Source organism: Capra hircus, chromosome 21, assembly GCF_001704415.2.
Source record: "Capra hircus breed San Clemente chromosome 21, ASM170441v1, whole genome shotgun sequence".
Classification (NCBI taxonomy): domain Eukaryota; kingdom Metazoa; phylum Chordata; class Mammalia; order Artiodactyla; family Bovidae; genus Capra; species Capra hircus.
The window spans coordinates 5,210,441-5,324,411 of NC_030828.1; the positions used below are offsets into that span (position 1 = coordinate 5,210,441).

The 113,971-nt window shown below is 40.8% G+C and overlaps 2 protein-coding genes across 7 annotated transcripts; one reads left to right on the forward strand and one right to left on the reverse strand.

Moving 5' to 3' along the window:
• ASB7 (ankyrin repeat and SOCS box containing 7) lies at nt 10,668-65,600 on the reverse strand. 2 transcript variants are annotated; one of them, XM_018066430.1, is made up of 7 exons: nt 65,134-65,600; nt 64,889-64,980; nt 57,464-57,587; nt 55,270-55,534; nt 27,478-28,083; nt 14,573-14,672; nt 10,668-14,250 (listed from the first exon to the last, which is right to left on the reverse strand). In XM_018066430.1, the coding sequence occupies exons 4-6, from the start codon at nt 55,478-55,480 to the stop codon at nt 14,614-14,616; spliced, it is 876 nt and encodes a 291-aa protein (XP_017921919.1). In that variant the 5' UTR covers nt 55,481-55,534; nt 57,464-57,587; nt 64,889-64,980; nt 65,134-65,600; the 3' UTR covers nt 10,668-14,250; nt 14,573-14,613. The 2 variants fall into 2 exon arrangements, with proteins under 2 accessions (XP_017921919.1, XP_017921918.1); XM_018066429.1 differs by lacking the exon at nt 14,573-14,672 and having other exon boundaries at nt 65,134-65,592.
• Nucleotides 65,971-96,823, forward strand: LINS1 (lines homolog 1). 5 transcript variants are annotated; one of them, XM_005694922.2, is made up of 7 exons: nt 65,971-66,046; nt 89,816-90,317; nt 90,426-90,515; nt 91,347-91,488; nt 92,153-92,746; nt 93,973-94,144; nt 95,936-96,823. In XM_005694922.2, the coding sequence occupies exons 2-7, from the start codon at nt 89,919-89,921 to the stop codon at nt 96,819-96,821; spliced, it is 2,283 nt and encodes a 760-aa protein (XP_005694979.1). In that variant the 5' UTR covers nt 65,971-66,046; nt 89,816-89,918; the 3' UTR covers nt 96,822-96,823. The 5 variants fall into 5 exon arrangements, with proteins under 5 accessions (XP_005694979.1, XP_013828378.2, XP_005694980.1 ...); XM_013972924.2 differs by having other exon boundaries at nt 65,988-66,420; nt 95,400-96,497; XM_005694923.3 differs by having other exon boundaries at nt 65,994-66,420.

Sequence of the window (113,971 nt, forward strand, 5' to 3'; positions counted from 1 at the left end):
GCTCTTGTCTTCTCTGCCATTTTAGAATCATGGCAGGTGAAGGAGCTCTCAGCTCGGTTCCTCTATCTTTGGCAAACAACTTGCCTAGGATCACACAACCAGTCACCAGCAAAGCCAGTTAAACGTAGGCCGTGTGGCACCCAAGTCACAGACCTTTTCTGCCTCCAGCAAGCTAATCAGAAAGAAAGGGCAGCAGCATCTCGAGAGGTGAAACCAGCAGCGCTCCTCCCCGGCGCTCTGTCTGGGGCTTTCCTGTGGCCTCCCTGCTCTCACTGCACTGGTCACTTGCGTTTCCCTCTTCTCCCCAGAGCTCTAAACATTGGGAAGGCAGCTTCCTGACCCCCTCCCGCTTCGATCACTAGAGGGCTGACTGCAGCGGTAGGAGGCACCGGGTCCAACTAACTGTGTGCCAAGAGAGACACCTCTCCACACTAACAACTGAAGAATTTTAGGAGGCACTTTCCTCAACTCAAATGGACAAAAACTTCCACCTAACGAGTGGTTGTTAGCAATGAGCCAGTCTCTGTGTGGGAATCCAAAAACTGAGGACAAAACAGACAAACCCAGTCTGCAAAGAATCTACCATCAAGGGGGCATGAAAATGACTTTTCTTTTTGATTATTTGGTAAATTTTAAATGAAAGCTCAGGGAATAATAGCACAAACACCCATGTACTCATGACCTAGACATCTAGATTTTGTCATATTCATGTGGCCTCTCCCCAAGCCAGATCCCAAATAAATAAAACCAATATCACAGCAGGCCAGGGTCTTTGTGACTCTCGACCACCAGGCTGGGGATTCCCCTGCATCACCCTTTAGGAGGACTAGATTAGACATAGTGGGAGATACAGGGGTTGGAGAATAGGACTTGTAAAATCCTTCCAAGAATTCAAAGGCCCTACATATTTCATGAAGCCTCTCCATCTGATACAGGATCTGGCCCTCTAATTACACCTCAGCCACTGCACCCTCCTTAGGAGTCCATGCGGCTGGTAGGGGCCAGGCTGCCTGCAGTCACTGTCCCAAGACCTGCCCAGCCAGGGTTCAGAGGACGGAGTGGGCTGAGATCCCCTCGGGGAGGTCCTCACTGGGGACGCCACTCTGCGCTGTCCTTGCCTCATGGGTTCCAACCTGTCTCTCCCCCCGACGGCCGTCCGCTCCTCAGGGCGGTAGCCTGGGCTGCTCCTTGCCTGTCTGCAGTGGCCTGTCACACTAAGGAGGCACTTGGGACATTTCCTTTCCGTCAAGTTCTGTTTTTCCACTTTCCAGTGATAACAATCAAACCTACCATGTTGTAAACAATAAAATGTGCAATTTTCCTATAATAATTACACCTCGATAAAACTTTTTTTTTTTTTTAAACGTAACTGATTCTTCCTTTTAGTGGGCAGAGGACATCCCAGGATGACTCCATGTCGGTGGCTCTGAGTGGCTCATGGGCTGGCAGCAGCCCCACTGGGTGCAAACCTATACTCATCTCCTAGCTGATTCATTTGATTTCCTTTTTTAAAGCAGGGAATGACAGCTTAGCCCCCAAGAAGCCCAGGCTGCATCCACGGGCTGGGTTTCCCTCGGGCCACCCTGGGACCTCAGGCTGCACCCAGCCTGACCACCTGCCATCAGCACTTCGGAAAATGCTGCTTGTCCTCACATCTGTGGGACACACCGTTGGCCGCCTGCCTTGTGGGCAGTGCCGAGGCGCATGCTGGCCGGAGCAGCCAGAGTCAGTCAGGGGTGTCATGATTAATGTTTGGCAGACATATTACCTACAAGCTGCTAAACTAGGTTGAAGAATAATAACAGCAGGATAATAGAACTACAGGCTACTGGTTTTGTCTGTGCCCAACTTAAATTAGGCAGTTGCAAAAGATAATTAGAGACATAAAGGCCTAGATGTAGAGCCAGCTTGTCATGTGGTAGGAGAGATTTGTAATCTTTGATCACATAACACAGAGAGCTATGCAAGGCTACCCATAAGCTGGGTTGTTGTTCAGTTGCTAAGTCATGTCTGACGCTTTGCGACCCCATGGACTGTAGCACGCCAGGCTCCTCTGTCCTCCACCATCTCCTAGAGTTTGCTCAAATTCATGTTCACTGTCCATCGTAGTTCCATGTCCAGTTTTAATTGTTGCTTCTTGACCCACATACAGGTTTCTTAGGAGACAGGTAAGGTGGTCTGGTACTCCCATCTCTTTAAGAATTTTGTTCATCCATTGAGTCAATAATCTTTTCTCATCCTCTGCTGCCCTCTTCTCCTCCTGCCTTCAATCTTTACCAGCATCAGGGTCTTTTCCAATGATTCAGCTCTTCACATCAAGTAGCCAAAGTATTGGAACTTCAGCTTCAGCATCAGTCCTTCCAATGAATATTCAGGGTTGATCTCCTTTAGGATTGACTGGTTTGATCTCCTTGCAGTCCAAGGGACTCTCAAGAGTCTTCTCCAACACCACAGTTTGAAAGCATCAATTCTTTGGTGCTCAGCCCTCTTTATAGTCCAACATTCTTACATCCATACATGACTACTGGAAAAACCATAGCTTTGACTAGACAAACCTTTGTTGGCAGAGTGATGTCTCTGCCTCTTAATATGCTGTCTAGGTTTGTCATAGCTTTCCTACCAAGGAGCAAGTGTCTTTTAATTTCATGGCTGTGGTCACCATCTGCAGTGATTTTGGAGCCGAGAAAATAGTCTCTCACTGCCTTCACTGTTTCCCCAACTATTTGCCATGAAGTGATGGGACCAGATGCCATGACCTTAGGTTTTGAATGTTGAGTTTTAAGCCAGCTTTTTCACTCTCTTCACCCTCATCAAGAGGCTCTTTAGTTCCTCTTCACTTTCTGCCATTAAAGTGGTACCCCCGCCTATCTGAGGTTGTTGCTATTTCTCCCGGCAATCTTGATTCCAGCTTGTGAATCATCCAATCTAGCCTTTAGCATGATGTACTCTGAATATGTTAAATAAGCAGGGTGACAATATCCAGTCTTGTTGTTCTCTTTTCCCAGTTTTGGGCCAGTCAGTTGTTCCGTGTCTGGTTCTAACTATAGCTTCTTGACCTGCTACAGGTTTCTCAAGAGGCAGGTCAGGTGGTCTGGAATTCCCATCTCTTTAAGAATTTCCCAGTTTGTTATGATCCACACAGTCAAAGGCTTTAGTGGAGTCAATGAAGCAGAACTCCCTTGCTTTCTCCATGATCCAGTGGAGGTTGACAATTTGATCTCTGGTTTCTCTGCCTTTTCTAAACCCAGCTTGTACATCTGGAAGTTCTCAGTTCACGTACTGCTGAAGCCTATAAAACAAGGGGACTCATTTCACATGTGGCTTCTAAGAATCACTAGAACTTCTCTACACACAACTATGGACAAGTAGGTAGGCGGTTTCTGTAACATCTCATATTAACTGTCAGATTTTTCTCATTCTCTCCCATCTGCCATGGAAGAGCCTAGATTTAATACTCAAACACAGTGGTTCTAAGGGAGTCTCCAAACCAGCAGTATGTACATTATCTGCATTAGAATCACAGCGTCTCAGGCTCCATACCAGCCCTAAGGCATCAGAAACTCTGGAAAGCTCGGCAATATTTTAACTAGCCCTCCAGGGAATTCTGATGCCCACTCAAGTTTGAGCCCCACACCCAGTAATGCACACAGTGGCGCACCAGAATTCCACACTCTGGAAACTGTGCACATTTTGAATTTAGAACGTGGAGGTCCTCAGTCACCCACAGCCCTACCCAGTCTCCACACACCTGGTCTCCCCACCACAGCCCCGCTTCTTTCTGCTCCCAGGCACACTCCTCATCATCTGGGCTCCCATGCTGGCTGGCTTTGGTGCTGGCATGATGCTGGCCCCTTTCAGGTGCTCCAAAAATGTGTTGAATGGGGAAGCAATCCTCCACTGATCATTCCCAAAATTTACCTGACTTTGTAAACATCTCAGTAAAGAACACGAGGGTGGAGTCTGTGAAGGTTGTGTCAAGAACCTTGCAGCAGCACTAGGCTGGGGCTCGGCTGTGTCAGGAAGACCAAAGAACTGCTCTCAGGAGCTTCATTACCGTTACCGGGGTCCAGTCTGACTGGAGGAACAGCTCAACTTACCTATCATGTAATGATGAGCTTCTACTAAGCAGGCATTTTATTTCTGTCCATTGAATCCATTGAAACAGAAGGTGATTGGAGAACATTTTAATTTATAAAAATTTTAAATGAGGAAGGTAGTAATGGTATTAGTTAATCTCAGGGCAGATCAGATTTTTTTTTTTTCTGGAACCTCCTAATAACTTCCTAAACATCAAGCATTTCCATGAAACTAGGCAGTTAATTATAGGCTTTATGAGTAAGTGCTTGTACAGAATAATATATGGTTTAGATGTTCCATACTGGAGCCTGTGTACTTGCCCTTTTATCTTAATGCACGGAAGTGTCAAGAACAAGGGGGTTACATACTTTGGGGAGCCAACCCGTGTCAAGAGTGGGAACCGAGTTGCCGTCCCCTGATCCTGCTTGCCGTGGCCCCCTGCAGGGCCCATGCTGGCAACAGGGACCCTCTGGGTGGCCTCAGGCAGATGAGTAACATCAAGGCTCACCCCAGGACCCTCCAGGTTGCTCCTGTTCCCATCCCAGCCCTGAGACAACATAGGAGCCCACAGAGGACTGAGCGCATGGCGACCGGAGGCTGGCCCAGCCCACACCCCTGCTGCCAGGCCCCAGGCAAGGCTGGCAGCCTCTCCTCCTGGGTCTGTGGGATGGAACCTCCAGGTCCCCTCCAGCTTCACAGGTCTCTCTGCCCCTCCTTCTCACTGCAGACAGACACTGGTCCAGGACCAATATGGAAACAGTTAAGCAAGGAAATGACAAGGTGGGGGAGAAGGGCGCCCAAGGAGCAGCCCCCAAGCCCTAGCCATCAGGGCCCGAGGGGGACTCTGCGCCTGGGAGGCAGGAGGTCTGCAGTACCCTTGTCACTGACCTCAGTGTGGCCCTCGGGCAGGACCCCCAAGGTGGTAGGCGAGCTGCCCTTGGCACTTGGCTGGCAGGGAGACAGATGCTCAGAACTGCTCCAGGGGTCAGCCAGTGTGCTGGTTCTGACACTAGGGAGCTACATATCCCTCTGAGGACATGACGGCCCAGACCCTCCTCCCCAGAAAAGTCGTGTGTGCACACACACATCTGCACGCCCTGAAGGGGGTTTCCTAGTTCTGCACGAAGAACTTGAGGAGCAGAGGCAGACAGGAAAACAGCAGCTGGTAGCTGTGATGAGAGGCAGGGAGTCTGGGGAAGGGGAGCCTCCTGTGGGAAGGCTCAGGGGAGCTCCTGTAGCGAGGAGACATGAAAACCTGGGCCCAACAGAGCTGGGGGGAGACAGGAGTGGGAGCACTCCAGGTCAGCCTCTTCACTGTGAAAACGACCAAGACACCCACCAAGCAGAGGGAAGGTGAGAACTGAGCGAGAGTAAGTGCGGAGCAGCAGAGCCCACGCAACAAGTTGAGTGTTGGTTCCCTTCCGGCTTTCTTACCTGGCCCCAGGGCTGTAAAGGGGCTATCTACCTGCCTCCTCACTCCCCAAACACCTGGGAACCACTGCCTGCCTCCTCACAGCTCTTGGTTCTGCTGGGCCACAAAGCCTAAGGCAAGGCCAGATCCCTGCCTTCCAGACGCTTCTGGTGTGGCAGATGGACATGCAGACCATGTTCTCCCCTGGAAACAACCGCAGGGCGACCCCTTCAACTAGGACTGGGAGGGAAGGGCATCCTCATGGCTGGGACAGCAATGTCTTGGAGAAGCTGCCTCAAAGGACACCAGCCTGGGATAGGCTGAGCGCCCAGCAGGGTGGGACCCCTCCTCTGCTCCCACCAACCACAGGACTACCAGCTCCCAGGTACTCACACCTGGTACCAGCCCCCTCCATCACCTCCTTAGCTTCCCATCCCCTCCAGACGTGACCAGCCCAAGTTATTGTAAGTCCACAAGCGGCCCTCAGCACAGAAGCCCTGCTACACCTGACCTCTCTGCAGAGGGGCCACAGGCCCACACTCCTCCCTAAGGAGGAGGGAGCCATACTCCCCTCTCTAACACATTTCTTTCACCAGAACCTAATACTGCCAAGTTCAGGCATTCTTTCTAAGCCACACACACACACACACACATACACACACACCTCTGGGCTAGATGGCATCACACACCTGTTATTTACATGTTATGGAGTAGATATACCTAAAGACGGACTTAACAGGATTCAGGACAAAAGACAAGTGTCCTGAACAGGCTCCAGCAAAGTTGCTGCTTCCTAGGCCACGCTGGGTTAGGACACGATAGCAAAGCTGTGCAGGCTCGGGCAAGGCAGTGTCCCGCAGTTTTTAAAGGGCCCAAGGCAAGGCTGCTGTGGCTACCAGTTCCACCTGGCTCAGAACCAGGCTCCTGGCGCACTTCTCTGTCATCAGAGTGGCCACGGATCTGGTCCACTCCTCCCGAGGGGCCCGCTCTACCCGCATGGGGAGGCAGGAGGCAAGGGGCTTGCATCTCTCCATCACTGGCATCATATCCGTGGTGGAGGTCCTAACCCCCTACATCTCACGCTCTAGAGACACCTGCCAGGGGTGGGGATATGTGGTGACTTTGACTGGGTTCAACAGGAAGCTGGAAGAGAAATGACTACCTGGATACTGACGTATCCACTGTAATTTTAACCATGAGACCTCAAAATGTTCTATGATAGTATATTTGAATCAGTTACCTCAGCCTCAAGGACTGATAAGTCAGGGTAAACTAACAAATGACGGCAGCTCCACTTAGCTTACCACATCTAAACAAACAAGTCTTACTTTCTATTTGCTGGAGATCATTATCTGACAGATAGACTGATCAATCAGCTTCTTCCAGGAATTTCAGCTGAGGCCTCTAGGTAAGAAACATCTATTTTGAAGTGTACACAACAACTGCTATGTAACACAAGGATTATTTATTTCAGCTCAACCTTAATTCTAAGTCAAAACGCCCAAGTTCCTCAATCTACTCCTCTCTCAAGGGAAAAATACACTGTGAATGTGAGGGATCATAATATATGATGAAAAGATGGTGGTGGATCAATCTCTTAGCTGCCTGTAATGAAAACTGAAATAAACAAAAGAGCTGAGTATAAACACCACTGGCATCTCTGTGCAGCCTCATACACAGTTACTCAACTTGCTTTGTAAACACAGAATGAAACAAAACCAGAGGCTGGCAACGCTGTTCCTAAGGGTGTCCCCCAAACCTAATTCCTTACAGTCTATTCAAAAAGGCACAGTGAAGCCCAAGATGGAACTCTCAGCAAGTGTTTTGTAGGAAATTAGAGTCTTCTGGATGCATGGGTTTTAAATCCAGAAGGTATAAAGTCAGAAGGTGTATGAGTCCTGCCAGCTCTCGCCAAAACGTATCTCATTCCATCACTGCTGTTAACAAGTGACCGAGTTCCGTTCCACAGAAACACCTGACGTGAGGGCTGAGCCGCTGGCAGGCCAGGATCGCGAGGACCCGGGGCCGGGGAGCTGGAGCCGAGCCTTCACCGCCCGCCACTGGGGCAGGGCCACAGCTCCCAGCCACCTCAGTCCTCCCCCCGCGAGAAGGGCTCCCCTGCCTGTAAGAGAAAGGGTTTGGACTGGATTGACTCACGTGAAGAATACGTGAGCGACCAGCACACAAGAGGACCAGGCAGGCACAGCCGAAAGGAGCAACGGCGAGCCGCCATAGCCAGCAGGGCTCCTCCGCTCCCCAGACAGGGAGGGCATCCACGCCGCCCACGGGAGGGCGAGGGCACACCCGGGGTGACGGGCTGGGCGCTGCACCTCAGTCCCCACCGAGCCGCCTGGAGACGCGAGGGGTGCAGCCGTGACCCGCGGACACACCTCAGTGCGCTGGACTCGCAAGGGGAGGCGGGGGAGCCTTCAGAGGCTCAGCGCACTGTGGGAGGGGGACTCCTGGCGGGAAGGATGCCCCACGACCAGAGTCCCGGGGCTTGTTTGGGAGTCTGCCACACCGGTGCCTGCATGTCATGATCACAGAGGTCTGCGGCTCAGGGACCATGTCACCAAGGGGAGGGCTGAAGGGTGGGGGTGCAGGAGAGGAAGGAACAGCAAAACACAGTCCTGGCAGGAGGTGCCCGAGATCTGGAGCTGAGAAATGCTGATGCTGCCGTCCACACGGCCCTGGGCTCCTGGGAGGCTTGAGGAAATAAAGTAACTGGCTTGACGACCAACTGCCACATGTACCTATGGCTCTTTCAGCAAATACTGTGTGAGATCCAGGCAAATGAGGCCCAGGACCTGTCCTTAAGGAGGTCGCTGTGCAATGGACTTAAAGAAAATGACTTCTTCAAAATATCGGTGGTAAAAACAGAAAAAGAACATCGGTAATAAACTAGGAAGAAATGCAGTTTGTTCTCGCTGGTGCTACCCAAGATGGAACACGGATGCAGCCCAGACTGACTAGTCTTCTTAAATGGTACTGCACTATATTTCCTAATGATATTAAGCTGCATTTCCATCCACCTAAGGAGGGAACTAAAAAAACTTAAAAAAAAAAAAGCAACTGGGTGAGACCATGCCTTGTGCACGTGTGTACTTCACTAAAGGGTTAAGGGGACAGAAGCAAGAGAGAAAATTTAGAAAACCTCTAGAGAAATATAAAATGGTCATGTACAGCGAGTCCACCCCTACAAGTATTTTTTTTTTTTTTCAGTAAAGAAAAAGAAAATTGAGTGGTGACCTGACCCAGAACTATCAGAGGAAGAAAAGCAACATTAGTTCAAGACTGAGAAGCAAGAAAAATCTGAGTCTGTTTGCCAGATAAAATAGGAAGTATCTGCAGCTGGATTCCCTCTGTGTCGGTCACAAAGCGTCAGTCTACTCATCACATAACTGAGCTTCTCAGCTTCAACTGAGCCCCTTATCCAAATGCAGCCACCTCACTTCTGATTCATAAAATACTATTTCACAGAAAGTGAGTCACTTAGTGACTACATAATGTAACATAAATTACTTTTGTGCATTTAAAACAATTTCCTAATTACAAGGAAACATAAAAAAAGGTTCTGAGTGTGATTTTTAAGATGCTGGAACAAACCAAGATTTAATATAAAATATAATAACTACACATGGTTTTTTTTTTTTGAGGCCGTATCTGCAACAGAGGAGAAATATTTCGCTTTAACCTGATTCTTTACTTCTAATGGTTTATGGATCTTCAGAATTGATAAAGCACTTAGCCTGTGGATGCACAACTGAAACCCAGCACGAGACACTCTGGGCACAAAGAAAAGAAAGAAGAGAAGCCGCTCAGTCGTGTCCGACTCTGTGCGACCCCGTGGACTGTAGCCTACCAGGTTCCTCCCTCCATGGGATTCTCCAGGCAAGAGTACTGGAGTGGGTTGCCATTGCCTTCTCCAGGGGATCTTCCCGACCCAGGGATCAAACCCGGGTCTCCCGCATTCCAGGCAGTCGCTTTAACCTCTGAGCCACCAGGGAAGCCCAGTCTGGGCACAGGTGAGTAAGAAATGGAAACAGCAACGCTTGGCAGAAGACACTCCGCAGGTGGACTTCACGCACTGCAGCAACACCGCCACTTTTGGGTTCTATTCACACAATGATGATCTCTCATTGGACTTGTCTTTTCAAATGGGATTGAGCATTGTTAACTGTCACTCAAAAATCAGTTTTTCTGGAAGATAAATATCTACAAAATGTACCATGATCTTAGAGAAATATAAGATTTTGATCACTATTTATCAGCAGAGCCATATGCTGGTTGACCTTTTTGTTTTTTATCTAAGAATTAAGAGACCTTACTATAAACCTTATAGGTAATGACAAGATAATGATAAAATAAAGACAAACTGTCTTTGTATCTTAGGAGTCTACATCAACCTAAGTAACAGTATCTGGCAGTGGATATTTAAAATCTTGACTGGTATTGAAGCTAATATAAATTCTAACATCAACATTTCTAAGATGTGTTATGAGAACAGAAAGCCACACTGTTACATAAATACAAAATGATACAAGTCCACTTTTTTTTATCTTTGAAACCCAACTACATGGGACATGGAAAATTTTTTTTATCAACTAGATAATCTGTTTTATCAATAGCTAGTAAGCTATTTTTGTAAATTGTCTTTCAGCTGAAAAAACAATACACTACTTACATCATATTGGAAAAGGAATGACCTCAAAATTTCCAAGCAACACAGCTATTTTTCACATCTGAACTCCCCTGCTGATCATTAGGAATAGTTTCAAATGTCCCATTCTTGGCTTCCATTTGTGCCAAATCCTGGACAAGTCTGTAACAAGGCTATGGCTGCAAAACACTGCGTTTCTCCACGAGGTGCTAAGTCGTCTGCCCTCCCTTCTTAGCACACCATCACTCATTAGTCTGAGGCCTCTCCTAAATCAAGCTGTGCTTATGGGATACAGAGGAAGTATGAAGTCAAAGTTGTTTTGTTATATCTCTTGCAAGCTAATAAACTACCTCAAATTCATTGTTTAACTGAATATACTGTTCTGTGCTTAGAGATGCTGTGGTCCAAACTCTGTCCTCAGTCAGAGGAGGCAGAGGTGAATCTGGCCCCAAAAGTCTCAGTGCCCCATCAACACGCAGAAGAAGGGATAGACAGTCTTTTGTTGGAGGGTATTTGAAGAATGCGTTAAAAAGCAGCGTGGGGTGGGGGTGGGGGGGATCTTAAATGATCTGAAACAGTGCTGTTTCCTGTATTACATTCTTACCCAATTCTTAATTATCTAAAATGCTGAGGAATAAAAGACAGAGTTCACTTTCTTTCTTTTGACCAAATAGCTGGAAGTATTAAAAAGTTAAGGCAGACTAGAAATAAAACACAGTTCCACTATGTTTTAAACCAGATTTAAGTGTTTTTTTTTTTTTTAATTCAAACTGACCCAAAGCAAAACTTACATTACAAAGGAAGAACAAAATACATTATGATAGAACACACTAGGAGTTACATGAGAGCTAAATTTGTGGGCCAAGGGCCTCATCCCAATGACACTCTGGGCTGATGAGCAATTCTGCACCAAAGTTAGAACCTCAGTTTTTGTATGGTCCACTGTGGTAGTTAAACTACACATCCTCGTCTCGTAGGGTGTGTATCTGACAAATCAAGCTAGACTCCCTCACGCTCCAGATGTGTACTCTTGCTACTGCCAGAACACTGAATTCTCTAGCGGAAATGCTGCTCCAAGCATGACTGATAATGAATTAAAAAAACAAAATTGTCAAGTCCTCCAAACTAACAAGTGTGGATTATTCTGTAGTAAATAGTTTAGAAATGTGGAAATTAAATAATCTAAAAAACATCCTTACTCTGCTGTACATTTATAAACACAAATATTTACACACACAAAAAAAATCTTCCATTTGCAAAAGATGAGGTTTGCAGTTCATTAATGATCATAATCTTTTATGAGCTGGTGTCTTTGGTGTACTTGCCAAATATATTTTTATAAAGGTTTAGTAACAGGCTTAAATAATAAATTTCAAAAGAAACAGAAGGATCAGTGACAAATGTGATACTATTCTGAACATTTCAGTCAAGATTCTGGAAAAACCAGTTGATCTTCTGAAAACACTTGTTCTCATCATGTTACTACAGAGCGCTTCTCTGCCAACCAAACTGGAGAGCAGGCCTGCACATTCACCCCTGTATTCTGCCAGTTAGCAACTCTGAGACATTTTAGTTATTGTTAAAGACGGTATGTGACTGGGATTCTAGTAACAACAAAAATAAAACATTCTTTTCAAGCTTCCAGAAAAATCAAACATCAAACAAATAACAGAATTATACACTTCTTCATTAAATAGAAATTCTGATTCCAGGAAGAGCTCTCATAATTTTTTTTCTTTTCTGAAGTCTAAGCAGCAATATAGAACAAAGAATTTACCTTCATCTGATCTTTTTACTTGGAATTTCCTGACTCTGACTCAGTGGTGAACTTAGTTTTGGAGACCTCTGAATGGCTGGGGAAAGAAAATCATTTTAAACTAACTGAATAAATTAATAGACACATGAGGAGATGAGCCCTGTGTGAACGTAACACTGCTCAAAGTACAGAATTCTGCCTGCCTTCCCATGTCCTTGTCTCCCTGGCCCGGGTTCAGGGAGCAGCAACGCCATCCATTTCTGGCCATGCCAGGTGCCCGATGCCAAAAGTGTGTCTTAGCTCTGACCTGATTATCGGTTTCCAGAGGAGAACACAGCTCAGCTCCTAGCTTCACAAGGACTCTCTCTCAGAAGATAACTTTTTGGAGATATTTTTATGGAAAAAAAAGTCAGAATACCCATTTCTATCTATCACATCCCAGTTACAGTTTTTGGATGGTTGCAAAACTGGCCACACTTTGAGTGGTTCCCTGCGGAAGAGGCTATGTACCCCAGCCGTGATCCCTCACATCACCCTCTCCCCGAAGCTGCCCACTGTTCAGAAACCTGCTCCCAGCCCAGGCCTAGCAGAGCAGGTATCTGATGCCAGAGCCACTCCACATCCAAGAGAATAAATTTTGTGCTTGAGGAAATATCACTGTCAGCTCTGAAAAAGGATAAAGCCAGAGGAGACCCCCAATTCTACTTTGTTATACTTTTCAGGTGAAATAACTTTATACTTAATGACTTAAAACTAGAAATTCAGACAAGAGAAGCCCTTTATTTTGTAAACTTCTGATAATAAATTTATTACTAGTGTGTAAATATTCTGAAATTTCCCAAAGCACTAAGAACAATACTGGGATAGTTTTAAAGCTTCTTCTGGAACTAATACGATGACACGTCAAGCACAGGGCTCATTTCCAAGGGCATCTCCATAGATTGCTAATCTCTCTGGAACCACTGTTACTGACACTTTATCATATTTATGTTTATACTGCAAACATATGCCGATCAACCTAGAAAATAACTGTTCTGAACAGCGTCACTGTGTATAACTTTAAAATAGATAGGAAATGCTTAATTAGCATATTAGAAATTAACCAGACTTACAAATATGCACCCATCAGAAATTTTACCCTTTAGACATTTTATTTCAACTGGGAAGAAATAAACACCATGAAACCATCCAAAATTATTTATCCATTAAAGCCAAATGATTTAACAGTATTTTGGCTATTTTTAGGGAATACTCTACCACCAGGACATGAAATTTTCTGCTTAAACTGAAGTAAAAGACAAAGCTTAAAATGGAAATTGCAACTGACTCTATGTTCTGCAATTAAAATTAAAGTGGCAGTTCCTGTTCTCACAGGCATGACAAAGCCAGCTGTGGAATGAGGAACATCAAGTGAAATAATGGATAAAATACACCAGAAAGAGTACTGCACTGGAGGCACTATTTTAAAAACAGAATACACGGGCTTTATAAAGTTATTTTCTTTCCCATTAATTGTTTTAAAAGCACAATTCAACTAGAGACAGAAGTTGAGACTCAACGTCCCCAGGTAGTGTACTACAGCTGTTAAAAAAGTAAGTTAGAAACGAGCACACCAACAAAAAGCAGAGGGACTGGGTTTAAGTCATCCAAAGCTACGTTAATTAGAAAAAGAACAGTTTGAAACAGCCAATTTGTACTCATTAAAATGAATGAGGTGACATCATTACTTAAAAAATTTCTTAGGGCATTTTCCAGTAGAGCCCTGGATGCCCTGGGTGAAATTGTGCCTCCAAACTGTAACAAGTGCTCTGCTGGTTTATAATACTGTGCACACCAATGAAACCATAAATTTGGAAAGGGTCAATTCTCCACTCCAAACCTGCTTGTGTCATTTTGGAAAAACAATTGTTTTAAATGCAATATTGTATAGAAAGCTTGGACCTCTTAAACTTGGACCAAGAAACCAAATTAAGACCTTCAAGCATGTGGGGTGTGTGTGTGTGTGTGTGTGTGTGTGTGTGTGTATAAAAAAATCTCTCTCCTACAATGAAAACCAACCAACCAAACAAAAAAACCTGTAAAGTGTATACCTGCTTTCTGACTTCACAGCAAATCAGAAATTGCATAGGATATACTTTGTGCAAGGCAAAAAGCCTTTTAAGTATCTGGAATATAACTCCTAATCTCGCTCACAGTTCTCTGTGTATCAGATATCATCAAATTTGTGTTTTAAGTAGTCTTTCATGACCTTGGCAATTGGCAGTTCATCAAGTAGTTTTAGGTTTTGAAGGCCTATACACTGTCGAATTTTAATTCGGCACAGGTCCTGCAAGTTTCTGGGCTGTCCTAAAAAGACAGAAAAAAGACAATGTTACAAAGCTGCAAAACACAACATTTAAGGAGGGCTTTAAGGTTCTGAAAGGAGTACTTTATTTCACTGGGAAGTATCTCTCTGCGGACTTTACATGCAAAGGAGCAGAGAGACGAGCTAGGAGGATGCGTCCTGGGTATCATTACATGGAATCTCACTGATCCTTTTCACAGCCCTGGATGGTGGGTAGTTTCACTTCCATTTTACAAATAGGGACACTAAGGATCGGTGACCAACTGAAGTGTTTGAGACTCAGACTAAAACCAGTTCTTCTGATTCTCAGCCTGGTATTCTTACCATTACAAATCGGAATGTCAGTTCTTGTCCCAGGTAGGCCTCTAATATGCGGGTTGAACCTGTGTGAGCAAATCCCTCTTCTGGGCCTCAGTGTCTCCACCTGAAAAGTGAGGGAACTAAGTTCCTCCTATCAGCTCCCTGTCCAGGGCACGGAACCCAACCCCGGGGAGCTCTCCCAAATGAGATGTGCCCCTCTGTTCCCCATGATTCTAGACATAGCAGAACCCTGCTGTGGGGAGAAGGGAGCGGACTGGGAGGGCGGGCAGGGAGGGAGAAGAGGCAAAGCAAGCTATCCTGAATTTCCATGTCTTCAAACAAGCCATCCTGACCATCTGCCGATAAAAACCTATGCTATAACTGAACTCAAAAAAGAAAAAGAAATTACACATTGCAATTTCTTTCATCTTTGAATACTGTGTTTCACCAAAACAATGGAGATGACCACAAACAAGAGCAAAAGTTCTTTGACACAGAGCCTCAGAAGTGTTTGGATTCACATAAATTTCTTCTTTCATATTAAATGGCAATAATGATACAAATTAACATATGTGCAATGTGTACTCTATGCCATGTAGTCTTATAGGCTCCTGACATACACTAACTTGTTTTTATCCTTTTACGAGGGAAGTACTTTGATCATCATCCTCATTTTACAGACTGCTTGCATCTCCAACATTAAGTAACATGCTTAAAGTCAAGAACAATGCCATACTTCAGCAGTTCTCAAACTTTTTGGTCTCAAAACCTCTTTACACTTTAATTACCATGTAAGAAGTTAAAACAGAAAGTTCAGAAATACATATTAATTCATTTACAAATAATAAAGATAAGCCTATTACATGTTAACATAAACAACATTGTTATGAAAGTAACAGTATTTTCAAAAATAAATGAGAAGAATGGCATTCTTCCAATTTTCAATTTTTAAAAACCTTTCAAGTTTTTAAAGGTCTGGATGAATGAATGATTGCTGAAGTCTCATGTATGCTCTCATATCCAATCTGCTGTGATGAAACCACATCATCCAATCTCTGGGGAAGTTCATTTACTCTCATGAAAGAAGGAATGTGGAAAAGACAAATAATGTCTTAGTATTACAAGGAAAATCATTTTGATCTCGATATCCTGAAAGGGTCTGGTTAACTCCAGGAGTCCCCAGGCCATACGTGGAGGACTACTGCTATACTTAGTACTTATTACTTGAATTGTACCTGTTTACAGGGATCACCATTATTCACAATTATAAATGAAAAAGGGTCCTTAAAACTCAGACTTCTGCACTGTAGGGCCTGTATGATCAGGCGCTTTCCGAGAGGCACTAACTACATGGTCTCTGAACAGAATCACAGCTAAAGCTACTGCTTTCCTAAGAACGGCTGTAAGCCAGCGGCAGGTATCTCCATGGATGTCCGCCTGAGGATCTGTGCAAGGCTGCTGTACGTGCTCGTGAGTCTCTTGGTGAGGCTATATCCTCCTCACCATCCAGATCTCTGCTAAAAAGGCCACTTCATTAGAGCAGACGAGGTCAGGTTCCCTATCAGGTACTTTCTGAGTTCCATTTCTCTGGAGTGCTGAACGTGGCTATGATTTCACATTCCCTCGGTGATCGCCCAGTAAAGCCCATCTTCTTCCTTACATGCTCCACGAGGGTAAGATGATTTCTGGCTGCCAACGCCTGACACGATCAATACTCAACAAACACTAGCTGGACAAATGAATACTTAATAGGCTTTTCCTAAGAGTATAAAACAGACAACTAACTCATTGCAAAACACACCCATGTCAACAGCAAATCATTTCTTAATCTGTTTCGAAATATTTTTCATCACCATTCATGGGCTACCTTTAGGAACAGAATAAATTATCAGCCATTTTTCAACAAATGCTTAAACTATTTGATCTACAAATGCAAACCAGAGTATGAATCATATTTGAATCTTTTTTTAAAGAATTTGATTTTCCTAAAAGATGGCAGGTTCTTTTGAAGTACAGTATTAATGAAAAGAACCACCACAATGTATTCAAGGCAAAACAGATGAGATAAAATTGACATATATAAATATACATGTATACTTAAATGAAAACATATCTAACAATGTAGAAAAATTACATTATTATATTATTGGAATTTGCTTAGCTAAGGTAGAAAAGATGGAGACAAAAGGTCTTCTTTTGTGGAAGATTACACTCTCCAAAGACCTCACGCTCTTCTTTAACAACGTGACTGGATACCCCAGTGTTAAGAGATGGTATCTGGGTTCCCTCTCCTAGAAACTGGGTGGGCTCCTGACTATGGTGAAACTCATAAATCAGAGCTCCCAACTGGCTCTTGAGACATTCACTCTTGGCACACAACTATCACCAGGACATTAAGTCTGCAAAAAGGAGCTAAGGTCACGGCCCAATAGTCCAGGCTGAACTCCCAGCCACTGCCTGCACAACTAGCCAGCCATCAGAGTGAGACATTTGGAAGGTGGAAAGGCCCCAGTCAAGTGGAGTGGCCCCAGCAAGATGACATTGCTTGGCGCAGAGAAATAAAATAATCAACTATTATCATTTTAAGTCACTCAATTTTGCAGCATTAGATAACTGAGATTCTGGAATGTGGAAGTAGGGTGTTATCATTAAAAAAAAAAAAAATCTAAATTAGATAGCCCTGTCATTGGGACCCAGCAGGGGGAAGAGCTTTGATGAGGCTGATGGTCAGGGCTAAAAGTTTTAAAAATGTTACTAGAAGCTGGAGGTAAGGGAAGATATAGTTTGGCAACATGTCACATGAGGTAAGGGGAAAACTGGAAATGCCCTAACAATCTAGGTAAGAAAATTTCCCAGGCACAATATTACAAGTGTCACTGGCTCTGCTCATTGGCTGTGATAAATCGCAAGAGGGCCAAGATGAGCCAGCAATTTGAATTCAAGGGACACGGCTACAGAAAAGCCACCAGCCGCAGGAGCTACCGGTGCATGAGCCTTTCCAGGGGAAAATGTGCTTCCCATGCCTAAATATCAGAAAGCTTTACTCAATTTGCTGCTGAATTCTCTTCTTCTTAAGCAGTATGCTGTAGCAGTCTCAATGTTTGGGCGGAATCTAATCTTTTGAAGATTTCTTAACCATATGTAACTCCTGTTTGCAGAAATACCTCGAATGGGAAAAGCCACAGTTAAACCATCAACTGTTAGACCCAGGAGCTCTTGGGTGAGCTACTTAGCCTTCTGCTTTGGTTTCCACATCTATGAACTGAGGATGACCTACACAATAGGCCTTACAAGCATAAGAAGAATTACTTCTGGTAAAGTGCTTACAATAGGACCAGGCATATAGTAAGAGTTACAGAGTATTTGGTATATGTTAAATCAGTAATTTTAAATACTGGAAGGATATAATGTTTTGCTTCTCTTTCTCGAAAAAGTAGAGGGCTCCTTCTTGGAAGGAGCTCTGTTTTCCTGCTGCTAAGATGGTTAAGAAAATGCGTTGACAGTTTAATAGTAAAGGAGCATGATGCCCAGTTCTGGGCAAACTGATGGAAATTATATTCTGGAAATCACTACGTGACTTGGATTAGGCAGAGATGGGGGAACTTTGTAGAAGAACTTGTGCAGTGATGAAGTGAGGGGTGTCCACAAATACACAGCTATTTCCTCACCTTGGCAGGTAGTAGCACTAGATGAAAAGCAGGCTACATGATAAAAAGCAATAAAGACTACTCATTGTAATCATTGCTATTTCCAAGACTATTTAAGGAGCCATTTTTTCCCAGGAAAATCATTTTAGGAACAGATTATGACTGAAGAAAGAAGTACAAGCGTACCTCATTTTACTGCACTTTGTAGATACTGTATTTTTACAAACTGAAGGCTTGTGGTAACTCTAAGTTGAGCAAGTCTATCAATGCCATTTTTCCAACAGCATTTGCTCACTTCATGTTTTTGCACCACATTTTGGTAATCCTTACAGTATTTCAAATATTTTCACTATTACTGTACTATTATCTCTTGATTATTATTTTATTATTATCTGTGATCAGTGATCTTTCTTTTGGAAGTTACTACTACCACTGGCTAAATGCTCAGATAATGATTTGCATCTTCTAGTACTAAAGTACTTTTTAAGTTAAGGTAAGCACGTTATTATTACTTTTTTTTTTCTTTTTAGACAAAATGCTATGTTGCACACTCGGTATACTACAATGTAGTGTAAACCTAACTTTTCTATGAGCTGGGAAACCAAACAATTTGCCTGTCTCCCTGTACTGCAGTGGTCTGGAATAGAACATGCAATATCTCCAAGGTGTGCCTGTACTCCCTTTCTTGTCAGCACATCACTCAAAAGTACTGACTGAGCACCTACTATGTGCTTTAAAATGCACTGTCCCAAAGATTAAAGGGGCAAAGGAAAGGAGACAGAGGAAAAGAAGGCAGAGAAAGAGAATAAAGGGGACAAAAACAACAAAACTCAATACACGTACATGCTGTTCACAAGGTGTCTCCTTTCTGTGCTGTTAAACAGCAACTGCCGTGTTCACGGGATTACAATAGGGTGGGCCTGGGGGAGACATCTCACACACACACACACACACACACACACACACACACACAAAGTATAATTTAAGCAACTATAAACGCTATAGGGGATGCAGAGACACTACAAACTATTATTCATACTAATGAATTACAATGGCATTACATAACACTTCAAAGGGTTATTAGTCTTTCCACTTGCTAAAGCAGCCCATCATTAGTAATAATTGGGCTGGTATAAAATAGGAAATCAGCTTTTGAAGGGTCTAGTCTAGAACAAATTACAAAACCAGGGCTGTAGCATAATTTCAAAAATTAAACACCCTAAAGCATTAAATATCTCCTTTTGACATGACCACCTCTGCATTTGCCTTAAGCCAAAGAAAAGCACATATTGCTTTGTAACAAATAACAGAAATCCTTAGAAGGCTACACAAGAAACAGACAGCAATACAAATAAGACAGAAATGGTACAGAATAAGGTCATACTTTCTATATCAAAGAACCTTAAAATGTAGCATAATCTGACTTAGAACTGTGTACCACATCATCCAAGCTGACGCTGTGTAATTCTGGATTGCATCCAAGAGCGAAATCAAAGTAGCCTTTTATTTTTCAATACCGTGATTCTTATTTTGAGGTGAGCTAGCAACTACCTTTGTCCTATAAAATAAGATTTAACACATTTCATACTAAGCCTTGTGATGGGGGTTCAGGGACAAGAGCAAAAGAATAAAACGTGCCCATGGTAGGATCTTAAAAGGCAAACATAAAACGGAGGCACTGGAGACCACTGCAGATGCTGACCCAAGATGAAAAGTGCTAAGTACAAAGGTTAGCCCATTATAAATGCAGTGTACTATTTATTTCTAAAAGTAATTGTAATAATTGAGACTAAATAACCTAGGAAGACTACAATGCAGAAGTGCAACAAAATCCCCAATTAGAAGAAAAATCAATAATCAAAAATAATCTTAGTTAAAATGTGTTACACAAATTATTTCTCCAAAGAGCATAAAGTATCACTATTTTGGTAAGTCATACTAAAAAAACAAAAACAGTCAAAGAAATTGGTAACAGAAGCATCTCAAAGGAACACAGGTGTAAGGGTCCCCAGTGCAGAGGAGCTGTTAAGATCTCCTGCTTACACACCTGTTGCTGTACTGGACTTAGCTGAGAAAGTCACAGCCTAAATTTCACTTTCTTAAAATTACTTTAAAAAGTAAATTCAAATTACTTAAAAAAGTACTTGACAGATTGTCACTGCAAAACAATTTATCCAACTCATTCCCATTTACCTAATTGTTTTTCTCTCAGAAACATGAGCCCTTTATTTTTCAAATTCCTTCTGATCAGTGCAATCATTAAAGCATTTTTATTTAAATAAAAATATTTTAAAATTATAAAGTACTTAAATTATCAAATACATTAAAATTATTTAAAATTTAAATAATTAATTCCTTTTATTAATTCTTTAAAACATACAAATCAAAGTACAACACAGAGCTACCTTTTACATACCACTAAAGCATATTCAGTGGCTGCTTCAAGTACTGTAGCAGCAACTACTAGAAACACAGATCATTACATTACCTTTGACTCTTCTGAATATTAAACACACACCCAACTGGCATATTCTCTGCCTTAAGAATAATTTATGCAAGAGCCTGCCATGCTATGTAAAATAAATAGATCGATAGATAGATAAACAAGGTATTTAAAACCTTGTTAAGTGGTTGACTTACTCAAGGACTCCTTGGCACCTTTGATATGCTTCTGTGCATGGAGAATCACTGAAACTGCTATCTATAATTCAGGGTACTCATTTCCTAAACTGACAAATAATGAATCTGTTTTACCCCCAGGGCATCTGATGGAATGATCACTGATCTCTCTCTACAGATCCTAAGTAATAAGTATGCTGGCATCGACCAAGCAGTAATTTAAAACATTCCATCTTATTCACAGATTTTAACTGCAAATGGAAATATGTTAGAAAATCATTAAATCCTAGAACACTAGGTTAACAGGGTGTCCTTAAAATTTTGAATGAAGAAATTGAACGTTGCTAGGTCTCAACTTTTTTAGTTTGAGGACCTCTTTGCATTCTTAAAGTTGGATGACCTCAAATAATTTTCATTTACGTGTGTTGTTGTGGAACTGCTAAGTTGTGTCTAGCTCTTTGCAACTCCATGGACTGTAGCCCACCAGGCAAGGATTCTGAAGTGGGCTGCCATGTCCTTCTCTATTATGTGTGTTGTATCTATCTATATTTACCAAATCTAGAAATTTTTAAAATACTGATTCCTTAAAGTAAGAGTTATAAAATTCATTATCAGTTGAAATAAATTTTTATGGAAAAAAAAAAAAAGCTGCTTTCCAAAACAAGAAAAATTTCATGAGAAGAGTGGTGCTGTTTTACATCTTTGCAAATATCTCTTAGGTCTGGCTTCAGAGAAGACAGCTGGAATCAGAGACCTGCTTCTGCATATCATGTTGTAAATAATATGCTGTCTTGATTGAAGTAAATGAAGAAGATCCAGACTCACACTGGTAGTGGGAAAAGGAAGGGATACTTAATGGCCTTTATAGATAAATCATGGATCTTTGATACTACACCAAAACTCAACAAGAGGTGTTTTTTTAAGGTTAGATTCAATATGGAATCTGACACCAAATCAGTGAACTTTTTTATACCCTTTCATATTAAAATCCATTGGTCTGTTTTGCCCTTTGAAGGGATCTTTTACCCAATGCATGATTGTGTAACACCATGCATTAGTCGTTTGGAAAACACTGATTACCTGAGTCATGTACATCTTTCCAATGGTGACCCAATTCATTGCATGATAGCAAAAAATTACTTTTGTTAACAGCTCTACTGATTTTGAAAAGTTGTACATATTGGTAAACTGTCAATGTCCTAGTGGCAAACATAAGCTTTTCAAAATTCTAACTTTCACTTGAAAGCACAAAATTTGTTGCTCATCATAAACACTTTCAGTTGTTTTCCTTAAGGTGACAAGTGAACTTTATTCATTTTCAAGAAAATGTCTACCAAATACCAAAGCCTAGCTGGGCTGTCCATCTCGTATTTTAGGTAAATATGGTATTCCATCAAAGAAAGTTGCTGGTTCAGATCAGACAAATCACAGAGGTACTTTCTCTTAATTCAATCCCACTTTGTTACAGAGTAAGAACACTTTCAATTTCCATCCCATAGAATATTAAAAAAGGTACACATTCAAATGGATAAGACTTACTAAAATTAAATCAAAGACATTCCTGAATGGATCTGCAACACTCTACTCAGACTGCCTTGTGGTGAAGAACACAACTGCTAGCAGCCTCTGGGGCCACTGCCTTCATGAATGCCTGCTGTTTCAGCCACCGCCGCTTACACGTCAGTGCAGTCAAAGAGGCCAATAGTATCTTAGTACTCTTATGAAATTAGTTTTGATCTCATGTCTTGAGGACCCCTGAAAGTCCACACCATTCTGTATGAATCCAAAAACAAAATAAAAATAAAACCACAAGCAGCAGGATATCATTCCCTTTATTCCCTTTAAGAGTGGTTATTGGCAAGAATTTTTAAAAGGAGAGACCCCACAGACTCTGATTCCCCCGATTTTCAGAGAAGGCCACAGACCCGTGGGGCGGGTGGGAGGCTAGGCGGCCTGCCCAAGCCTATCAGGTAAGTCAGACGCTGGGGCAAGAGCCCATTGTCTGTTCTCCCCGCCACCGGATGCAGCTGACGCAACAGCAACCAGACACAGGCCCCGCTGAGAAACCGTCAGGGTGCCGAGAGGGAGACACGGGCCTCTGAACCCAAGAGGGCAAACGCTGCTCAGCCCTAGGGACTGCGGACAGGATGATTCTCACATTGTGGATGATTTTCACAATATAAGTGAAAAATGATAAAAACAATGAACAGACTTCTAGTTTCAGCTCCAACATAAAAGAGAACTTAAAGTAATCATAATCACTCCAGTCCTTACAAGAAGAAAAAGCTGAAACAAACTCATCAAGGGCATATCTAGGACCCATCAGTAAATGGATGTATAGGGCGAACCTCCACCGCCGAATCTGGAGAAAGAGACAGATCTAGAATCAGAGCTGAAATCGGTGTACCTGGGGCAGAAGCTCCTGGAGCCACAGACTAGTAGGAACACTTAAGGGGTCTTTTAGACAAGCGGCCAAGCTCTGTGCGTGGCCCAGCCTGGGAGTGAGAGCCACAGTCGTAGGAACCGCTCACGTGTTCTGAGCTGTCCTTTCAGGGACCCTCTCAGCTTCTCACAGGGAGAGACCCCTGGCGGCTCTGGCAGGAGGAGGGTGTGAACACTGGCCTGCCAGACACTCAGGAAACGGCACAACAAAGGTTTGCTCGCCAAGGGAGAGATGTCACCAGAGTCCTAGCCCACCCGGAGAATAAATGTTTCCCTGATCCCCCCACCACCGTCCTCTCACCAAAGTGTGGGTATTTGGCGGGGGGCGGGCGCGGGTAGGGGTAAGGCAGGCAACAGCGGAAAGGGCAATACTTTTCTCATGGACTTTGTCTCTCTTTTCTAAAAGACTTTCATATTCTGAATACCTTTCTGATTAGGGAAATTTACACTGTAGGGCAGGGAGCTGACAAGGGGAAAAGAGCACCAGCTTACAATCCAATTGCTCAGGGAGGTTTCCCTTATTATTGAACGGTTTCCTCAAGGGAAGCTTTCCTTATGAAACCATCTTTCTTGAAGTTTTGGTCTTGTACCTCCGTGAACATTTTCTTGTGCTTGCCATTTCTTATGCATACATGTTAATTTTTTTCTTTTGCATTGGACAAACATTCCTACAGTCTCTGCTCTTCAGCTAGAGAATTTTTGCCCCTTCCTATAATGCCAGAATTTCCATGATCCTCTTAGCTCTATAATGGTGTTTGTGCAAACTACACACACAAATTACTCTAATTAACGGCATGCACTGGCACAACCCTCAGAATGAGTGTGCTCCGCAGGCCTCCGTCAGGGGTCTCCAGCAGGACGCCTGCTGCTGCCTGTCATCACCACCACTTCTTCCTGTCACCGGTCACATCTTCACTGCTCTCACTTACTGTGTCTTTAGTTTATTTGCTCCACTCTGCTTCTTCTTCTTTTCCTAGTAAAGAACTAAGAGACCAAAAACTAGCTTCTCTAAGGAGGAAACAGCTTTCCCTCAGCAAGGTGATGCTCACGCTCTAGGTATGATCTTTGGTTCTTCTTGGTTGTATTCATTATTCCCGGGCACAAAAAAGTCGACTGGCTTTCTGGAGGAGACCACTTTGAGTTCCGGACATTCAAGAAGGCAGAGGTTTCTGGAAGTCTGTCTGTAGAGTAAGAGCAGCTTTTTGTGGCTTCTCCCTCTACTGTGATCAACAAGGCACCTGCAGATACTACTCTGTAACCAAGCCACTTGACCTGCCCTGTTTTCATGGAGTATGTATCAGAGGTTTTACGGCAATTTTTCTAAAAAGCCACAACAGCTTTTAGATTCTAAGATTATGACTGTTTTGAGCTCTTCCGATTTAAATAATGTGCTCTCTTGTCAAAATGGAACAATGAAAACTAATATGGCCCCCAACAAAGACCACCAAGTGCCTTCGCTGTTCTTACACCTCAGGAGTCTGAGTTCTCAGATCAGAGGCCGAGGACGTGGGGCTGAGGGAGCAGGGGCTCGGCAGCAGCACAGATGGGAAGGAGCTCAGGGATTTAACCTGACGCTCCCTGAACCACCCAACCGTCTTTCACTCTGGTTTTCAAGAGAGCCAGTACAGAGCTCCAATGAGCCATCAGTTACAGTCAGTCCTTCCAGCACACTAGGAAAAAGAAAACCTCATAAATAATGCACAGGTGAAGCAGAAACACTTCATTTGCTTTTGGCAGAAAACACCACTGATGGCAAAGGCAAGAGGTACTGAATTACGTCGCAGCATCTGAAGACAGAGGCTAACTGCAGCCTTCCAAGGACAGGTGTTCCTTCGCTTCTGAAAAGCATCCCAAGTTTGCTAAGCCACCATCCTTATGGTTGCAGTCAGCCAATCCACCTTTTCTGCAGACTTACTAGGTGCACAGCTTTGCTCCAGGTGCAGTGGAGAACTCAAACACAAAGAGGCAGGCCTGCCAATTTTTCTATCCGCCCTAATTTTAAAGGTACATGTGAATCTCTTTTTAACTCATCACTTGCTCTCCAGCAGCACTCCATGGTGGAGCTGAGCAGCTCCAAAGGGCTGGGGACAATGGGGCTGCTCCTCCCATCCCTCTGGCCGCCTGTCTCCACATGCAGACCGCACCACAGTTTAGAGAGCTGAAAACAGGCAGGGTAGAATAAGAATCTAAGGGGTTTGATCTGTAGGTAGCAAGTCAGGCCCTGCTGTTCGTCCACCTTCATTTAATACTTGATTTTCTTAAAAAAAAAAAAAAAAAAAAACCACATAGCACTTATAATGTGCCAAGTATGTTTTAAGTGCTTTATACATATTAACTCATTCAATCCTCACAACAAGCCTGTAAGACAGATATGATTACCCTAATTTTAAGATAAGGACACTGAGGCACAGAGCAGTTAGCAAACCCACCCAAGGTCACAGGTAGTCTGGTTGAGTTACGGCTGGAGTGAAGTCTAGTCAGTTGAGTCCTAGTCTACGCCATTGACCACTAATCAAAGTATTTAACAGGCTGCGGCATTTATGTGAATAACATGTCTTCCTGAAGGCAGCCAAGTAATCTAGTATCAAAGTTAAAGCAACAAAAACAAGAAGACACTTAGAATTTATGTATAAGATACACTGTATAGGCTATATACACGACAGAATTCTAACCTGAAGTCCAAGAGTAATTTTATCTTTCACAACACCAACACCCCATCAGTCTGTAACTGAAAACTACTAGGATATTTGCTGAAAGAATCAGCAGTTGAACTTTTGCTGCAGTCTTTTCCTAAAATATGGCCTGGATCTGAAGCCAGCGGGGAGGAATCAGCACACACAGCACCTCCTGTCTCTGAGTACATCACTGCGTCTCAAAAGCTTTCTGCAAGGGCTCACCTACCAGACACCCCAAAATACCTCCCCCAAGGCAGGCACATCTGTGCTGAAGAAGACGACACTTGCGGATATTTAAATAATTTATAAGTACAATAAAATCCATTTCCTGTGTGGCACTTGCCACAAAATCAGTGCTCAACAGCCACATGGGGCTAGTGGCTACCACAGTGGCCAGCACAGAGGCCATTTCCATCATCACTGAACGCTCTGTGGACAGCACGGGTTAGACCCCAAGTGTCATTTTTTTTATGCTTGAGTCTGAATATACTCAGTGGTAATAATTTCATCCTGTCTTTCTTATGAATAAACAAAATCCAAATTATACCTCATTTCTTCATAAATTTTCTACTCTCAAATTCAGTTCCAAGGACAGTGGATTATTTACAAGCAGGTCAGGTAAGCTCCTAATCCTCTACTACTTGGCACCTAGAATGTCTTTCTTCTTCTATAACAATGAATGAAACATAAAAATTAGTTGAGGAAAGGGGAATTCATTAAAAAGTACGGTAGACAAAACGCTGCGTTTAGAGATGATAGCTTCATGTTGAATATGAAGCTCTGAGAGTACCCACGAGGAAGTCGGAGAGGAGGGTGGCTGCTCCACACAAACCAATTCCTCCATCCGAAAAACAACACACGCACCATTAACGCAGCAGGCCACACACTTCGCGGCTTAAAAACAAGGCACCTACACGAAAACAGGCCGGTTACACTGTCCTGGGTGGGCCAGGGACAGTGGCACCAAATTTCCTACTGGGAACAAACTTTTCCTTACAACCATTTCTAATATCTAGCATCCTTAATCTGTACTCCTAGGATGCCTAACAAATAACACTGCTATCCCATTCCATGTGTGTTCACACTGTAAAGAAGCAGAAACGGAATGATAAAACACGAGCACAGCTTAGGAATAAAGCACAAATTCTAAGACACTTCCATAGCTAAGGATGCTAAGATCCAAAATTCTCCTCCTAATTCCTCATTCTCAATTTCATGAAAGCCTGGAAAGACTACGTTTATGACTAGTAGGAAATGCCCTGTTCTAGTATTGATCTGTTTATTTAAAAAATTCCTCTCTCTGCATCCTTTTCGCCAATTTTTCTCTCATCCTATCTATGCCTATTTACTTTTAGTAACACAATTGATTATTTTTATGAAATCCTGTGATATCGAGCTTTCTTTTTCATTTCAGACGAGTAGAATGAGCAGGGCTAACAAGAATCATTAACATCTGGTCATTTTAAGTTGTAAAAACACCTTAAGCTCCTCAGAAGAAGCAAAGAAAATTTTTAAATGTAATAATAGCAATAATTAAATTACATACTTGTGACTTCTTGTAAGAAATCCAAACACGGTCGACTACTTCCAGAAATGCTTATTGAAACAGCCAATGGGGTCTGTCCTTCATAGTTCCTTGTGTTCGTGTCCGCTCCGTAATTATATAACATCCGTGCACAGAGCACATCGTCCCTAAGGGCAGACAAATGTAAAGGAGTCTGTCCATCTTCTAAGCGACCCAAGTTTGTGTCTGCTCCTCTCTGGAGGAACATTCGGCAATAAGAGTGATTGCTTTTAATCACAGCGTATCTCAACAGGAAACCGTTCTGAATGTCGATGTTGGCGTTGTGGTCCAGGAGGATTTTCACACAGCTTGACCGCTCTCGGATAATGGCGAGCTGAAGCGGCGTTGTACCTTTATCACTGAGCGGGTCAACCTCAGCCTTGAACTCCAGTAGGAGTCGGACAAATGAGTCCCTACCATAGTGAGCGGCCACATGAAGGGGAGTCCAGCCATCATTGCTTTTTGCATTAATAATGTCGCTCCTGTATTCAGATTCTAACATCAGGCGTGCAATCCGGGCCCGGCCATGCATGGCTGCATAATGAAGAGCAGTGAAGCCTCCGATTAAGTCCTTAACTGTGGGATCAGCTAGAGTTAAAACCAAAATGAAAACATTAGCAGACTCTGGGAGAGAAAGCAACAAATTCTGCCGTGGCACAGCACATCTTAGCCAATTCTCACATGAAATTGGGAATGATTAAACACATAATGAGCATCAAGTCCTTCTTGCTTCAGCTTAATTGAAGTAGTTTTAATGGAAAATAAATTTTAGTAGAAAGCCATCAAACCTGGATTAACAGGATGAGCATATGACTTACAAAGCATTTAAAAGATAAATACAGCCAACACAGAGCTCTGATCGCCACACCCCTTCGCTCTGCTAATCTAACCAGCTGCCCTTGGCCTCCCAACTCCCTCATCTCTGCACTGTTTCATGTTTCTCTTCTGTTTTGAACTTTTTGTTTTATTTTCTCTTGTGCTGCTTCTTGGTCTTAAAAAGAAGCATGTGTAGCAACATCTGCTGCTCTAAATTACGGATGTACTGTGGTCTGGCAGACTGTGTTATTTTAGGGTATATTAGGTAAAAAAAAAAAAAAGTTTTTTGTGGTCTATAAAAATTTCTAAGTATGTAAGGTATATCTTAAGTGATCTTGATAAATCATGTTTCTATAAGATAAAAGTCAATTCTGAATTCTTTGTTTTGTAAGAACTCTGGAGTTTTTAAGAATTAGGCAGCACACATTGAGTGAAAAATTGGGAGAAACTTCAGCACTGTGTAAATATTATTTTCTAAAACAGTTCCAAACCTCTCTTCTAAATCCACAGATTTCTCGAAATAAAAGAGAAGACAGAAACTAAAATGATTTATCAGCTATATGTCTCCTCAAGCCAGAGACTTCTGTCCCAATCCTTCCTGAAGCTGAGAGTCAGTTCTGCACCGCTCTCATCCCACTGGCCTTCCTGGGCAGGGGGCAGAAGAGGGGAAAGAACCTTTATTCACCGCAGACAGGTCACTTACTTCCCGGAGGCCAGCAAGTCCATGCACAGATATCTGGTTGGACCTAACTACCTGAGAGTAAAATGTTTTCTTCTTATAAAAGTCACCCTTAATTTTTCCTTTGTTCATGAAAGAGAAAAATTCAAACGTGTTTTTCAAATAAACAAATAAAAAGCCTCCACAGTTACGTGATTAAACACTCATGTATTGTTTAGTAAAAATAGTTTTTAGTTCTATAACATTTTATGACAGTTTGGGCTCTTAGAAAAACCTATGAGGCAGAAAAGTACATGTAAAATAGTAATAATACTGTGGAAAATACAGATTTCAATTAAGAAGTAGTTACAACAAAAGCTATACAATGTTAGCACTTTTTAGGCAAGTTATATCAGTTGAATTTCTAAAATTATTTCATATAAACTGATATGACACAATAGTAATAAGACTTTTATGTGTTTAAAGAAAAAAAGGATATCGTATCTGTCCTGCTTTTCACTAAAAGAAAACTATATAGTATAGTTTCAAGTTGCGACTTAAAAAAAAAAATTAAAGCAAGAACATTTAAACAAAGCACATTGCTGCCATCTACTGGTAAGATGTGAACATGGGCTCCTAATGTTTCCATTTTGACATGATGCTCTCAAGTTTTTTTTTCAGATACCTTACTTACCTAGAGTGAGGACATGCATGAAATCTAAAAGAACCTTTACTATTCAAACAAAACTGTAAATCTTGTCAAGACAGTCATTTCTAATCTATATCCAACCAATCAACTGTTTCCAAACACTGTCTCTTATCTGTTAGTGAAATTCAAGAATACTTGCACTTCTCCCACCTTTCATCTACCATGGGTGCCTTTAAAGGTACCAGCAAATAGTCTGATGTGTTATTTTACAGTAAAATTAAAATTATGTTACATGAACCTACACTTGCATCTTTGATTTTTCACTTTAGGTTTATTTATTTATTTTTTGGTTCTACTTATAACAGTGCTATACTGAGCTAGGAAAAACAAATATTAACAAATACAGCAATGATCTGTTTATTCTAAGTAAAACCCATAAAAATGCATTATTTGAGCACATACTGGAAACAAAGCATAGAATGAAGACTGTAGGTTAACAACACATAAAATCTGTACAGTTACTTTTCTCAAGAAATTAACGTGGAAAACATAAGACAAAGATGAAGACAAAAATTATTATTAGCCAATGCAGTAAGAAAAAATCTTAAATGTAGTAGTAGAAACTACAAAACATAAAATTCTGTAAGAAACAGGCAAGACTTTCTTTGACTTAACTAAATTCACTTCATCTGTGTCTGTTCAAATGTTTCTTCATCAGAAAAGCTTTCCCTGAACACCAAACACAGCAACCCCATCAACCTTGTAACTTTGTTCACTTCAGCAAGCTTTCTCCCCCTAGGTGCACGTACGTAATACAAACTCCAGAAGTCTCAAGAAACCCATTTAAACTTATTGAAAAGTTAAGCAATATATATGGATAAAAGCAGAGAAATATTCCCTACAGTATTCTTTCCAACAGCTTTACCACAGTACAATAAAACTGAGGCATTTTAAGTATACAGGTTGACAAACTGATGAATTAGACAGTCCTGTAACTACCACCACAACCACAATATTCCCATCCTCTTAAAACGTTCCTTCCTGCCCCTTTATAGTCAATTCCCTGCCCGGACTCTAGGCCCCAGGCAACTACTAATGCTTTGCCTTTCTAGAATTTCCTAGAGTATTAGGCTTTTGCATTTGACTGACTTCATTCATTGTAGTGTTTTTGAAATTCATCCCCATGTTGTTGCTCATCAAAAGTTCATCCCTTTGTACTGCTGAACAATATCCCATACTATGGATATACAGTTTATTTATACAATCATTAGCAAATGGACAAATAGGTTATTCCTAGGCTATAATCAATAACACTACTGTGAACATTCACATAGTCTGTTTCTGGATATATGTTTTCATTTCATTTGGGAAACTACCTAGGAGAGAACTGCAGGGTCACATGTTAAATGTACATTTGCAGGATTCCACAGACAGAGGAGCCTGGCGGGCTGTGGTCCGTGGGGTCACATAGTCAGACAGGACTGAGCAACTAATACTTTCACTTTCACTTTTCAGTCCCTCACTTGTGTCCAACTCTTTGAGACCCCACAGACTGTAATGTAGCCCACCAGGCTCCTCTGCCCATGGAATTCTCCAAGCAAGAATACTGGAGTGGGTTGCCACTTCCTCCTCCAGGGGACCTTCCCGACTCAGGCATCGAACTTGCGTCTCCCACATCTCCTGCACTGGCAGAAGGATCTTTTTTTTTTTTTTTAACCACTGAGCCCCTTAAGAATCCCTAAATGTAAATTTAACCTAAAAAAGGTACCAAACTTTTTCTAAATGACTACACAATATTACAGTCCCACTAGCAATGTATGAGAATTCCGAATGTTCTACATTTTCACTAATACTTGGCATTATCAGCAATGTTAATTTTACCAGTTCTGTTGAGTATAAGGTGGTAACTTACTGGAATTTTAACATACAATTCCCCAATGACCAGTGATATTGGGTTTATTTATATACTTCCTTTTTGTGGAGTGTCTCTTGAAATCATTTACCCATTTTTATTATGTACTTTTAGTCATGACTGAGTTTGAAACCTAACTGTGCCTATATTCTGGATACAAGCCCTTTCGTCTTGTATTTTCTCGTAGTCTACTGCTTGCCTTTTCACTTTATATAATGTGTCTTTGGAAGAGCAAAAATTTTAAATTTTGATGAAGTCTACTGTCATTTGTTTTCTTTGACGGTTTGTGCATTTTGTGTCCTATTTAAGAAATCTTTGCCTAACACAAAATAGATTTTGTGTTTTCTTCTAGAAGTTTCATAACTTTAACACTTATATTTAGAGCAATGATCCACTGCTAGCTGGTTTCGGTGTAGAGTGTAACATAAGATCAAGGTTCATTATTTTCCATATTAGTGGTTCAAGCACCATTTGTTTACAGGAAGCAAGAACTTTCAGATGTACAAGTTGAATTTAGAAAAAGCACAGGAACAAGATATCAAATTGTCAGCATTTGCTGTATCAGAAAAAGCAAGGGAATTCCAGAAAAACATTTACCTACTTCTGCTTATTGACTACACAAAAGCCTCTGACTGTGTGGATCACAACAAACAGGAAAATGCTTAAAGAGATGGGAATACCAGACCATTTTACCTGTCTACTGAGAACCTGTACGCAGGTCAAGAAGCAACAGTTAGAACCAGTCATGGAACAACAGACTGATTCAAAATTGGGAAAGGAACACGTCAAGGCTGTACACTGTAACCCTGCTTATTTAACTTCTATATAGAATATATCATGCAAAATGCCAGGCTGGATGAATCACAAGCTGGAATCAAGATGTTGGGAGAAATATCAACAGCCTCAGATATGCAGATGATACCACTCTAATGGCAGAAAGTGAAGAGGAAGTAGTGAACTAAAGGGCCTCTTGATGAGGGTGAAAGAGGAGAGTAAAAAAGCTGGCTTAAAACTCAACACTGAAAAAATAAAGATCATGGCATCTGGTCCCATCACTTTATGGCAAATAGAAGGGGAAAAAGTGGAAACAGTGGCAGATTTTATTTTCTTGGGCTAAAAAAACTCACTGCGGACGGTGACTGTAGCCATGAAATTAAAAGATGCTTGCTCATTTCTATGATAAAACTAGACAGTATATCAAAAAGCAGAGAAATCACTTTGCCGACAAAGGTTTACATAGTCAAAGCTAAGGTTTTTCCAGCAGTCATGTACAGATGTGAGCGTTGGACCATAAGGAAAGTTGAATGCTAAAGAATTAATGCTTTTGAATTGCGGTGTTGGAGAAGACTCTTGAGCGTCCCTTGGACAGCAAGGAGATCAAAACTAGTCAATCCTAAAGGAAATCAACCCTGAATATTCACTGGGAGGACTGATGCTGAAGCTCCAACACCCTGATGCTGGGAAAGATTGTGGACAGGAGAAGAAGGGGGCGTCAGAGGATGAGATGGTTGGATGGCATCACTGACTCAATGGACCTGAGTCTGAGCAAACTCCAGGAGATAGTGAAGGAAAGGGAAACCTGGGGCACTATAGTTTATGCGGTTGCAGAGTCAGACACAACTTAGTAAATGAACAACAAACAAATTTGTTTAAAAGACTACTTTTTCCTCAATTATTTATCCTGGTGCCTTTGCCACAAAATAGTTTACCATACAAGTGTGGATCTATTTCTGAACTCTATTCTGTTTCACCAATCTAAAAGTGTATCCATACACCAATACCTGATTATCTTGATTACTGGAGCTTTATAGTAAGTTTTGATAGCAGGTAACATCCTCAAACTTTCTTTAAAACTGTTTTGGCCAATAAATTTTAGAACCAACCTACCAATTTCTTCAAACAAGCCTGTAAAAATATTGATTGGAATATGCTAAATATTTTAAAAATGTAAACCTGTTCCAAATTATCTAAATACTATTTATTCTTCTAAACCGTGAATACAGAACACCTTTCTAATCACTAAGGTCTTCTTTAATTTCCCTCAGCAATGTTTTGTACTTTTCAGTGTATTAAGTACTGCACATCTTTCATTACATTTATTACTGAACTTTGTTGCTATTATAATTAATTGTTTTACATTTCATTCTCTAAATGTTATTTGCTGGTATAGAGAAATAAAACTGATTTTTGTGTATTGACCTGTATACTCTGTAATCTAGCTAAATTCACTTTTTAGTTCTAGGTATCTTTGTAGATTTCTTGCAATTTGCTAAATACACAATTATGTTCTCTGCAAATAAAGACAGCTTTACTTCTTCCTTTCCAATTCCAGGACTTTTATTTGAATAACAAAATGTTGAACAAATGTAGTAAAGGTATATACACTTGCCTTGTTCCCAATCTTAGAGGGAAAGCATTCAGCAGTTCATTTACTATGATGTAATTCTGTAGTCTTTGGAAAACTTGTTTTCCACAAGTGCCTTTCCTTAGTGTTTGGAAGTTATCTTCTGCTTTTGGCTTGCTAAGAGTCTTATGATAAATGAGTATACTATATTGTCAACCCCTTCATGGATCACAGGCTTGTTGTGGTGAAGAGGCTTGCATAACTCAATGAAGCTATGAGCCATGCCATGCAGGAGGGCTACCCAAGACAGACAGATCATTGTATAGAGTTCTGACAAAACGTGGTCCACCAGAGAAGTGGCAACCGACTCCAATATTCTTGCCTGAAGAACCCCATGTACAGTATGAAAAGGCAAAATGATATGACACTAGAAGACAACCCCCCTAGGCTGGAAGGTGTCCAGTATCCTACTGGGGAAGAGTGGAGGGCAATTACTAACAGCTCCAGAAAGAATGAAGTGCCTGGGCCAAAGTGGAAATGACACACAGTTGTGGATGTATCTGGTGGTGAAAGTAAAGTCTGATACAGTAAAGAACAGTACTGCACAGTAACCTGGAACGTTAGGTCCACTGTTAAGGTAAACTGGATGTCGTCAAGTAAGAGATGGCCAAACAGAACACTGACATCTCAGGAATAAGTAAACTAAAATGGACGGGAATGGGAAAATTTAATTCAGAGGACCATTACATCTACTACTGTGAGCAAAAATCCCTTAGAAGAAACAGAATACCCCTCACAGTCAACAAATGAATCTGACATGCAGTACTTGGGTGCAATCTCAAAAATGACAGAATGATCTTGGTTCATTTTTCAAGGCAAACCATCCAACTTCACAGTAATCCAAGTCTATGCCCTAACCACTGATGCCAAAGAAGCTGAGGTAGACTGGTTCTATGAAAACCTACAACACTTTCTAGAACCAACATGAAAAAAAAAGATGCCCTTTTCATCACAGGAGACTGGAATGCAAAAGTAGGAAGTCAAAAGGTACCTGGAAGAACAGGCAAGTTGGGCCTCAGAGTGCAAGGCAAAGATTAAGAGTTTTGCCAAGAAAACACATTGGTCATAACAAACACTTTTTTCCAACAACACGAGAGACAACTCTACACATGGACGTCACCAGCAGTCAATACCAAAATCAGATTTATGTTCTTTGTAGTCAAATATTGAGAAGCTCTATACAGTCAGTAAAAACAACTGGAGCTGACTGTGGTTCATATAATGAGCTCCTTATTGCAAAATTTAGGTTTAAATTGAAGAAAGCAGAGAAAATCAGTAGGCCATTCAGATATGACCTAAATCAAATCCCTTATGATTACACTGTGGAGGTGATAAATAGATTCAAGGATTGGATATAGTAGACTGAATGCCTGAACAATTACGGATGAAGGTTCATAACAGGTTCAGGAGGCAGTGACTGAAACCATCCCAAAGAAAAAGTGGTTGTCTGAGGAGGCTTAACAAATAGCTGAGGAAAGAAGAGAAAAATATACCCAACTGAACACAGAGTTTCAAAGAACAGCAAGGAGAGAAAAGAAAGCCTTGTTAAATGAACAATGCAAAGAAATTGAGGAAAACAACAGAATGGGAAAGACTAGAGATCTCTACAAGAAAACTAGAGATATCAAGCGAACATTTCATGCAAGGATGGGCACGATAAAGGACAGAAACGGTAAGGACCTAACACAAGTAGAAGAATTTAAGAAGAGGTGGCAAGATTGCAGAGAAGAACTGTACAAGGTCTTAACTACCTGGATAACCATGATGGTGTGGTCACTCACCTAGAGCCAGCTATCCTGGAGTGTGAAGTCAAGTGGGCCTTAGAAAGCATCACTATGAACAAAGCTAGTGGAGGTGAAGAATTCCTGCAGAGCTATTTCAAATCCTCCAAGATGGTGCTGTGAAAGTGCTGCACTCAATATGCCAGCAAATTTGGAAAACTCAGCAGTGGCCATAGGACCGCTGTGGAAAAGGTCAGTTTTCATCCCAATCCCAAAGAATGGCAATGCCAAAGAATGTTCCAGCTACCATATAATTGTGCTCATTTCACATGCTAGCAAGGTTATGCTCAAAATCCTCCAAGCTAGGCTTCAGCAGTATGTGAACCAAGAACTTCCAGATGTACAAGCTGGGTTTAGAAAAGGCAGAGGAACCAGAGATCAAATTGTCAACATTTGCTGAATCACTGAGAAAGCAAGCGAACTCCAGAAAAACTTCTGCTTCATTGACTATGCTAAAGCCTTTGACTGTGTGGCCAACAATAAACTGGAAAATTCTTCAAGAGACGGGAATACCAGACCACTTTACCTGTCTCCCAAGAATCCATAGGGTCAAGAAAACAAAAAAAGCACATAACCAATAACAAGTATCAGGTTTTCACTACAGATCCTATAGACACTAAAAGGATAATAACGAATATAATGAGCACCCTTGCGGTTCAAGGCTGTTTAACAATTAGAACCAGACATGGAACAACTGACTGGTTCAAAATTGGGGAAGCACTTCCCTGATGGCTCAGATGATCAAGAATCTGCCTGCAATGCAGGAGATCCGAGTTCAACCCCTGGGTCAGGAAGATCCCCTGGAGAAGGGAATGGCTACCCACACGACTATCTATTCCTGCCTGGGAAATTCCATGGACGGAAGAACCTGGCAGGTTACAGTCCACGGAGTCGTAAAGAATTGGACACAAGTTAGCAACTGAAAAACATATTGTCGATTCGGTTTTCTGCATCTATTGGAATGATCATTTGGTATTTACTTTTATTCTATTAACAGTGTAAATTACTCAATATATTTTCAGATATTAAGGAAAGTTTGCATTCCTGGGATAAACACTCTTTAGCTGTGATATATTCTTTTTTATATAATGGTGAATGAGACTTGATAGTACCGTGTTAGGGGTATTTCTATCTGTTGTCATAAGGGACAGTGCTCTGTTGTTTTCATTCCTCGAAATATCTTTACTTGGTTTCAGGGTACTACAAACCTTATACAATTTAAGTCTGGGATCATTTCCTCAGAGTTTGTTAATGTTTATGCCTTTATTATTTGAAATAATTCAACAGAAAAGGCAGCCGGGTCTAAGGTTTTTAGCATAGTTTTAGTTATGAACTAAGTTTCTTTGTTGTAAACTGATCAAATTATTCCGTTTTCCCCTTGGGTCAGTTCTGGCCATTTGTGTATTTCAAGCAAACTGTCCATTTCTTCTAAATGGCAGAAGGGTGCTCATTATGTTCCTTATTGTCATTTTAGTGTCTACAGGATCTGTAGTGAAAACCTAATACTTGTTATTGCTTATGTGCTTTTTTGTTTTCTTCATCAGTCTACCTTGAGGTTTATCAATTTTATTGATCTTTTCAAAGAACCAGCTTTTTCTTGGTTTCATCAATTTTTCCCGTGATTTGTCTATTTTCCATTCCACTGATTTCTTTTCTTCTGCTTATAATTTTATCCCTATTCTTACTTTGACTGTAATTCTAGCAATACAGAGAAACTGTGCCGAGAGCCCCGTTTCCTCTCCCTTCCTTTGCACTATTACTGTCATATACATTACATCTTTATATAAGCCCAACGACCGTTTTGTAATTATTTATGTTGTCTTTTAAGAGATGAAAAGGGGGAAACATATTTACCTTGTATGGCAGCACGCTCCTAAGGGGGCCCCTCCCATAATCCCTGCCTCTTGATGCTCATGCCCTTGTGTAAATCTCTCCCCATGCATATGAGCAGGACCTGGACTTCCTGCTAACCCAAACAACCTGGCAAAGCTGACGGAATGCCACTACTGTGTATGTTATGATACACGAGGCTCCATCTTGCTAGCAGACTCACTGCAGCAACTCTCCCTGCTGCCTTCATGAACTAAGGGGTCTTGCTGGGAAAGCCCACAGGACAAGAATCTGCAGCTTACCTCTAAGAACTACTGGCAACCTTCAGCTACCGCCCTCAGTCCCACACAACCAAGGGAATTAATCTGATGACAACGTGAGTGAGCTTGGAAGCAAATTCTTCCCCAGTTAAGCCTACAGATGAGAACAGTCTGGCCAACACCTTAAAACTGGGAGGTAATAAAAGCAACAGGAATGAACACACAGTTTTTTACATGCATAGTTACCTTTACCAGTGATTTTTATTTGTCCTGTGAATTTGGATTACACATCGTACTGTTCTTTCAGCTAAAAGGACTTCTTTCTTTGCATGTGTTGGTATGCTTAATAATATTCCACAGATCTGTGGGGCCCCTGAGGGAGGCTCTGACACTGCTTAAGGCAAACAAGAGAATCACTTCACATGGAACAGGAGACCTGGCAAATGAGACAGCTATATGGGCTTCAATAAGCTGCCACATATTCCTGGAAATTTGGAAGGCTGATACATGCTTAAGAAAGACCAGGAGGACCCCAGTTATCTACTCATCTCTGGTTAAACATGAGGCCAGAAAATGAAAGTCGGGGCATACCTGTAAGTTATCTGATTACTGAATGTGTCTAAACCTAATACACAGATCTCGTTGGCAAAGTAAAAGTTTTACTGACTCAAACTGCTTAAGCACAACCTCTGACCAGTTACTGGTCAAACAAGTTATTTTGACCATAAGCTATCTTAAATATCTTATTGTCATTTTTTTTTCAAAATTCTTTTTTATGTATGTTCCTTAGACTGGATAATGTTTATTGATCAATTTTCAAAGTCACAAATTCCTTCTTGAGCCAGCTCAAATCTCTGTTAATCACTCTAATGAATTCATTTATTATTGTACTTTCAATTCTAGAATTTATATATATATAAATATTATATATATATACACACACACTCCCGTATATATATATTGTTGTTGTTCAGTTGCTCAGTCTTGTCTGACTCTTTTACAATCCCATGGACTGCAGCACGCCAGGCCTCCCTATCCTTCACCATCTCCTGGAGTTTGCTCAAACTCATGTCCATTGAATTGGTGATGCCATCCAACCATCTGGTCCTCTGTCGTTCCCTTCTCCTCCTCTCTTCAATCTTTCCCAGCATCAGGGTCTTTCCTAATGAATCAGCTCTGCCCATCAGGCGGCCACAATACTGGGGCTTCAATTTCTTTATTGATCATCTCTATCTGATGAGTCACTGCCACATGTTGTCACTTCATTCTTTGAACATGGTTTCCTTAGTTCTCTCAACACCTTTATAATAGCTATCCTGAAACTTTGTTAAATGTAGCATCTGCCTCTTCAGACACATTTTGTATTAGCTAGTTCCATTTCCTATGTATGAGCAATATATTCCAGTTTATTAGCAAGTCTTTTGATTTTACTGAAAATTGAACATCTTAGACTATATCACAGCATCCCTGGATTTTGATCCTTACGTCTTCTAGGTTGGCTGCTGTCATTATTAGTTTTGTCTTCCTTAAGAGTATACAGTGTCTCTGCTCAGTTGTCATTGTCAAAGCAGGGCTTCTAGGGGCTGCTCCTAGGAATAACTTATAGTTGACCAGTAACTGGTTAGAGATTGTGCTTAAGCAATTTGAACCAGTAAGGCTTCCATCGTTTGCCAAGGAGATCTGTGTGTAGGTTGATACATACATTTAATAATCAGACAATTTACAAATATGTCACAGCTTTCATTTTCTGGCTTCAAGTTCAACAAGAGATGAGTCGATAACTGGGATCCTCTCTGGTCTTAAGCATGCATCAGCCTTCCAAATTCCCAAGAATACACAGCAGTTTATCAAAGCCCATGTGGCCATCTCATTTGTCAGGTCTCCTGTTAAATGTGAGTCTGCTCTGTTGCCTGCCCCAACTGGTATTAGAGCCTCAGTCAAGTAGCTGTGCTGCAAGTCAAACAAGCTTGCAGTTTGTTTACCACCTAGATCAAGACCAGGGTTATTTTCAACAGCAGTCCAAGCATGGGGCATTTCCATGGGCTCCAAAATCAGGTCAGTCCCTTCTGCCATCGAGCAGGATTCCAGCTCTCATGATACTGTGACACAGAGCTTGGTGGAGAGCAGAGAGAGTAAAATGGCAATAGCCACTTTGGGCTCAATTTCTTCTTTTTCAAATTTAAGTTAAAAAATAACTGATTTATGATGGTTTGCCTTTCCTGTTCCAACATTAAAGCTATAAATTCCTCTCTAAGCACTGCTCTAGTATACCCCACAAACTCTGGTATGCTGCGCTTTCACTATCATTCAGCTCAAAATCTGACTTCCAAACGTCTGAGGCTGTCCTAGATACGTTGATGTTGTTGATTTCTAATAGAATTCCATTGCAGTTAGGGAATATACCCTTAAGATTTCAGCCTTTTAACCTTTACTGACACTTACTTTACTGCCAGCATATGGCTTATCCCAGTGGCCATAACATACACACACAAAGAATGCATATTCTGAAAGTGTTGGATGCTATTTTCAAAAACAATATGTCAATGTATTTGATAATGTTTTTAAGATTTTCTCTAGATATTGATATTTTAAATCTAGTTGTTCTATCAATTGCTGAGAAATGTTAAAATATTCAGGATTGTGAAACTGTCCATTTCTCCCTTTCATTGTCAATTTTTTGCCTCACGTATTTTGAAGTTCCCTTTCCGGGCAAATTTTACGAGTGTTATTCCTCCTAGTGAAGTGTCCCACTTGTCACTTGAAATGCCTCTGTTTAGTTCTGACAGTAGTCTATGTCTTGGAATCTATTTCATACGCCACTAACATAGCCGCTCAGGCTTTCTCATGCTCGCTATTTGCATGGTATATTTCCAGGACATGTACCATCCATCTACCTACTTTCAACCCACCTGTACCTTTAAAGTGTATCTTTGTAAGCAGCATATAATTTAGTTTTGTCTACTTACCTTTCTGATAATTTCTAGATTTTCATCAGAGTGTTTTGTCCATTAATGTTTAATGTAAATATTGATATAATTGATTTAACTTACCATATTATTTGTTTTCCATTTGTCTCCTAGTCTCTCTTCTTTCCTTTATAACTTTTTTAAAATATTATCAGAACAGTTTTTAGCATTCCATTTTAATTTCTCCATTGATGTTCTAGCTATACGTCTTTGCATTATCTTTTTTTTTTAAACTGGTTGCTCTAAGGATTAAAATATATACACTAATTTGGTCTAAAACATTACCAGAATATTTACAGAGGTTATTACATGCTTCCCATCTGTGTTTAAAAGCTCAAATACTCTTGGACATTATAAAATCCTAAAAGTGGGAAACTCAGAATTTTACAAAATATATGTATAAGCATTGCATCTTAATTTGCTATTTATGTGATTACTCTTCTTAAAAGTTTTAAAATGCAAAGTGAAGTGGCACAGGAAAAGACACTGCTTCAAGGTCTAAAAACAGCTATGCAATGTGCCATAAGTGTCATTATAGGAAAAAAAAAACCAACAGTGATGGAGGAAAAAATCTAAACAAATCCTTAAAACCTGACTAATAATTCACCACAGAACAAAGAACTAGAAAGTCAGGTGGTGTAATGTTCCCAAATAGGATCTCCCCAAGAAACATTACTTTTTTGCTAATGAAAAACTGAAAATTTAGAAGAGCAGCAAAGCAAAAACAGCATTCCTCAATAACTACTGTCCACAGTGATGGCAGAAAGCTTTCAGCTTTTCTTTTATATATTTAAAATATATATATATAACTGTAATCATAGTCTAATTATTTTTCCCTCTATATTTAGGCACTGAAAATGCCTCCATTTTTAAAATTACATATAATAAAGGGTAAAATTTTCATACAGGAAAAAATTCCTGCATTTAAGCTGCTTCTTGGAATAAATAAATAAAAGTAGATTTACTGGCAAAAAGAGCTCCCATTTCTCAGGATCTAACACATACTACTAAACTTCTTTCCACAAATGCTTTCATAAATGTCTACCATCAATGTCCCCATTTCTCCACATCTGGGATTACCATTTGTAAAATCTTTCATTTTTGAAAAATGAAAAATGATTTCTCATGATCATGCTATGAATTTCTTTGACCAGTCCCTTATCTTCCATTTATTTTCTTATGTTTCAGCAAGAGAATTTTATCTTCTGTATCGAGAGGAGACCTGAGACACTTTTCTCAGTTTACTCTGGGGATCTGCTTTATGACATTAACTTCTAGAGCTTCAGCCCACTGCCCTCCAGGTCTGTTTGCATAAACACCAAATCTGAAGATAAACACACACACCGGCTAATACAGGGTCTCTTACTGTTACACTCTTGAAATGCTCAATGTAGTATTAGAATTTTTAGAAAGATTCAAAGTGGGAAAATGAATACAATACTGGGTTTCTTAAAATCTGCACTCCTATGGTAAACACTCTTCCCTATAATTCAAACGGCACACTAAACCTCATGAGAAAGACCACCGGGATGAGGACAAAGATACAATCATAGGCATCACATTTGTGTTTGGAAACACTGATATTTTTGGACTTTATAAAACCCTAAGCGTTCATCATTTTGAAGCAGGATATTTGAAAGTAAAACAGCAAAATATCACTTACTTATATGCACAGGCCAACGTTTTATGTTCTACTAGTCACACGTGGCTACTGAGCACCTTAAACAGGGATAGTGTGACTGTGGAACTCAAGGTTTTAACTTAACTGTAAATACAGGCATATATTTTACTGCACTGCACTTTACTGCACTTAGAGATACTGACTATGTTTTTTAAAAATTGTAAGTTGGCAACATCACCTACAGCAACTAAATCAGTGCCATTTTCCAACAGTATTTGCTCATTTTGTCTCCCTGTATCATATTAGGATAATTCTTGAAATATTTCAAACTTTTTCATCATTATTTATGGTGATCAGTTATCTTAGCTGTGACTATTTCAATTATTTAGGGTTGCCACAAAACACACCCATAACAAGAGAGTCAACTTAATGAATGTTTTGTCCTGACTGCTCCACCAACCCCAGTCTCTCTCTCTTCTCAGGCCTCCCTATCTCCTGGGACACAAGTGATCAGGCCTTTAACTGTTGAAAATGAAGAGTCACATGTTTCTCACTTTAAATCAAAAGCTAGAAATGATTAAGCTTAGTGAGGAAGATGTTGAAAACTGAGACACGCCAAAAGCTAGCTTCTTGTGCAAAATGGTTAGCTAAGATGTGAATGCAAAGGAAATATTCTTGAAGGAAATTAAAAGGGCTACTCCAGTGAACACAGGAATAATAAGAAAGTGGAGCAGCCTTTTTTATGATATGGAGAAAGTTCGAGTGGGCCAAACAGAAGATCAAAACAGCCACAACATGCCCTAATTTAGTCAAAGCCTAATTTGGAGAAGGCCCTAACTTGCTTCAGCTATATGAAGGCTGCAAGAGGTGAGGAAACTTCAGAAAAAAAAAGAAAAAAGTCTGAAGCTAGCAGAGGTTGATTCATGAAGTTCCAGGAAAGAGGCCATCTCCACACATCACAATGTAAGACAAAGCAGCACGTGCTGATGGAAAAGTTGCTGCAAATTCTCTAGAAGACAATTAATGAAGATGGCCACACTAAAGAACAGTGATTTGATGTTATTGGAATAAGAGGCTACCTAGGACTTTCATAGAGGAGTGAAAGTCTGGCTTCAAAGCACAGGCTGACTCTTGGTAAAGCAGCTGGTGACTTTAAGTTGAAGCCAGTGCTCATTTACCATTCCAAAATCCGAGGACACTTAGGAATTGTATCAAACTACCCTGCCTATGCTCTATAAATGGCCAACAAAGTACATCTGTGTATAATACAGTTTACTGAATGTATAAAGCTCAAAGTCAAGAACTGCTGCTCAGAAATAAAGATTCCTTTCAAATATTACTACTGCTCACTGACAATGCACCTAGCCATCCAAAAGCTATGATAGAGATATAAATAAAATTAATGCTGTTTTCATGCCTAACATAATATCCATTCTGTAGTTCACAGGTTAAGGCATAATTTTGACTATGAAATTTTATTACTGAAGAAATGCATTTCCTAAGGCTACAGATGCCATAGATAGTGATTCCTCTGATGGATGTGGGAAAAGTAAATTGAAAAATTTTTAGAAAGAATTCACCATTCTAGATGCCATCTAGAACATTCATGACTCACAGGAAGGGGACAAAAGATCAATATTAAGAGCTGGAAGAAGTTGATTCCAACTCTCATAGATGATGCTGAGAGGGTCAAGACCAGTGCAGGAAGGAAGTGCAGATTACTTAGTAAGAGAACTAGAATTAGGAGTGGAGCCTAAAGATGTGAGTGACTGAATTGCTGCAATCTCATGATGAAATTTTAACAGGTGAGGAGCTGCTTCTCATGGACAAATAATGAAAGTGATTTCTTAAGATGGAATCTCAAGTGAAGATGCTGTGGAGGTTGTTGAAATCACAACAAAGACTTCAGAATATTACATAAACTTAGTTGATAAAACAGCAATAGGGTTTGACAGAATTAACTCCGATTTTGAAAGCAGTTTTGCTGTGAATAAAATGCTATCAAACATTTGTGCAAGCCAAAGGGAAGTCATTTGTGAAAGGAAGAGTTAATTGATGGTCAAACTTCATTTCTGTCATATTTTAAGAAATTGCCACAGCCACTCCAGCCTTCAGCAGCCTCCACTTTGATGAGTCAGTAGCCATCACCATGAGGAAAGATCCTCCACTGGCAAAAGGATTATAACTCACTGAAGGCTCAGATGACGGCTAGCAATTTTTTAGCAATAAAGCATTTTGTAACTCAAGTATGTACATTGTTTCTTTCGACAGTTCCCAGACTACAGTATAGTATAAACATAACTTTTACATGCACTGGGAAACCAGAAACTTCGTGTGGCTCCCCCTACTACACCATTCGTTTCCCTGTGATGGTCTGGGACTGAACCCTGAGTGTCTCTGAGGTATGCCTGCTGCTACACATGCTATAGACAGCACAGGTTTAGACTGAACTAAAGACAGCCTCATATCACTTCTTCCCCCTTCTGGAATACAGACAGTATTAGTAACACAGACTTGCTCATAAGCACACGTCACACAGCTGCTCCCCAGCCAGGATGCCTTCTGCGGTCACATCGCTGTCAGCACAGCACAGAGAGGGCAACTTCTGAGCTCTGAGTTTTGACAGATCTGTGTGCTCACTCACTGGTAGTTTCACTGTGCAGGTGAACAGATTTACCTGAAAGATCCAATCCTTTAATGCACTTCAGATTAAAATTTTCTGGTAGGGTGAAAGGCTTAAATTAAACATCTATGTCTGCCCCCCCACACCCCCTCACCAATTGCTTTGGCTAACTTTCTCCTGCTCATTCAGTAAATGACAACTCTTTTCTTCCAAACCCTCAGCCCCCCAAACTGTAGTTATTCCCCTTAGAAACCTTAGAAACCCCTTAGAAACCTTAGGGTTTCCTTCCCTCTCACTTCACAGTCAATCTATCATCACATCGTATTGTCTCCATTTTCAAAATATATCCAGAATCTGACCACTTCTCAACACATCCACTACTATCATGTAGCCCAAGCCATGGATATCTCTCATCTGAACTATTTCAAAGTACTGGAGAGGTTTTCTGATTTTTCCCCTGCTCGTCTACAATCTGTCTTTCTCAAAGCAGCCAGAATGAGTCATTCAGGAAGTTCGCATCATTCCTCAGTTGAGAAGTGGTCAATGGCACCCCTCCTTTCTCACTCAGAGCAAAGTTAAAGGTCTAGGAGCTACAGGACATGTTGGCTGACTCTCTTGAGCCCTGTTTGGTCCCCTCTCCCATCATTCTGCTCCAGCCACCATCTTCCTGGCTTCTTCTTGAAAGTGCTAAGATGTTCCCAACCTAGAGTTTTACTTAACACTTTTCTCCCAGATACCTACATGGTTTGGTCTTCATTTCTTTCAGGCCTCAGCTAACATGTCACATTAGAGGCCTTCCACGAATACCTAATTTAAAACAGCAGTCTGTACCTCTTTACCCCTTCTCTGATTCTTTTCTCTTCACAATCTGATATCGTATACTGTCAGTTACTGAAACGTAAGTGTCACGACAATAGACTTTATGTTGTTACTATAGTCCCAGCCCTCCAAACAGTGCCTGGCACAAAGCAGGTGCTCAGGAAACACATGTGGTGTTCAGGGAGATGAGGCTGCAGTCCTGATCAGGCAGCAAAGCCTGAAGTCTTGGGCCCTTTCACTAAGTTCACAATGCTACAACCAGTGAGCTTTTCCACAGCACACATCTGTTTCTCCCACTCCTCTCTCTCACACGGCTCACCACTGTCCCCAAAATAAATGACTGGATGCGCTCCAATCACGCTGAATCTCAGCTCCTAGAACCAAACATGCTCCCTTTTTCCTTCAACCCTTCATCAGTGTCCTCTGAGTTTGGAATAACTCCACAACGCCAACCTTCCAGCATCCTGCATGGCCTCACCTTTCAAGACCGCAACCAAACCACACTTGCTCCAGCAGGCCTTCGCTGCCTCTCCCGCCACCTCCACCCCAACCATAGTGGGTGGTGGTTTATGAACAGTGCTCAGCTCAGTCTCTCGATCCTGCACTGTCTTCTTATAGGTCATACAGAATCAATTTACAAGGTGAAATGACGGTGAGCAAATTACTTACCATTCTGTGGCTCAGTTTTCTCAGTGGAAAAAACACTCCTTACTTACTTAACCTCGTGAACATTTGTGCAGAATCAGGCTGATACTAAATGTTCAACAAATGCTGGCTATAAATCCATCCCCCCAGTAGACTGTAGAGTATCAGAAGCGGAACATAATGATTAGGTCCACATCTCAGGGCCTGGCCAGAGCCTAGCATATGTCAGGCACTCAATAAATACCTGCTGAATAAATACCTGAACAAGTGGCCAACTGGCCGCCTCCCCCTCCTCTATCTGTGCGGATTCTCTCTCTCTGCACAGAGGTGGGGGAGGGAGGAGGGAGAGAGGAAAGCAAATCCTGTTTCTGTGCATTTCTCCCTGCCCCATATTTGAATTTCTGACTTCATTTCACCTTAATGTCCAGCACAAAATAAGCTTATTAACAGAATAGGGCCAACCTAACTCGAAGTTTAAAAGCTCTTAAGGAAACTGTGGTTTAAGGAAAAGAGCAGGTATGAAGAATTCAGGCACTTTTCTAATCCTACCAGAAGACTGGCCCATTTCAATCAATATTTTTTAATAATAGTAATAATAATAATAAAAAAGGATCAGCCTTGTCTCTGTAAAGTTGGGGAACAATTATCTTAGATAACTGGTGCTTATTTCTTCTTTCTCTCTCTCACTGAGAATACAGACACGGGTTCTGTCCTCACGAAGCCTCAAACTAGAAGAGAACTAAACAGAATACTACAAAAATAATTTATTATTTTATTATTATATTATTAATAAAATAAATTATTATTTCATTGCTTGTGACAGGAGCTACAATACATAGGTACAGAGCCTAGCAGTACCATATCACAGAGAGATCTGACCGAGTCCGGATGGTGAGGGGAGGCCTCCCTGAGAAGCGTGGGGAGAGGTGAGTGAGGCAGCAGGGGCCAGGGGAAGGGGCGGCTCAGAGACAAACTGGGAGACACTGCAGACGAGCAGACGCTGCAGGGCCACAAGGTCACCTGAGGGACTCAGAACTACCCCAAGAGAAGGGGGAAGCCACTGATGATTTTAAGACGACATACTTTAACTGTCATTTTTAAGAGGTCACTCCATTTGGAGACTGGCCGGGAGGGCGCTGACTGGAAGCAGGATGAAAGAGACATTTAAGAGTTCTGGTGAGGAATAAGGTTTCCTTATCTAGAGGTAGGACAGCGCCTCCAATGAAAGGAAGTGAAATGATCTGACAACTGTTTAGAAGGACAGTTTTGAGGTTTCTGGCATGGCTTTGGTGCCATTTACTGCAGAAGAACACGGTCAAGCAGCAGCTCATGCTGTGCCGTCAGCCATGAGCTTGGAGACGATGAACAGGCAGCACCGGTCTGCGATCAGAAGCCAGGCCAAGACAAAATACAGAGCGTGTCTAACATCACGCGGGGCCAAGGCGAGCGGAGATCAGGAGGAGGGCTCCACTCCTATTTATGTTCCCCAATCGACACACTGTGTGCTCTTAAAAACTACTCCATAAAGTTCTTATTCTACCAAGGAAATGTGAGAAAGGAGAACGTAAAAGGTGCTATACAAGAATGAGTGAGGGATTTCTGCAAAGTACGTAATTTTGTTGTTTTAAAATTTTATATGGAAATGCAAGTGATAAGATTAGCCAGGGCTTCCCAGGCGGCTCAGTGGTAAACAGTCTGCCTGCCAATGCAGGAAATGTGGGTTCAATTCCTGGGTCAGGAAGATCCCCTGCAGAAGGAAAGGAAAACCCACTCTTGGTCTGGGAAATCCCACGGACAGAGGAGCCTGGCAGGCTGTAGTCCATGGGGCTGCAAAGAGTCAAATACAATATAGCAACTGAGACAATAACAACAACAAAGAGTAGCCGAGACATCCCTAAAGAACAGGGAGAGGAGGTCTTCTCCCAGATACTAAAGCTTACTAGAGAACAACAATTTACAACAATACCATTACTTTGCCAACTAAGGTCCGTCTAGTCAAGGCTGTGGTTTTTCCAGTAGTCATGTATGGATGTGAGAGTTGGACTGTGAAGTAGGCTGAGTGCCCCAAAATTCATGCTTTTGAACTGTGGTGTTGGAGAAGACTCTTGAGAGTCCCTTGGACTGCAAGGAGATCCAACCAGTCCATTCTGAAGGAGATCAGCCCTGGCATTTCTTTGGAAAGAATGATGCTAAAGCTGAAGTTCCAGTACTTTGGCCACCTCATGCGAAGAGTTGACTCATTGGAAAAGACTCTGATGCTGGGAGGGATTGGGGGCAGGAGAAGAAGGGGACGACAGAGGATGAGATGGCTGGATGGCATCACGGACTCGATGTATGTGAGTCTGAGTGAACTCCGGGAGTAGGTGATGGACAGGGAGGCCTGGTGTGCTGCGATTCATGGGGTCGCAAAGAGTCGGACATGACTGAGCAACTGAACTGTACTGATACTCACCTAGGGACATTCTGACAACAGAATTAATGGAACCATGCATGTTGGCAGGGCACAACAATGAGAAAGAAGGGATGATGTAGGCTTCCTTTACGTATAAAACTGTAACCATGTGATACACCAAAACCAGTTCTGGATAGATTAAGGTCCTAAACTTCATGAAACTTTTTAGAACAAAGTATAGGCAAATAATGACCTTGTGGTATGACTTATGACTTATGACTTTTGACTTATGAGAAAGCACAACTCATAAGTCAAAAGAAAAACACAATTTACTTAATGTAAACTTCTGCCCAATAAAAACAAGCACAGCAAGAAAGTGAAAAAGCTACCAAGTGGGAGAAGACTGTTGCAACATGTAACTACCAGCAGAGAATACATAAACAACTCCTGCAAGCAGTCAGAAAGAGACAGGCAAAGAGCCCAGCCCCGCAAGGCTCTGCTACTCATCTCACTTTTGCCAGGGGCGGGGGAAGAAGCGAGCACGTCACACAGAAGAGCAAACCACCTAGCAACAAACTCCTGGCAAAGGCAGGGGCCTGGGTCCTCTCACACCAGCTAGGGACAGAGCCATTAACGACCTTCTTTGGAGGACAATTTGCCAATATCCATTAAAAAAGAAAAAAACAAACAAAAAACTAACAATCCTTTGCTTGTACTTCTAGGAATTATCCAAGAGATAAACTCATACATGTAAAAAGATTAGTCAAGGACATTCTCTGTAATACTGTTCCTAGAAGAAGAAAAATGAAAAATTAGAATGTCCAAAACAGGGAATAAGTTTAAAGAAATTACATCCATACAATGGAATCAGTGACTGAAACTGTTATGAAAAAATCAAGATGCAGATCCAACGATTAACAAAAGGGAAGCAGGTGAGAAGGTGGCCGGTAGAACACTATGCATTTGTAGATGCAGACGGTCTCTTCAGGGACACATCAGAATCCAGTGAGCGTGCCTCTGGGCAGCAGAGGAAGAGACCAGCGCTGAGGGGCAGACGTTTCCCTCTCAACAGTCTGTTCCTTACACCTCTCCTTTAGGTGTTAACCATGTATATGGATGTATGTGTTACTTTCTCAACAAATAAAATGTCCTACTGAGAAACATTCAGCCTCTCTCAAAAAATAAAAAAGGTTGATTTAAACAAATGATATTATATCCATACTAATAAACACTACCTAGCAGTTGAAATAGGAGATGACCAAGACTGAACGTCGACATCCTAGGAATCAGCAAACAGAAATGGACTGGAATGGATGAATTTAACTCAGATGACCATCATATCTACTACTGTGGGCAGTAGTAGTGCTACTACTACTTCTTCTTTCCTTAGAAGAAATGGAGTAGCCATCATGGTCAACAAAACGGTCTGAAATGCAGTACCTGGATGCAATCTCAAAAATGACAAAATGATCTGTTTGTCTCTAAGGCAAACCATTCAATATCATGGTGATCCAAAAAGCTGAAGTTGAACGGTTCTATGAAGACCTAGAAGACTTTTTAGAACTAACACCCAAAAAAGATGTTCTTTTCATTATAGGGGACTGGAATGCGAAAGTAGGAAGTCAAGAAACAGGCAAATTTGGCCTTGCAGTACGAAGTGAAGAAGGTCAAAGGCTAACAGAGTTTTGCCAAGAGAATGAACTGGTCATAGCAAACACCCTCTTCCAACAACACAAGAGAAGACTCTACACATGGACATCACCAGATGGTCAACACCGAAATCAGACTGATTATATTCTTTGCAGCCAAAGATGGAGAAGCTCTATACAGTCAGCAAAAACAAGACCAGGAGCTGACTGTGGCTCAGATCATGAACTCCTTAATGCCAAATTCAGACTGAAATTGAAGAAAGTAGGGAAAACCACTACACCATTCAGGTATGACCTCAATCAAATCCCTTATGATTATACAGTGGAAGTGAGAAACAGATTTAAGGGACTAGATCTGATACACAGAGTTCCTGATGAACTACGGACTGAGGTTCATGACACAGGAGACAGGGATCAAGACCATCCCCATGGAAAAGAAATGCAAAAAAGCAAAATGGCTGTCTGGGGAGGCCTTACAAATAGCTGTGGAAAGAGGAGAAGGGAAAAGCAAAGGAGAAAAGGAAAGATATAAGCATCTGAATGCAGAGTTCCAAAGAATAGCAAGGAGAGATAAGAAAGCCTTCCTCAGTGATCAATGCAAAGAAATAGAGGAAAACAACAGAATGGGAAAGACTAGAGATCTCTTCAAGAAAATTAGAGATACCAAGGCAACATTTTGTGCAAAGATGGGCTCGATAAAGGACAGAAATGGTATGGACCTAACAGAAGCAGAAGATATTAAGAAGAGGTGGCAAGAATACACGGAAGAACTGTACAAAAGAGATCTTCACGACCCAGATAATCACGATGGTGTGATCACTCACCTAGAGCCAGACATCCTGGAATGTGAAGTCAAGTGGGCCTTAGAAAGCATCACTATAAACAAAGCTAGTGGAGGTGATCAAATTCCATTTGAGCTGTTTCAAATCCTGAAAGATGATGCTGTGAAAGTGCTGCACTCAATATGCCAGCAAATTTGGAAAACTCAGCAGTGGCCACAGGACTGGAAAAGGTCAGTTTTCATTCCAATCCCAAAGAAAGGCAATGCCACCAAAGAATGCTCAAACTACTGCACAACTGCACTCATCTCACATGCTAGTAAAGTAATGCTCAAAATTCTCCAAGCCAGACTTCAGCAATACGTGAACCGTGAACTCCCTGATGTTCAAGCTGGTTTTAGAAAAGGCAGAGGAACCAGAGATCAAATTGTCAACATCTGCTGGATCATGGAAAAAGCAAGAGAGTTCCAGAAAAACATCTACTTCTGGTTTATTGACTATGCCAAAGCCTTTGACTGTGTGGATCACAATAAACTGTGGAAAATTCTGAAAGACGGGAATACCAGACCTCCTGACCTGCCTCTTGAGAAACCTGTATGCAGGTCAGGAAGCAACAGTTAGAACTGGACATGGAACAACAGACTGGTTCCAAACAGGAAAAGGAGTACGACAAGGCTGTATATTGTCACCCTGCTTATTTAACTTCTATGCAGAGCACATCATGAGAAACGCTGGGCTAGAAGAAGCACAAGCTAGAATCAAGACTGCTGGGAGAAATATCAATAACCTCAGATATGCAGATGACACCATTCTTATGGCAGAAAGTGAAGAAGAACTAAAGAGCCTCTTGATGAAAATGAAAGAGGAAAGTGAAAAAGTTGGCTTAAAACTCAACATTCAGAAAACGAAGATCATGGCATCCGGTCCCATCACTTCATGGGAAACAGATGGGGAAACAGTGCAAACAATGTCAGACTTTATTTTTTAGGGCTCCAAAATCACTGCAGATGGTGACTGCAGTCATGAAATTAAAAGACCCTTACTCCTTGGAAGGAAAGTTATGACCAACCTAGACAGCATATTCAAAAGCAGAGATATTGCTTTGCCAACAAAGGTCTGTCTAGTCCAGGCTGTTTTCTCCAGTTGTCATGTCTGGATATAAGAGTTGGACAGTGAAGAAAGTTAAGCACCAAAGAATTGATGCTTTTGAGCTGTGGTGCTGGAGAAGACTCTTGAGAGTCCCTTGGACTGCAAGGAGATCCAACCAGTCCATCCTAAAGGAAATCAGTCCTGGGTGTCCACTGGAAGGACTGATGCTGAGGCTGAAACTCCAATACTTTGGCCACCTCATGCAAAGAGTTGACTCATTGGAAAAGCCTCTGATGCTGGGAGGGATTGGGGGCAGGAGGAGAAGGGGACGACAGAGGATGAGATGGCTGGATGGCATCACCAACTCCGGGAGACAGGGAGGCCTGGTGTGCTGTGATTCATGGGGTCGCAAAGAGTCGGACACGACTGCTGAACTGAACTGAATTGAACTGAACTGAGCAGTTGAAAAGAACAGAGAAAACCTATATATGCTTCCCAGGTGGCATAGTGGTAAAGAATCTGCTGCCAATGCAGGAGAATCAAGAGATGTGGGTTTGATCCCTCACCAGGAAGACTCCTGGAGGAGGAAATGGCATCCCACTCCAGGATTCTTGCCTGAAGAATTCCATGGACGGAGGAGCCTGGCAGGCTACAGCCCATGGTGTCACAGCGAGTTGGATGTAACTGAGTGACTAAACACACACACACAGACCGGTATGTATAACTATGGGATAGGCACAAGACTTCTTTGTGGGGACAAGACTTCTTTTCGGGGTAATGGAAATGTTTCAAAGTTGGCTGTGGTGAAAGATGCGCAACTCTATGAATACATCAAAATCTACTAAACTGTATACTTAAAAAGGGCAAACTGTAAGGTTTGTGAATTATCTCTCAATAAAAGCTGTTAAAAAAATATCTATATATACATATATGCAGAAACAGAGAGTAGGGTTTGGGGGGAGAAATAGAGCTCAGCAAACTGGTCCCAGAGGCCAAATCTAGAACACCACTGGTGTTTATAGATAAAGTTTAACCAGCACACAGCTACATTCATTCCTTCACACTGTATATGACAGCTTTCGTGCCACAAAGGCAGAGTTGAGCAGCTAACAACAGAAAAAGAAGGGCTTGCAAAGCCCCAAATATTTACTATCTGGCCTTTTACAGAAAAAGTCTGCCAACCTAACATTTAAAAAATTCTTAAGTTACATATAGCTAAGCAAAAAATAACAGTTGCAGAATTTTAACACAGTCAGTATATAATTTATATTCTAAAACCACAGACAACACAATAAGATGTATTTTCTAGAAGTATGTTAGGAAATGATCTAGAAAAATAGGACCAAACCAAACTTAGAGCCATGAGTTACTTCCGGGCAGGGGTGGGCAGACACGGGTTGGGAGCTGACCAAAGGGAACTTTAGCTTTATTTATAATTTATTTGAAATTGTGTTTTATTTGTTTTAAGGAGATAAGTTCATATATTACCTGAGTAACTGACCTTTCTTTTTTAATTAGTTTGTTAAAAGCAAGGCTGGCAGATGCAGAAAGTAACACAACTAGGTAGAATTTAAAAATCTGAGTTCTGTTCCTTATTTTGCTGAAGCAGTATCAGAATTTTAACTATTCTGACTCTACACCCACTTCTTAGTTTTTCCAAATCTTTCTTCTGGCATTCCTCATACAGTACTCCTTCACGGCCTTCCGCACTGACGTTTTCAAGTTTGAAGGTGAAATGAGGCATGAGCAAGGGCCACAGGGAGGGGCAGAGGACAGCCACAAAAGAGGCCCAGGCCAGCGAATGGTGGGGTCCTGTCAATGGCCAACTATTTTGGGGACATAATTCTTATTTCAGGGCCACTAAGACATGTGATGATTCCTAGTCTCAGTTTAGCAGTGCCCAGCAGTTAGTCCAAGCTCACAGCCTTCATATGCCTATCTTCACATAATTCACAAGACCCTAATGACAGCTGTGCGACTTCTAACATTTTCCGTACTTCAAAATAGTTTCCAAGTTTGACTAGTCAAAAGCACAGCACAGAAATGGAACTAAATGATTGTTAACAAGCAATCCAGGCCCTAGAGCAGTACATAATGAATCCTGAGTTCCAACCAAGCTGCTTTACATCATAATTTATGAAAATAATATGAGTACAAAAAAAGATGCTTGTTCATCTTGTACACTTGTACAAGTGTAAATCTAGGAAAATAAATTAAGTGGAAATCTAATAGGGAAACGAGTTTAAGACAATTATTAGTTACTATTAATTATGGGAATGGACAGTTTTTCAAAGCAAAAACATAAAATGGTAACTGTAGCTTCCAACTGCATATAAAATTAGACCTCAGATAATCTTGCAGGATATCTAGAAACTATGTACAATTCTAGAAAAGGCAAGAGCTAAAATAGTAATAAAAGCATCTAAAAATGCTTTTAGAAGAGGTAAATTCAAAAGATAGGGTATCATGAAGGCCATGGTATTTATAGGGGCCTATGGTATCTCTGTCTGCTTGAGCAATTCTCAACAGGGGGAACTTGAGCAATTCTTAGTTGTTGGGACCACAGCCACTTCTGCTTCTGAAACAAAGCAAGTGGACAACCTGAAGAAGGGTTGCTTTTAGTTGAAATAATCTGGGGAAATCTGGCTATATAGAAACTAGAGTTACAAGGAGAAAAAAAGCACATTCATCAAGCCAATTTTTTAGACAACCTGGTTTTCAACAAAACTCAGCATAATTATAACAAAGAAGAGAAGAAGAAGTCGAGTATTAGAAAAAAGAAGCATTAGAAATTATCTACACATGCACACATTACTTTAAACTAAACAGAATTTCATTTGTTTCTTCTTGGGGAAAAAAGGTTTGCTCCCAGTAAACTCACCTCCATGCTCTAGAAATACTCGAACACATCTTTCCTTTCCTCTTGCTGCAGAGAAATGAAGCAGGGTCCAGCCATTAGCATCCCGGCCGTTTGGAGAGTAGCCTTGCTCTAACATCTTCCGCACTGTGTGAACATCCCCGGCAGCCACTGCAGCTTGAATCTGCAACTCTTCCTGGAGTTCAGGGTTCCTTCGACAATGGTGGTGTAACATCCTAGCTGAGTCCACGTTTTTTTACAAAGGATTCATTAGGTCACAGGGATCAGCCTTGAAGGGTAGGCACAATACATAAAATTTAGAATACCTGACACCTGACAGTGTGTTCATTAAATACCCCAGAATTTTCCACTGCTAACTCATGAAAGGCTCAGTGATGACATTTCATACCATAACAAATTAACATGTATCTGTTTTACCCAGAACTTTTAGCAATTTCCCTAAGATTATAAAAGATTTCAAAAAGAAAGCAAGGCATAAAGTCCTAAAATGCTATAACAGGAAATTTCCTCTTTACAGCCTTTTGTAAACTCAGAGCAAATATCAGTGAATACAACATAAAAGGAAAGGTGATGCTGGGCAGCTGAAGATGGATACAACAGAGGAAGCAAATGAGTACTTGTTTTAGGATTTCACATTTACCTAAAGCACATGGAAAATTTAATTTATAAACTACTCAAGAAATCTATCACACATCAATAAGTAAATACCGAGTATCAAATGGACAATTCATAGACTAGCAAGACTAAAGACCTTCAACTATGAGAAGCAGTTTAACATTTAAAAAAAAAGGCGAAGACCTTTAGGCTGGTCTCCCAAAAATATTTCAATAATATTTTATTTTTAGCCCCAAAGAGTGGAAAGCTGGAAGGGGGGAAAGGGGAAGTAGGTGGGGTTAAGCAAATTAGAGGAAAACAAAAAGTGCAGATTATATTTACATTCCTTTCATTTCTGTTTCTCTATCTATCCTTTCCACTTTAGGAAACAAGATTTACTACTCCTTCTTTTCTGCCACATTTCTTGAGCACTTTTCTAATTTCCATTTTCCAGAAGTTTTATTCTACAAATATTCAAAGTAGCAACATCATAAAAAATATTTTAAAAGAAAAGAAGTCTAAAGAATCTGCTGATTAACTACATGAAAAAAGTAAAAGCAGTGTACTGAATTTCTACACTTTCTGATAGGTCAAAAGAGGTGTGTACTCAAACCCAATATAAGATGAGCTTTCCTTCATGCAAACAGGAAAAGTCCACATTGAACTGATGAAAAGTTATATCCTACATGTGTGCATACAAAACTTTTTTTAGTGTGTTTCTAAGTTTTTAAATACACACAGAAACTTAAACTAACATAATTCTAAGAAGCCATTCCACCTGGGCTAACTTTAAGGACTAGATTAAACTCATCCCCTAATGAGTAGCTTCCATTTCAAAAAAAAAAAAATTATGTGAAAGTCCCTTAAAGACATTCTGGTCTCATATGTAGGTTAGACATCTTGGGACAATCTTGTTACCAATAATAGTTACCTTGGAAGACTTACCCCTATAGATGGTACAAAGGTCAACTTAAGGTAACTTAGGTCATAACTTTGGTCATGTTATCACAGCTCAACTGTATAATCAAATATCCTACCTTGTTTATACACAGAAAATGGTTATTATTGATACAAACTCCTAAGTCTCATTACAAAGCAATATAATTTAAAAAATATCAGATCGCTGCTACAAAGAATTGTTTCCTTAAGAAAAAGTGGAAAAGGAGAAATTTCCTGACAATTTCTTAAGAAACATGATATCCCCTTATCTTTGCACTTAATTACTTTAAGTGGACATTAAAATTAAGTCTCTTGCCTTACAAATTTTAAAACCAAGACTTCTTCTGGCTAGGTTTTTGCTTCTTTTTAGTGTTATAAGGGAAGGTAAAGACCATTAGAAGAAATTCACAGAAACTACTACCATATACTCAAAACAATTACCTTTAACAGGTATTTTTTTTTTTTAAACTGGGATGATTACCTTGGCACTTAAACAAGGCATTCTATACAAAGAAAAATATTTAAACAATGTCAAAACAAACCCAGATTTTCTTTTAGCAAGTGTTGTGTTTTAGTATACATTAGGTAATCTGAATGAGAAATAAAAACTAAATGGATTTTCCCCTAGAACAGCACAGATATCCTATGTCAGTCAGTCACTTACCTTATGAAAGAATGTCCCTTTTCCTGATATGTGGGTTGCCTAATAATCATTGTGCACATACAGCATTGTGAGTTGGGGCTTAAGAGTGTCTCCAAATTCTGGTGTTAATGAACTCTTTCTTAACCTGAAAACAGATGAAATAATAATCATGGAAAGTTTTCTAAAAATAATAAAGAACCATAGCTACCTAAATAGTCTACCTTTAGATGAGCTAACATTTCAGCACATTACAACAACCTACAGAGCAAAGAACGAACTCAAAGCAATTCTTAGAAGAAATTATCTCAACATCTACATTAATCTCCAATGTAGTATAGGATATGATATATTGGGTGAAATTTTTTTTTCTAAAAAGGTAGTTTTATTTTATTAATAAAGAAAATAATAAATCTCATACTTGGAATTTGGATGCAAATACAAATTTTTGGGGGGTCTATTCAGAATATATTTTCAGAACTGAATTACTTTTAAAGTGACATCATTAGCTTCTTGCTCTTTCTAAACAATGAAAATACATGTACACTTAATACAGTAGGTAGCCAGGGCCAAAATGGGATCCATGACAACTAAAAGGAGGTTGTCTTTAAGTGCTTGTTTTCGTATATGCAAAAGACATCATTGTTAATAATTCTGAAAGTTATGCCATTACGCATACACCCAACTAGGCAAAAGATTGACAACAGTCTTGCTGGCTTCTCCATATGAATTCGGAAAAAATTCTCTACAACTAAAAGAAAAGGGATCTTTCTTCACATCCATTAAATCCTAGATCTATGAATTCCATTAGGGTTAAGAACACATGCAAAGTGACTTCCACACATTACACCAGAAACCCTCATTGAGAGAACTGCCATCCCATTCTAGTGGGGTTTGTGTGCCAAGCTCTCTGTCACTGAAACAAGGAAAGGTCATACTGCCCAGCACCTGGATGAGCTATGGGGAAAAGTGGCAGTCACAGGTGGTGGTGTCTGCAGATCAGAATTTTCAACCAATCCAAATTAGTGCAGACTACTTTGACCCTTATCTCTTTTCACAATCTATTTTTCCTTGTCAAATTTCTTCAAGGAAGCCAACGACTCTGCAAACATGCACTTGGAAACAAATAATATTTGGCTTAAAACTGCCTAACACTTTTAAATAAACAAACTAGGCATGATCAGGACTCCAACATGGCAAGCCATAAAAACTGCAAATCCCAGGAGATAGTGAAGGACAGGGAAGCCTGGTGTGTTGCAGTCCAGGGGATTGCAAAGAGTCGGACACAACTTAGATACTGAACAACAACAACTTGTATGGAGGTGAGAGTTGGACCATAAAGAAGGCTGAGTACCTAAGAACTGATGCTTTCAAACTGTGGTACTACAGAATGTTCTTGAGAGTCCCTTGGACTGCAAGGAAATCAAACCAGTCAATCCTAAAAGAAATCAACTCTGAATATTCATTGGAAGGACTGAAGCTGGAGCTCCAATACTTTGGCCACCTGATGTAAAGAGCCGACTTACTGCAAAAGACCCTAATGCTGGGAAAGATGGAAGGTAAAAGGAGAAGAGGGTGGCAGAGGGTGAGACGGTTAGACAGCATCACAGACTCAATGGACGTGAATCTGAGCATACTTTGGGAGACGGTAGAGGACAGAGGAGCCTGGCGTGCTGCACTCCATGGAGTCACAAACAGACACAACTTAGCAACGGAACAACAACAATCCTTACAGAAATGGTTGATGCTGGAATTGGGCAGAAATATAGAAGATGAGCCTAGAGCATCTTACAGTGCCAAAAGAAAAGGAAGTACTCCAAGAAAAATGCAAAGATGGGGGGCCGGTATGTCAAGGGGATACAGGAGCCAACTAGAAGAGCTCTCAATAGCCAAGGTGGAACAAGTGGAACAAGATAATCAAAGTACTATTAGATACCAACCCAAACTACACATAAGTATCAGTAAGTCTGTACTGATAATGAACAACTGATTGAATTAAATAGGGAGAGAATAAATCAATCTCTTGTGCAAAATTCCAAATAATGTGTGTAGATTCACCCCCTCCCCTCGCGTTTAAGGTGGAACACAACTCCCCTTTCTCCTTAAGTGTGACTTCATTTCAAAGAGGATGAACCTCTTTTCAAAGAGGATGAACTTTTCAGTGGGAAACCTGAAAAACAATGCCTCAGCTAGATAATTATGGTCAATATCAAGAGCGCCATCCAAATCATGTTGTTAGTACAACATGATGAGAATGTGCTCTTTCTCCCCAAAACCCACAGCCACAGTCTAATCATGAGGAAAATACCAGACTAATTCCAATTGAGGGGCTTTCTACAAAATATCTGAAACTCTTCAAAATGTCAAGATCATCAAAAATAAGGAAACACAAATCTGAGAAACTGTCACAGTCAAGAGGAGCCTAAAGAGACAGGGCAACTAAAATGGAATGTGATATCCTGGATGGGATCCTAGAACAGAGAATAGTTATTAGGTAAAAGCTAAAGAAATCTGAACAGAGTATGGATTTTAGTTAATAAAACTATTTAATACTATTTCAATAATTGTGAGAAATATGTCCATTAATGTAAGAGGTTAATTAGCGAAAGATGAGTGTGTAATACATGGGAATTCTGTATCACCTTCAACATTTTTCTATAAATCTATAAAATTGTACTAAAATAAGAAATGCAAACTAATGTCTTCAATGATGAGCTTGCAGCATTTCCACACAGAACATGTCATTATTCTCCACGCGATCCACACCTCCATTTCAAGAATGAACCACCGGATGCCTTACTTCTAAGTATTTCCTCGGTAACCCCTGTCCTCCTAGAAAAATGAAGATGACTTTTCAGTCTTGAGCCTTTAAGAGTCCTTGTTTTTGTCATTGTTACCTTCCATACACCCATCACCACTTCCATGAAGGCAGCAGAAATGGTGGGGGACGGCAAGTGAGGTGGGAGTTGAAGAGAATATTAAATGGCATTAATTTATTAATAATATCAAGAAAGGTTTTGTGTTAAAAGTCAAAGGGACTCAATTATTTCTCTCTATAAGCAAGATGCACAAACAACAGTAACTCGTGATAATCCCACATCATCTACTCCAATCAGACAAACGAACGTCTACTGAGTACCTTATAGTGCCTGGCATACTAAGTATGAGTCTTTGGCCACTGGCATTATCTCTGGAGAGAACTTAGAGTTTTTCACATACTTCAAATGAATCAAATACTCCTAGAATGGTTAGGATCATTTTTCTTTATTCTGACAATACTAAGCTCTATAAATAAAAAACACAGGTTTAAAGCAAAAAAGCACTTTGTGCTTCAGTCTTTATGGGAAAACATACACACACACATACCATACACACACGACTTCTGTCCACTTAAATTACGAAGGCCAAAGACCTATTACCAAAATATCCTAATAGTCCAAAGCATCAAGCAACTTAATTTCATCACCGTGTAATTTTATGAAAGTTTGCATTTAATAGAGTATAACCATCCACGCATGTGTAAGTAAAGGGAAAAAAGGCTACTGAACTTAGAAAGTTAACGTGATATTCAGTGGTAAACTTACCATTAAAAACTACAGAGGAAGTCCAGAGATAAGATGGAAAAAAGTCTATTTCCCCTCAAAAAGTGCAAGTCTGAAAACTTGATAACTCATGGAGTCACATATAAAAGAATACGGTGAAGGAGGCAATTTTCTAAGTAAACATATGTACAATGTAAGTTGACTCAGAATGACTAAAACTCTGAGGGTGCAATCTTTAGAAATTCCATTCTAGGTTTCAGTCAGAAAAGAAAAAAAAAAAAATACTAACAAGGAAGACTTCAGAATTATATATCAAAATGAACTGCTTCCCAATGTGTATCACTTTTATAAAACATTTTACTGCCCAATGTTAATAGTGTTTAAATTTTACAAATTCATCTTTTCTACTTTACACTTTTCTTAAAAAAGAAAACAATCTAGGCCTCCGAGCTTTCACAATGTTGACCATATTAGAAACTACAAATTTAGGAATTAAATGCCATCTAATTTCCATACAGATGTCAAGTGAACCTCATTAAGTTAAAACCAAAGCTTCTTGCTTCATCTAATTAAAAGAAATCTATATTCATAGAATAAAGAATAAAATAGCTATAAAGCAAAATATATTTAAGATCTGTCTAAAATTACATAACTTGCACCAAATTTGCCCACATGTCCCCAATTTCCTTTAGCATAAATGATTAGTCATTAATAGCTTTTGCATATTACTTTCACTGAAAGGCCACATATTTTTTGATTAAGGGACACAAATTAGAACTGTGCTTTCAGATTTCACACGAATTAGAAACAAGGTAACAGCTTGCTCCTCAAAAAAAGAAATAAGCATTTCTTTGCAGAAAAACAGAGATACAGGCTGTAAGGAAATAAAATCAGTAACTCCAAGGATACTGGCTCTAAGGAAAAAAAAAAAAAAACCCAAAAAACATGAATAGCTCACAAATCCCAAGAGGGAAGATAGATGCAGAAACACTACAATGCCCAAAGCATGTAACATGGCTGAGATGGATGTTGATGAGGTCAACTCATATAACCAAGAGCCTGGAACCCAAAATGAAGTAGAAGTGTTATTTTAGTATCACTTGGCTGAGCACCACAGTGTTTCTGTTTCAAAACAAGGAAGAGTATTCATATTTCCTCCAAATTACTAGGCCTCCATATAACAAGTATTTACTATCATGTACAACTTTTCTACAAGCTTCCTAAGTTCTAACAGAAAGACCAACAATTTTCATGGAATGTGGACAAGGAAACAGAGGAAATTTTGTAGTTCACTTACTTCGACTCAATTCAAAGTGTAAATCACAAGTATCATAAACGATGAAATCTTGTCAACTTTATCTTTTTAACCTATGTCTGGCCTTACCATCTTAGCAGCCTCATATCAGTACCTAAGTTTATGAGAAAGGAGATAAGTCTTCTATGTAGGGCATACTTTCTGTTGAAGATGAAGTGAAAAGGCTGAAAGTCAGGTATTAGATATGCTTACAGAAATGACCTGATTTTACAGACTTTTTAGGAATCATATGTACTTCTGTGTTATCAAAGTTAAATGTGACCAAAATAAAGCAGTATTTTATGTGTCATAATATAATTGTGAATGGCATCACTTTAGGTATGAAGACAGTAAGTACTGGCCACAGCATACTCAAAATGCATCACTTCAACTAAAATCAGTGATTCTCCCTATGGGCTCATATATCTTACTTGGTTACCAAGAAAGCTGGGTGTTTTGTTTTTTTTTTCTTTTCAAAACCATGCGACTGACAATAGAATTAACACAAAGTTAACTACCAGACTGAAGAATATAAATCAGTCAACAGGGTTTTCTGGTAATACAGTATTCACATTAAATGTTTGGCATAATCTAGACCAAATACTCTCAATCATGCTAATATTAGGAACAGATGTTGACAATTTATATATACTCCATAATCTTAGAAAAACCACTAAAAGCTGAGAGGATCAATGAATTAGTTAAGAAATTAGAATGAACAGAGAGGAAAGTAGTGTTCTCTCTTTACCTTACATAATTGACTCAGCACAGGTGATAAAACCCCTCAGAAATGAAAACATGCTAGAGTTCAATCTAAAGCAGAAAAATATTTAACTGAGAAGGCCTGAATAAAAAATATACATAATTTATCTTTACCTTAAAAACATGCTTTAAATATTCTAGCAATTTTTAAAAAGGTGTAATCATTAGGCATATCTCTGGTGATTCACATATTTAAATAATGAAAATTGCCTTCTACCTAGCTTTTACTGAAATGCAGTGAACCCTACATGTACAGAGGGAGCTTCCCAGGTTCCCAGTTGGTGAAGAATCTGCTTGCCAATACGGGACACACAAGAGATGTGGGCTCGATCCCTGGGTGGGGAAGATCCCCTCGAGGAGGAAATGGCAATCCACTCCAGTATTCTTGCTTGGAAAATTTCATGGAAAGAGGAGCCTGGTGGGCTGCAGTCAATCAGGTCGCAATGAGCCGGACATGGCTGACCATATATGCACTCTACACGTACATATAAAAGGTTCCCTAAATGTTCACTGTGGAATAATCATTAGTCAGTACTGCTTCTAAGTCCCATTCAGTAGCATACATTCTCATTTTGGTATCCAGTCCCAGGTCTCAAGAATACGCAAACCCTCAAAGCCCTTTAAAAGTACTGCACCTTGACAATTAGAAGAATCAGGTAGGAGATTCATTTCTTTATCCGGAAGGCAGAAAGTCCAGAGGAAGAGACCAAGTCAAAGATTTCCTAACAACTTTTGCTATTTTAAGCACTTCTTTGCATGTAAAATTCCCTAAAAAACCTGCGATATTAAAATAACTCTGAGATTAACAAGCGACTTTATACTCCTGTTATTGGATGTCAGAGAAGTTATTCACTTGGCTCATTTCTGAATTAACTCTTACATGATTTCCCTGTTCATATCCCCTCTGTAGGACTTACATGAATGTCCTAAACTTACCTTTAGTGCATTTTCAAAGGTGGCAACAAAATGCAGATGCTTAAATTTCCATCTAACAAATTCTCTATAAGGGTTTCAAAATGAGAAATCTTATGAAAAGTGCCAAAATAAAACCCTACATTCTAGACACACCAAAACATTCTTTTGCTTTTAAATTCCTGAGAGTCAAATGATTGATAAGATATTGCATAAAGTTTTATAAGTACTAGAAAATCTGAAATATACCAAATATGATTTATCTTTTTACAAGAGTTTCATAGCCCTTACACATCTGTCACACAGAAACACACAAACGCCCAAAGAGTTAATTATACATAAGTGCTTCAGGAGAGTATTGCTTTCATATCATCCACATTATTAAGGTACACAGATTCACTTTTTGCTATAGGAAAAAACATCACGTTATTTTCTGAAACTCACAAATCCGAAGCTATTACTGAAACCTTCCTTCACGAACTCTTGTGAGGTAACTCAAAAGATATTCTGATGGAGGTAGACGAATGATAGCAAAGAAGAGGGGAAAACAGAAAATTGTGGTTTAATTAAAAAGCAGAGTCATCCAGAATTAACAAGCAATTAATAAGGAATTGGGAAATTCCTATGAGAATAAGAGGGGCTGGGGCAGCTACAAAAAGGTCTCAAAGTCTCTGAGCAGGGTAAATGGTGGAGTGTACCAAAAGATAAATGCAACACATGGAAACACTGTTCAGAGGGAAAGGCGGAAAATAAGGTCCTGGGAAAGAGAAGTTATTAAAATGTTAAAGACTGGGGCACGGGCGGCGTTTTTGTTTTTGCTGTAAAGCTAGAAGCCAGGAAAGGGATGCATTGCCAGGTAACTATTCAGAAAAGAAAGCACCGATTAATGAGGTAGGGGCCAGGAATAAACAATGGGGGAGGGGAGGGCTGGCTCTTTACCTTGACGGTGGTAGCTGGTCAGAGCTCTGCGGCTGCTCGGGCGGGTGGGCAGACCCTCTCCTGCCGTCGCTCGCCCCCCAGCCAGCTCACACCTGGAAATCAGAGACCCGTGAGCGGGGCAGAGCCCCGGGGCCCCGTCCTCCCCGGCCCCGGGGCAGAGAGCGGGGCGGGCCGGCAGGAAGCGGCAGGCTTCCCCTCCGTCCCGGGCCGGCCCTTTCCCCTCAGCGGGGGTAACCGACTTTTACCTGTCTCCTCAGCTGCTGCCTCCCTTCCTTCTTCCAGCCGCCTCCACACTCACCAACTTCTCCATTGAGGAAACAGCCCGGGCAGGGCCGGACCCGGCTGTCCCTGCTCCTCCGCGGCGCCTCCCGGCCCCAGCCTGCCAGCATCCAGATGGCCCGGCCGGGCGGAGGCGGCGGCGGTGGCCGCCGGGCGGCCTGGGGCAGGGGTGCAGGGAGGAAGTCCCGGCGCGGGCGGGGGGCAGCCCCGGTCCGAGCGCTCGGGGCAGGAGGCTGCCGCGCTCCTGGTTGGGAGCGCCCGGCCACTGAGGGGCCCAGGAGGGCTCGGGGCGGCGAGGGCCCAGCTCTCACGGAACCCGGAGTGCCGGCCGCCGGGGCGCCAGGCAGGGGGCTTTCGGGATGCACTTTGCACCGGGCCACCCCCGCCCCCTCCCTCCAGCACTTTGGGGTCACTGGGATGGGACCTAGCCCTCAGCAGCCAATCAGCGGCCACACTGGAGCCGGAGCCCGGAGCCGTAAACCAGGTCTGAGGTGGGTGGGGGGGGTGGGGGGTGGGGGCGACTTGGTTGGTTGGTTGCTTCCTTCTCTCCTCCTTACCCCAGCGGCCCCCACCCCTTGCCTGCCGTAAAGCGGCCTGCGTATTCGCGACAGTTAGAGGAGGCGTGCCGAGCGAGGCTAGGAGTCGCCTCTGATTGGCCACATTCACTCCCCACCTCCACCTCGCGGCACCCGACGCTCCGCCCCTGGCGGAGGGACTCCATGCGGTTGCTAAGAAACACTATATACCGAACAGGACGTCTGCGCATGCGGGAGGAGGCAGCGCCTTGTACTTTCTGTGAACTACGGTGGCCCGGAAGGGGCTGTCGCTTGCTCGAACGGCAATGCGGAGGCGGTGTGGCTTGGGGCGGATCTCCAGCAGGTAACTGGAAGAGGTCGCTACGCTCGGCGACGGGAGAAGCGGATGTGTGGCCGTTGAGAGGCTGTTTTCGGGGCTTAGGACTGAGCAGGTGTCAGTCCCCAGGAAGCGAGGGGAGGCTCTCCTCGTCCCGCCGCCCTCGGTGCTTTTCGGACGCGAGCGCCGGCTCCTAGGCTGCGCTCCAGGGCCTGAGGTGCCGTTAGCTCCCGGCTGGGCACGCCTCGCCTCACGCGGAAGAGGACGCTGTGGCTTGGCGGTGACGCTTCCAGGGCTTTCCTGCGAGGACAGCGGCCCTTGAGAATTTCTGCGAATGAAAGGGAAAAGAGTGGAAAATGTGGGAGATGGCCGTTTATTAAGTGCGTTTTTTCACTTACCAGGTATTTACCCTAAACTAGTCAGTGTCCTAGCCGTCAGGGAGACAACAGCGATCAAGATACATGTAATCCTTTGCCCTCGTGGAGCGTTCGCTTTAGCAAAGAGACTGACAGACAGGAAATTATTTACCAGATAGGGATGGGGTCGAGCTTGGCTTGGACGTGATGGCTCTTTGTGCTAGGAAGGGTCTCTGAAGAAGTGATATTTGACTCGCCATTTGAGTGAGGAAGACTCAGCCATGCCAAGATCGGGGGCGGGGGGGTGAATTTTGCAGGCAGAGACATCAAAGTCCAAAGCCTCTGACTGGAATAATCTTTGCCGTTGCTAGGGACTGCAAGAAAGAAGGCCAGCTAGTCAAGCAGGGAAACTGATTGATAATGAAGTTGGTTGTGGGAATGGAGGGTGTACGACAGGCTTCAGATCTTGCAGGACTTTGTAGCAGGTGGTCGGGAAGATCTATTTATGTTTTGAAAAGATCACTGGCTGCTCAGTGGAGAAGACTGTAGCTGAGAGTAAGGTTACTGCAGATGTGAAAGACTGTTGTGGTAGTCCAGGCAAGAGTTGACATTATCATAAACTTAGTCATCCAGTACAGCAGAGGTTTGGCTACCACCAGTGTCCTCAAGAAAGGCCTATCTAACTGTATAAAGAAAGTATGTATTTCAACATATCAACTACTTTTATGTAATAAAATGCGTTAAGACCTTTTGTGGCAGATAATGGTCACTACAAACATTTCAAATTGATATCCTGGTATTTTATTGTACATTATCATTCATTTATCAAGAATATTCATTATTCTGCCTTCTACATGAGTTGTTTCTTGGCTTAGGTAGGCAAACTGGGCTCAGGCCTACCCAGGGAAGCTCACAGTCAAGTGTGGGGAAACCAAATTAGAAAATTATTACAGACAGTTCAGTGAGAGAAATACTATGTATAGGCGGAGGAGCACTTGGCTAGGCCCTTTAATCCTGACTTGGATATGTGGTAGGCTCCCCAAGACTGGAGGTTTCCTCCTTGAAGGTTGAGAGTGGGAGGGGAAAGGCTGAAAATGATTTTAGGGAGAATGGGCCTAGAAAAGTAATCCTTAAATTGCGCAGAATTTCTGAGGCCCTCAGAGAAAACCTGGAGCTAAATTTGTGGGGCACAGATGTAAGAAGACCCCAAGAGTCAGATCTTGAAGGGCATGCTAAGCTATGTTCAGGAATTTGTACTTTATCCGAATCAAAGTGGAGACGTTTTTCAGAAGGAAGTGTGTGTCAGGAAACAACTACTTAGCAAGGACTCTGTTGTGGTTGTCCAGGGTAGGAGTGGTGTACTGTAACAGTGGCCATAGGGTGGAAAGAAGTGAGGTGAGAGAAGGTCTGGAAAGATAGCCAGTTTTCTTGCTTGGGTGACTAGGAGATATAGGTGCCATATACTGAGATGGCAACTTTGAGAGACCATAGAGTGAGTTGAGTTTGTGCTGAAGGTGCTGTGGAAATTCCAAGTGGAGTTCTCCACTGGCATTTAGATATTTGAGAGTGGACCCCAGAAGAGAGCTAAACTTAATTGTGGGTTCTGGAGTTGTTAGCGTGGAGATATTAATTCAAGACATTGAGAGACTGTGAAACATTAAGGAGACTACAGTCAGCTCTCTGTTGTGTTCGTGGGTTCTGCTTCTGTGGTTTCAGCCAACCTCCAGTCAAAAGTATTTGTAAAAAGAAAGAAGTTCCAGGAAGTTAGAAAAAGCAAAACTTGAACTTGCCACCAGCTTAGCACCTATTTACATAGTATTTACATTGTATAATATATTCTAAGTAAGCCAGAGATGATTTAAAGTATAGGGGAGGGATGTGCATTGTTGTTATTGTTGTTCTTCAGTCGCTAAGTTGTGTCCCACTCTTTTGAGACCCCATGGACTGCAACACACCAGGCTTCCATGTCCTTCGCTATTTCCCAGAGTTTGCTCAAATACATGTTCACTGGGGCAGTGATGCTATCTAACCATCTCATCCTCTGCCTCCCTCTTCTTTTGCCTTCCATCTTTCCCAGCATCAGGATCTTTTCAAGTCAGTCAGCTCTTCGCATCAAGTAGCCAAAGTCTTGGAGCTTTAGCTTCAGTATCAGTCCTTCCAATGAATATTCAGGATTGATTTCCTTTAGAATTGAGTGGTTTGATCTCCTTGTAGTCCAAGGGACTCTGAAGAGTCTTCTCCAACACCACAGTTAAAAAGCATCAATTCTTCGAAGCTCAGCCATTATGGTCCAATTCTCACATCCATGCATGATTACTGGAAAAACCGTAGCTTTGACTAGATGGACCTTTGTTGGCCAGTGATGTCTCTGCATTTTAATACTCTGTCTAGGTTTGTCATAGCTTTTCTTCCATGGAGCAAGTGTCTTTTATATTCATGCCTGCAGTTACCATTTGCAGTGATTTTGGAGCCCAAGAAAATAAAGTCTTTCACTTTTCCCCTTTCTGTTTGCCATGAAGTGATGGAACCGGATGCTATGATCTTAGTTTTTTCAGTGTTGAGTTTTAAGCCAGCTTTTTCACTCTCTTCTTTCACCCTCATCAAGAGACTCCTTAATTCCTCTTCACTTTCTGTCATTAGAGTGGTGTCCTTTGCATATTCAAGGTTGTTGACATTTCCCTTGGCAATCTTGATTGCAGCCTGTGCTTCCATCATCCTGGCATTTTGAATGATGTGCTCTGGGTATAAGTTAAATAAGCAGAGTGACAATTTACAGCCTTGACATACTCCTTTCCCCAATATTGAACCAGACTGTTGTTCCATGTCCAGTTCTAACTATTGCTTCTTGACCTGCATACAAGTTTCTCAGGAGACAGGTAAGATGGTCTGGTATTGCCATCCCTTTAAGAATTTTCCACAGTCAAAGGCTTTTGAGTGAAGCAGAAGTAGGTGTTTTTCTGAAATTCCCTGTTTTCTTTCTGATCCAACAAATGTTGGATGTGGCTGGATTATATGCAAATAAGGGACTTAAGCATCTACGATTTTGGTACCCCTGAGGGGTCCTAGAACCAGTTTCTACCCAGAAATGACTGTAGGAGGAGAAGAACTGAGCAAGGATGTCTGAGAAGGAATCTCCAGAGAGGGAGAACGGGCTCCAAGAGAGACTGACTTGTCAGGAATTTGTGTGTGTGTGTGGTGGTGGTACTCAGTTGCTAAGCCTGTCCAACTCTTTGCAACCACGTGGATGCAGTGTGCCAGGCTTCCCTATGTTCAGAAAAAGGCAAATTTATTTACTTACTGTTTTAGTAGCACCAAATGCCACGTGGGATCTTAGTTCCCAGACCAGCAATCAAACTTACGCCCCCTTCAGTGGGAACTCACAGTCTTAACCACTGGCCCACCAGAGAAATCCCAAAGCAAAATGTTTTTTAATGGAGGGACTACACAATTATTATCTATGTGAACATGTGCCTATTTTTCCTTTAAAGAATATACCCCTCTGGCCAGCTGTTCTGATGATGTTGGTAATCAGAAACTCCCTTTAGGAAAAAGCCTTAAAGACTTGGCAGGGGTAGAAGAGTGAAAAAATGTATTATAAATTGAGAGCCATCATACATGACAGAGAAGGCACTGAAATAGTGTGGATCAGTGTTAATAGTCACATTGGTAGCCCTAAAGACTTCTTTCTCTTGTTCTGCGTAAGGCTTTTCAGAAAATACAAATTCTTGAAAGAACATTCTTACTAAACATTTGCTTAAGTTAGGAAAAAATAGAAGTTTTATACTACTAAGAGCCAGGCTGCAAATTATACAGGATAAGTTTTTAAAAACTTCTGTTATTTTAAGCCAAACCCACCCAGGAAGTGTAGTATCTAACTGTATATTCAAAGGAATATGTGCAGGACTGAAAGCAGTTTCCAAAGGGATTTCAACAGGAGCATGGAACAATGGTACTCTACTTGGAGATTACTCTTCCTAAAAAAACTACTTTGAAGGCTACTACATATTTTTGCATGTATAATTTCCAATGTTAAAAAATTTAATTTCTCTTTATCCTTAAAATACATAACTGAATTTTAACTAGAAACCAGTTATATTCAGACATATTAAGTGGTATGATACATTAGCTACTTCTGATCTTTCAATTCTCTCATGATTTCTTCCTGATTTATTATAAAAACATAATATCACAGAAAGTTTGAACAACAGCTTATAATACCTGAACTTCAGTACAACTACCAACTTTATTTTTGCATACTCTTTTTTTGTCTTCAGACATTTCACACACTTTCGACAATACATGTGCCCTGGGGTATTCCATGGCAGTCAAGGGATTTGGACTATACATTCTCTGGTCGGAGAACCAAAATCCCATGACCCACATGGCATGGCCAAAAGGAAAAAAAAAACAACTTGTGTTATGAGTTTCTAGACTTTTATTGGTACATTTTGCCTAAATAATTGGTGCCTCCTTCTTGGAAACCCAGATTGCTACCTGACGTCTGCTAGCACTCTTGGGTTCTGGAATTGCATAGAGGCTTTATGAATTATCTGGGCCAGTGATTTTCAGGTTTTTTAGCAATGGGACCCCAGTGTAAAAAAAAAAAAAGAAACTCTGTTGACAGTGGTATTTTACCAGTATGAATGTAGGTTGTAAGTTCAGTTTTACAAAGTTTACTGATTATAAAATCAGGCAGTTTTGAATTCCAAAAAGAATAAAATAAATGAATAAATCTGTGAAGTTGTGGAGGACATGTTCAGTCTCACAGCATCGTCAGCCCCATGCATTTCAGTGTGTTGCTAAATATTGCTTCAACCAAGACATGAAGGTCTGTGAGCTTCTTAACAGGAGCTGGTATCTGAGTTGTGTCCTGACTTTTCCTAGCTTTTCCTTTTCTCTGGTCATTTATTTTTCACTTGAAATCCTTTGTTCAGGTTGCAACAGTTTGCAAGATTACTGAGAGATAATTATATCACAACCAGGGAACGTGGCATACCATGCATTCATAGAATGTTCTGCTAGATAATTCTAAATTGATTTATTGTGTTGTTGATCTCAAATTTGATAATTCTTAACCTATAACTTTTCATTGATTTAGCAGTTTAGATTGCATAATACGTTTAGCAAATTAAACTTGATTAGATTTCACCAGACATACTTCACTTTGCATTTAATTAGGTGATATCAAATTCACACAAATGGAAACACTAATTTTACAACATATAAATGAAGTAATTCCAGATCAGCGTTTATGATGTTTTAGTTCATAAAACCCTGCTGTGCTTAGTTGCTCAGTTGTATTCAACTCTTTGCAACCTTTTGATCCCGCTAGGCTAGGCTCCTCTGTCCATGGGGATTCTCCAGGCAAGAACACTGGAGTGAGTTGCCATGCCTTCCTCCAGGGGATCTTCCCAACTCAGGAATCGAACCAGGGTCTCCTGCATTGCAGGCAGATTCTTTACCAGCTGAGGTACTAGGGAAGCCCCCATAAAACCCAGACTCAGTCTTAATTGAGTTTCTACCCCGTATAGAAGAGTGCTTGATCATTGGAAAAATGTTCAAGCCCCACTGCAGCAACTCTGACTGACTTGGTGCCCAGGGCTCAGGCATTTTTCCTAGTACCCCAGTGAGTTGACTATGTGACTGAAGTCAAGAATCACTGCCCAGGAGACTGTGTCTCAGCCCTTAAATGAGGCGGTGTTGATAATACAGAGAGAGAGCAGGTTATGCCGTGAATGACAGCAGATACCGTTTTTGTGACTACAGGGAAATTGAGACCTACATATTGTTAATACGGCCACCAGACAGTCTGTCATCTGCCTTCCAGCATAACTTTGTTCAGCAGTACCTGGCAGGAAAGGGGGAAGGGGCTGGATATAGAAATTCCTCTTTATAGACTTTGACCTTACAGTCCCAACAAAAAAAATGCTGAAAGGAAGGAAGCTAACTACTGGCTCTTGAGCTTCCTTATAGCCCTGATCAGACTTTTTTTTCCCTTCAGGGTAGTTTTAATTCGCCCGTTACCGTGACTCAACGCGTGCAGCTCCAGCACAGTGAGCACAGTGTTAGGTAACACAGTAAAGACTGAATGAGCTCAGAACTCAAGCCCTAGTATGGATAGTACTGCTATGTATAACATTTAGTTTTTGACATGAAAGTTTTATTGTATTTTAAAATTTAGAAGTTAAAAGTTACACAGCAGTTGAAAGGTTTTTTTGAGATTGAAACAGTACTAAAATGAACTTTGTAGCTGATTTTAGGATTATTTCAGACATAAATATTACTAATGAACACCAAATGAATGAAGTTAGTAGATCTCTGAGAACTTGACTGAAACAATATTCAGCTATCAAAACCTTCAATAAATATTTAATGCCTACTGTGTACCTGGCGTTGTGCTAGGAGCTGGGGAAGAAGTGATGAACTAGACTCCACTTTAAAGCAGGAGTCTTAGAAATCATTGCACAGATCATTTAAAGTACAATTATGACATATTCTGTAAGAGGATAGTAATTCTAGAAGACTGAGTCTAGGTATCTCAGGAGGACCTAACCTTGCTGGAGAAAGTCATTATATTTGAAGCTGAGCTATGCTTAGTCACTTAGTTGTGTCCGATTCTTTGTGACCCCATGGACTGTAGCCCACCAGGCTCCTCCGCCCATGGGATTCTCCAGGCAAGAATACTGGAGTGGCTCGCCATGACCATCTCCAGGGGATCTTCCCAATCCAGGGATCGAACTCAGGTCTCCTGCACTGCAGGCAGATTCTTTACCATCTGAACCACCAGGGAAGCCCAAGAATACTGGAGTGGGTAGCGGGAATCTTCCCGACCCAGAAATCAAACTGGGTCTCCTGCATTGCAGGTTGATTCTTTACCAGCTGAGCCTAGTAGGGAAGCCCATATTAGTTTCAGATGAGCAACATAATGATTCAATATTTGTATATACTGTAAAGTGATCATCCCAGTAAGTCTAGTTAGCATGCGTGTCCTCACATAGGTTTTTTGTGTGTGATGAGAACTTTTAAGATTACTCCCTTAGCAATGGGAACAGTGTACAATACAGCATTGTTAACTACAGTCACTGCACTGTACATTACATCCCATTAATGTATAGTCAGTGTACTCTACATTCACCTGTTTTGCCCGCACGCCACCCCCTGTTACTGGCAAACACCAGTCTGTTCTCTGTATCTATTAATTTGTTGTTGTTTTCGTATGTGCGTATGCTCAGTCTTTTTTGACTCTTTGCAGCCCTATGGACTGTAGCCTGTCTGGCTCCTCTGTCTATGGCATTTTCCAGACAAGAATACTAGAGTGGGTTGCCATTTCCTACTCCAGGGGATTCCCAGCTCGGGGATCCAACCCACTTTTCTCGATCTCCTGCACTGGCAAGAGGATTCTTTACCACTAGCACCACTGGGAAGCTTTATTTATTTATTTTTTAAGATTCCACATGTCAAAGAGATCATATGGTATTTCTCTTTATCTGACTTATTTCATTTAGCATACTCCCCTCAAGGTCCATCCACGTTGTCACAAGATTTCATTTTTTTTTTTAATGACTGAACAATAATATCTGTATCTATAGAAAAGTCACATTTTCTTTATCCATTCATCTTTTTAATAGACACTCAGGTTGCTTCCATGTCCTGTCTATTGTGAATACTGTTGCATTGAACATAGGGGAGTATATAACTTTTCAAGTTAGTGTTTTTATTTCCATTGGATAAATAGCCAGAAGTGAAACTGCTGTTTCATGTAATAGTTCTAGTTTTAAGTTTTTTGAGGCCCTCTATACTGGTTTCTATAGAGACTGCACTCATTTATATTCCTACCAGCAATACACAGGGTTCCATTTTCTCCACATCCTCACCAAGACTTGTTATTTCTTGTCTTTTTGATAAACAGCCAATCTAATGAGGTAATACCTCATTGTGGTTTTGACTTGCATTTCCCTGATGACTACTGATGTTAAGCATCTTTTAGTATTACCAGCTGGCCATCTGTATGTCTTTGGAAAAATGTCTGTTCAGATTCTCTGCCCATTTTTTAGTCAGCTTTTTGTTTTTTGACTTGGGAGTATTCTTTGCTGTAGAATTTATGTGAATTCGTTGTATGTTTTGGATATCAACCTCTCATCAGATACGTGGCTTTCAAATATTTTCTCCCATTTTGTGGGTTATCTTTGCATTTTACTACTTGATTCCTTTGCTGTGTGGTTTATAGAAACTAAGTGTGTATTGATGGATGAATGGATAAAGAAAATAACAAAAACACCAAGCTCTTGGATGCAGAAAACAGGTTGGTGTTTGTTAGAGATTGGAGGGGTGGGTGGAGGTGGAGGGCAAATGAGTGAAGGGGATCTGAAGTTACAAATGGTCAGTTATAAAATAAATAAGATGTGGAGCTGTAATGTACAGCAGAGGTCCCCAACGCCTGGGCCAGGAGCCGTTACTGTCATCAGTCCGTGGTCTGTTAGGAACCAGGCTGCACTGCAGGAGATGAGCAGGGAAGCTTCTCTGTCTTCCATCTGTATTTGCAGCCACTCCTCATTTCTCACCTTGCCACTCATCTTCACCTCCTGTTAGATCACCTGCGGCTTTAGAGTCTCACAGAGCAAACCCTACTGTGAATTGCGCATGAAAGGATCTCGGTTGCACACTGCTTATGAGAGTCTTAAGCCTGACAATCTGAGGTGGAGCTGAGGTGGTGATGCCTCCAACTGGGGAGGGGCGGCAAATACAGATTGTCATTAGCAGAAAGGTTTGACTGCACAGAGCCATAATAAATGAGCTGCTTGCAGACTCATCAAAACCCAGCAGTGAGTGGCAAGTGACAATTAAGCTACATCTGGTGGTAGGCTTTCTAGTGATAAGTGAGCTGATGTACTTCAACTGTACAGCTGTATCTGGTGGCAGGATTTAAGTCAGAATCTGATACTTATTTTAGTCTGTGCATGGCCTGCCCATTGTTTTATTTACCACTTCTGTCTGTGCCCTCTTTCCTACTCTACACACATGTCTTAGTCACAGTTTTGGTAAGCCCACAAGCTACCCCTAGCCAACATTAGTGAACAAACATCACTGGAGAGTTTCTTTGAAAAGAGGGCAACATTCAATGATGAGACAGCAGAAAACTCTTAAGACTGTCAGCAAAAAGAAAGCTGCATATAAAAGAAATACTGAGTTCCACTTAAATTATGGGTTCATTGCATCAGGTGCTTCATATTCTCCAAGCTCACTTTGTATCATATGTGGAGACACTGGCTATCCAACAAAGCCATGAAACTTTTGAAAATGCTCTACCACTTGGAGACCAAGCACTCTGCATTAAAAGACAAGTCTTTGGAGTTTTCCAAAAGAAAAAAGACATGAATACGAAAAACAGAAGCAGTTATTGAAGGCCACCACTTCATCCAATGTGTCTGCAGTGAGAGCATCATTCTTAGTGGCTGACAGCATCTATAAAGCTAAGTAAGAAGCCCTTTCCTATTGATGAAGAGCTGATCCTGCCCGCCACTTAAGGACATTGTCCTGAACTTTTAGGAGAGGCTTCAGTTCAAAAGGTGACACGTGTTCCTCTTTTGACAAACACCGTAACTAGATGAACTGATGAAACAGCAGAGGATCCTGAGGCACAGTTATTAGGATTAATGAGTCGCTGTGGCATGTAATCCATGTTGACAAGTCTACCAGTGTTGACAACAAGGCAACAAAGCTTGTCTTCGTGCAATATTTTCAGGAGGGTGTGCATAACAATATTATGTGCATTTTTGTTGCCAGCCAACACCACAGCTGCAGAACTATTCCAGTCATTGAATGACTGCTTATCGGGGAAACTGAATTGGTCATTTTGTGTTAGTATGTGCCCGATGGAGCGGCTGCCATGACTGGACGACTGTTTAGCTTCACTAATCAGGTCAAAGAGGTCGCCTCTGACTGTGAGCCTTCACACAGTATCATCCATAGAGAAACGCTGGCTAGCTGAAAAATGCCACCTGAGCTTAACAATGTTTTATAGGATGTGATGAAAATTGTTAACCACATTAAAGTACATGCCCTTAACTCACGTCTGTTCACATAGCTGTGTGAGGAGATGGATGCAGAGCTTATATATGTCTTCTCTTATACACAGATAGTTTTCTAAAGGTAGATCACTGGCCAGAGTTTTTGAGTTATGAGAGCTGCTCCAGAGATTTCTTTTAGAAAAACAGTCACCAGTGGCAGCACATTTCAGTGACACAGAATGGGTTGCAAACCTTGCTTACTTGTGTGACATATTCAACCTGCTCAGTGAACTCAATCTATCACTATAGGGAAAAGGACCAATGTGTTCAAGCTGGCAGAAAACATGGCTGTATTCAAAGCCAAACTGGAATTACGGGTTGATGAGTGAACACTGGGGTTTTTGACATATTTCGAACATTACAGAGATTTTGAAAGAGACTGAGTCAGGGTCTTTCTCCCAGCTGGTGCACGATCACCTGTGTCAGCTTTCAAAAGAGTCAGCATTACTTCCCAACCACAAAAGACCTCTCAACTGGGAAGGAACAGATCCGTGACCCATTTGTGAATAAGCCAGGTGAATCTACTTTGTGCAAGTAGAGAATCAACTGCTTGAGATCACAAATTACAGTGGCCTTAAAAGTATGTTTGAGACAACTGCAGATCTCCATAAGTTCTGGATTAAACTCAAGGCAGAATATCCTGAGATTGCCACAGAAGCACTAAAAAGCCTGCTTCCATTTCCAGCATCCTCTCTTTGTGAAGCGGGGTTTTTTGCAATGACAGCAGTCACGACGAGATTATGGAGTAGGCAGACATAAGCAGCACACTTCGGGCATCACTGTCTCCCATCACCCCCAGATGGGACTCTAGTTGCAAGAAACCAAGCTCAGGGCTACCACTGCTTCTGCATTATGGTGGGTTGTGTAATTACTTCATTATATATCATGTAATAATAAAAGAAAGAAAGTGCGCAGTAAATGAGCTTGAATTCTTCCAAAACCATTCCCCCACAGCCCCTGCTGCTGCTGCTAAGTCACTTCAGTCGTGTCCAACTCTGTGCGACCCCATAGACGGTAGCCCAGCAGGCTCCCCCGTCCCTGGGATTCTCCAGGCAAGAACACTGGAGTGGGTTGCCATTTCCTTCTCCAATGCATGAAAGTGAAAAGTGAAAGTGAAGTCGCTCAGTCATGTCCGACCCTCAGCAATCCCATGGACTGCAGCCTACCAGGCTCCTCCGCCCATGGGATTTCCCAGGCAAGAATACTGGAGTGGGCTGCCATTGCCTTCTCCACCACAGCCCCTAGTCTGTGGAAAAATTGTCTTCCATGAAACCAGTCCCTGGTGCCAAAACGGTTGGGGACTGCTGATGTACACCTTGGTTAATAGTCAGTACTATTGCCTTTGAAAGTTGCTAAGAGAGCATATCTTAAAAGTTCTCACCACACACAAAACTTTTTTGAAATTTTGGTGATGGATGTTAACTGGATATATCATGGTGGTCATTTTGCAATATATAGATGAGTGTCATGTTGTACACCTGAAATTAATATAATGTATTAATATATCAATTATACCTTGATTAAAAAAAAAGAATCTGGTAAACAGTGACTTCTATTTGTGCCTTTCTTTACTTGCCGCCCCCTTAAAAATGGGGGAGGAGCATTGTTTTTTCTCCCATCATGTTCGTTCTCTTTTAGCCATTTTACACTGTAAATAGAAGTGCAAAGGATGTAACAGAAAGGAGTCGGGGGACGGGGCCTGGAGTCCGTCCCGCCCTGTGTTGTCTTGTTTCCGGCTGGGGCGCAGAAAACACTGACAGATGTGCACTGGGGATTACTGTGGAGACAGTCACACTTCACTTAACCCCGCCAGTGTCGTCATGTCCTTGAACATGGAAGGAGAATGAGGCTTAGTATCTCTGGTAACCCTGATGTGGTAGAGACATGTGACTGTAGACCTCAGATTCCAGGCTCTTACCAGTATAGCACTTTGGGAGAAAAACACTGTTAAGTATTGCCTTAATCATATATTTTAAGTCTTTATAAGTTAATTATCAGGCTTTTTCTTTATGCTAAAAAAAAAAAAGAAAAAATCACCTGACTTGTATCAGTTCTGCCAGCAAGAATTTAATAGGAGGTCAATTTACAAACATGAGACAGGGTCTGAGTGTTCTTAGTGTTTTAGCAGTAACCTGGAAACTTATTAGAAATAAAAATTGGGGACCCCCCATCCCAGAACTACTGTGTCTGAAACTCCCAGGCATGCATCTGCTCTTACGTGCCTTGCAAGTGATTCTGAGGCAGCTAAAACTTGTTTGAGGAAATGAGCAAAGGATGGCATTCCCTGGGACCTGGTAACTGTCAGTAGTGCTCTCGGCCTGGAGGTAGGTGGAAGGAACAGTTCCTGAACCTGGAAAGAACAGCCTGTCCCCACCCAGCCACACCACAGGTCTCCTTCTGCAGCATGTATGGGTGCGGAGAAAGGGGAAGGGTAGAACCAGTAGGGCGAAGGGAAGGTGCCTAGCCCAGGACACGGCATGGGAACATACCCTCCCTTCTCCCTCTGCCTCTGGGGTAGGGAGGTGCTCTTGAAATTGGAGTTGACCAGCGGTGGTGGCCCTGGCGGTGGACATGGGTGATGGGAACCTCTGTCCTTTCATTTTCTGGGCCTACTCAGTCCTTCACCACCTTTTCAGCCTTTCCAAACCTTGGCACTGCCACCCAGAGTCTCCTCCCCCTCCCAACTTTCTGTAGAGTCTAACCAGACCCAGACCCATTTTATTTTTTTGGACAAAGTAAATGCTGTATTAGTTGGGGGGGAGGGACTGGGATCTCAGAAGCAGCCTTTGTTTAGAGTGCCTCAGCTTCTACCTTAAGAATCACAGTATCCTTGTAAATGGAGAGAAAGAGAAAGTAGCTCTCAGCCTTCAGTCGGATTTTAACCTACTGTTGTGTTAGGCATATTGTTGCTCCATATTGAGAAATTCCAGTCACTTAGGAAACTATTAGCTTCTCATAGAAAAGGTTTTTTTACTTTATATATTGATCATGAAAGTAGTTATTTTCCTGTATTCCAAATTTAATGCAGAGATTATATATAAAAACCTTCTAAAAGAAGTGGTCATCTTTTTTTATTACAAGACAAGGTGTAACAGCTTACTAACAGCTTCTTTTTTGATAATTTTAAAATTAAGTTGTGGGAGAATGTTGTATAGTAAATAGACTGCACTTAAAAGTGCTGTTTCTTAGGAATTTTTTAAGAAAATATTTTTAAATAACCATCCTCAGTTTTCAGTCCAGAAATACTTAAGAGCAGAGTACTAATGTGTTTACATGCATGCATGCTAAGTTGCTTCAGTTCTGTCTGACTCTTCGCGATCAAACCCGTGTCTCCTACATCTCTTGCACTGTTGTTCAGTCTGTCAGTCGTGTCCGACTCTTTGGGAACCCATGGACTGCAGCACGCTGGGCTTCCCTGTCTACCATCAGCTCCCAGAGCTTGCTCAGACTAACATCCCTCGAGTTGGTGATGCCATCCAACCATCTGGTCCTCTGTTGTCCCCGTCTCCTCCCGCCTTCAGTCTTTCTTAGCATCAGCATCAGGGTCTTTTCTAATCAGTCAGTTCTTCGCATCAGATGGCCACAGTATTAGAGCTTCAGCTTCAGCATCAGTCTTTACAATGAATATTCAGGATTGATTCCCTTTAGGATTGACTGCTTTGATCTCCTTTAAGTCCAAGGGACTCTCAAGAATGTTCTCCAACACCACAGTTCAAAAGCACCAATTCTTCAAAGCTCAGCCTTCTTTATGGTCCAACTCTTATATCCATTTATGACTACTGGAAAAACCATAGCTTTGACGGTATAGACCTTTGTTAGCAAAATAATGTCTCTGCTTTTTAATACTCTGTCCAAGTTTGTCATAGCTTTTCTTCCAAGGAGCAAGCATCTTTTACTTTGGTGGCTTCAGTCGCCATCTGCAGTGATTTTGGAGCCCAAGAAAATAAAACCTCACCATTTCCCTTGTTTCCCCATCTATTTACCATGAAGTGATGGAAGCAGATGCCATGATCTTAGTTTTTTGAATGTTGAGTTTTAAGCCAGCTTTTTCACTCTCTTTCACTTTCATCAAGAGGCTCTTTAGTTCTTTGCTTTCTGCTGTAAGGGTGGTGTCATGTGCATATCTGAGGTTATTGATATCTCTCCCAGCAATCTGATTGCAGCTTGTGCTTCATCCAGCCCAGCATTTCTCATGATGTACTCTGCATAGAAGTTAAATAAGCAGGGTGACAATATACAGCCTTGATGTACTCTTTTCCCAACTTTGAACCAATCTATTGTTCCATGTTCAGTTCTAACTATTGCTTCTTGACCTGCATACAGATATCTCAGAAGGCAGATAAGGTGGTCTGGTATTCCCATCTCTTTAAGAATTTCCCACAGTTTGTTGTGATCCACACAAAGGCTTTAGCATAGTCAGTGAAGCAGGTGTTTTTCTGGAATTCTCTTGCTTTTTCTATGATCCAACAGATACTGGCAATTTAATCTCTGGTTCCTCTCCCTTTTCTAAAATCAGCTTGAACATCTGGAAGTTTTCCGTTCACATACTGTTGAAGCCTAGTTGGAGAATTTGAGCATTACTTTACTAGCATGTGAAATGAGTGCAATTGTGCAGTAGTTTGAACATTCTTTGTCATTACCTTTCTCTGGGATTGGAATGAAAACTGACCTTTTCCAGTCCTGTGGCCACTGTTGAGTTTTGCAAATTTGCTGGCATATTGAGTGCAGCACTTTCACAGCATCATCTTTTAGGATTTGAAATAGCTCAGCTGGAATTCCATCACCTGCACTGTTTTTGTTCATAGTTTTGCTTTCTAAGGCCCACTTGACTTCGAACTCCAGCATGTCTGGCTCTAGGTGAGTGATCAGACCATTGGGTTATCTCTTGCATTGCCAGGCAGGTTCTTCACCACTAGTGCCACCTGAAAAGCCCAAAGTGTTAGTTGCTCAGTCTTGTCTGACTCTTTGCAACCCATGGACTAAAACATACCAGTCTCCTCTGTCCATGGAATTGTCCAGACAAGAACACTGGAGTGGGCAGCCATTCCCTTCTCCCGGGAATCTTCCCAGGGATCAGAACCAGGTCTCCTGCATTGCAGGCAGATTCTTTACTATCTGAGCTGCTAGTAAAGTAATGCTCAAAATTCTCCAAGCCAGACTTCAGCAATACGTGAACCGTGAACTCCCTGACATTCAAGCTGGTTTTAGAAAAGGCAGAGGAACCAGAGATCAAATTGCCAACATCCACTGGATCATGGAAAAAGCAAGAGAGTTCCAGAAAAACATCTATTTCTGCTTTATTGACTATGCCAAAGCCTTTGACTGTGTGGATCACAATAAACTGTGGAAAATTCTGAAAGAGATGGGAATACCAGACCACCTAACCTGCCTCTTGAGAAATCTGTATGCAGGTCAGGAAGCAACAGTTAGAACTGGACATGGAACAACAGACTGGTTCCAAATAGGAAAAGGAGTACGTCAAGGCTGTATATTGTCACCCTGCTTATTTAACTTCTATGCAGAGTACATCATGAGAAACGCTGGACTGGAAGAAACACAAGCTGGAATCAAGATTGCTGGGAGAAATATCAATAACCTCAGATATGCAGATGACACCACCCTTATGGCAGGAAGTGAGGAGGAGCTTAAAAAGCCTCTTGATGAAAATGAAAGAGGAGAGTGAAAAAGCTGGCTTAAAGCTCAACATTCAGAAAACAAAGATCATGGCATCTGGTCCCATCACTTCATGGGAAATAGATGGGGAAACAGTAGAAACAGTGGCTGACTTATTTTTTTGGGCTCCCGAGTCACTGCAGATGGTGACTGCAGCCATGAAATTAAAAGACGCTTACTCCTTGGAAGAAAAGTTATGACCAACCTAGATAGTATATTGAAAAGCAGAGACATTACTTTGCCGACTAAGGTCCGTCAGTCAAGGCTGTGGTTTTTCCTGTGGTCATGTATGGATGTGAGAGGTGGACTGTGAAGAAAGCTGAGCGACGAAGAATTGATGCGTTTGAACTGTGGTGTTGGAGAAGACTCTTGAGAGTCCCCTGGACTGCAAGGAGATCCAACCAGTCCATTCTGAAGGAGATCAGTCCTGGGATTTCTTTGGAAGGAATGATGCTAAAGCTGAAGCTCCAGTACTTTGGACACCTTATGCGAAGAGTTGACTCATTGGAAATGACTCTGATGCTGGGAGGGATTGGGAGCAGGAGGAGAAGGGGACAACCCAGGATGAGATGGCTGGATGGCATCACTGACTCGATGGATGTGAGTCTGAGTGAACTCCGGGAGATGGTGGTGGACAGGGAGGCCTGGTGTGCTGCGATTCATGGGGTCTCAAAGAGTCGGATACGACTGAGCGACTGAACTGAACTGAGGGAAGCCCTAATATGTTTATGTTTATATTTTAGTATTGATATTAATTAATTCCTTGATATTAATGAAGTCCTATGCATATTGTTGCTAAGGATCAGAAGGCTGATGTCTATAGCCAAGTTATTTTTTTTTTGATTTAGCTTTAATCTGAGCTCATTGTAAATTTACTTGAAGTTGTAAGAAATAATAAAGAGAGATCTTGTGTACCCTCCAATGGTAGTGTCTTGCAAAACTGGTACTGTACCACAACCAGGATTGATAGTGATACAACCAGTGTACTGCTCCTACTTGGGCTCTCCTTTTACCTGTTTTCATTTCTGTGTGTGTATATTTAGTTCAGTGCAGTTTTGTTACATATATAGATTAGCATGTTCCCTGTCAACTCTGTTGTCATAGGGCCTTTATAACCCTGCTCACCAAGTGGAAACGACCCTCCCTGACCTCTGGCAGCCACTGATCTCTCCAGTGCTCTAGTTCTGGGTGTTTCAAGGTTGAACCGTACAGTATGCAGCCTTTTGACATGGGCTTTTTCCTCTCAGCATGATCCCCTTAAGCGTCATCCAAATCACTGCATGTGTCTGTAGTTCTTTCCTTCTTATTACTGAGCAGTATGGATATACCATAGTTATTTATTCATCCATATATAGTTAACTAGTCATCATTCATAGTTAACTGTTCATCCATTGAAGGGCATCTGGTTTGTCTCTGGTTTTATGCTGTGAATAAACCTACTGTGAACTTTCACATACAGGTATTTGTGTGAATATAGGTCTTTATTTTCCTGGAATAAGTGCCCAAGTGTGTAAATTACCGGATCATATGGTAGTTGCATACTTAGTTTTTGTTTTGTTTGAAAGACTGTGTATATTTTAGAACAGTTTTAGGTTCACAGCAAGATTGGGAGAAAGGTACAGGGGTTTCCCATATATCTTCTGCCTGCACACATATGTAGTCTCCCTCATTATCAGCATCCCTCATTATCATATATATATCTATCATATATCATTATCATGTATCATCATCATTATGGTCTCCCTCATTATCAGCGTCCCCAGATGGGATACCAGAGTGGTACCTGGGTTACAGTTGATAAACCTACATTGACGCATCATAATCACCCAAATCCATGGTTCGCATTAGGGTTTCTTTTCAGCGTTGTGCCTCCTGTGGGTTTAGACAGATGCGTAGTCACATGTATCCGTCATTGTAGTATCAGTCAGAGTAGTTTCACTGCCCTTAAAGCCCTGTGCTCCACGTATTCATTCCTCCCTTCATCCCTTGACTTCTGGCAGCAGATCTTTTCACTCTCCATAGTCTTGCCTTTTCCAGGGTGTCATGTGATTGGAGCTTCCCTTGTGGCTCAGCTGGTAAAGAATCTGCTTGCAATGCAGGAGACCTGGGTTGGATCCCTCAGTTGGGAAGATCCCCTGGAGGAGGGCGTGGCAACCCACTCCAGTGTTCTTGTCTGGAGAATCCATGAGGAGCCTGGTGGGCTACAATCCATTGGTTGCAAAGAGCTGGACACAACTGAGCAACTAAGCACACACATGTAATTGGAATCATACACCCGTGTAGCCTTTTCAGGTTGGTTTCTCTCACATAGTCATATGCTTTTTAAGTTTCCTCCATGTTTCTTCATGGCTTGATAACTCCTTTTAGCGTGAATAATATTCCATTGAGTGGATGTACCACAGTTACAGATATTCATTTACCTAGTTAGGGATACCTTGATTGCTTTCAATTTTTGGTGATTATGTCTGTGTAGGGTTTTGTTTGGGCATCAGTTTCAGCTCCTCTGGGTAAACAGCAAGGAGCACAATTGTTGGAATGACATATTCTAAGAGTATGTTTAGTCTTTTAAGAAACTGCCAAACCGTCTTCCAGTGACTGTACCATTCTACATTCCTAGTACAATGTAGAATGGTTTACTTTCTCTGTATGCTAGCCAGAATTTGGTCACTGATTTATTTTGATCATATTGATAGTGGTATTTACTGTTGTTTTAATTTACATTTCCCTAATGGCTACTGTGGTTGAACATCTTTTTGTGTAATGTTGAGTTTTGAGAGTTCTTTATACATTCTAGATACTAATGCCTTGTTGGATATGTAGCTAGCAAATATTTTCTCTCAGTCTGTGCTTATCTTTTTCACTTTAAGTAGGGTCTTTCACAGGAGAAGGCAATGGCAACCCACTCCAGTACTCTTGCCTGGAAAATCCCATGGATGGAGGAGCCTGGTAGGCTGGCTGCAGTCCATGTAGACTGCAGTCCTTGGGGTCGTGAAAAGTCGGACATGACTGAGTGACTTCACTTTCATACATTGGAGAAGGAAGTGGTAACCCACTCCAGTGTTCTTGCCTGGAGAATCCCAGGGACGGAGGAGCCTGGTAGGCTGCTGTCTATGGGGTCACATAGAGTTGGACACGACTGAAGTGACTTAGCAGGGTCTTTGACAGAGCAAAAGTTTTTAATTTTGTTGAGGTCCAATTTACCACTTTTTACTTTGGGAGCCAAGTCTAAGAGCTCTTTGCCTAGCTTTGGATCCCAAAGGTTTTCTTTTTTTTCTAAAAGGTTAATTTTAAGTATTAAGCCCATGATCCGTCTTGAGTTAATTGTTATGAATGGTTGACATTATTCTAAATGAAGTTAAATCACTGTCTTCGTCACATATTTGTATTGCCTTTAAACTGCTCATGAGCTGATGTCAAAGTATGATCAGTAAATAGGCTTTTCACCCTGGGTTTGATGTAGGTACTAAAAGTAATTTAATGTAAAAGTCAATCAAATGGGAGTCCTAATTAATGTTTCAACCTTTGGTTGCTATTTTTGGAAAAAAGTAATTGTAGTTTACACTGGGAAGTGCATCATGTAGAAGTGACTCTGTGGATCAGTATTCCATTTTCCAGTATTACAGGAGCGCAGACAGAAACCATTAAAGATTGGGTTGTGGGAGTCACTCCTTTTACTTAGGAAGTTTACTAGAGAGCTTCTATTCAGCCATTATCCTGAGGCTTTTGGAGCATCAGAGGAAATTTGAGAAGGGGTACTGGCTCTGAAATTAGACTTTCTGGGTTCAAATACTGATTCTGCCACTTAACTGGCTCCATAATTTGATCTCTTTGTGCCTTAGTTTCCTTATTATAAAACAGGTGTAGTACTTAAGTATCCACCTCTAACAGCTGTTGTGAAGCTATCACTCACTTGAAACAGTTTCTGATACATAGTGGGCACTCAATAAACTTTAGCAACCATTATCCCTAAATCATTGATTTTGTGTGAGGATGACTGGGAACCATCTTTTTTATTTGAAAATTTTGGGGACTGTCTTTTTTATATTAAGACTAACATAGTACTATTAAGATTTGACTGCAAAATTCAAATAGTTTATAGTCCTTAAACAATACAAGAGAGACTTTAAGCAAATTTTGTGCTTGTAGCCCCCGAATGTGGGAATTCACGGTCCTCTGCCACGAGGTGTTTTCTGAAAAAAAAAAAAAAAAAAAAAAACTCCAAAAAACACCACTCATTCACTTGTCCTAATTAGGTCCCTCCTAACATTTGTGTCCTTTCAAGGCTATAGATCTCTTGTCATTTATCCATGATAACTGGATCCACAGCCTGTCAGCATTCTGAGCATCTTTTCTCAGACACTTTGCTTTATTGGAATCTCTTAAGAGCCTGGTATTTGAGGGCTATGCCTTTCTCCAGACCAGTATGGCAATGCAGCTTGAGATGTCCCCATCTTGTAACAACCATTCCAGAAAAAAAGTGTGGTTGTTTGATCCCCTAGCTTGTTTTTTCGAGATTTGTTCTTCCTTGCCGTTAGTGGTATAATTGCTTGAAAACAGCTGCAATTCTCAATTCTCAATGGGCTGCCGTAGACATTTGTTTCAATGCAATTTTGTTTGGCCAGTATTAATATCTTAAAAGACACTAAAATTAGGAAAGGTTTATGATAGAGTAGAAGCCGCCCAGCACCTATTATCTTCATTCGTTATCTGCCTGCCATTTGTGGCAGATAGGTCCCTCTGTGATAGAAAACAGCCAGTTCTCTCCACCCCTAACTCCTCGAAGTATTTGTTTACCTAAATTTATTGGCATTCACGTTTTAGTTTTGTGTGTTGAAATGATTGAACCATTTGCAATGGCCCTTTTTATAGGTTGAAAATAGTTGAAATAGCAGTTTTATTCTCACTTGTGGTAAAATTTAAGAACTTAAGATGTATAGAAATATTATCACAGGATATTTTATATATAAAAATCTCAATAGTTTTGTTGGGAAGAAATGTTGAAACTACACTAAAAAGTAACGTAAGCACAATGGAATTCATCTTTGAAGGAGAACGTGAAAGCTATTCCTGCTGTGTGACAGACAAAATATACCAGGCAATTGATGAGGTTGTTTTATTCAAGCTGATGCAACAGGGAGAATGTTCATTAATGGGGAGCCTCTCAAAGAAGGAGAAAATATAGAGTTTATAAAACTGGGAGGTCAGTAAGGAACGATGGAGGTGGGTCCTATCACCGGTGGTCAGCCCTTCCTTAGAACACAGAAGGCGTAGTGCTTCTTAACCATGACTGCTTTCTGGAAGCACAAAGCTCAGGTCAATTTTAACACTGCCGAATGGAACAAGGTTACTGCTATTACCATAGTTATGTTTATAAACTGTATGAGATACACATCATAGAAGTTTGATTTATAACTTTAAAATCTATAGGATTCTTAATATTTCTGCCCTAAAGGACTAGAACAGGGCAGCTTTTCCTTATAAGGGTGACCAGGAGTTGGAAGTCCTTTGAAACAAAGCAAGGGGAAGAACCCACTGCAGAGGGAGGGCGGAAGATCAGGGGCAAGCCAGCGGACCGTAGTCAAAGTGGGACCCAATGAAGGTGACGGCGCTCCCTCCAAGACCGCTTCTGGTGAGCAGGGAAGGGGTGAGAGATGGGCATTTGTCAGTGGGCCAGGCTAAAGGAGAGAATTCCATGGATTTTGTTAAAGGATGCATTTTAAAAGGACAAGATCATGACCCATATAAAATGAATGTGGAATGAATTTATTTAACTAATTAAAGAACTAGCCAAATGTCACAACCATTTTAAAAGTTGATGAACTGTGAATTTATATAGAGAAGGAGTATTGAAATGAGTTTACAGACGGAAGCAAAACTGGATTTCCCCACTACAGGGAGGGTTGCCCTTTCACCAGACAGTTATGGGCATGTCCATAAACAAGAATTATTTGCATTGCTATTAGTTACCTACAATTTACCAAGGTGTAAAATAGTGTAAAGAATATGCCTGCCAATGCAGGAGACACTGATTGGATCCCCGAGTTGGCAAGAGACCCTGGAAAAGGAAATAGCAACCTACTCCAATATTCTTGCCCAGGAGATCCCACGGACAGAGGAGCCTGGTGGGCTGCAGTCCATGGGGTCACAGAAGAGTCTGACATGACTTAGCGACTAAGCAACAACAACAAAACAGCTCAAAGCCAGTGACAAGACCAAGCCCCATTGGATCAAGTAATTCCCAGAGGCCCCATTATTCCATTGAAAGGCTGTTCAGTAATCTCTCTTGGTCACACCATGGTCTTCAGTTTTTCGTAGCCATGCCTGCTCTGTAGTAACTACATGCTTTCTCTAATAGTCATCTGTCAGTTGTTTACCCATTTTTCTCCTTAAAAGCCATGTCTGATTTTTTCCTTTCTTTCTGGTCTCCATCAGGTCAAAGGAGCCTGAGATATCCAGGATATATAAATTTATAACCAACTACAAATACAATTTAGTTTCCTCATGTTTGGATTGCTTTTGCTTAATATCCTGTCTTTTTCTCGGGATGACATTAAAATTTTTTTAACTTAATGTTATGAAAATTAATATTGAGAGTCCCTTGGACAGCAAGGCGATCAGACCAGTTAATCCTAAAGAAAATCAACCCTGAATATTCATAGGAAGGACTGATGCTGAAGCTCCAGTTCTTTAGCTACCTGATGAGAAGAGCCAGCTCATTGGAAAAGACCCTGATGCTGGGAAAAATTGAGGGCAGGAGGAAAAGTGGGTGACTGAGGATGAGATGGTTGGATGGCATCATTGATTCAATGAACATGAGTTTAAGCAAACTCTGAGAGATGGTGAAGGACAGGGAAGCTGGCAATCCTGGGGTCCCAAAGAGTCAGACATGACTTAGAGACTGAACAACAACGTTACTAATTTTAAGTTGGGAGTTAAGCGACATAACAATAATTTAGCCACATAGCTAACATTAGGTTTTCATCTGTAAGTTGAAGGTGAAAGTTAATGAATTTGTGTTATGGGCCAAGTGGTTCTCAACCTAGACAATTTTGCCCCACCCCCAACCCCCGGGGCCTGCTACTGACATCTAATCAGTAGAGGCCAGAAATGCTGCTACACTTCCTACAATGCATAAGACAGCCCACCAAAGCAAAATTACCCAGTTCTTACTGTTAATCATGCCAATGTTGGGAAACCCTAATGGCCCATTGAAGAAGGTTAGAGGAAAGCTGATTGCTATGATAAAACTAAAAATAATTTTATGGTCTTAAATCTATATGAAAAACATACATTTTGTTTTTATACATTAAAAATAATGTTATTACCAATTTTCCATATTTAAAAATTATGCAGTCAGTATTACCTTTAACTTGAGAGACTAAAGAAATAGAAAGAGATGCTTTTCCATTAGAAGGAGAGGGTGAGACGACTTGAGAGAGTGGCATGGAAACACCTACATTAACATATGTAAAATAGACACCTAGCAGGAAGTTGCTAGGTAACACAGCCTAGAGGGGTGGCTGGGGTAGGAGGTTGGAGAGGGAGGGGATATTTGTATACTTAATGGCTGATTCACACTGCTGTACGGCAGAACCCTACACAACCTTGTAAAGCAATTATCCTCCAATTAAAGAAATAGGTGCCTTTCCTTTGTAATGTGTATAACACTTGCACTTTTAAAATTACTTTTCCTATTTTAGGTTTTACCGAAGAAACGTCTTAAGAGATCCATCACATTTCCAAGGTTAACATTTACAATTTGGAGTTGTTGACCTTCTTATAAGAAAGATTTTGGCCATCAAAATGAAAACTTTATTTGAAGTTCTAGAACAATTATACAAGAAGGTACTTCTCGGAGCCGCACTTGAAAATGACAGCCATGATTACGTCTTTTATCTCTACCCAGCATTTTCAGATCAAGGTGGTTCTACAGCCACCTCCTCAGACTGCTCAAACGCCCTTGATGTTCAGGACAAGCAGGAGCCATCCTCTGTCAGTTTGCCTACCTTTTCTGTAGCACCTGTGTGTTTGCAGAGACATTCTCAGATGAGCAGTACTGGAGAAATAATGCTCCTTCAGCTAACAGTGATCAAAGTGATGATAACCCGAATATTGTCTGTGGAAACTGAATTCCATGCAAAGGAGAAATACAGAGATATAATTAAAATTCTTTTAAAATCATCTGACATCGAATCTCAATTGGTAAGCCCATTTACTTTTTGTGTGTGTGTTTTTTTAAGATCTATATTTTTAAAATAAAAGTTTTAAAACAGTCAGCAACAGTAGGTAAATGTATTTATTTTCCTATAGACCTGTATGTTCCAAAACTCGGAAAAATTGTTATCTCACATGGCTGCAAAGTGCCTTGCACTAATTCTGTATTTCCAACTGAAGGAAAAGGTAAGATAAGTAATCAAATTATGTTACTATTACTTTTATATTTTCTTTAAAATTGATCTCTGGCATTCAGTTTTTTATCAATAAAATATTTGCTCATGTAGTGTGTAAATCCACAAACATGTAAGAATAGAATATTATGTTGGTGACTTATTTCAAGGATTAGAGTCTTAAAATACGTTATAAATCATTACAGATAAGATTCTCAACTCAAAAGATAGACTGCAAGTCACAGAGTCCATAACTGTTCAGATTCTCAAAGGAGTAGGTGGGCCTCCTTCCTCCCTTCCAAAAACAAGGCTTAGGAGCCCCTGCTTGAGACTAAGACCATTTTCATAGGTTTAGTATAAATTCTAAGAATGGTCCTCAGCATAATGAAAAAATATGAACAAATTAATCATTTTTCTCTTAACTGAAGTAGTTAGTAAATATATCTAAACATTTCCTGACTTCTTTTAGCTGTAATTGCTTGTTCCTTTCTTAAAACAGCATTCTTTCCTGAATACAAAAAGGTGGTATGTACAATAGAAAATTTGGAAAAAGGGAAAATGTATAAAGACCAAAATAAAAATTTCATATCATTCCAGCCACCAGAGATAATAACCACTGCTGTATTTCATGTTCCTTCTTGGTTTTTTTGCTAATATGGTGTATTAAATTTCTTGACTTAAGGAATACTGGGATATTTATGTCCTTGTTTTAGCAAATATTATACTTTTTTTTTGGAATGAAGTAAACAGTGTTGTGTAGAATTGTGTATAATAGATAATTTGTAATGGCAAAGAAAAGGTTGTATTACAACTTACTACTTAAAAATTTCTTTCTCACTTATAGATAACATTGAGTAATTCCTGGATTTCTTTTTGCCAAAAAAATATTTCTGAATATTCTGAAAGTAATAAAGTAGTATACTGCCTCTGGATACTTACCTTTGTAATTAAAGAAATCTTTAAAGATACATCTTCACAAAAAACGGGTATGTACTGTGTTTCCCAATAAACAATTGTCATTGTCTTGTTCCCAGGGAGCATTATATTTTTGTGAGTAAAACTTATTTTACAACCTCTGATTGTTTTGAAGCATGAAAAACTAGAAAACCATGCCCAATAGTCTTTGATTGAGGGTACCTTTTTAAAAGGAAAAATGTAAAACTTCACTATTACTGGATTTCCCTGGTGGCTCAGACGATAAAGCGTCTTGCCTACAATGTGGGAGACCTGGGTTCAATCCCTGGGTCAGGAAGATCTCCTGGAGAAAGAAATGGCAACCCACTCCAGTATTCTCACCTGGAAAATCCCCTGGACTGAGGAACCTGGTAAGCTATAGTCCATGGGGTTGCAAAGAGTCAGACAAGACTGAGCGACTTCACTTTATTTTCACTATTATTAAAAATTGAAATTAAAGCTTTTCATTTTTATATGTCCTTTGCATAGTCTGATGTTACTGCTATTTGTAAAATGGATATTAGCCATGATTATTAGCTGTTAGCATGTTTATCTCCATTTGTTTGTGTTAGAGGTAAATAATCCAATCCATTTTTTCATCTTCCAAAATGATGATGATTTTAAAAATTGTAAAATTGTGTTTTAAGAAAACTTTGTTTTTCCTGTTGCTTATAATTACTATTTTTATACTTGCAGAAATTCTAAAGCAGTTCCTGACTCCTTTTGACCCTCTTTTTGAAGTCTTTTACAATTCCTTATTTTCTCAGCATTTTGAAAACCGCCAAGATGCTTCTAATAAACTAATAAACAGTTTGATATGTTTCCTGGAATTGCTTGAACTTCTTATAGCCTCTAGAATCTACCTGAAGTTACATTTCACTTGCCAGAGGATTTTATTTTTGAAACCTTCTTGTGTGTTTGATGTTATTACCTGGCCTATTCAGGCTTTTGTCAAAAGGAAGTTGATCGTCTTCATCAAAAAGTGCCTTCTGTGCAAAGTGGGTGAAGACCTTTGTCGGGGATCTGTCCCTGTCTTCATGCCACCAGATAATCCTTTGGATGTGGACCTGTTGGCTTTGGCCAGTGCTGTTCTGCAAGCTGTGGATTTGGGCTTGTTGAGAACGTTGTCTGTCCGTGGAAAACATTCCTGCTTTGGAGGTGGTGAAGTCCTAGCTGGATATGAGCATGCCCCTGGTCCAGATCATGTGATTCTTAGAGCATTGAGCTTAATTATCATAAGATCCTTAGAAATCAAGTTTCAAAATTGTGCTTCAGCAAATGAAATGAAAGGTAACTTTCTGAATGCCTTATGTATGTAAAGCAATGGATAATTATTTACTGAAGTAAAATTATTCATAATTATCAAAGCTCAGAATTGTAATTTCACTAACTTGTTATATCTTATTCTAGTTATAATTTATTAAGTTTTCTTCCAATAAAGATAAAAATTGTCTTTTAAAAAGTTTCATTTTTGTGTGCTAAACTGAATTTGCATAACATAGTTAATAACTGTAGTTTAAAGAAACAGATTATTGAGTCTCTTCAAAGTAAGCAGTGTTAGTCAATTCATGTTCAGATATTTGTGGTATATTATTCATATTTTCCTTCACAAAATTGGTATATCTACTAATACAGAGTTTTGATAATTAGGAGTTGAATTAAACTAATGTAGGGTGTAATCTCTTGCCTGGAAAATCCCATGGGTGGTGGAGCCTGGTAGGCTGCAGTCCATGGGGTCGCTAAGAGTCGGACACTGGCTGTGCGACTTCACTTTCACTTTTCACTTTCATGCATTGGAGAAGGAAATGGCAGCCCACTCCAGTACTCTTGCCTGGAGAATCCCAGGGGTCGGGGAGCCTAGTTGGCTTCCAGCTATGGGATTGCACAGGGTTGGACGCGACTGAAGCGACTTAGCAGCAGCAGGAGCAGCAGGGTGTAATCCTGTGCAGTTGTCATTTACAACACTAGATGGCGTTGGTTACATAAATCAAGAGTTTTAAATTGCCGTTAAAACGCCTCAAAACCTTTTTGACTTTTGTGCTTAATAGTAGTACTTTCTTTTAATGCTTTAAAAAACTTTAAACAAAAACTTTTTCTGCTAGTATTTTGAAGGCAAATTATTTTTGTTTGGTTGTATTGTTGCCTCTAGTACAAACACTGTGGCATCCAGTGAAGCAATTTCTGTTGTCTACTATTTATCCATTTATATGTTTTTAGCAAGAATTCATGTAACTTTTATTTCTCAGAGATACTAGCTATTTGACACTGTGGCAAATAGATGATCTGGCTATACATTTTAACTATATCCTACCAAGTAGGTCTTTTTCTTTTTTCTCTGAAGCTCAGTTTCCTAATACACAGAGCAGAGATAATCCCTAACTTAAACTTTTGAACGTGTGAAATATGATAATACATTTTAAAGTACTCTAGATGTTATAAATGTATGTGAATAGGTAAGTTATTATAAATACATTCATAAACTGTTGTTTTCTCTTTAAATTTTTCTGTTTTTGAAGTGGATTACCAGAGGTTCATGTCTGAGTTGCTGACCTTCTTAAAGCCTCACCTTCAGCCCTCTCTGCAATCACACAACCTCTGTGAGTGGTTGTCTAGGGTCTTCATAGAACAAGATGATGACATGCTGGAGGCTGCCAAAGCATTGCTGGGCATCTACCTGAAGTTGACCAGGTTTGTATATTTTAAAATAATTATACTAACTAACATGGCCAGGAAAGCAGAAAACATTTTTAATAATGTATTGGACTTACAGTTTACTTTCCATCATTAGGGGGAAAAAATCCCTAACAATTTTGTGGTTTCCTTATAAGTTCCAATTCCTTTAACACTGCCCTACATGAAAATAGATTACATTTGAGTTCTCATTATGAAAACTTGAATGGCTAGCAGATCTAGGAATTAGCACTAAACTGAGATTAGACAATATGGATTCTGGCTGAGTCTCCATCTTTGCTTTACCTGTGTGATCAAGAATAAGTTAATACCATTGTCTAAGTCACAATTTAATTGATGTTTGAAACTCTTTTCACCCTTAAGACTAACTTGTCTGTATTGAACTACTGTGAGGTGATTTTTGCCTTTGTAAAGCTGAATTCAAACTTGTAAGTAATCAAAGGAACTTGTAAATTTTCATTTTAATATACATTTGAATTGGTACTAATATCATCTTGAGGCAGATATCTGCAGTTGATTATGAAGTTATGTTACTGATGACATTTTATACTGATCCTATTTCTGTTTATTAAAAGATCTGTACTTGGGTCATATGTTATGGCAAATATCTGTAATTGGTTATGAAGTTAATAACTGATGACCTTTTACAGTATTTCTGCTTCTGCTTTATTAAAACCGTAAAGTATTTGCTTTATTTCCATTTCTTTCTTGGCTTCAGAGAAAGGGATTTCTTACTAATGGTTGTCGGTGTAGTGTTGTGCTGCCAGTTCTTACTTGTATTATGACACTTCTGGCAATGACTGCTTTCAGACTATAAGTGTTTGGGGCCAATTTTCAAAAGGTTCTAATCAAGAACACAGAATGCATGCATGTGATTTGAATTAGGCTTAGAAACGGTCAAATACAAATTCAGTCTGAATACACATGCCTTGAAGAATATAGTCATATTCAAAGCTGACTTCTTACGCCTCAGGAAAAGAGGAAGCTTCTGAATTAAATTCATTTTGCACGTGAATTTCTAATTTTCTTGAATTTCGTGTGATCACAGAGGCCTGTGCTCATGTCATATGTATTTTTTAACGTAACTGAATTGGTTAAGATGGTTGTAAATGATAAAAATCAATATAAACTAGTCTAAGCCAAAAAAGGAATTTACTTCCTGGGAATCCCAAGGAATCAAGTTGGCATCAGGTGTAACTGTGCATGACTGAAATCATGTCACTGATTATTTCTCTTTGTTTCTGTCTCATAGCTTTGAATTCATTCTCAAGCAGGGCAACCAGCAGTGCCAGACTGACAGCAGCCTTACAGTTAAGATCTTTAATAGTGCCAGCAGAAATCCCAGAGGAGATCTGATTAACCTGCATGAGTCACAGATTCATGTTGAAATCATGGTGGCTAGGACCATGGGTACTCTGATTAGTTAGCCTGGGTCACATGCCCACCCCTCTTGAGACAAGTGTGGAAGGAAAGGAAGGAGGTTAATTCCCACCTTACCGTGTAAAATTAGTTACCTGTAGGAATAAGAGACTCTGATGTCAATAGACAGGAAGATGGAGGAGGTTTGTTGGATGGATACAAACTAGAACTACCAAAGTCAAAGGGTATTATTTATTTTATTGAATCAGGTTTCTATAGAGTTTGTAGAGAAAGATTGTTTTGAATTTTTTTCTTTCAAAAATAATGCATAGATTAAAAAATAATGTGGCAGAATTTATGGTATGTGAATTATATCTGTCAAAATTTATATTTATAGAGTCATTAATCTGGAGTGTCTGTTATTTTCAGAGAATGTGAAGCTACTGAAAGCTTGAGCCAAGAAACAGAAATGTGGAGCCATCACACACATGAAAATGGCTATAATCCACACTGTATTTTTTTATTTTTATTAAAAAATATAGGATTTGATTCTACCGTTCTTCTTGATTTTTTGATTTCATCAGAAACTTGTTTTCTTGAATATTTTGTTAGATACTTAAAATTATTGCAAAAAGACTGGGATAATTTTTTCACCATTTGCAAATATTTTGATGTAACTGAATCTAAAGATAACATACATATTTGTTGTTGTATCTCCTCACTTGTCCAAGATAGAAACAGCAACTCAACAGAAGCTAGTCCTTTGGCTGTTCTTGGTAGTCACACAAATGCTCATTCTTGGGTCTCCTGGACTTCTGCTGCTGCTTCTGAACCACTGAACCATGGTGTAACGTTGGAGAAGGCCCACACCAAGCTCCAGGCTAACTGTCTTTCTACCCCAGGAGCTTCTCCAAGTCTGGTAGATTATGACAGCTCTGATGATTCTGAAGAAGGATCCACAAGCCTGTATTTAGTAAACAGTAGACTAACATCTTCACACCAAGAAGCAACGAAGAAAACTCAGGACACATTTGGAGTAAGTGGGGATAAAAAAGAACTTAGCCCAGAGTCTCAATCAAGGCCTCTGGTTACTGAAGAATCTAATACCCGGTTCTCTGTTTATTGTGATGGAGCCCCAAATAACACTGCTTCTGAAGTGGGAATATCTTACAGAACAGTAAAGTGCTTTGAAGAGCTACAAGGTGCCATTTACCGTTTGCAGAAGAAAAGTCTGTTCCCATATAATCCAACAGCACTTTTAAAATTGTTAAAACATATTGAGACAATATATAATAAAAGTATGACCCCTTTGTAAAACACTGACATTTTATTTCCAGGAACTATTTTTCCTTAATATAATTGTGCCTTACTGAGATAACAGTATTAAAAATAATAAATAAACCTCAAAAGAGTTCTCTAAACCATGCTTTTCTTTTGCCTTTTGGGAGCAGCCTAGTGACTGAAAAACATATATCAAGTAACAAGTCACTTGATACAGTTGTACAACATTTGAAATCTATGGTAGTTCAAACTTCCTCAAATTTGGGATAGTTATTGTATTAATTTCTTATTGATACTGTAACAAATTCTGACAAACTTGGTGGCTTAAAAGAACAGAGATTTATTCTTTCTCAGTTTTGGAGGCTAGAAGTTCAAAATCAAGGTGTCTGCATGACTGCACTTCCTCTTAAGGCTCTAGGGGAGAAGATTTCCCTGCCTTTTTGTGTCTTCTGGCCATTGCTGTCAGTCCTGGATATTCCTTGATTTGTAGCCACATCACTTCAATCTCCTTCTCTGTTCTCACATGACGTTTTCCCTCTGTGTCTGCTGGTGCTGCTGCTGCTGCTAAGTCACTTCAGTCGTGGCCGACTCTGTACAGCCTCTAGACAGCAGCCCACCAGGCTCCCCAGTCCCTGGGATTCTCCAGGCAAGAACACTGGAGTGTGTTGCCATTTCCTTCTCCATCCCTGTGTGTCTATCTGCATCCAGTTTCCCTCTTTTTAAGTATACAGTCAGTAGATTAGGGCCCAGTCTCATCCAGTAATGACCTCTTGTTGTCTGTTGTTTAGTCACTAAGTCATATCCCATTCTTTGTGACCCCGTGGACTGTAGCCCGCCAGGCTCCTCTGTCCGTGGGGGTTCTCCAGGCAAGAATCCTGGATTGGGTTGCCATTTCCTCCTCCAGGGGATCTTCCCAACTCAGGAGTCAAAACTTAGCCTTCTGCATTACCAGGTGGAGTGTTTATCACCGAGCCACCAGGGAAGCCCCAGTATGAGCTCATCGTAGCTTAATTATATCAGCAGGGACCCTATCTGCAAATAGGGTTGCATTCACAGGTCTTGGTAGCCCTGAATTTTGGGAGGGACACTGTAAGCCAGTACCCTTATTATTTCCCTTTGAGGTGTTTACATGTAATGTGATGTGGAAAAAACTTACATCTTAGTGGTTTTTTAAAGAGAAGTGATTAGCTTCATGTGTATGTATATATGTGATCTATGAGAACACAAGTATATTAAGATTTTTTAAAGATACTTAAAAAATTTTTTTCCTGTTTAAAATTGTTGTGATATGAATGATTCTGTCTTTGAGAGAGGAGGCAGTAAATCCAGATTTTCACGTTGTTACAAGCACGCCTCATTTTATTGTGCTTCACTTTCTATTTTGCAGATGTTGCATTTTTTACAGGTTTAAGGTTTGAGGCAACCCTGTGTCATCCAAGTCTTTTGGTGCCATTTTTCCAAAAATATTTGCTCACTTTGTGACACTTGTAATTGCAATATTTTGGTAATTGCAATATTTCACACTTCTCATTATTATATTAGTTACAAATATAAAACTTCTAATGGATGAGGAGTTGCTGCTTATGGATGAGCAAAGAAAGTGGTTTCTTAAGATAAAATCTGCTCCCAGTGAAGATTCTCTTAAGATAGTTGAAATGACAACAAAGGATTTAAAAATATTTTATAAGCTTAGTTGATAAAGCAGTAGCTTTAACATCTTCAGCATCGCTGAAGGCTCAGATGACGGTTAGTATTTTTTTAGCAATAAATATTTCTTTTTTATAGTATGTAGCCATAATGCTATTGCACACTTACTAGACTACAGTATAATGCAAACTTAACTAGTTTATATGCACTGAGAAGCCAAAAAGTCCGTGTGATTCCCCTTACTGTGATACTTGATTTACTGTGATAATTTGGAACTGAGTCCAGAGTATCTCCAAGGTCTCCCTGTGAGGGATTTGTATACTGAGAGTGTAACTGTATTCTGCTGGTGAGTCTGTCATTAAGGCAGTCTAAAATGTCATCCTTAAAGCATTTTTAAATGATCCTTTTATAGATAAATATAAGGAGACTGAACCTACCTACCAGTCACTCAGTCATATCTGACTCTTTGCTACCCCATGGGCTGTAGCCCGCGAGGCTCATCTCTCCATGGGATTCTCCAGGCAAGAATACTGGAGTGGTTTGCCCTTTCCTCCTCCAGGGTGTCTTCCCAACCCAGGGATAGATCCAGGGTCTATTGCAAGCAGTTTCACCACCATCTAAGCCACCAGGAATGCCTAAAATATATTTTAAAGGCTGTGTTAATAAAACAGATTAGTACTCCTTCAGGTAGAAATAGGAAAGTCAATGGAACTAAATAGAGGATGGTTAATCATTATAAAAGTGAGATGCTAATGTTAACCAAAGAGAAATGCAGAGATCAAAAAGTTTGGTAACAGTTGGGGGTATACATTGGGGCGGCTTCTATGTGAAAAAATGTATCTTCCACTTATAAAAGCAAAGACTAGAAATTGGTTAAATGTCAAAATATATATATTCATAGTACATATGCTAAGTTATATATATACTTATGGAAAGAATGGGCTATATTCATGTTAAATGAAACACCTATAATAAAAAACAGAAGTAAATATACCAGAGTCCCATTTGTTTAAGGAAAGAAGGCAGGGAAGGAGTAATGCACACGCTTAACATATTTATGTATGTTTTTGTGTGTCTGTAAAATATGTAACAGCATATAAGAAAATACTAATAGCAGTTGCCCAGGGAAACAGATCTGGAGTAGAAAGCTTGACTTCTCATCATATATCTTGTTTTACTTTTTAACTGAATACTTTTTTTTTTTTAAGTTAAAATTACTTTTTTAAAATAAACTTGATTCTTTTGTTTCTGGGGGCACAAAAATGCTGAATGCACTAAAGCCATACTTATATAGATGTGGTTTTTACCTGTTTTTCTCTATAAGATTAATAAGGAACCATCAACCCCTTGTTATATGTAAAATGAGAAAAAGGCAATCTCATGTGTATGCTGAGTGTTGGGATTTCAGAAATGCTACATGTATAACTAACCTTTAGGTGTAAGTCAGTTTGTCCTACCCTCACTGAAGCCCTAGTACTGGTGAGGATGACTGACGCTAGCTGTGTGATAACTTTCCTGGCTGTTCAGAGTATCCAGAGCTGTCCTGAGTTAGTCCATAAGGGAGAACACAAAACTAGTGATACACAATGAGTTCCTGGTCTGTAACTCCACCTCTTCTCCAAGTAAATACATATGTCCATTCAAGTGAGCACGATTTATTTAATTTAAATTTATAAATCAATAAATTATGAAGCTGTTTTAACTTAAAATAGATACAGCAAAATACACATATGACTTGAATTTTCACTAATAGCATGTTCATGAAACCAGTACCCAACTCAAGAAACAACATTACTGACACTCAGGAGTCCCCCTGGGAACCCTCTAGTCATAACTCACTGGTAAAGGTAACTATGCCCTAAAATGAGACTAGATTAATTTTGCCTAGTTTTGTCTTTTATGTAAATGGATCATAGAGTATATGTTCTTTTATATATGGCTTCTCCAATGATATTTGGAAGCATGGTCTAATTGGTTTTTTAAATAATTGCCAAGTAGTTGCATTTCAGCTGTTACTGGCAAACAAAATACTTATAACTCCTTGAAGTTGTATATGGCACTCCCAGTGTGCCAGGATGGTGAAATTGATAGTGGTTGAAACAAAATAGAGACTGAAACAGGTTATACAGGACCTTGTGTAATTGGCCCCAACCTGTTTCTCTAGCCTCACCCGTGGTTCTCCCCCAACCCCCTGTCTTAGGAACACCACCTTATAAATTTGTCGAGCCCCATCTTTTTTTCTTTTGTCATGGGTCTTTTTATTTATTTCTTTTTCTGTTAAGCCCCATCTTAAATGTTGGACCTGCGAAAACTCCTCCGCCTGAACCATTAGATTTTGAACCATTAGATCCTGCCTGCTTTGTACTTTCTTCCCTGTGTTCTTTCCTGTATCACAGCATTCGTCACACTAGGTTTTATTAGCTGTTCAGCGGCCTCCGTTTGCCTTGTTCTTTACATTATCCCTTGTGACTAGCAGCGTGTCTGCCCCATTATAATGAACACAACCACAGGTGTTGAATACACGAGAAGAGATCCTCTCCAAGGACTTGGCAGTCTCCTGGGGCAGACAGGTGTGCAGAAACCTAAAGTCTCTAACTTGTACATCAGTTACACTTCCACATGTCAGCTGCTGTTCCAAGTGCCCGGATTATCCTTATAATAATAGGCAGGAACTGTTATGATCCCTGTTTTGCAGATGAGATTAACTTGGTAAGGTGGTAGAATCAAAATAATGGATTTAGTCAGTCTAGTTCCGACCTCTCCATAACTGACTGACTGTCTTCAAGCAGGGGGCGATCACTATTAACATTAACATTGTTGCTGTGAGTGCAGTGAGTGGTATGAAGAGAAGCCCTGCTGGCAGGCTAGCTTAGGGCCAGTTCATCCAAGACCCTGTGTGCTGTGCTAAGGAGTTTGGACTGTTTTGTGGGCAGTGGAGAGCCCATGTGGTTTTCAACTCAGTGACTGGTTTTGTGTTTGAAGAAAGTGACTTAAATAGCAATATAGTACCAGTGGCTAGGCAGACAAGTAGAAAAGACTGGAAGGAGTCCTGGGAACATCCCGCTGGCATCAGGGACAATGAGAATGGAGGAGGGGGGCAAAGCCTTCTTGCTGAATTCCAGCAACAGGCCCCTCTGTCCACAGACTCATTAAAACATGAGTAAGGAGCAGTGTGCCATGCAAGGACTGATTTACAGTCCAAGAAAGCCAAGGTCTTAGCAGGTCTTTGGACGGAGGGACACCAGACACACCTGAGGACAGGGATACCACACTGCAATGGGATTAATTAGGCACATCTCAATGTTGACAGCCAACTTCCCACCCGCCCCATTACATTTTCCCCCAGAAAATTAGACGAAATGTCTGTGGAGTCTGACCAACCTAAGAGAAAGATCTAAAGATGCACTGTTGTTGTTCAGTCACTAAGTCATATCCAACCCTTTGCAACCCCATGGACTGTAGCACACCAGGCTCCCCTGTCCTTCACTATTGCCCGGAGTTTGCTCAAATTTGTGTCCATTGAGTCGGTGATACTATAACCATCTCATTCTCTGCCTACTTCTTTTGTCTTCAGTCTTTCCCAGCATCAGGGTCTTTTCCAGTGAATCAGGTCTTCACATCAGGTGACCAAAGTATTGGAGCTTCAGCATCAGTCCTTCCAATGAATATTCAGGGTTGATTTCCTTTAGGACTGACTGGTTTGGGGGCTTCCCCAAAGAAATTATTCCACCAAGCCTGCCAACCCTGAAGTCCACAGTCACAAACTTCACCTATGGGGAGAGTTTCTAGTTGGCATTTATGTGTCCAATTCTTACATAGGAGTGAATAGCCAAGGAACACGAGTCATTTGTGGAAAGTCTCTTAACATTACAGAGCCTAAAACAAGACAGACTAAGCAAGGAGGAAATTAATCTAGTAATATCTTCAGAAAGAAATAGTTGTAAAAGATATTATACTTAGAATATTCAGGAGGAGAAATAAACATAAATGAATAATAGCAGAAATGAAAAGCAATAGAAATGTAGTAAGTTGAGGAAATCTTCAAAAAGTATAACAGCAGGACACAAAAAAAATTGGAAAATAGTGACAAAATTTGAGGGGAGCTCACAAGATTCCATAGCTGAATAGCACAAGTTCTAGATAGAAAAGGAGGAGCAGAGAGGGGGAAGTACTAAAGTAGTCCAGGAAAAATTTCCAGAACTGAAAGACTGAGTCTTTAAACCATATATGAACATATAACTGGGAAAAGAAAAAAAAAAAAAAACAATTTTATAAAGGATGAAGAGAGCCTGAGACAGGCGCTGCGTTCTCACTTGCATTTGTGTGGTGGGAGATGCTCCTGCTGCTATTCCCGTAAACAGGGAAGTGGGACCTCACAGTCTCCACAAAGGAGAATGCATTCTGCTCTCAGCTGAGTGACTCAGGCAGTCTTCAGCACGTGTTAACACCCAGCAGACAGACAGAAATCCCGTGTTGAAAATTAGAAGATCCACATTACAGCAGGAGTCATTTATGTAGAGCATTATGAAATTCATGGGAGAAGGTCTGATCTCCCTGAGACTGGAGAGAGGAGAAGAAAGAGGCCTGGATGAAGAAGGAAAGTTGAGAGAATTCCAGGGGCAGGGAAACAAGAAATGCTTTGCGGAAACTCAGGTCAGGTGGGGCTTGAACAGAGAAGTTTATGTAGAGTTTAGTATCTGAGAAGAAGACTCTGGGTGTTTTAACCATCAGGAAGCTGTCGGTCACTTGTGAGAGACCATGTGTGGCCCCAGGCGTGCTTGGGAGAGGAGGTGGACACCACAAGGACAGTGGTTTTCAACTGATCTGTGTTCTCTGTCCCTCCAAACACCGGGATCTGTCGTGGTGTCTGTGAAATGCCTCTGTCGGCATGGATCTGAACACTGTCCCCAGAGGCAGCGTCTGGTCATCGAGCCCCGTCTGGGGCTCGGACTCGCCTCTCAACTCCCTCCTCAGAGCCCAGGCACCCCACTCGGACTGCTCAGGGGTGTGGGAACGTGACCTTAAACACTGAACTTTAATTTGTCTTTTATATAATTTTGACACCATATAGAGTTATCTTGCTTTATATTAAAATACTCATTTGAAAATTGTGGTCGATAAAATGCCTTTTCTAACTATTATTAATAACAGGTCAGACTAGCAAATGAACTGTAAATTTTTCTGATTATTCTATGGAAAGTGAAGCTGAACAAAGCAGATCAAAGCCTTCACAGTCAACCTCCTAATTATTCATCTCACTAGTATATTTTTTAAGATATAGAAAAACAGGGGTCCCCTTCTACATTTGCCATGACATTAACCTTTCCAAGTAGATTGACTAAACTGTAGCGCAGTTACTCACCACATTGGGTAAAATACATATTTATATATACCATGGATCGCTTGCATTTTTTTTTTCCTCTTGGGGATTTTTGCTATTTCTTTTTTTTTTTCAAGGAAAGGATAGTTTCCTAATACTTAGAGGAATTGAGAAATGGAATGTTATCACGGTATGAGTTCCTTACCAGTGAGAAAAGTTTAAGCATTTTTAGTCTGGTTTGAGATAAGTGTCTCCCTAATCATTGAAAGCTGTAGAGTTTAAAATATGGGTTTATATTACAGATATTGTCTAGGAATGGGGATTGGGGTTGTCTGTGGCATTATGACAGCATACGTTTTTTTTAAAAAGTGCTTTAGACCTCCTGCCAGACACACCTCTCTGGAGGCCCACAGAGTGAACACGCCAGCAGCACATTTATGATTGCTTATAACTTTGTTTTTTAATTTATTAAACAAGTTTTCCTGCAGCCAAACTTTTTTTTCTAATTTGCTAAGAAGGGAAGTTTATTTTTCATTTCTGAGTTGCTAACTTTTGTTTGTTCATGTCTGTAAAACACAAGAGTAGTATAGCCCACTGTTGTAAAATAGAATTGAGTTTTTGACTGCCAATTTTCCTGTAAATTGTCTTAAAAATTTTTTTCTGGTTTAGTTATTTTTTTTTTTCTGTAATAAAGTGGAAAGATTTCCCTTACTCACTAGATTGTTGACAAGTAAATCATTTTTGGTTCCATGTAGCATTCTTCGCTTGAATATGGCACATGTCCTCTTACTTGTGTGTTGCTTTTAATGTGTGAAATGAATGGTTTGATGGTTATATGGAAGGGAAATGAGTGGTGGACTAGGAGACAAGATTGATTGGCAACCGCATTTCCCTATACAAATGAGTTTTATTACAAACTAATAGTGAAACCAGAGTAACATTTAGGAGTAATCACAAACAGCCCCATTCTCTGAAATGTCTGTTTGGGTAAAAAGTATGTCAGTGTGAGCATGAGAATTTGGGAACGGACCTTGAACAGCACTGCACTTCCTGGATCAGCCTGCAGAGTGAAGAAACCACTAAGATTCCATCAGAAGTATTTCTTTTAACAGCCTTGTAAAAAGTTAATTAACAGTATTGTTTGTTTTGTTCTTTAATAGCCTGTTATGGAGGGTGGTTAAAGGGCCATCTGCAGCAAACGAATGTCATCCCAGTTGTTGTAGGTCAGTGGTGACATACCCACCGTAGGAGGCTGGACTCACAAGCACAGCAGCGGGATAAGGAGAATACATGGCACTCGAACTCATACCACCCTGTGTTTTCCACCCGGGCTGTGCTAACTTGATTTGTGAACCAGTTGATGAGAAAAAATCACTGTGGTATCTGAAGAAAAGTGCTTTGGGACCATCCAAGATCAGGGTTTGAGGTTTCAAATGTATTCTGGGACTTAGAAGCTAAAACTTTGGGTATGCGTTCTTTGGTCTGATCATCTATAATCAGGAGATAATACATAAATGGACTTTATATTGTAAACACAATCAAAAATTTGTTCCCTTTTAATAGCTGAAAAGCTGTTCCTTTTTAAAATGTAGCATAGTTTTAATCTTAAAATGATTTTTCTTGTCATAAATTACGTATTTGCCATGATAGTTTATTCTTCCTTAATATTTCCTGTTTTCTTGTGGCTTGCAAATGGATTGTTAGTAATTTGTACTTGTGTCTTGTAGTTATTTGGAAAACATACCTACTTTTAAACTATACAAATCATTACCTTTTATGCTTTCAAAAAACATGTTTGAAAATTCCTTTATCATCAAAGCCAAGACTGAAGCCATAAGCCTAGACTCCATTATGGGCCAAATTTAGTCCACTTTTCCTTTTCTTGCCCCATTTAGTTTTCTGGCCATTATTAATTTCATCTGAATTCATTAACCACTGTTCCCCCAAAAGTTCTAGGAAGCTTCTAGCTTCCTCTAGAATATATAACTTGTACAAATTTTACTTTTGCCTTTTAGATGCCATTTTATTGTTACCATTTTATTTGTTAGTTAGTCTTAACTCTGTTTCACACTGTATCCAATGAACTGATCTCAGTTTTGGTTCCTCTTGGGTAATGTTTCCAAGAGGAAAGTCTAGGGTACCTCTCAGCAGTTTTTCTAGGAAGAGGAATATATTTTCTGAGACCTCATATATTATGTATCAGAATGTCTTGGTTACCATTCATTTTGTTGACCTGAATGACAACTTGTTTGGGAATAGTTTTGTGTTGCAACTTTTCTTAAACTGTTGCCATTTTTGTTCTATTGTTTTCTATCCCTAGCTTCTGGAAGAGAAAGCTGAAACCATCCTTATTTGATTATTTTTAGGTTATCTGATTTTCTGATGGCTGTGTCCAAAATAATACATTGTCCTTGAAATTCAAGAACTTCCTGAGGTTCTGTCTAGGTCTGGTTCTCTTTTAAGTATTCTTGCTTGGAACAAGATGAGTCTTACATATTATCCCAGATATGTTCTCTGGGTTCCCTTTCGCCGCGCCTTCATAGCAAGTGTTTACATTTCATTTTTAAATCATCATTTACTTGCAGATTGAGCTTCTGCTTTCTACTCTCCGTGCTTAACTTCCTCTCTTAACACCGTCAACTTTGTTCTCTTTTCTGTGTATTCTGGTGGAATGTCTGAACTCTGCCCTACAGTGGAGAAAGAAATGGCAACCCACTCTAGTACTCTTGGCTGGAAAATCCCATGGATGGAGGAGCCTGGTAGGCTACAGTCCATGGGGTCGGGAAGAGTCAGACACGACTGAGCGACTTCACTTTCACTTTTCACTTTCATGCATTGGAGAAGGAAATGCCAACCCACTCCAGTGTTTTTGCCTGGAGAATCCCAGGGACAGCAAAGCCTGGTAGGCTGCCGTCTATGGGGTCGCACAGAGTCAGACGCGACTGAAGCAACTTAGCAGCAGCAGCCCTTATTCATACCTGATTTGATTTTCTCCAACGTCTGTTCAACTCATCATCACCTCCAAAGCAGGTTTAAATTATCATTTTTCTACTTCCTTGTAATCTTTCATCCATCTCTATTCGTATATTACCTGCATTCCAACTCCTTGTTTTATCTCATCCTGAGCGCTCCTTGATGCCTTTTGTTTTTATTTCCTGGAGAACTTATAAGACTTAACACTTAATAAGACAATAATTAGATTATTATTAAAAACATTATTTTCTACATTTTTTGTGCACTCAAATAGTAAAAATAGCTGTCATTTTCTGAGTGCTTAATTTTTACCACATACTATACTAAATACTTTCCAGACTTTTTTTTCTCATTTAATCCTTAGGCACCCTGCAAGGAGTAATTATTATCCATATTTTACTCATGAGGAAAAAAGCATTTAAAAATAATAAAAAGTGCAAGGTCACACAAACCAAAATTAATAAGTTGAAGAGTTAAAGTTTAAACCCAGGACTCTCTGGCTCCAAAGCCCATTTTCCTAACCTCACTATACTATCTTCTCTATAAATGACTGTCATAGAATTATATTTTAATAAAATATTCAAAAGAATAACACTCCCCTTTTACTGGAGCTTTTTTTTTTTTTTCACTCCCCATTTTATCTGTCTACCAGTTCCGATCTATGTCTTCATTCAACCTTGTAATGAGAGATCACTGCAAATGCGGGTCCTATTCCTGTCCCTACGCTCCAAGTTGTGAACAGTGTGTAGGCCAGTTACAGTGGTATTTGGAGAGGTTGTGTAGTTGAGTAGCAAGGACACCGGGTTTGAAATAATGAAAAACCCAGATTCGAAGCCCAGTTGTGCTATGTGGCCGCTGTGGACAAGTTACTTAGCCCCTATTACCATGTCAGTGTGCATGTCGGAGGAGGTGCCGCCCCAGGTGAAGTCCCTGCCACCAGCAGCACGTTGCTGGTGGGTGGCAGCCTGCGTGGGCCCCAGCCCCCGCCCAGCCCGGGTGCCGCGCACTCCGCGACCATGAGCCGCCCGTATCCCAGGATGCACCGCCGCACTGGCCGCCTGGCCCGCGTCCCAGGATGCACCACTGCACTGAACGCCTGGCTCGGCTTGGCGACGGAGCCCAGCGTCAGGCCCGAGAGAGAAAGGTGCGTGGAGGTTGTGGCTCGGGGCCCGCGGCCTCCTGCATGCCGGGGCCTCGCAGGCTGAGGTCTGTCCCGGTCCGGTCCCTGTGCAGGCTGTGTCGGGCCCTTGTGCTGATGCAGGCCGAGGCCATGCCCCGTCCGCTGGTCAGCCGTGTACCAGGCCCCTTCCCGCGAGGTCGAGGCCAGGTCTGGCCCCGGCCTCCACCAAGCTGCAGCCCTGCCCAGTCCTGGGCCGAGTCTCCGCCGTCTTGGTGCTGCCCGCCTACCGGCCTTGGCAAAGTCGGTTAGACTGGTCCCAGGACTCCAGTGCGAAGCGGGTTTCCCTCTTTGTCTTGCCCTCATGGGTTTTTGTGAATTGCTGGGTTGGCTCCATCTTTTCACACGGGTGACTAGGGGTCAAGCCCACATTTCTGCGGAGTTCAAGGTAAGGGAGCCCGGGAGACTGTCCAGAAGTGGACTCGCCTAAACTCGATTCACAGACCGCTGTGCCCTCTGTATCCCTGGCCAGCACTTCTGAGGGGGCTTCGTTTTTCTCAGGTGAAAGTTATTATCCCTGTGTGACTTTAAGGAAACTCTTAACAATGCACTTTTTTTACTCTAAAATTCAACCAAATGTATCAAGGACCCAGTATGTGTGGGTGTGTGTGTGGGTGTAGTATGTGTTTACACCCAGTTGTGAGATCTGGGTGCTGGGACCTTAAAGATGAAATAGGCACCCATCCTATTCCTCATAGTCATAGCTTGTAGGCCTAAATCACCCTGTGATTTTTGATGTTTATTCCAGTTTTTCTTTTACCCCATCAGAAAATGGAGGGGTAAAAGAAATCATTTTAATTTAAATCAACTGAAATGGGAGGGCAGGTGGAATGTGAAGTTGTAGAAAGGGTAAACTGATCCAGTTAGGTTGGTTTGCCTACTGTAAATTGTGCCAAATTTTCCAATAATTGTTCAGTAAACAAATTTAGTAGGTCCAGACCAGCATTTTTAAGATTAGAATAGTCAATAGTATGGATAAGTTCTGTTTTGTGAAACTTTGAGTTGAGCGAGCATGCTCAGTCGTGTCTGACTTTTGTGGCCCCATGGACTGTAGCCCACCAGGCTCCTCTGTCCATGGGATTTTTCAGGCAAGAATACTGGAGTGGGTTGCCGTTTCCTCCTCAAGAGGACCTTCCCAACCCAGGGATCAAACCTATGTCTCCTGAGTCTCTTGCATTACAGGCAGACTCTTTACCCACTGAACTATTGGGTAAGGTTTTAGTTATGTATATTTAATAGGTATATTTGTACTAGGTTGTAATGTAAAGTATACTTATTGTGGATTACATCTTCAAAATTGTTACAGGTTTCGATCAGGACAAATATGTTACATGTATAGAAAGTAACCTTGCAGTAATAATAATTTATCTTGATAATTATTTGCAAAGATTGAAACTATGAAAGAGTCAGATGGTATTTCTGCCCTAATTAGCTCCATATTTTATAATTACTTTACATGGTATTAGCATGGCATGTATTTGGGTATCTGATCCATCACGTTCATTGTAGATGGTTGTTGATGTGTAAGGAATGGAATGGTAAAATTGCTCCAATATATGAGATCAGTCACTCTAGTGGTTGCTGATAATAGAAACCATAAACCATCATTGTTATTGTGAAAATATGCATGATTTATAGGTTATGTCTGTTGTTGCCATGTGTGTCCATATGAAGATCTTTGCTTTACATTTTCCCTGCTAAAAATCAGTAATGAAGTTAAATAATCCAAGAGTTTTCTGGTCTGTCCTAATTATGATGTTGCTTTTTCTGAAAACTTGATGCAGAGCATATCTGATGTCAAAGGGGTTTTGCTATTGAAAGATGTTTTTCTTCTCAGCTTTGATAAGAGATTTTTTAAATTTTTTAACTAAAATTTAAAGCTCTTAATGGTTGTTGTTGTTCAGTCACTAAGTCATGTCCAGCTCTTCACAACCGCATGGACTGAAGCATGCCAGGCTTCCCTGTCCTTCACTATCTCCTGGAGTGTTCAGATTCTTGTCCATTCAGTCAGTGATGCTTGCTATAATAATTATTTTTACATTTTGTATTTGTGTTTATTTGTTGACTAGTTGGTTGGTTGATTTTTATTTTAAGGATTTAGATAACTTAAAGTTTGGACTATAGTTGATGAAACTAATTTCCTAGTGTATAATTTATTCTCTAATGTGTCGGTCAGACATTTAATTGTAACTGGCTAATATTTTATTTTGCAAATGGACCTTGCAAACAGTTTACCATCATCAAGCAACCTATTTTTTTTAACTGTACTTACTGGTAACTGCTATGATAGGAATTCCACAAATGTATGAATTAATGAACATTATAACCATAAATTATTCATGTAAACATTCGGAGATACATCTTATTAGTTTTTAGCAAAACAATTTTTATACCTGATTTATTTTAAGAGGAACTAATATTTGGCAGTTTTATTCCAGAGAAATGATAAGACATCTATTTTAAAAAGAGATAAGTGAATGGAAATCATCCTGTCCTATTGGACACTTTCAAACCACACCCAACAGTGAAACAAGTAAAGTACTATCTAAATTTCTAATTCAAAACCAGCCTAACACAAAAGAGGTTAAGAGAGCGGGGGATTGTTTTTCCTCAATTGAGATCTCAGTAGATACCTGTGAGGGGCACTTTATAATCAGTCTGGTATGTGGTATTTTGCTCATATCCCTTTAGTCTCTTCCAAAGTGTTAGACTCCAGCACTCACTGTGTAGTTCAGTTGATCTGTTAATAGAGCAAATGACTGCTAACATTCAGGGAATGTGCTTGCTTTTTCTAGCAATAGCCAAAGTTTGAGATCCTTAAGTAACTAGAAAGCAGGGACCATCGCTGCCTTGTTCACTGTGATTTCCTATTTTCAGGCACATAGGAGGTGCTCAATAAATAATTGTTGAAGTAATGGAAATACCATGGAAGGAGGAAGAGCAGCAGCAGAAGGTACATACAGCTTAAAACATAGGAGGAAAGCGTATTATCAGATCCTTAACTAGTATTTACTGAGGGTCTCCTATGAACCTAGTGGTGTTTCTGGGTGAGATCTGGGCTCACGGGCTGTTTGCAGCCTAGGGGAGACAAGGAATATACTGATCAATTTGAGTTACAAGAGGATTTTTGTGCTGTACTATTAAAGAATGGGACTGTACACAAAATGGGCCTGGTGGTGTGACTTGGATGATAAATGTAAAGAGAAAGGTTGATTCAGGTTGCTTTGAGAGGCACAGTTTCCCAGAGGAAATAGGTGGGGCTTGGATAAGGAGGGATGGCAGGCAGGGCATGAGCATAGCCACTGGCTCACCCCAAGGGGAGATTGATATTGAGGGACAGTGGGGAGCAAAGTGAGATAGGCTGCCTGGGGGTCATATTTGGAGGAGAGGCTAGGAAATAGACAGTCATGGAAGTTAGATTTCATGTAACCAGCATAAAGAAGCTGTAAGTTCTGGAGCAAGGAAGTATTTTGTTGCAGGCTGTGCTTTTAGAGTGCTCTAAAGGAGAAGGGCAGCTTTCCCTCAGAGACTAGACGGAGACAGGACACAGACCTCAGGACTAGAATTTCAGTACTACCTTCAGTCACACCACAGTGTTCTGGTCACTGTGGATGCTTACAAAAGCAACCAATGAGGGGAAATGCATTTGTCCTAGAACTTCATTTTAGGAGGGTCTGGAAATGACCACACCTGTTCAACAGCCACAAGCCCACACATGCTCAGTCTCTGCCTCAAGCCTGGTCTGTATTTCTAATGCCCTGTGGAGTAACAAAGTCAAATAAGGAGAGAGAAGTGTGAGTTCTTATTCTTGGGAATGAATCTTAGTTGCTGTCATCATGAAATTTAGTCCAGCTTGTTTTTCATCAAGGACTCCATCCTGCCTTTTAAAAACTTGCTCCCAAGAATTCACAAGCTGAAGAGAGGTGCCCATCCTTGGTGGTCTCAGGTTGCCAAGCACATCTTCTCGCTTCTTTGTTGGCACATAGTGTGTAGTGTATGGGATAAGAGGAGAAGGCGAGTGAGAGGGAAAAGATAGACAGAGAGCTCATTGAGCTCAGGGGTCTTGCCTTCATCTTTGTCTTTCAAGCAACTTATACAGTACATGTATTGAATGAATGATGACCGGATAGATAAGGGGAATTTTGTTTCCTGATTGTATGGTATAAATAACATGGTGTCAGTGTCCCAGATATTTATTCAAACACTCATCTCCTTCCTACCTCCTCTTTCTTCACACCTGTTTAGTGCTGGTGCAACTCATCAGTCTGGTTCAGTTCAGTCACTGAGTCGTGTCTGACTCTTTGAGACCCAATGAATCGCAGCACGCCAGGCCTCCGTGTCCATCGCCAACTCCTGGAGTTCACTCAGACTCACATCCATTGAGTGGATTATGCCATCCAGCCATCTCATCCTCTGTTGTCCCCTTTTCCTCCTGCCACCAATCCCTCCCAGCATCAGAGTCTTTTCCAATGAGTCAGCTCTTTGCATGAGGTGGCCAAAGTACTGGAGTTTCAGCTTTAGCATCATTCCTTCCAAAGAACTGATCTCCCAGGGATGATCTCCTTTAGAATGGACTGGTTGGATCTCCTTGCAGTCCAAGGGACTCTCAAGAGTCTTCTCCAACACCACAGTTCAAAACCATCAATTCTGTGGGGCTCAGCTTTCTTCACAGTCCAATTCTCACATCCATAAATGACCACTGGAAAAACCATAGCCTTGACTAGATGGATCTTTGTAGGCAAAGTAATATCTCTGCTTTTGAATATGCTATTTAGGTTGGTCATAACTTTACTTCAGTGGAGTAAGCGTCTTTTAATTTGATGGCTGCAGTCACCATCTGCAGTGATTTTGGAGCCCCCCAAAATAAAGCCTGACACTGTTTCCACTGTTGCCCCATCTATCTGCCATGAAGTGATGGGACAAGATGCCATGATCTTAGTTTTCTGAATGTTGAGCTTTAAGCCAACTTTTTGCTCTCCTCTTTCACTTTCATCAAGAGGCTTTTTAGTTCCTCTTCACTTTCTGCCATAAGGGTGGTGTCATCTGCATATCTGAGGTGATTGATATTTCTCCTGGCAATCTTGATTCCAGCTTGTGTTTCTTCCAGCCCAGCGTTTCTCATGATGTACTCTGCATAGAAGTTAAATAAGGAGGGTAACACTCTACAGCCTTGACGTACTCCTTTATATTTGGAACCAGTCTGTTGTTCCATGTCCAGTTCTAACTGTTGCTTCTTGACCTGTATATAGGTTTCTCAAGAGGCAGGTCAGGTGGTCTGGTATTCCCATCTCTTTCAGAACTTTCCACAGTTTATTGTGATCCACACAGTCAACGGCTTTGGCATAGTCAATAAAGCAGAAATATATATTTTTCTGGAACTCTATTGCTTTTTCCATGATCCAGCAGATGTTGGCAATTTGATCTCTGGTTCCTCTGCCATTTCTAAAACCAGCTTGAACATCTGGAAGTTCACAGTTCATGTACTGCTGAAGCCTGGCTTGGAGAATTTTGACATTACTTTATTAGCGTGTGAGATGAGTGCAATTATGTGGTAGTTTGAGCATTCTTTGGCATTGCCTTTCTTTGGGATTGGAATGAAACCTGACCTTTTCCAGTCCTGTGGCCACTGCTCAGTTTTCCAAATTTGCTGGCATGTTGAGTGCAGCACTTTCACAGCATCATCTTTCAGGGTTTGAAACAGCTCAACTGGAATTCTGTCACCTCCACTAGCTTTGTTTGTAGTGATGCTTTCTAAGGCCCACTTGACTTCACATTCCAGGATGTCTGGCTCTAGGTGAGTGATCACATCATCATGATTATCTGAAGCTCTGTTTTGTACAGTTCTTCCATGTATTCTTGCCACCTCTTCTTAATATCTTCTGTTTCTGTTAGGTCCATACCATTTCTGTCCTTTATCGAGCCCATCTTTGCACGAAATGTTCCCTTGGTATCTCTAATTTTCTTGAAGAGATTTCTAGTCTTTCCCATTTGGTTGTTTTCCTCTGTTTCTTTGCGTTGATCGCTTTGAAAGCTTTCTTATCTCTCCTTGCTATTCCTTTGAACTCTG

Excerpts from the sequence above, each read along its gene's own strand:
- ASB7 (XM_018066429.1), bottom strand. The coding sequence starts at position 55,480 with ATGTTACACCACCATTGTCGAAGGAACCCTGAACTCCAGGAAGAGTTG. Across the intron at positions 28,084-55,269 it reads AGTATTTCTAGAGCATGGAG|CTGATCCCACAGTTAAGGAC; the intron begins GTGAGTTTACTG and ends TTTTAACTCTAG. Across the intron at positions 14,251-27,477 it reads TTTCTTACAAGAAGTCACAA|GACAGCCCAGAAACTTGCAG; the intron begins GTATGTAATTTA and ends CTGTCTTTTTAG.
- LINS1 (XM_005694922.2), top strand. The coding sequence starts at position 89,919 with ATGAAAACTTTATTTGAAGTTCTAGAACAATTATACAAGAAGGTACTT. Across the intron at positions 90,318-90,425 it reads CTGACATCGAATCTCAATTG|ACCTGTATGTTCCAAAACTC; the intron begins GTAAGCCCATTT and ends ATTTTCCTATAG. Across the intron at positions 90,516-91,346 it reads ATTTCCAACTGAAGGAAAAG|ATAACATTGAGTAATTCCTG; the intron begins GTAAGATAAGTA and ends TCTCACTTATAG.